At 44.1% G+C, this 144179-nt stretch overlaps 1 protein-coding gene across 1 annotated transcript; it reads left to right on the top strand.

Moving 5' to 3' along the window:
* Nucleotides 1-23130: 23130 nt before the first annotated feature.
* Nucleotides 23131-143312, top strand: RAPGEF1 (Rap guanine nucleotide exchange factor 1). The gene is made up of 24 exons (XM_077835801.1): nucleotides 23131-23249; nucleotides 70001-70140; nucleotides 75663-75841; nucleotides 79428-79584; nucleotides 86392-86480; nucleotides 86884-87036; nucleotides 90219-90342; nucleotides 91764-91947; nucleotides 92583-93089; nucleotides 102388-102590; nucleotides 121257-121349; nucleotides 123292-123380; nucleotides 124723-124831; nucleotides 126941-127016; nucleotides 130577-130661; nucleotides 132505-132597; nucleotides 133606-133791; nucleotides 134947-135031; nucleotides 135249-135343; nucleotides 136181-136259; nucleotides 136406-136507; nucleotides 136648-136745; nucleotides 138321-138449; nucleotides 139052-143312. The coding sequence occupies exons 1-24, from the start codon at nucleotides 23225-23227 to the stop codon at nucleotides 139200-139202; spliced, it is 3231 nt and encodes a 1076-aa protein (XP_077691927.1). The 5' UTR covers nucleotides 23131-23224; the 3' UTR covers nucleotides 139203-143312.
* The last annotated feature ends 867 nt before the right edge of the window (nucleotides 143313-144179 follow it).

Genomic DNA, 144179 nt, shown 5'->3' with positions numbered 1-144179 from the left:
CAAATCAGTATTATATCCATTGATATATGGGAGGCTAAATTACAGAGGCCGTGTCTACACTAGCATTTTCCTCAAATGCTCCCACTAACACCAGTGTTTTCCACCATTGGGAACTCTAGGGTAGACGGGCTTAGGTGTTTTCATCACCAAGTCAGCTATCCCTGTTCGGATCAGGCGACCCAGTGGTTGAAATAGACTCTCTGGTCTTTGCTAGCGCTCCCATTGGTGCAGCTGGACTGGTACTGGTGCAATGGTGCCGAGGTCAGACTGGCTCAGTTAAATGAGGTGCCCTGGAAGTCAGCAGCAGACCCAGGAATCCCTCCTCCCTGGCAGACTGACTCTAAATAGATATTACTGGGTCTTCTTCGAGTGCCGGTTCCTATGTGTATTCCACATGTGGGAGCCCCAGAGACCACTGATTTGTAGCAAGTAGTGTCCATTGGTCCGCGCCTGCACAGTTGCCCTTCGTGTGCTGTGAACTGAGGGAATAAAGGGCAGCACAGATGATGCCTCTCCAGTTCCTTCTTACCGTCACATAGTCTGAGCTGGATTCCTCTGCGTCCATTACAGTCTTCCTCTGCTTTCAGAATCTGGAAATATATATTGTAAATCATTTTAGTGATCTTCGACTTAGTGTTTTTATAGCTAGTAGAGTTTGCTCTAGTTCCTCCCCATCTTGGGGAGCATCTCCCTGCGGAGAAGGACTACTCTGAGAGTTCCAGGGTCTCAGAACTGTATCTCTTGGCCCAGTTCATTCTCAGTTAATGATGAACACCAGCACTGTCTCTGCTGCCCTGGGGAGGCTCACATTACGGCCAAATGTAACATCTGCCACTCCTTCCTTTCCTGAACCTGGTAGGGACAAGAGCTCCTCCATCTGTGAAAACATCTCATGCAAAAGGTCATGAGACCCCAGTTGGATCCAGGTTGGGGAGACCCCTCCCCCCTGTGCAGTGGCCTCAGATTGCAAGCAGTGCCCCTCTGAACAGAGCTCCGGAGTAGAGGAGCAGTAGAGATTGAATTTCTTGTCTCTCTGAGAGGCAAACAGGTCCCACGGTGATGTTCCTCACTGAGTGAAAGTTTTGCTCAAAATGGAATTGTGTTTTGTATTGAGTGGGGAGGCAGGAGGGCCATCTGGAGAGGAGGACAGTGTAGCATGGGGAAGCTGCTTTAATTCAGGATCTCCCTGGACAAATCCACCCTCTCTGTTTTGATGACCATGGTATTAGACAAAGAAAAATACTGTCCACTAGCTACCCATGACTATTATCTCAGCCCCAGTGCTTTGAGCCATTCCATTTCTAGTTCGCAGCCTGCGATTTTTCCCTGCCCCATTAGCAATTTCCCTCATTCCCTCTTAGTTCTTTTTGACAATGTGGCTTATTAGGTAGGTTTCCAGACCAAGGGACCCTTCTTAGGCACCCAGGCAGGGTCTCTGATTCAGTGTTCCTGGGTCTCAGCTGAAGACAAACTCCACACTAGGTTCTAAGATCTCCCACCCCCTCTGAGACCATCTACCTCAGAGGTGGGCAAACTACGGCCCGGGGGCCACATCCGGCCCTCCAGCCTGTTTAATCTGGCTCTCACGCTCCCGCTGGGGAGCGGGGTCTGGGGCTTGCCCTGCTCCTGTGCTCCAGCTGGGAAGCAGGATCGGAGACTGGTCCGCGCACATGTGCCGAGGTTCCCGGAAGCAGCAGCATGTCCCCCCTCCAGCTCCTACATTTAGGGGTAGCCAGGGGGCTCCATGTGCTGTCCCCACCCCAAGTGCCACCCCCGCAGCTCCCATTGGCCGGGAACTGGGGCTAATGGGAACTGCAGGGGCAGTGCCTGCGGATGGATCCTGGAGCGGAGCCGCCTGGCCCCATCTCCACATAGGAGTCGGAGGGGGGACATGCCGCTGCTTCCAAGAGCTGCTTGAGGTAAGCATCTCCCGAAGCCTGCACCCCTCAGCCCTTTCCGTGCCCCAGCCTTCTGCCCCAGCCCGGAGCCCCCTCCCGCACCCTGAACTCCTCATTTCTGGCCCAACCCCAGAGCCTGCACCCCCAGCCACAGCCCTCACCCCTTCCTCAACCCCAATTTTGTGAGCATTCATGGCCCACCATACAATTTCCATACCCTGATGTGGCCCTCGGTCCAAAATGTTTGCCCACACCTGATCTACGTCTTTGAGTCCCCTGAATTCATGCCAGAGTTCAGGGCTGTTATTGCCACACTCGTCCTCTAGGTGGTGCCCTTCCACACCATCACCCAGTGAATCTTGTAGCACAGTGGTTTTCAACCTGTGGTCCGCGGACACCTGGGTATCCACAAACTATGTCTAAGATTTCCAAGGGGGTCCGCAGCTCCCTTCAAAATGTTTATGGGGTCCGCAAATGGGAAAAGGCTGAAAAACTTTGCTGTAGCAGGTGGGAATGCGCGGGAGCTTGCTATTCCCTGCTATCAGAATGCACCTCATCTTCCCTAACATAGAGATCCAGCAGCAGCCTCCCCCTCCCAGTGGGCTGCACTGGTTCCACTGGGCCATCTCTGTCTCCCCTATGGATACGTGTATCAATTTATAAACCCTGCTTTGCAGCATTTGTAGTACTTTTCGGAGGTTTCAGATCTCACTCACTCTGAAACTTAGCTGCTTTTTCTGGTGAATTCCTCAGAACCTCTGAATGATCTGGGACTTCTTCCCTTCTCAGCCCTGCCAGTCTGGCGCCCAGGGACTCCTCACGCCCAGCCTATCCACCTTATCACTGTATAACTTTCATCAGTGGTTCTCTTCCACCCCCAGGCTCCTGTGCGCCTCCTTGCCATATATCTCAGCACCTCATGTATATTCGTCTCCCCTCCACGCTCTACTGGAATCAGCCCCCATTCTTTCAGGCATGTGCCACTATGTGTCCCCAGGCTTCGCACACACCTCATTACCGAGACCAGGGGTTCTCAACTCTGGGTCAGGGCCCCAAAGAGGGTCGACCCCATTTTAATGGGGTCACCAGAGCTGGCTTAAGACTTGCTGGGGCCAAAGCCGAAGCGCGAGTCCCACCGCCCGGGGCTGAAGCCAAAGCCCGAGAGCTTCAGCTCTGAGTGGCAGGGCTCAGGTTATAGGCCCCCTTCCTGGGGCAGAAGCTCTTGGGCTTCAGCTTTGGCCCCCTACCAAAGGTGGTGGGGCTCAGGCTTTGGTCCCGACCTCCCCACCCAGGGTGGCGGGGCTCGGATGGGCTCAGGGTTCAACCCCCCGTTCCTGGGGTCATGTAGTAATTTTTGTTGTTAGAAGGGGGTTGCGGTGCAATAAAGTTTGAGAACCCCTGACCTAGACAAACTGGGTGTGCTAATGGAGAGATTCAGGTTACCAGGGAAAATCAGAGCTCAGTATTCCTCCAGCTAGGGATGCTACTACCTCTTTCAGCAAAGAAAAAGCTCTTGGATAAAGCCACCCCTTTGTACCCAACACTCCCCTCTTCACCACTATCACTGACTTCTCTTATTCTCTCTGCATGCTACATTAGTTCACTTCTCCCGCCTCCCTCCACAGACTCCCTTGCAGCATCTCATTTCACCTTGATCCCACACAGAGGTTGTATATATGCGGTAAAACACTAGAGTGCTAATAACACCCATTATCACCTTTGGTGATGCATGTCACACTCAAAGGCCAGATTCGATTTGGGCTGGAAGCCCTATTGCTAATATTCAGTTGCAAAGATCAGCAAGTAACAACAAGGATTGCAGTGGGGAGAAATGAGAAATATAAAAGGAAGATAAACATAAGTCACACAAAACAAATAACTGGCGGGAACGCCATTAAATCACATTTTAAAGGGAATATTCAAATATTAACGATGTAATTAAGTATTCATTAATTAAAGAGGAAGCCAGCTGCACTACAAGGAGCAAAACCCTAATCTTGTGTGAAGTCTTGTTCAGCTGTTGACTCCGTAGAGCTTGGTTTTGGCTTCATAAGAATTTGGACTGAAATTTTTAAAGCCACCTAGGGGGTTTAATAAATTTGTTAGTTTCTAAGGTGCCACAAGTACTCCTTTTCTTTTTAGGGGGTTTAGAGGCGCAGTTCCCACTGAACTTAATAGGAGCTATGCATCTAAATCCCATCAAATTTAAACCGTGTTGCTCGTTTGATTTTAAGAGATGTGCGCAGTTAGCCATGTGTCATCCTCCAGTTGTCTCCCCACTTCACTGTTGCTTCACTGTTGCTTCATGCTGGCTTTTCAGGGTATGTAAATTTAAATGGGCAGCATGCATGTCTGAGGGGATTCCAGCAGTGAGGGGGTGGGGGGTATCATTGTACTGTAATCACTTGTGGGATTTGCTGTGAAGAACCAAGTCGTGTCATCTTGGTTGTTCCATCTTGTCTGTCTCTTGGTCTGGCTTCACTGCTGCTGATCTTTTCTGGCTTTAATTTATGCCAACACAAGTCAGTTGCACATGGGATGGGTGAGCTGGCCAGCATCATTTGGCTAATGGACAGGGCCAAGTGGCTATTGGGAGCAGCATGATGGCATCTTTTATGGTCTGAAAAACATTTGGAAATCTTTGGCTTGTGGCATCTATTTGGGTATGAAGGAAAATTTCCGCTCCAGTCCTATTCGGAGAATTTCTCACCTAATAACCGAGGGAGAGTTCTGAACAAACAATAACACAGGAAATTTCTCCACCTGCCACTGAAATGCAGCCACTACTGAAGCTGAAGGAGGCAGCTTTTGAACAGTGCATAGACACACTGGGCAAAGGTGGAGGACAGGAAGTGCATGCCATACCCAATAGAAACTATGTGGGGAGTTTATGGAATAGAGTGGAATTTGGCCAGGATACTGGCACTGAGAACTCATAGTCATATGAAAAGTGCTATGGGATTTTTAATGATTACAAGTGGACCTCCGCTTTTAGTCTGATCTGAAAAACTGCATCTCATATGTTCATATGTATGTGCAGGGAGCATACTGGCCTGTGATGGAGGTGAGATCCTGGTGCTAGTTCCACTTCCAAGATCCATCTTTCCAATGATGCCTGAAGAATGGGCTGTCTTCCCTGTGCCATGCTGCTTTGGATCGAACCTGCAGTGAAAAGCTGCTCCAGCATGGTGAGGATGCAGGCCTTAGTTGGCTCAAAACCCAGTTGGATACAGAGTGCCCAGACCAGATGGTCTTAGCCCACTGCAGCCCTCCTAGAGAAGCAATTGTAGAAAGAGCCTGCATAGGCCATGTAACAATCCTGGAGACAGCCATGGGGGTCACATTGAGACATCCCAGCGCATTCAGATCGAGCGGGAGCTGTCTGATGTCTCTGACAAACTCGTCTGTCATGGAGCAAGGACCACTGTACGCGAGATGCAGCAAAAGAGGGGAAATTAAGAGAGAGCGCAAGAGAGCAATCAATACATTATTTAACAGGAGGAATGCAAATGACGAAAAATTAATGAGGCCTCTTCTCCCCACCCCTTCCCCTCCCCTCCTTTGCAGTAAGATTGCTGACAAATTCTCTGGAAAATATCAAAACAGCCTCAGGGTGGAACCTGCCAGAATGATGCACCATTATCTATTATTGATGGAAACCTTGACAAGTTCCCTTTAAAAGGAGAGCACAAGATGGAAATTGCATCTAATCTTTGTTTTAAAGCTGTAGTTGCTCCTTTTCTCTTCCCTGAGGGCAGATTAACTACTGAAGTTTGTGCTTGCTTTTCTTCCACCCACCCCCAGTGTTCTAACATGTGGAACACTTAGACTCAGCCCAAGTGATTGTAAAGGTATTCCGGCTATATTGGTTGGATGCTTTTAAAATTAAAATGTGGGTGTGTCAGGGAAGGGAGGGAACATAAATATGGAGGCAGAATATTTGTTTCTCCCCTTCCCCTCTCCAGTAAAGGCTCTTTCAAGCCTCATTTAAAGATGAAATGGAGCTGAGCTGCAAAGGGTTGGAAGGCGCTTGGGATCGTGTCTGGGGAAAGCAGGAGGAGGGTCTTGGGCGAAAACAGAAGGAAACAGATGATTAAAGCAGCTGAAGCAGTAAACGCTGGAGGAGAGATTGCGGATGGGGCAGAAGAGAACAAATTCCTGTTACAAAAAGGTGACAAGGAAAAAAAAAAAAATCCCACAAGCCCCTGAAGCATCACAAAATTGCTCCTGAACGGCACGGAGGCAAGAGACCATGGGAGCCAGCCCAGAACAACTATCAAACCTGCTGATGAGTGACATGCTGTGAGGATTAATATTTTATAAATGTCATTGGCCTCCTGACAGGCTCCTGTATAATCTCATTCTTTAGTCCCTCACGGCAAACCAGCAAAACCCTCTTAACAAACCTGAAGCAGGTGGAGTGGGTGGTCCCTGCTGTTCCAGTTACTTCTGTCATCTGGAGCCAGAGCTAACTGTTCCCTCCATCTCCTCCCCTACCGTAAAGACTTGGGAGGAGGGAAGAGCAGCTGCCAGCACCCCTACACCACCATCACCACCACTGCCTCACCTGTCAGATACTGTGCAGTTCACAGATCCAGAGCATAATGTGTGTGTGATGGCTGATGTGTTTTGGATGTTGGGACAAAGATACTAGTGGGACAGGCTCTCCAGGCTGGACTATGCATGGAGTGGCTCCCTGTCCTGATTTCAAAGGACTTTTTCCTTTCTCCAGATCTGATACTCATGTACTTCTAATTGGGGAAGATGTGTCCCCTAGGAAGGCAGCTGGGTCCAGTAGATAGGAGACCTGGGATCTCATCTGAGCTCTTCCACTAATGTTTGTGATCTTGGGCAGTCAGTTCATCTCTCTGTCTCAGTTTCCCCAGGTGTAAATCGGAGACAATTATATTTAATCACCTTTGTAAAGAGCTATGAGCTCTGTGGATGAAGGACACCATATAAGTGCTAAGTGTTGTTGTTGAATGAAGCTTTTTATAGGCCCTGAATCATATTCTATGGATGCAGCCCCATTCATCGAGGACACTGACAGAGTTCACTCCAGGCAGACACTGAAATCAAGTTCATGTTTCTCTTATTATTATTCCAGATGAACTTTAATGCAGCCAGCCTTCTCCCTCTTGGACAGTAGGACAGTCTTGGTTAGCTAACATACTCACACAGGAGTTACCGATTGACGTTTGTTCTACCTAGTTCCATGTCATATCTCCAACAGTGACCAGCATTAAAGCCTTCAAAAAAGGTGTAAAATACCCATAATGGACAGCATGGAATAACATGCCAACAGATGAAGTTTCTTCCTAACCCCAAGCAGTTAGTGTTTGGGTTATGCCCTGAAGCAGGAAGGTTTGTATCATGTTTAATGTAGCCACAGAGGATATTTGTATTATTACTGTATAAGTCCATTCCTTTTACAGATCCTACTAAGTTCCTGGCCTCGGTGATATCTTATCCACAGGTTAAATACACATTGTGTAAAAAGAGCATTTCCTGTTACCAGTTTTAAATGTATTGCCTTCTGATTTCATTGAATATCTCTTCTTCTGGTATTATGAAAAAGGGTAAATCAACATGCTAGTTACTCTCTCTACATCACTCGTTATTTTAAATGCCTCTGTCATGTCCTTATTCTTCATCTCTGTCCCATCCCCTTTTAGTCAAACCCTAACTAGTCCTAATATTTTTAATCTATCATCATGGATTATTGATCTTTTTTGTTGCAATTCTGTAGACCTTCTCTATTTCTGCTGTGTCCTTGTGGAGATGTGGTGACCAGAAATGAATCAATTTCTAATGGCTGGGGTGTAGGTGGCTGGGCCAATAGCATCTTCTGGGCCAGGGTTGAAGGCAGAAGTAGAGGCTAGTTACCAAGCTGAGTCAGGAGATGGGTACCAACATCAAGCTCGCCAGGGTTGAAACCCAGAGCCAGGAGCAAGACAGGGTGAAAAACGAGTTCTGTGACAGTAGCAAGCCAAAGTCTGCATTGTTGCTCAGACAGCTCCCTAGGGCAACTTTTTGGATTAGATGGTGTGGACCAATCAGGTGACCGCAGGGTTTTGGGTTCTGTCACTCTGGTCTCTTCGGGTGGCACTTCTTAAGGTGCATAACCCTCCAATAATTGTTGGGTGCTGGTTTGCTTGTCCCTTGAGTGGTGATGTGGAGGTGTCACTCATCCTAGACCCTCAAGTCTTTATACTGATGTTAAAGGTGAAGTATATAATGGCATGAAAATATTTTAAGGATTATTTTCTATGCCTTATTTTATCCACCCTAATATTGTGGGGAATGTTACATTGTGTGTCTACAGTGAATTTTATCTGCCATCATGTTGCCTAGTCTGTTATCTTTGTTAGGTCCCCCAGAATTGCTCTGTCTTCTCTAGTCTTCATTCATTGAAATAATTTTGTGCCATCCACAAATATTGTCACCTTGCAGTTTGCTCATCTTTCCCAGATCTTTGATAAACAGACTAAACAGCATTGGTCCTCAGAACACTTTGCTATGAACTTCCTTCCATGATGAGAACTGAGCATTTATTTGGCCTACTTTGTTCTTCTACCCAGTTTCTAATCCTTGACAGAGATTTTCCTGTCACCCATCACTCTTCAGGTATGTCTACACTGCAATCAGAAATGCACTTGCAGCTTCGGTAGGCATACCTGTGCTAGTTTTAAGCTAAAAATAGCAATGAAAATATGGTGACATATGCGTTAGCGTGGGCTGTACATGACGGCCCGGGACCCTGGGTATATATGCATAGTGCTAACCCATACCAGAGTCTGTGATGCCACAGCTTCACTGGTATTTTTAGTTGCGCTAGCATAGGTGTGTCTATCTGAGCTGTAGTCACACTTCCAGTTCCAGTGTACATACACCCTTACTTTCTTCAGCTGCTTCTCGTTAGGGGCTTTGTCAAAGTTGGGGGAGGGGCTTGAGTGGCGGGGGGTAGGTAATTCCAAATAAACTAAGCCAGATGCTGAGTTGGAGTAAATAAATCTATAATGGCCAATGAATTGATGCCAGTTTACACCAGCTGAGGATCAACTTATCTGATATTACAAAAAGCCTTTTAACAAGTCTCTCGCAAGTCCAAATAAACTGAACCTGATCCTGAGCTGGTATAAATGAGCACCGATCCATTGCCCATCATATTTCCTGGTTTTACTATCATCCACTATTTTGTTGACTCTCAAAGGTTTCCAATAGATTGGAGAGGTAAAGTTTCCTTTACAGAAGCAGAGCTTGTTAGTCCCCATCATATACTCCTCTGGGTGCTTTATTATTCTGCCTTTAGTTATTGTTAGCTAATTTTCCTGACACCAAAGTAAGACTGACTGGTCTGTAATTGCCAGAAACACCCCTGGTGCCTCTTTTCAAACTGTTTGACACTGGCTACCCCCAGCCTTCTGGTAGAGTAGCTGGGTTAATGAGAGATTTCTTTTCATCTGTCACAGTCACAAGGAAACCTGGGACTGGATTCGAAATGGTCATCGGAAACAAACTCTGTATTGCTCCTGCTGTCAGCCAGGCATTGCTGGGATGTTAAAATGGTTAACAGTATGTTTGGAATGAGACACTACTTGGAGTTTAACCCATCCAGGGACTGTGCATGCTGTGTCAAGTTGGAAACCCTTGGTTACAGTACCAGAGTTTAATTCACCTCCAGTGGTGCCGGAGTGGGAGAGCAGGGGATATTTACCCACCCTGTGGGGGAGGGCAGGTGCTGTTTGCATCACTGCCTTCCCACTAGAGGCGAACAGCTGGGGCACCATAGAAACTACACTGGGGTAGGCTGCCCTGTGGCTGCACAGAGTCAGCACATCTGGATACCCTGGCTACACCCTCTCCCTAGACAGTGCTGCCTGACTATGAGGGATGTTGGCCAGCTGTGAATACCTGGGGAATGAGGATTGTGGGGGCTCACTAGTGCTGCTTTGTCTTTGGACTTGCTACTGTTGAGGCCTTGCGCTAGGGTCTGCTCGGGTGGAAGCAGAATGAATGATGGAAAGGAGAATTCAGCCCAATGGGGTTTGTGCTTCCCTCCAACGCCCTGGAGTTTCCTTGTTGGCTCAGGCAAGACGCAAATTTTTGACCTAAATTACAACCCTTCTGCCTGCCCTTTAAATTTCCCCCCGAACCCCTAGCTGCACATTGTGGCCCAGAAACAGACAAGAGCTGTCCAACAGCCTCTGAAGCCGTCCTCAAGTTACAGAGTGATAATAAGCCCCCTGAAAATGGAGCTTGTTTCTGAAAGGAAATGAAACAATGAAGCCAGGGACAGGGCACTCCAGAGACAATTTCTAAGGCAGGGGAGAGCCAAACAATCCCCAGGCTTCCAGCTGGACTCAGTGGGGATTCTTCAAATAGATGGAAATAAATTTGACAAGAAGATTAACTTTTTATGGGGTTGAAGGCCACCCCTAGGGCCTCTTCAGGGCAGAGAGAGTAGCCTCTGCAGTCTCCACGGTGCTGGAATTCCCTTGTCCATCCGGAGCATTGTTTTTGCCTTTCCATTGTCTGTTTGCTAAGGAAGGAAATCTGTGTTGACAAATGGACTTCATTGAGAGTTTATCTCCCTGCTGCTAACTTTGAGTAAAAATCTAACATAAATTCCCAGCCAGAAACAGGAGGTCAGGTTGAAAAAAGGAAAAACCACACAAAACAACCCATTACTGCTGGCTTGAAGACGAGAAGAAGTGCTCTGGGCTGAGAAATAATGGCTTGACGTTTGTATCATTATCAGGGCTACGTGCCCCACATTTACAATGTTGTCTGAAATGTATGCAAGTTGGAACTTGCACAATGGAATCAGAGTAGGAGCTGGCCAGTCCCTTCTTAAGGAACCTGCATGCAATTTGGAAGGCCCCCACCAGGACACATACATTTTAACTGCTCAATGTGCACTTCCTCAAATGATCAGAGTCACTAATTAACCCTCAGCCCCCTGCAAAGTAGGTCACTATTATTACCCCCATTTTACAAAGGGGAAACTGAGGCACCGAGTGGTTCATTTGACCAAGGGTAATTTTTGTTATTGAATGTGATTATCCTTCATGAACAAGCACTGCTCCTCTCTCCCTTCATTGTTCATTCTCTGTGTTGGTGCCACTCACTATTCAGAGAGTGTGCTGCATTTCATAAGCTTCAGACCTTTTCTCTCTTGCTGTCTTCAGGGTTCAGTGCATCTCACTCGTCTCCTGCAATAGCCCCTGTTATTCAGTTCTGGCTTCCCCAAGAAACTCTTCCAGTATAGCTCACTCCTGCCCTGCAACGCCCCGTGCTATTCCAAACCAGAGCACCCCACAGCTCTGCCTGTGTATCTCAGTGCTGTCCCCCTCATTCCAGGTCTGTGTCTCTGCTGTCAGTCATGCCAAACCATGTGGTAGTTCTGTACTGTGGACGGATGACATTTTTGGCTTTGGAACAAGCTCTCCCAGCCTGGGATTGGCAGAGAGAGAGCGAGAAGAAATCAGAGAGCAGTGCTGTCATGTCTGATAACGTTTCTCTCTGGCTGACCTCTCTTTCCATAACACAATTTTTATTATTTGACTTTGGAATATTGATTTTGATTTCCCATTTTGTTTTGGATTCGCTCCTTTCCTTTCTGCAGAGAGAGCCAAGGTCACCTTCATCTCCTGTCTGCCTTGTAGTCTGTGTGGAGGAATCTCTTGACCATGGACAGTGACCTGGGAGAAAAGCTGGGCTCTCTCTGTGCACTTGATTACCAGGGAGACTGGTAATAGAGGTTAGTTTTATGTAGATATCAATAGATATAGCTTTGGTGTCAGAAAGTGCTTTGTAATGATCCAAGAAGTTCCTTCCAACTTCCAGACAGAGGCAGCAAGATGGTTTCTCATGGTCTTGGAGTTTGCATTCAACTCCACTTCTGGAGAGGAGAGAGAAGCCAGTGTGATCCAAAAAGAAGGACAAAAACAAGAACAGAGAATGCAACGTATGCCATTCACTGTTTGTGAGGGCTGGGACCTGCCAGAACCCTCCTGAGGCTTTTGCCTCTCGGTGAGCATATACTTCTCCTGTTGGCTACATCACCTCCATTGGACTCACTACAGCAGCAGAATAGGCTTTCCTCATACAAAAGACATTTGGGGGCCATGCACAGTTTGGGCCCTCTTCAATATAAGGCTCCTGCATTTGAGCTTCTAGCTCCTCTAGATCTGTTAATGGCATGGCTGGGCTGGCAGAGTATCTGCAGAGAAGTGAGGAGGATGAAATGCCTTTTGCAGAAGTGCCACCAAGACATATGGTTTTATACTGGGAAGAGACAAGCCTGAACATTTCTGTTTCCAGTTTAGTCTGAGCAGTCCAAATCTGCTATTTCTGTGCTGACTTGGATTAACAGAGAGCTCTTCATCCAGCCCCAGCTGTAGCTGTGTGTGTGGGGGGGGTGTATACCCAGCCTCTGAGGTGCTGTGCTGTACATGTCACTGTATCAACCTCTCATCCTTGGGAATAACCCAATAATAGACAAAAAAACTACTATAAACCAATTCCTGATCAGAACAAAGGATTTGCCATGCAGGCATTGCTCTATCATCCTTGGTGTCCTGCCTCCAGCAGTGGCCAATGTCCCATGCTTCAGAAGAAGGAAAATTCCCTCCTCTAATGCTCCTGGCCAATTGTGCAGTACTTCATAAAGGGCAAATTCCTTCCTGATCCCCTGCAGAGGTCAACCAGTAACCTCAAGCATGAAATTTGGTGGCTCTTAGATTGTCTATTTGCCTAACTCAGAGGTTATTAGTGATCAATGGAGGCTGGTGATATCTGAAAGTGGGTAGACAAATTCAGTTTATGGTTACTATTTCCTCTTCCATTGCTTCTCTTTCTGTCCCACTGGGAGGTTTGCATCGACCACTGAAAAACAGGACAAGCACTTGCCACTTTGAAGCAGCCACCTTTGTCAATAGTCTTGTAAAATTATCCAGCCTGTTTTAAAAATCCAGCTACAGTGACTGCATTGACGGCCTCCATGATGCAGAACCCCACAGGTTGACCATTCGTCGTGGTGTGTGAGACAATGCTTCCCTTTGTTCTAAATGTACTGCCCTTATGATTTCTTTGAGTGACCTTGAGAAAGAGGTGAGTCCCAGCCTCAAGGGATAGACTCCGCAATCATCTGCATCCCAGGAAAAGCGCACGTAGACTTTACAAGTCAAAAGGAACTGCCAACACTACATATTCCTTGGGATCTGAAAACCAAGATGGGCTCAGTCTTTTCACCTTTTCTAATGTCAGCAGTAGAGATCCCAGAGCCAGAACATAGCTGACAATGCATTAGTCAGAACAGACTCCAGTGAGCTCAGTTGTAGCTGAACTGGCCTTTCAAGGCTAGAGGAATAGACATGTTTTGGTCAGTAAAATCAGCAGATATGACCTGAAGATGCAGTAAGGAGCTTTATTGAACAAACTGCCACTATATCTATAAGCCACAAGAGGGTGAGCTGTTGGCACGCGCCTGGGTTGCATTTTGAGGTATAAAGAACAGAGACTGACTGCTTTTGACCACAAAAGAAGTGCACCAGCAGCTGACTAAAGCGTCTCTGGCATGCTGAATTGCAGTTAGAATATGGCTCTTTCATGTCCTACTTCACGTTTTAAAAACTTGTTTACATAATGTATCCTTCAGCTGTGAAAAATAGTTCTCAATAAAAGGATAAGAATAGCAGGGAACCTTTTATAACACCCCTTTCCTATTTGAACTTAGCTGAGTGCCAAATGTTTCTAATCTTCTCTTGCTCTCTTTTTTCCTGGTACTCTCTTCCCTTCTCCCATCCCCCTGATCACCATCTGCTCTTTCTTCAGCAATTTGCAGCCCAAGAGCTACTTTCTATTAAGTTTTTTACCAAAATTAAGGTAGAATATTGAACAGTTTCACTTTTGCCCTGGGAAATGGGTTAAAAGTGTCTGAAAGCACTACAGATCTCTGTCTTAGGTGTTTATATGGATCCCCTTGCCATAGGATCTGAGGGCCTCTCAATTTTTCATATATTCATCCTCCCAACACCTTTTGGAGGTTGGGAAGTGCCATTATCCCCATTTCACATGTGAGGAACCTCAGGTGCAGAGACTTAGTGACTTTCCCAAGGTCACACAGAAAGTTTGTGGCAGAATAGGGAGTTGGACCCAGTCTCCTGAGACTCAGATGAGTGCCCTGTCACTGGACCCCCCCGCCCCATCCCCTCTTAACCCAAAAACTGCTACTCCTTATTCAGCGCTCTCATGCATACATGCCTGCCTCTTTTCATTCCTCTGTCCCCAGAGGCTGCCTTCATTATCTTTATCTTTCCTTTAGCTTCCCTATGTCCACCCATTTATCAGGTCTTAATTGTTGGGTCCAGCCAAGCTGCATTCAGTGGCGGACCTGAGGAAAAGGGGGAGAGATGATTGTTTGCCATAGGGCCAGTGCACTGTACTGCATAAGTCAGAGCAACCTCAGGGCTACTCTAATTGATTCACATTTGTAAAGGCCCCCAAAAGGGTTGTCGTGCTTCCCATGGGATTGTCAGAGCAGCGTGAGCTTCAGCCATGTCCCCTTCTCTCTATATCCTCCCCGACATACACCATGCACTGCATGCATGTGAGTTAACGGGTAATGCAGGGAATCTCCAGTTGCCCAATTAGGGCAGCCTTCAGGCTGTTTATGCTGCCCGAGTGATGCAGAGCAGCCTTCTCAGAGTCAGGACTGGGCCCTGCATGGCCTCAGCCAGACTCTTTCGCCAGAGGTATTCTTTCGAACATAATCTCCCTTTGAACAAGAAGGGGGTTGCATTCTCTGTGCTAATTGGAATCTTTCCAGTTTAAAGTACAACTCCCCTCTGAAAGGTAACTGTAAAAATGGGATTGGAGGGCTCCATGTTTACTTGGTTTTCTAATTTGTTTAATTTCTTCCAGCTCTCCAGATTCAACCTTGAAGCTGAGAGGCAAGCTGGGTTCTTCCCTGCTCTCACACATCAACACCAGTAATACGGATTAGGCAGAACAATTTTGCCCTCACCCCTGTGTGATTCCATTCTCTAGTACTGTTGTTGCATGGGTGTAACTGACCTATCCTGCATTTGCTGTATGCAGTGTAGTTGTAGCCGTGTTGGTCCCAGGATATTAGAGAGAAAAGGTGCATGAGGTAATATCTTTTATTGGACCATTTTGTATGAGGCTGGGAGTTCCTTTCCCAAACCTGAAGAAGAGCTTTGTGTGGCTCAAAAGATTCTCTCACCAACAGCAGTTGGTCCAATAAAAATTATTACCTCACCCACCTTGTCTCTCTACTGTCCTGCATTTGGAATTTAGTTAATAATTGTGTTGAATGTGCACAGGCTAGAATAGATTCCAGCTTCTGTTCCCAGAGCTCTGTTGGATCTGCAGGGCTTAGAGGGGGAAAACATCATCCAAGCTCATTTGCCCCTCAAAAGTCAGCAAAGATGACTACACACACACACAGAGCAGATCTGCCATTTTTCAGCATAGAAATGTTAAATCAAAGTCAGTCATTAGACTGTGAAATGCAAGTGGATACTTTGCAATTCTTCTGCACACAGCAAAGGGGTTAACTGAATGTGGGCTCAGCTCTACTCGCATGCCCAAACAGCCCCACTGACCTCAATAACTTGGCATGGGTGTACCAGCAGAGTTTGGCCCTCTTTGTTTTTGTTCCAATGTGTCATGCTATGCTGCCCTCTAGAGGCATTAACTATATTGATGTCAAAAAGACCCAATATAAAGTCAGTCCTGTCAATTATTAACCCACATCCTGCTGTGCTTACTCAGGGGAAATTCCCCTTGGCTTCATGATAGATTTGATGGAGTAAGAACTACGGAGCTTGGTCCAGTGTAAGGAAAACAGCACAAAATTCTCCTTTGAGAAGATATATCAGTGTGTTCACTAGAGGCAGTGTGGCTCATAGAAAGGGGGATCAGACTCAGGGTCAAGAGAGCTGGGTTCTTAGCTCGGCTCTGCCACTGATCTGCTTTGTGACCTTCTGTGAATCACTTAATTGCTCTGTGCCTCTGTCTCCCCTCTCACCCTTTGTTTGTATTGTCTATTTAGATTGTCAGCTGTTCAGAGCAGGGACTATTTCTCACTATGTATTCGTACAACACCTAGCTCAGTGGGCCCCAGGTTGCAATTGGGGTCTCTAGGCAAATATCAATAATAATTACATAAAAACTACATTAAAAGAACATTGTTAAGGTTACAAAGTCAAGCCTTTGGAAGTTAGGCCATGCCAGAGTTAAGGCTGCCTGTGCATTCTTAATCCAACCCCCTTGTCCACATGCATTAAGATACGGTCTTTACTTACATGATCACATACTACTTTTTCCACAGGACTAGTGCACCAGTGGCTATAGACTCTTCTGCCCCTTCCCAACTCCACCTTCACTTTTGTCCCCTTCTGCTCCTGCCCATCCCCCCTTCCTGACTTGTCCCTGTTCCACCCTGTGCCTATCCTATACCCTGACTCCTGCATCAGCTGCTGACCCCCCTTGCTTCTATTGGCCCAACCTCCATGGCCCTTGCCCCTCTCCCAACCTTTTTAGACTCCCCTGTCTTTTTCTCCTCTCTGCTCCTGCCTCTGTCCCACCCCCTCTGCCCAGCTCTTGCTCCTAATGCCCCCTCCCCTCACGGCATCTTCCCCCTTTTGCAGACCCCCACACAGTTCCTCACCTCTCTATAATAGAGTCATTTGGCTTCCTCCTTCTACACACTGCCTGGCTGCCAGCATGGGGGACGGGGGAGACAGCAGGATCCTTGGCCCCATTCCTCAAAGATATTTAAGCCCCTAACTCAATTTGATTTCAGGGGCAGTTAGGGGTCTAAACAGAATCTGGACCCTTCTGTCTCAGTTTGCAAAGGGGTTTGAGGCTGGGAGCACAAGATTCCAGTGGATTCCGTCCCTCTGCCCCTGTACCAAGTTCAGCTACTCAGTGTTTTTGGCCCTAAGAAGGAAACTTACTAGGGTCAAAGAGGCAGAGAGGGTTCAGGGCAAAAAGGTGTTTGTGGGGCTTATTCACATGAAAATATATTTTTCTTGTTTTATGCTGTTGCTCATTAAAACTTTGTATTACCAGCTCGGTAAAACACAATACAGATAAACTCACTAAAGTGACATGTATTTCAGGGTGCTGAGACCATCTCAGATCCTCCAGTTGCTCAAGGTAAACTTTTCAGAGGATGCACTTTTGGAATGACATAAACATCTCTGTCTCTAGACAGATGGAGAGATCTTTCTGGGTAACTGATTGTTTCCAACTTTCAACAGAAATATTTGACCACTTTCCATTATCCTCACTCACGATTAGAGAAATGAATTAGTTGTCTGCCTAACAAAGAGCATCTGCAAAAACTGAGCATGTTACTTGTCCTGGGGAACCTCGTATTTTCACATGGAAAATGGGCATTTATACACACACAAACCCATTTCTGTGCCCCTTTGCCATGCTTACTCTGATGTTATCAGAGCCTCCTGATCGGTATGTATGTGTAATAACCTACACACAGAATAATTTAGTTCTAGTGATCATGGCACATAGTGACCATTACAACTCTGGATCCCACATATCTGGTAGAATCCACGCTCTCCTCACAAGGTATAGATTTTGCGTCTCTGGGTGTCTGATTTGGAAGGCAGTTGTATTATGGATCATTCTGATAAAACAATCAAACGGTGGAGGCTGCTCAGATTAATCCTTAACTTATAAAGTATCAAAAAGTAACTGATAAACAGATGAACCCACTATAATTGTCTAACATTTTTAGCCAGATCCATAGCTAGTGTAAATTGGCATACCTTCAAAGAAGTCAAAGGAGCTATGCCAATTAACATTAGATGAGGATTTGGCCTCTTGTCTTAAGTCTTCTTTTCAGCTAATGAAAGTTTTCCATTTCATACTGGTTGGGAAGCTTTGTATCTTGTAAACTGTATTGCTGGGCATGGTACAATGAGATATCATGCCAGCTAGTGGTAATTGGGCTCTTGGGTGCTTATGCCCACCATATAAGGTCTTTGTATGGATCTGTTTGTTTCCTAATCAAGTTGTGATTACAGCTACTGGTAATTTGTTCTTTGCAGATTCTGCCAGTCTCTTGTCTGTGCTGGCCTGCTCCTATAGGCACTCTGGTGAGAGTCCTTGCTTCTGCAGTAATCTTGAAAGGCTGGGAACATTGCAGCTAACTAAGTCCGCCTCGGATTGTATTTGACTGTATAATTCCAGTTACTGTACTCTCTAGTGCTCCTGCTATGACCAGTTTGGGCAGCTGTCTTCAGGGAGTCTTCCTCCCCACATTGTCCTTTCCACATCTGGTTAGCAGGTGTTCTCAATTCTTTTCAGCAGCAGCAGCATTCTAGAATGCAAGACAGAACAGCAGACATGGATGAGTGTATGACAATTGTCAATTAATACTTTAAGCATTAGTACACTGTATGCGCACGAGAGGGCAGCAGTGCTCTTTCTAATTTCTCAGCACTTTCATATTTCTTATGCAATTTCCCGTGCTCAGTGGGTCAGATGTAAAGTTAAATGAATCGTTTCAGGAAATGACCTTGAGGAGGTACAGTTTATTGTCTATTAACTTTCTTTAGTGGTTGTCATTATAGACAGACAAGCATGTAGCAGATTCAATTGGCGCAGCTCTGAAGGCCTATGACAGCTGGCAAAGTGTTCCTGAAGGGTTTGCTTCCTGTGTGCTTCTCCCGATGAAGAAGCGGTCTCCAGAGAGACCAGCCCCAGGTTGTTTTATGAACTGATGCTGTTAGTCTCTTGCAAGTCTCTGCTACATAGATGAATTGAGTCAATAAGCTATTCTGGATAGTAGCACAGCATGACACCAGAGCTAGCTCCATGAGCCCTCTGGGACACGTTCCTTATTCTCCTTCCTCTTCCGGAGGGATCCTCACTGCCTCAAAAGGCAACACATTTAAAACCCTGGATTGACCAAACAGAGGGGGCTCTGGCATTGCCTCAACAAGTGCAAGTCTGAATGGGATCTGTCATCCCCATTTCCTCTTCCCCACCTTTTGCACAGCTTACTCCTGTGAGTCACATACTGTATGCACAACACAGACAGTAGCTTTCATTGAAGGCAGTGGGATCTGCACATGTCTATCCAGGGCAGAACAGGTCCTGTTAAATCAAAGAGAGTTACTGTTACTTAATGAAAAACACCCTATATAGTAACCGCTCTGCTTCTGTGTTACCCATTATCATCACTCTGTCTATCACCTTACCCTACTCTGAAAAGTGACCACATCAGAATAGCCTCTTCTTACTCAATAGGGCTGCTTCCTCTGTGTATTCACAGTCAGATCTGCTTACAGTACTGATTCAATATGTATTCACTACTTCTTATTCCTATTAGCCCTGCAGAGTCAACACAGCTCAGCAGGGCTAATGACAAGGTTCCCGCAGCTTGCAGCTCCCTAGGGATCTTTATGTGGGGGAGAATCTTCACCACAGAGTGGGGGCTATAAAAATATAATACATTACAGGATTTGTTACCTTCCCACCCTGCACTCTGTAGGGCTGGTGGGGAGGACCCAGGACCTGAAAAGCATCCATTGTGATCCAGGGGAAAGCTGCTAAAGACACAGTTCTCCCCCACCCTTGCCAACCTCTGTGCATGGATCTAGGGGTCATGACTGGGCTCTCTGTTTTAGTGACCACCGTAATTGCAGTATAACTTCACTGAAATCAATAGATTTGCTCTCTATTTACACCAATGTAAGCAAGGAGAGAATCTGTCCCAATATAATTTCCGATTTTTAAACAAAGAACAAACAAAAAACCACTCGGGCTGAGTCTTTTCGTGGAGCAGACATAGAAGTCTCATTCTGAGCAGTAATGGGCATGAAACACCTATCATCTCCATTGATGTAGACCTTGTACAAACACAAAGCTCGGGTAGGGGCTGGCTTTGTTTGTGGAACTTACAGCAATTTAAAAAAATTATAATGGTCACATGGTCAATTTTTTAAAAAGCAGCAAAGTCAGGGCATGTGCCTCCTATATACTGTACCAAGGTGCATGAAATATGGAGCCTAAACAACTTGGCAATGTCCCTTTAAAAAGGGACCAAGGCCTAGAAAAATATTTAGGTACTAAATACCTGAGTTGATATGTGAGTAGGAAGTACCATCTTTGGGCTAAAAACACAACAGATTTATTTACTGATAATACCTTCCATCATCATCAAGTTGGAGGTGCTTATGTAATACTTGTCTCTACCCAAGTCTCATAAATGAGTTAATCTTCAAATAGGATCGTATTAATTTCAGTGCAAACTGGTCCCATCCTCTCTTGAACACTGTGACATTATCTATTACTGCCACTAGAGGACACCAGAGTTTCCCTCCTTCCATGTCAAGATTGTGACCTTAGGGCTTATTGATGTCACTGATTTCTGAACAGAAATTAAAATGAGTGCCTGCATGACGATATTTGGTAAAGAAATGTCTAGATGCCTTAACACAGCTGAGTGTTATGGCAAGTTAGTTTTTCTGTTGATATTGCAGATCCAGTTCTAGCAAAGGGGTCTTATTGCTCATGAGAAAAAAGAGGCCGATTCTGATCTAATTTGCATCCATGTAAATTCAAAGAAACTCCATTGACATCCAGGGAAGTTGTTCTGAATTGACACTGGTGTAGCTGAGCGTGCAACATGTGTTAAGGTTTAGGCCTGCGTGACCTGTTATTTGGATGCTCTGTGGTGTTTCCTGGCAGTGCAACTGCCCAATTAAAGCTTAAAATATGCAGGAAGTTGCATAAACTACAGACCTGCTTCCATTGTAGTTAACTGGAATTTTTCCATTGACTTCAATGACAGTAGAATTGAGCCTTAGGAGCCTAAGCCTGGAAGATGCAGTGTATCCTGAACTCTCACTGAATCTCTCAGGAACTCAAGGATTCAGCATTTTGCAGGAGGTCTTCAGTGCTTTGCAGGTTTGGAGCAGCTACACCTGCTTTATAGAACTCCTTATTGTGTCCTTGAGACAATGTGAAGTTTCATTCTGGGGGGAGTAAAAAATCTGGAGTAATTCTATCAAAGCCAGTGGAATTACTCTGCATTTACACTGCTGCTGAAACTGAGCGTGGAATTAGGCCCATAAGCAACAACATTAGACAGAATGAAGAATAAAACATTTAAAATGGAATGTGAAGAGCACCCCATTCCCCCATTTATTATGTATAAGGCACCATGTATGGGGCCATGGCTGTTTCTTTTAAAATAAATTACATCTCACTTCTCAGAATATCCTAGATGTCACTGCCCAGCCCCTTAGTGGGTGTAAATCAATCTAGCCCTCAGGGTTGGAGAGAAAAGCTGGAAAATATGAAGCATGTGCATCCTAAAGGCTCAGAAACCAGGAGGTAAATAAAAAGAACACAACATTTGTTTAAAATCTCATGAATTTTGAATTTTGGCCTCAGGATTTTTGAATAATTGGCAATACTGCATACAGGTCCGTTGGGGGATCTCTACTGGGGGTTAATCCCTCCCTAATCCATTGCCAGGGGATCTCTCCCTGGGGTTAGTGCCTGGCTGTCAAGGGGTCTCTCCCCAGGGTTAATAGCCCCCCTGGCCTGGTTCTCAAGGGGTCTCTCCCTGAGGTTAATGCCTACTGTGCCCAGATTTTGGGGGGGGCCTCTCCCTAGGTTAGTGCCCCCAGATGTCAGGGGGACTCTCCCTGGGTGTTAGGGGCGCTCTCCCTGGTGTCAAGGGCTCTCCTGGGTTAGTGCCCTCTGGGTATCGGAGGTCTCTCACCAGCTGTCAGGGGCTCTCCCCAAGTTAGTGCCCCCGGGTGTCAGGGGTTCCCCCTAGGTTAGTGCCCCACAGGTGTTGGGGGTTCTCCCTGGGTTAGTGTCCGCAGGGTACTGGGGGGCTCTCCCCAGGTGTCAGGGGCTCTCCATCAGTTAGTGCCCCCCCAGGTGTCAGGGGCTCTCCCCGGGATAGTGTCCACAGGGTATTGGGGGGCTCTCCCCAGGTTAGTGGCCCCCAGTGTCAGGGGCTCTCCCCGGGTGTCAGGGGCTCGCCCCAGGTTAGTGACCCCCCGGTGTCAGGGGCTTGCCCCAGGTTAGTGGCCCCCCCCGGTGTCAGGGGCTCTCCCTGGTTGTGAGGGGCTCGCCCCAGGTTAGTGACCGCCCCGGTGTCAGGGGCTCTCCCCGGGTTAGTGGCCCCCGGTGTCAGGGGCTCGGTGCGGGTGTCAGGGGCTCGCTCCAGGTTAGTGCCCCCCCCCCCCGTGTCAGAGGCTCTCCCCGGGTTAGTGGCCCCTGGTGTCAGGGGCTCTCCCCAGGTGTTAGGGGCTCACCCCAGGTTAGTGCCCCCGGTGTCAGGGGCTCTCCCTGGGTTAGTGACCCCCCCTGGTGTCAGGGGCTCGCCCCGGGTGTCAGGGGCTCTCTCCGGGTTAGTCACCCCCCCCCGGTGTCAGAGGATCACCCCAGATTAGTGCTCCCCCCTGGTGTCAGGGGCTTGCCCCGGGTGTCAGGGGCTCTCCCCAGGTTAGTGCCCCCCCCCCGCTGTCAGAGGCTCTCTCCGGGTTAGTCGCCCCCCCCACCCCCGGTGTCAGGGGCTTGCCCCAGATAAGTGCTCCCCCCTGGTGTCAGGGGCTTTCCCCGGGTTAGTCCCGTCCCCCCTCCCCCCGGTGTCAGGGGCTCGCCCCAGGTTAGTGCACCCCCCCGGTGTCAGGGGCTCGCCCCACGTTTGTGACCCCCCCGGTGTCAGAGGCTCTCCCCGGGTTAGTCCCCCCTCCCCGTTGTCAGGGGCTCGGCCCAGGTTCGTGCCCCCCCCCGGTGTCAGGGGCTCTCCCCGCGTTAGTGCCCCCCCCCCGGTGTCAGAGGCTCTCCCCGGGTTAGTCCCGTCCCGTCCCCTCCCCCCCCCCCGGTGTCAGGGGCTCTCCCCGGGTTAGTGCCCCCCCCCCCCGGTGTCAGGGGCTCTCCCCGGGTTAGTGCCCCCCCCCCGGTGTCAGGGGCTCTCCCCGGGTTAGTGGCGCCTGGGTACGGGGGCCTCTCCCCGGCGCTGCCGTGCCCCGGGCGGGCGGCAGGGCGCGCTGTGCGAGCGGGCTGCCTGGCCGTCGCTTCCCTTCCCTTCCCGGCCCGGCGGAGGGCGGGGGGTGGCTGCGCCGCCGCCGCGGAGCCTACAGGCCGCCGCAGTGTCTCTGCCTGATCCAGCCCGGCCGGCAGCAGCAGGCGGCGGCGGCGGGTCGGAGCAGGGCGCCCCGGCCGCTCGCTCCTGCTGGGCTGGGCCTGAGCCCTGGGGTCGGCGCGCGGAGCCCGGCCCCGGCCCCCGGCGCGGCCCCGACATGTCCGGCAAGATCGAGAAAGCAGGTGAGTGAGCGAGCGAGCGGGCGGGCAAGGCCGGGCGCTGCTCCCCCTGCCCCGAGGCCAGCCGGGCTGCTTCCACCGGGCCCGCACGCTGCTGCTCCCCGTCGCCGGCCGGGCTCGGGGGCTCGGAGCCCGCCTGAGGCGGCGCAGGGCCTTACGGGCAGGGATGGAGCCCGGGCCGGGTGTCCCAGTCTGGGGGAATCCCCCCCGCCCCCGCCATGAGGGGAGACGGGCCCTGGGGGGCAGCGGGGCAGGTGGAGCCCGCGGGGGGCAGGAGAGGTGGGGCGGGGGTCGAGCCTTGGGGAGCCGCTGGCCGTGACTGAGGCGAAGGGACAGCGAGCCAGGGAGGGGTGGGGAGGGGCCAGGGCTGGGGACCCCCCATCCGTGGCGCCGGGGGCCGCAGTGCGGTGCGGTCCGCTCGGGTTAGGGCTCGTGTTTCTGCGGGCTGTGTATTTGCCGCGCAGGCCGGCAGGGGGACGAGCTGGCGGTGGGAAGTCTCCTGTCAGGGGTCGGATCTCGGCGTGCTCAGCCCTGCCTGCCCCGCCGCCGAATGAGCTGTTGTCCCAACGCTGCGTCCCTCCCTCGGCGGTCTCCGGGGTTAACGGCCCTGCTCTGCCTCTTGCTTCTGTTACCTTTGTGTTGTGGGTCACTCCCATCGTAGAGTAACCCCGCGTGGCTTGTGCCTTTGAAAGCACCCTCCTGGCAAGATATTTACCTTGGTCTCTAGATCTCTTTTCTGTACTGCTGGTATAGGGCTGTCCCAGAAAAGGTTACTGAACCTGATAAGAACAGATTTAAAAATTGTATTAAGATGATGGTTTTTTTTAAAAAAAGTGAAGGGTACAGAGTTTAAGCATAGGAGTTTTTGGTTATCATGGAATTACTCACTCACTTCCTCTCTGGTGAGAACGTCAGGACTATTTCATAAATATCTTCTAATCTATTTCTCTGTGTCTCTCTGTTGTTTTGCACACCCTGGCACTTTTACAGTCATTTGAATTTAACAGTCTGTAAACCTGTGGCACTGTGAAGTTTGTGGCCTACACACAATTAATTGTAAGTTACTAAACTTTTCTGTTGTTGGTAATCAGATGAGAAAAAATGAGTCTGTAGGCATATTTCAGGGAGAACTCGTTCACTTTTTCCTATCCTCTTTGCAAAGCTCTGGAGTCAGGCTGGGGTGACTGCAGTACAATGAGCAGTTAGGAAGATGCTCTTCCTGTTCTAAACGTGGATACATAAATGAAAAATACTTACACATGAATCATATTGTCTCTGTACTCCTGGAAATCATGTCAGGTTCTCAGTTATCACTTGAGATGGCTGAATGCCCCCTGCTTTTCCATGTAGTGTGGGTGGTATATTTAAAGATTCAATTAGTGAATTGCAAATTAAACAGTGAGTGTATTTAGTTTAATTATGCTGCATTTAATTAGCAAGAAAAATTAGAGTTGTGTTTTTCTTTTTAAGGAATAGCTAGACAGTTTCCTGTAGGGAAGGTACAGTAGGGGAGTGTGTGTGTGAGGAGTATAGTATTCATGTTCAGTAGCCTTTGGCTAGGCAGTATCGTTTTAGCAAAGGAGCTAAAGTTGGTGGCAGTGATTTTGGTTTTTGATCATTCAGATTCATTTTGTTCTGGCTTCTGAGCTGTCTTGCATCAGAATGCATTTTCCTGTGATATGGTTCTGGAGCGGCCCCAAGGAATAAGTGAGTGTAATTGCCTGCTAGCCATCTTTTAAATACAGTACATAGGGTGGGGGACATGTCTCAGCACTAAGTTACTGTCTAACTAGTGTGCATTGCATCATAGGACAAATGTGATTGCAGAAATATCATATATTAATCCATGCAAGATTTCCCTAGGATTTCTCCCATAGCATTACAGCAAAATGCTACACTCTGGAATCCTGCATATACTTTAAAAATGTTTATTAGTATATCATTGTTGTTCATCCCAGATAAACTAGGTAAGATTTGAAAATGTTAGCATGCATAGATATGGGGTCAGCTCCAAAGGAATTGGCACCTGCTTATGCCAGAGGCCAACCATATTGTGTAAAACGCAGATGCCAGGCAAGCTATGAGCCTGACTTTGCAATGTGCTGAGCATCCACTGACGAGCGCAGAGCATCTTTCAGGATCCTGGCCCTGTGCAAGTACTGTAGCTTGTACAATTGTGAGAATGCAGTGGGTGAAGACTTTGTGCAGAAACATTCAGGAGATTGTCTGTATCAGACACGTATTGTTGTGGCAGTTTGCTCGGTAAGGGAAGCCATAACTCTGTGAAATTGTCCTTTAACTGTTTGTAGTTCCATTTCTCAAAGGAAACGCTCTTTGATAGAAACTCCACTTCTAAGTCAAACCAGGAGACTTAGGGGCCAGCCACTTAAGTAATATTTACCTCATGGTACCGAGGGTGGGGAGGGTATGTGTTATAATCAGCATAAGTTTAATCAGTACTGTCACCTAATAAACATAGTCTGTGACATTGGAGAGAAATTTTATCCCTACCCTATTGCAAAGTGTACAATAGCAGATTAAAGATACACTGAAATACAGAACCATATAGCAGGTGCCATGGGGGCTATAGCCTGCACTTTGTATACATCTTTCACTGTAGACATTCTTATGAGAATGCCAATATACGGTGGATCCATTTATGTTGCAAATTAAATATGAAGTTGCCAGGTAAGGAATGATACTGTGTATCTTCAAAGCTGGCTTAGGCTTTGAATGACTTTCTAACTATCCATACTGAGTGGGAGGGAGAGAACATATCTCCAGTCTGGCTGGAAAAAAAAGAGAGCATATCTTACCTTTGGCAGTATGCGGGGGTCCTGCTTCTATCTGATATAAGAGGATGTTATCTATCCCAGAAACCATTAAGCTATAGGATTTAATAAAAATTAGTAAGAAACAATAATAGATAATAGCTGCCATCCAGTTGGCCAAGGAAGGGTGGACAAGGCTCTGTTTGGAGTCTGTCAGTACCACTAGTGAATGAAATAGGATCATGGGGTTCCATGTGGCAATGCGGCGCATGATGATACATTCAATTTACTGGCATTAGATTTCCCACATCCCTTAGGCTCAAATCAGGTAACTCTCCAATACTTAAAGCAATCCTCTATGTTCTCCATTTCAGATTGGAAATACATATTAAATTATCTTCTCTTCCTTTCTCCAGTTGTGTGTTTGCAGCTTTTAACCTTGACTTTCAGTGAATAGTTACAGTAATTCTCAGGGTTGCCTTAGTTTTTATTTGTATGAAGTCTGTTGCAAGTATTCCCGATGTTACACCACCATTCCAGACCCTGTGCCACTTCACCCCATTGATCTAGTCAGTGTTGCAGTCTTGATCTAAAATCCAGAAGGGGTTGCTGTGAAAGAGACGAAAAAGCTGCAGACTGTGCTTCATTTGTTCATTACCAGGGATGAATTCGTGAACTTACTTATCTGGTGGATCACAGACTCCAGGGAGCTGAATTATCCTGCATCCTTCAAATCTATGGGAAAAGAGAAAGCAATAAAACGCAATCAAACCTTGGCCTAGAAATCAAAAATTTCCCTGTGAACAGGGTCCATTTGATGGTCTCTCTATTAGAAAACATGGATTTCAATAGTTTGAATGAAGCTATATGCCAGGTTACTGTTGTCTTCCATGCATTTTTAAATTCTTAACCTTAACATTGTTTAGGAAGCTCTTTAACATCCTCTATACATCTGTCTTTTCAGAAGCGGGTTGTTGGGGTATAGATACAAGTTGCTTTGTGGCCATTGTGTTGTCTGGTGGGCATGAAAACTTTAGCTCAGCTCAGTGGCCGACTGCAGGTATTTTTTTCACAGAAGACCAAGGCATCAAACATCATTGTCTTCAGCTCTTTCTTATATATTTAATTAGTTTAGTAAAGCTGTAAAATCTCCTGCTTTTTAAACTGTCAGCATAAACTTCTACAGGAAATTCCAAGATAACTTTTCTTATGGGAAATAGTTAAATAAAAAGACATAACACAATGCAACTGGCAAGAATTTATACATCCTGATGGGAACTTTATTGTTCAGCCAGAGTCTTTCACATTGACTTATGACGTGTTGAATTGTGCATATTTGAATGGTGGAGTATTATGAAATTTCTCAGTACGTTAGTTTTTTGCCTGTTAGATAATTTGAAAAGTAAAGTCAAAACTATCAAGGACTCTTCTACCTTTAGTCATATCTTCATCATTCAATGAATCTGGAAATTATCCCATGTTGACTCCTTATTTTCATATCAATATAGTCTTCCACAGTCCCTTCCACGTTGTACTGAATTGTATTTAGGTGATTTGTTGGGCAGATGTCTGTCTCTGTTTCCACCACTGTACCAAGTTCTCAGATATGAAGGAAGACTTTCAATTTAATTAGAAGTTCTGCATTTGACCGACATAATGTCCCTTTTCCAGATTAGTGGCTTTTGAACAAAGTAATAATCTTCTGATGAAATGTCTTGACCTGGAAACTGGAGATTAAACGCTCTCCACTGCCTGCATCCTTGTATGGACTCAGTTCATTGTCAGGAAGGCTGATCAGTTGGTATCTTTCAGTACTCACACTTTCAGCATCTCCTGCAATCTTCATTGAATTCCATTCCCATGTTGTCGTCATACAGACATTTTACTGAAAATTAAGTTTCTATTAAAAAGTCTTGCTTAGTTGTGTGTAGAGTCAGGCTGTAGAGATACAAGGCAAAGATTATGACTTGACACTTCCCAGAGAGCTTGGTACAAAGAGTGTTTCACATTTTTTAAAGATGTTGGGTGTAAGCTTGATGGGTGTTGAAAACAGCATGGCTTCAAAACTACACTGTTAAAAAATGTAGCCTGCGGGCTCACTGGAGCATGATTGAGATGCTCATAATGGTTATAAGAAAGGAGTGGGCAGGGGAAAAAGACAGCTGAAGTCCAGTGGAATGCGAGGCAGCTGGATTGTGACTTAATCAACTAAAAAATTGAAACTGGAAACAATTGCTAAATTTATTTTCTGGGTGTGGGCAATCATTTTGTGTTCTCTAACAAAGTGAGACTGAATTTCAGTGAATCCAAAAATATATCTTTTGGTGTAATCCCACAGGTGCCTGCGGTAGGTCTCACTGGCTCTTGTTCTCCTCCTCCTGGCAAGTAGAGAGAATATGGAAAGCTTACTTTTGATCAAGAACACGGCACAAATCTGTCTCATCTAGGCCCACAGCTTCATTTGCAAAAACATTCCCCATGTATAATAGACTTGTCATTTATCAGCACCAGCTTGAGTTTTTACAGTCTGTTGCATGAGTGAAAGAAGACATTTGCTCTGGTGCTAGGGATTCAAGTTGTGGCTATGCTATAGGTTTCCTTGGGGCTTCAGTTTTTCATTTAAAAGCTTTGAGTTGCAGTTGGTACTTCCATCAGTACACTAGTGACTACTATGTCTATTGCATTAGTAGGTGCACCTCATGCTATTTCCAATGGTATAGGATCATCTTTGTATATGGAAGTTAGGAAAGACCCTAAAAACTGAGAGGAAACGATAACTTGCCCTGTGTATTATCTCTTTAATGTGTAACATTTGCTTCTGAGCTGAGAATCTGTATACAGAAGTGGCAAAATGAATTTTTACAGTTGACTTATAACCTGCTAAAAAATGAGGGCTTACAGAGAATCTCACAGCATCTTAACTGCAGCTGTGCTAATGGTGGTATTGTAAAGCAGAGGTGAGTGTAAAACCTGATCCATTTCTGAATTTTGTTTTAAAGAAGTTCTTTATTCACAGCCAGAGAAATGTTTGTATTTTATTATCTGGCAGTAGGAATGGCATCCAGTGGCTAATCAGATTGAATCCAAAGCTCTCATTGCCTATTCATGTTCCAGCGGATTCATTGATGTTCCCCTCTACTGCTATTGAAAGGTGGCAGACGGAACTAATTAAAACATCCTTGTACAGCAATGAAGGTGAAATGATGGAACACATCACTCTTGTTCTGTGCCAGATAAAACACCAGAAACCATGCAGTTTCCATGTACACGAGAAGCTAATAAATTACATGTGATAGCCACAGGCAAGGTGACTTAATAGCCTTCATTTTTCCCCCGTTGACTATCTTACATAGTTAGGATAAATGCAGAGGCCTTAATTTGTTCCATTTTCCCTAGCCAATTACCCATAGGGTTTTTTTCAGAAGCTAATGCTCATGAGTTTCAGCAGTAGTAGAGCCAGTGCCAATTAGCAAAGAAGTTAAATCCCATTGACCTCTTATATGCACTGTTGCCTGGTACTGAAATGAATCTTTTCATTTAAATAGCCAGTGTACTTCCATGATGGCTTTGCATTAGCTACAAAAAACCTTCACAGATATGCAAGCAAAGGGATTTCTCAGCTTCTCAAACATCGGCAGCAAATGGTTTTCCTACTGAAAGTAGTTTCATTCGTAATTCAATGCTTTAATATTATCCTTTACCTTTTGAACATTGGCAGCTTTTGATTGTTTTATACCTGTCCTGTGAAATTCAGTCTCTGTGGACTTGTTTACACACACAAGTTGCAACGCTTTAAGTGTACTGATATAGTTGGACTGGTACAAACCCCCAAGTGTGGATGCAGTTATACCAATGTAAAGGTACTTCTATTGGTATAGCTTATTCCTAGGCAGGAAGGGGAATAAGCTATAGTGGGATAAAGCAGCTTTATACCGGTATAACTGCATCCATCATGATGATGATGTTGTTGTTGTTACTTGTATTACTGTAGCCCCAAGAACCCAAGTCATCGACCAGAACCCCACTGTGCTGGTGCTGTATTGATATAACTCTTTCTGTACAAAATCGCACCCCTGACAGAAATAGTTATCCTGGGAGTAAAAACTGTGCATAGACCAGTCCTAAGCTTTTCAAGACAGGGACTGTTGTCTCCTACCTTGTGTTTGCATGATGGCTAGCACAATAGGCTGCAGTTCTGTTTGGGACCTCTGGGCAGTAATGTAATACCATGAAGGGGGTTCCCAAGTGCTTTAGGACACCCTTCTCCCTTTTGTCTGTGATTAGATTTTTCTGCAGACTCTTTCTTAGCTCCTGGTTTGGTTAAATCAGGCTAGCTGTTCTGGTGTCAGCAGTGAGTTTTCAGGCTCAAATCTGGTTGGTCTGTTCAGCTCAGGTTGCTCTAGTTACATCAGTAAACAATACCATGGTTAAGCCATCGCAACAAAGGCAGTGTGTGAGACATAGTGACAGTATTTGACTGTCATCCAAAAAGGGTGGCACTTGACACTCATCACCAGTCTCTGTGTAGCTGAGACTCTAAGGTGGTAGCCAGCTATGTAGTGTTACAGAGTGTCTGGTCTTCCAGACCAGTTCCAGCAGAGCCTACTTCTAGTAAAAAGTCCTATGCAGGCACAAGACGAATATTATTCATACAGCTTTCCATACTCGATATGATGATCCTTCATTTTCTCTCCATTCTACCTGTAACTATTGATGCTTCACTACTTTTTGAACTTCATTTCAGACAATGAAAATAATAGACTAATCAGCTTCTAGTCACTCTCTGTTTCTAGTTTCTGTATGTTAGCAGGAACCTTTAACATTTGGGTTGGAAATATTGTAGGAGAATGTTATTTCCTTTAAAAAAAAACAAAACAGTTTCAATTGCAGACAAAATAAATGTCAAAAACCCCATGGAAATGTTTCTGTTCATGCTAGTTTGTGTAATCTTGATTTTATAGAACCTAATTTTGGGGCATAAATTGGCCTGACAGTTCCATTAATTTGATTTTTTTTTTTCGGTCTGGTGCTGTGCTAGTGGATTTGGTCAGAACTGCTGGGATGAATCGAGCATACATGAACTCCTGACAGAATGTATCTTTATTTACATCTAAATATAAGTTTTCTGTGTCATCTGTTATAGGTAAAATGGGATTTTCACAGTTGGGAGCATGCTGCCCCAGGAACATTCTCCAGTACTGCCATACAAACTGCCATTTTACTACAGCCTGGCAACTTTACTCCTGAAATACCAGTGCTGCAGTCTGTACTCTTAAAAGATATTTCTGAACACTGTTTATAGTTTTGCCTATAGAAAAATGCGTCTACACAAGATTTCATTTACTTGAGACAGCAGTACTGTCCTCACCCAGCACATGAAGCCTCCCCATAGACGAGATGAATTCCAGTTCCTCTATATTGTATTGTAGTTCACTCATACAGCCCCTCATTGTTAACATTATCCCTTGATGTTAAATCCATTCATGGTTGTTGCCACTGCTACCACTGTTCTTTGCTGGACCTGGGGAGGTAGTGTTTCCAGGTAGAAGTGGATGGGGACAGGGAAGTGTAACAGATGTTCAGGAAAGGGAGCATTAATAGTCTGTATCTGAACATTCATTGACTGTAGTATCATGGGAGCTCTGACATATAATATGTGTGGGAGAATCAGTTTTACATTGTCACTTCATGTTATGTCAAATCTAGCTAAGTGACTTCAAGTATTATGGTATCTGACCTATAAGCAGCTAAACTGTCAGAATTGTCTCTGTCTTGGGCAGCTTCCTACTTGCATATTTCTTTCACCTTTTTATTTCCCCTTAACTACCAAGGAGGATGGTCAGTTCAATGTGGGTGACCTGGGAAAGGGGAGGGCATGGTGCAGGGGCTTAGACTCATGGTATTCTAACAGTCCAACATTTTCCAGCATCTTGCTTCATTTTCCCAGGAATAGGATCTATGCTCATGCATGTTAGGGGTTTCCCAATGCCTTGAAACTGTCATACATTATGTGATCCAGGTCAGGGCTCTGGTAGCGCTGCAGGTGCAACTGATGAAACACTCGTGCATTGTTATGTTAAGGGAGAAATACTAAGGGCCTGTCTTCTCTACAAAGTACTCCCATTGAAGGAGACCATGTTACAATATGATTGTACCCCAACATGGGAAAGCACATTCCATTTTGTATTGTAGACGGGACCTTTTTGAAAGACTGCAGATGAGATACTCCTCATGTCTCCAGATAGAAATGGAACTCAAGTCCTGCAGTGAGTGGATTTAATACTCCTGGGGAAATCTGTGCCTAAAAATTCTGCATATTTTATTTGTCAAAATAACACAATATAATTACTCCTGTTTCAATTATTTTGTAATTTATTTCAAAATACCTTTCAAACAGTATATAAGGGATTCAAATTTCTCCACAGTTGAGACATTAACTTATTTCGTACATGTACAAATCTTAAGTTAAATCTTAAGTTTTTGTCATGTGAATGTGTTTCTGAAACATACATAACACATGTAGATTGTAAAGTTAGTGACTGGATGCTGCAGTCTTGAATGTTTGAGAAAGTAACATGTATCATTATAGAATTTGACCAATGCACCTAATGTGCGGTTTTACGGCTGTTAACCTCTAGTTTGCGGACAATATCATCTTATTTACTCATCAGCCTGATTCTTAATACTGCCTTTAAATTGTGTGGCATATGTGGTTTTATCCTCCAATCTTTTAGGACTTTTTTCTGATGAGTCTTCTAATCTACCAAACCACCCAGTCCCTGCTGTACAAGTGGTGTTAAAATAACCTGAGGAATGTACTCCATATTTAGAAAGTTTCCTGAACATAAGTGTCATGCAATAAAGGGCTTAGGGCAAGATCAATATTTTAGCTCTGGTTTTACAGTGCATTCCTACCAAGTCCAGATGATAGTGTTCTGTGAATCCTTTCAGTGTTCTTAAATGTGGACTTTGGCAAGTAGCACAATACTATTTGAAACACAAAAGTCTGCTGAAGTGATGACTGTGCCTTTTTATTGGCGTTACACCAACATTAGCCAGAGTTTGTCATTTGGGGGACTTTGTGGACTTAACAGAGCTACTGTGAAGATAAATGTAATGGATTATGGAGTATGTGGTGTGGCACGATGCAGGCAGCTTCCTCTACATCTTCATGTAGTTTGCACACTTTGGTTTTGATCCCTGGCAGTGTTGAGTTCTCACAGGTTCTGTTGATTTCATTGTGCCAGACTGTTTACACTGAAATTACATAAAGCTCCCCCTCCTTTTTTTGTGTGTGCATGTTTAATCAATCTTAAGTTTTCATCTTTCTGAAAAAATGCATTAATGATGCCCAGGGAAACGGAAGAACCCTTATAAAGTATTTTAAAGGAATTTAAGAAACATTTCAAGAAGCACGGTTTAAAACAGATGCTCTATCAGAATGGATTTTTTTTTTAATTATTCAATTTCAAAATATTCAAGCTGACAGTGCCCCTTTAAAGAACCACTGACTCCTTGTGGAAAACTTTCATTGTTATGTGTTCAGAGAGAAACCTGCTTATATGTAATATGTTTCAAATATTTTCCTCCTATGTTTTTGTTTGTGAAGGCTTGGACTAAACACAGCTGCACCAGTTTAACTAAAGGTGTGATTTTTATACTTGTTTAGTTAAAGTGGTGCAGCTTTGTGTGGACACTCTTAAATCAGGTTAAACCTGATTTAAATTGGTTTACCTTGCTTTGGTAAATTCACAGGTGTGAAATAAACCCAATCATAACCAGTTTTAAACAAATATGAGAATGTCCACATGGAGTTGCACTGCTTTAATTTAAATTGTTTTTTAAACTGGTGCAATTTCTATATATAGACAAGCCTAGGAAGATTTGGGTGGAAATAGGTTCTTTGTTACTTGGAAGCTCATCAGCTCCTCCTTATTCCCCAGGTAAAGTCATTCCTCTGTGGGTACACTTACATCAGTTTAAAATTGGTTCTGTTGATTTACCTTGTGCCTGTAAATTTACTGATACAAGGTGAACTGATATAAACCAGGTTTAAATTGATTCAACAGCATCCATGGACAAAATTACACCAATTTAACTAAATGGGTGTAAAATCCCACCCTTAGGCTATGGCTACACTACAGAGCTTATAGCAGTTCAACTGTGCCACTGTACCACTGCTAGTGTGGATGTTTTAATCTAATGACAATGGGAGAAGCTCTCTCACTGGCATAGCTGTCCAAATTGGTGCTTAGATCGGTGTAATTTACATTGCTCAGGGAGCATAACTTATATTGACCTAAGCTGTAATGTGTACCTAGCCTAAGTTAGACTGGCACAACTTTGTGTGTAGACCAGGTCTGAAATATCCAGATATATATATGCAGGGTCTTCAGTCTAAAAATTCCCAGAGCCTGTCAGATTCCTAGAATTGTCAGAATTTTTTCCTGGGGGGATGGGTCATCAAATTCTCCTACAGCAGCAAAATTCCACACTTGAGGCTAGCAGCAACCCAACTGTCCAACAGACGGGCCTCTAGCAGAAACATTTTCTGAGTGTTTCACAGAAACACTGAGTGGATCACATTTGAGATTCTTTGGAAACTTTCCAGCAATTTTTGTTCAGAAAAACCATGGAATCCAAAATAAATAAAACAAACTAACAGAAACATAAATTAAGAAACAATAGCTTACTGAGATCATGTGCTTAATAATACTTACAAGGAGTGAGGCGGAAAATGTCAATAACAACAAAGAGCAATTGAGGGCTGATGTATGACAATTATTATGAGACTACCTTTAAGCTATTGGGCCAAATCTTGCTGTTCTTGCTCAGGCAAAACTCCCATCAAGATCAATGGGGACTTTGCCATCTAAGGCTTGTAGGATTTAGCCAATTATGTTTTCTTCTGACTTAAATTGGTTGAATAAGACCTCTGTTTCTCTGGCTATTATTATAGCTATACAGCTACAACACTTTTTTCCTGTGTTGAAACATTTTCAAATAGATTAGCAAGGCAGGTATGTCTGAAATGAGGATTCAGTATTGTTTCAATGAAACTGGCTTAAGTGGGGCTCAGATACCATACTGATTGGCCCGGTCGGTATAAGAACCCGAATAGAGTAAGTGGAGGTGGGAAAGCATTTGAGCTGTAACTTGAGGGTTTAGTCTTTTAGTCACCTATTTCTGTCCTTGGTATCCTGTGGGTTGTAGGTGTAGTTGTAGGTTTTAATGATTCCTTGGGGCTATGATTTCTTACTAACGTAGTAATAATTAGTGTGAACAAGTTAATTTAGCAAACCACTTGTTACACACTTGTCTGGCTAAACTGGAAATGGTCAGGACATTCCTCTATTTCTGCCTCTCACAGTTTGGCTTGCATTATATTTCTTTTGGCACAAAGAAAAACACAGTGCTGCTTGAGTGTGGTGGCCACTGTAAGTGTTGTTACCTGACTTTCTAGGGGAGAAAAAAAAGTGGGGAAGACCAAAAAGAACCCCGAACAAAACTGTGTTGTATGCAAATTGCTACAGAGACAGCTAAAGAAAAACCTATGGGCAGCAAAGCGTTTGCTCAATATCAGTGTGGTTAGTATTTACACAAACTGTCATCTCCCTTGTGCTGTTCAGACTAAGGAGAAACAAAATATCCCCCTCCGTCAGCAAGGGATGACTCAACGCCAGACTGAAAGGTTACTATACCACTGGCAAATAGTGTGTGTGTGTCATCAGTCTCATCCATGTCCTCGAAGACAGTAATTCTCAACCAGAGGTCTGGGGCCCTCTTGAGCAGGTTTCAGAGGAGCCTCCAAGCAGGGCCAGCATTAGACTCTCTGGGGCCCAGGGCAGAAAGCCGAAGCCCCACCACATGGGGCTGAAGCCCAGGTCCCTGAGCCCCGCCACCTGGGGTTGAAGCTGAAGCCTGAGCAATGTAGTTCGTGCCCCAGGCAATTGTCCTGCTTGCTAACCCCTAATGCTGTCCCTGGATTTATATGCAGAAAACCAGTTATTGTGGCACAGGCAAGTATGGAGTTTCATGGTGGTGTCGGGGGAGGCTCAGAAAGGAAAAGAACCTCTGCTCTAAGAGATTGGGTTATGTGCTGCACTTAAAATATAGAGCTGAAGTATCCTGGGAAAAACCTGCCAGGCCAATGTGCTCTTAACAGTTCTTTAAAAAGGGAGTTTGTTTAAAATCTGCAGTGAAAAATACAAGAAAAAAAATCACTTAGGTGAATGTTTTTTCTTCTAATCTTGGACTCAGGTGAAAGCAATTATCCAAATTCTATATGTGTATATTGGTAGCTCTTTCACTTAGATTTTTGTCCTGATTTACATCTTTTTTCACCAGACCTTAACTCTTATGAGAATATTTCACAGTAATACTTAGTACCTCCTTGGAGACAGCAGATGTACAATAAGTGATATGTAGGTACACGTTTCTCTAAGTTTTTTCATTTGGTTGGAAGCTTGGGAAATGCCAGGATGTTAAGGATTAAAATTCATCATTCTGACCAAAGACTGGTCTGGTCTAACTTGCATCCTTGGCATAAGCCATCTAGATCTTAGTGGCTTTTTACTAGATATAGCCACACAGGAAAAATATATTTACCTGACAGTTCTCCAGCATTACCACCTCCTTGCCCATGTTCACAGTAGTGACCTGAATATATATTGTATACTTCCTTCTGTTCTGTTTGAAGGTTCAAGAGAATTGTGTCTGACAGCTGAGCAGATTAACGAATCTATAAACCTTGAGGTTCTCTGGGTACAGAGGTGCATAAGAGTAACAAAAGCTATGTTTGAAAGCTAGGTTGACCACTGGTATGGTTGTTTTAATACTGCTTGAGTTGTCTGTGTATTTATGGCTGTTATAAATGACATGATCCAAGATTACTAATGTTTGGTCACCCAGACAATCAGCGGTTCCACTACTGAGCTTCAAAACATTTCCTGCATCAAATGAAACCGTGTTTTAGGAGAAACTAGTCTCTGTGCCCAAATTTTGTTAAGATTGCTGCTGAAAAACAGTAATTCCTTGTAGAAAATTCTGGTGTATGTTACAGAGTCTGGTGCCCATGGAGAATAACTGCAAAATGAGATTCACGCATGGGCTACCAGCATTCTAGTGTGTCCGGTATGTACAGCTAACAAACTTGACCCTTATTTACTTTTGTTTGCTTTTTTCCTTGAATACTTCTCAAATTAAGTATGTGATGTCTGAAGGCTTTTGACCGCCTAATCTACCAAGTTTCAGCCACCACGATAATCATAGAAAGAAAAGGAGTACTAGTGGCACCTTATAGACAAACCAATTTATTTGAGCATAAGCTTACTAAAGCTTATGCTCAAATAAATGGTCAGTCTCTGAGGTGCCACTAGTACTCCTTTTCTTTCTGTGAATACAGACTAACACGGCTGCTACTCTGAAACCTGTCACTATAATCATGTGACACTGTGATGGGAATGCTAGTGCTCCATGGTATAAATGCCATGGATTTGTTTTCGATGTGAAACTGGAAGAGCTGTTTTGTGTTGGTGTGGCATAGAAAGATCTTTGTTTGTTTGAACAGTCTTAAACTCCTGTTTCACTTCTTTCCCCCCAACCCTCATTAGTTCGTAATGACACCATCTCTTAAATTCCTGGGTATTGATGTAGCTGCGGTTGCAGTTTGTTAGCTGGTGCTGCTGTGAAGAAGAGCCTTTGACTGCAGCAAGGTTTTCATTACTCATTTGTCAATACTGTCAGAGTAAAACAAATTAAACCTGATAGAAAAGTTTCAGCTTTCTTATTAAATGTACACCGTGCAGTTTCTTGTGCTGCCTCCCCCACAGTCTCACCATTTCGTGCCCTCTGGCAGAGTGTTTTTGACTGTGCTGTTGACCGGGACAAGGTGCTAGAGAAGACAAGGTGCCACTTCGCTGGTTAGGGAAAGAGAAGACAGACCTACCTGCCTTGTCTCTCTGTCTGTCAAGACTGTTGTAGGCCATGATGCTTAGACTCTCCTAAAAACCCAGAAGGAACTTAAAAGACCTGTGCTTCCCAAAGATTTTTAACCAGTTAGAGTTGTGAATTTCACTCCGTTTGGATCTTGCCAGCTGAAGAATCTCCGGAAAATCAACCCATGTGATGGGTGAAAAAAGTGGTTTTGGCCAGAGCTTCCAAGATTTTGCTTGGCAGAGGAAATACAGTTGAGGTTTTTAATATTTTTGTCATTTTTACATAGCTCTCCGCACAGAAAATAAGACAGATCAGTTTGGAATCATCACATTGCTGTGTTTACTGAAGCAAGTCACAGGCTTTCAGTAATTGTCTTGGCTCTTGGACCAAACGGGGGAGGCAGTTTGTCTGCCTGGATATTTTTTTAAAGAGATCATTACAAATGGAGTGCCTAAGGTGCCACAAGTACTCCTTTTCTTTTTGCGAATACGTCTCATTGTGAAATCCCTCCAGAGAGGGGTTGTCTACTCGGCAAGATGGGAATGCTAATGATTTACATGTTTGTACACAGCGTGGGTGCGTGAATGAAACTAACACCTTTCATAGGAAATGAGTGGATTACAGACAACAAAATGCTTTCCTAGATGAGGCAGGGTTGTAGTGGAAGAATGAGATGCAGTAGGTAGGAGGGGAAAGACTTGCAATGGTTAGAAATTTGATTCACTTGATCACACATTGCACGCTTGTCTGTGACCGATACATTTGTAGAATTGTAGTCACGATTGTGACCCAGCATTTTCGTTTAAGAGAAATGCCAACCACCTTCTAGATGTGTATTTTGTGGGAAATATTGGCGTCCTAGTCCTTCTTTCTCTCATACTTTCTGGGCTTTATGCATCTTGCTGTGTATAATCATGGTGTGAAAAAGTATCTGCATAGTAGTTTGTGAGGCATCCCACCCGCCCGCTTTTAAATTAACGCCCTGTGGATATTAAGGAAATGCACACTGCACAAATCCTAATGTAGATGCACTGCATTGGCATAAAGCAGGATTTACATGGGTGCTGCTTAATTTGGCAGCATACCAAAGTAAGCGGCACTGGTGTAAACCATGCCTCATGTGAGTGCAGCGTTTCTGTGTTGAGTGTTTGATGTGTTCACTGTGTGGAAAAAGGCAAGGACACGTGGTATGTGTTTTAACCAGGTCACATCTCTTAGTCAAATTATATCCAAGGTTCTCCTCCAGAAAACAGCCAAGTGTAGTCACTCAAGTGGTCCTTTGCAAATTCTTGGGGGCTCCCACCACAGCAGGAGCCAATCATTACACTAGGAAAGTCTCTAGGCGCCGCCACTTGTCCGCTAGCATCCCTCTCCTTTTTGAGGACCTCGACCTCCCCAGCCGGCACCAACATCAAGTTGGAGGGGCAGCCCCCCCGGAGTAGTACCACAGCCCTTGGTTTGCATTTATCCCCGGGGGGTTACAAACGATGCCCCGGTCTTAGGAGGAGATGCCCTTGGGATGCCACTTCGTTACCTTTTTGGATTTGGAGCCTAAATCAGCAAGTTCCTGTACTGGGCACCTGCCACAAGGTGGTGCCAGCATCAGCTTAGGTCAGGGTGGGCAAACTTTTTGGCCCGAGGGCCACATCGGGATTGCAAAACGGTATGGAGGGCCGGGTAGGGAAGGCTGTGCCTCCCCAAATAGCCTGGCCCCGGCCCCCATCCACACCCTGACTGCCACCCTCAGAACCTCCCACGCATCCAACTCCCTGGTCCTTGTCCCCTGACTGCCCCCTCACGGGACCCCTCCCCCTATGTAAGTCCCCCTGCTCCTTGTCCCCTGACCACCCCGACCCCTATCCACACCCCTGCCCCCTGACAGGCCCCCCGGGACCCCTGACCCATCCACCCACCCCGCACACACACTTCTTGTTCTGGGACCCCCCGTCCCTAACTGCCCCCCCCCAGGACCCCACCCCCTATCCAACCCGCCCACTCCCTGTCTCATGACTGCCCCCCTCCCTGAACCTCCAGTCCCCTGACTGCTCCCCGGGACCTCCTGACCCCCCCTTCCCTTACTTCCTTACCAGGCCATTCAGAGCATCAGGACAGGCTTGTTGGAAAGCCTGGGAGGTGGGCGGGCACAAGCCGTGCTGCTCGTGCGGCAGCGTGGCTGCGGGGGAGGGGGGACAACAGGGGAGGGGCCCGGGGTAGCTTCCCCGGCTGGGAGCTCAGGGGACAGGCCAGATGTGGCCTGCGGGCCGTAGTTTGCCCACCTCTGGTTTAGGTGCTTCCACCTTACCCCACATGGGCTACTTAAAAGTTCAGCCAACCCAATACCAAGATCATCCAGGTACAACTCGGCTCCTATATCAGACAGGTGCCTCATGCCAATGCAACTTGTCTACATTAGGTGTTTGTAGGTACACTGATGCCAATTCATTAACATAGCCAGGGCTCTCCTGAAAGAGCTTCAGTCAAATGAACCTTAGGGCCTAATCCTACAAGGTGCTGAGCACCGTCAGCTTTCGCTGGCTTCACTGAAAGTTGGGGGTGCTGAAAGTTTTGCAGGATTGCACTCTTAATTAGCTATAACTTTGGGGCACCTGTTTCGAGATTAAAACTGATTAGCAGATAATCCCACAATGGGTAATTTCATTCTTAAAACATTAATTTTGTGTGGTTTTGAATTAAAGGGATAACAACAATTTAAAAATACGCTTTCCTGAGAAATGTTTACTTGCTGTTCTTACATGTAACACCTGAGATTACTAGAGTTGATGGAGAATAGAGGGAAATACAGTTTTTGCTTAATGTATTTGACAGCACTTTGTGTATAGTCATTCTCATCTTCCCCTTGTTTAGTGAGTCACTTTCCTCTCTTGTTTTGTGTGAGTCGTTCACACAGCACCATGGGAGAACGAACATTCCAAAAATAGGAAATTGTGAGTGTAAAACCACAGCAATTGGCCGAGGAGCACAGGATTAGATGCAGTGCCTGAAACTAACTTACTTTTTTCTTTTTAAATGACTAATATCAAGTTGACTGTGCCCCCTTTATCTAGTCTTCCATCTGTGCACAAATATCAACACACAAGTGTTTGCTTAGATTTGGCTGTGTGGTCAGCAAAGGGCAAGACTGAAATATAGACAGGAATTGTTAAGGAATGCATGAGCAAGCGCATGTCCATGAAGGCCATCATTTTGTGTAACAGAGCAGCTTACAAAATAACCAGTGTGACTGTGTCCTTAGAAATGTTTTTGTATTGTATCTGTTGACTCACCCATCATAACACTTCTAATAATACTTCAATACTGTATTATAATGCTTATTCCTGAAAAGAGTCTTTTGTTGGAATGGGTAAATCAACAGATGAAAGTAAAACAATAATGTTGGTACTGATAGTCTGTCCTACTGTGGCTGCATTGTAAGCTGCACTGCTATACAAGAAGGCCTTTGTGTACAGGGACTTGCTAGGATGCACAAATTGCAAACATTTGTGTTTAGTGTAAAATCAGCATTGAGAGTTTCACAATTGTCCACAGCTGGTAGACCGTCTTTATTGCATGCTACTTGCAGTTGCAACCAAAGCTTTAAAATTGGTCTGCAGCAATTGTATTTTGTATTTTTTTTTATAAAAAATGCCAAAATTTCTTTCTATTTATAAAACATCAGATGGATAGAAGAGGGAGCTTAGAGTGGAGGAATTTTTCTCATGTGAATTTGTTGGGGGCAGGGAAGGAAATTTTCTTTTAGAGTAAAATATTAGTTTTATATTTGGAACAATATCAATCCCAGACCGGCATCTGTAGGATGTTTTTTACCCTGGGAACTTGTATAAAATGTATTCCCTTTCAGCTATTTCTTTTTCAGCTGTATAGCGGGTGTAACCATTGTTTAAGGGAGTGCCGCTGGCATGTGGCCAGTTTATATCTTTAAACCTATCGCAAATTGTTTAAATAGAGTCTGGTTTCCAAATTCTCTTCTGCACTGAAATATGTAGATTATTTTTAAGGCAGGAAGCTACTCACTAATTCCAACAGTTGCCAAGCAGCTAGTTTGTTATGAGTAAACCATATGAAAAATTTCGGGAAAGCCTTAATATCAATAGGAAGTGATACCGCCTTAGCTGATCAGCAACAAAATATGATTAAACGGCTACATCTGTAACTGCTTTCACATTTTTACTTGCTTGGAAGTTTTTATTGAAAGATACAATGTTATACTACTGAAATATAAAATAACAGTTGTAATTCTATACAATGGGTACAGAATTCTGATATGCCTGTCTCTGCCTTTTAACGTAAACTAATGTAGCATTTTAGGTAGAACTTGGAAAAATATACTCAGCTGAGGCAAGTATAAAGACATTGTTTTTTTCCCAAAAATTTAGCTTTCATTTTTAAATAAAAGTTTCTAGTCTTTATGGTTGCAAAGAAAACCTCCTAAGGGATTGTCTACCCTGATGTGTTTTACCTCAAGGTAGTTAACATTTGTAAAGGCTAGTCTGGACACTCCCTGGACTCATTCTAGGGTACAAAACCTGTTTGGTTTACCTTAGGTAGAGCCAATGCAGCACTTTCGTCCTCAGTGTGTAGGCAGAAAGTTCCACTGCTTAGGATGCTGGTCACAGTATTCTTTTGTTCAGTTTCACTTCTGCAATTCACATCTCCTCATGAGAATGGGGTAAATGTCATGCTGATGCTTGGGAAGTTCTGAGCAGCAGTGGGGGTACTTGGGTCTCAGGACCCACTTCCCCATCTAGGTGACACAGTGGTGAAAGTGCTGCCAGTCGGTCTGCACTTTCACTTTGCCTAACAGCAAGAGAACAAGAATGCAAAATTTTCTCCAAAGAAACCAAGAATAGACAGTTTTGCTCCAAAAGATGAATGTGTCAGGAAGCTGGGTATGCAAAAATAGATGGTTACAACAAAAACAGTTTCACTTATACTTGGTGTATTCAGGTGCCCGGTTTAATACTTTCCTAACTGTGCTTTTGAGTTATTTCCACCCTGCAGTTCTCTACAGTTGTGGGTTGTTTTTACCCTTGTATTGCTCCCTATCTTCTTCTGAATCATGGAGTGATTTTCCAGTCTTTGTAAATCACACCTTAGCACTTGCCTTTTCTCTTTTAATTTAAGGCTTTCTCTGATGCTGTGTGTAAAGGATGTTGAATAAGAACTTGTATCATGTGGCTATGAGTGCAGGTATGTTTTGTATATATGTTTTGTAGTCCTAGTGAAATACTTATTTAAAGAAACAGATCCAGTTTCCTTTAATACAGTTCATTTCCCAAAGCAGGATGCAAATAAATAAATAAAACTCTACTGCTTAGCGCTTATATAGAGCATTACATTTTAAGAGCACTGTGTGACGATTTATTCTGCCCTATTCTGCACGGTGGAAAGTGCTAGCTCTTTAAAGTGAGAATTAAAATGGACTGTGGGTTTAAGTTCTGCCCTTGTTTTGTTCACTTTTGTTGTTTTTATGGCATAATTCAGGGGTGGCCAACATGTGGCTACAGAAGTTAATATGCAGCTCCTGGTATAGGCACTGACTCCGGGGCTGGAGCTACAGGAGCCAACTTTCCGATGTACTGGGGGGTGCTCACTGCTCAACCCCTGGCTCTGCCACAGGCCTTGCCCCCACTTGACCCCTTCCCACCCCCTCCCCTGAGCCTGCCTGCCATGCCCTCGCTCCTCTTCCCCCCCCCCCCCCCCCCAGCATCCTGCATCCCACGAAACAGCTGATCAGGAAGTGCAGGGAGGGAGGGGGAGGTGCTGATTGGCGGGGCTGCTGGTGGGTGGGAGGTACTGGGAGAGGGGGGAGCTGATGCGGGGCTGATGATGTATTACTGTGGCTCTTTGGCAATGTACATTGGTAAATTCTCACTCCTTCTCAGGCGCAGGTTGGTAACCCCTGGCATAACTTGTTACTTTGGTAGAATGGTGTCTGCTTCTCACACAAACACTTCCATGCATTTCAGTTCATAAAATGGAGATATGTATCCCACAAGGGAGTTGTGAGGCTCTTAATTCATGTTTGTAAAGCACTTGAGATCAACAGATGGGAACTGCAAAAGTGCCAGTTAGACTAAGTGGTGGTAGTATCTGACTATCCAGTATAAACCTGCCCTTGACATAAGATACTAAGGGTGTTATTCTGGCCTGTCTCTCTTAGGGGCACAGCACTGGGCTTGCAGCTCACAAGGGAGGGGTGGGCTCAAATGGCTTTGACACCTTGGTGCCATTCTGATTCTGGGCTGCTCCATGGGCCCAAAATTTAGACTGATCAGAAGCCTGTCTAAGTTATGGCAGCCTCCCCTAACTACACTATAGGCTGCAGTGCTGCCCAAAATCTCTGCAGAAGTGCATACTGCAGCCCTACTTCTAGTATATCCCCTTGGCCAGAGCTTGGGAGGAGGTCATTGGAAAGTAGTTGTACATCTGTCTTCTGCATTTCCTGCGCCAGGTCATCCTTTTATAGGCACATTGTGGGCTTTCAGAGCCCCTTCACATCACTCTCGCCTTTTTACCTGACATAAAGGGACTGAAACAGTGGTGAGGATGTCAGTGTAAATGTTCACCAAAAATTAGGGTTCTGAGTCCTGTACAAGGCCTCATTTGGTCTGGTGACTTGAAGTGGCAGCAGGCTCCAGCAGGCAACATGCTTTGTTGGGATTTGTGTTTCATTCTTTTGGAGGAGACTCCAGTAAATTTCTCTAAAGGTCTTCCTCATTTCTTAGTCTGTGATTTGCAATTAAATGCTTTCTTTTGACAAGACCATTTGTAAATGAGCTGCCACACTGCCTTCTCCCTGGGGAACAGTTTCCTTCTCCCACCCAGTCCCTACTGTACAGTTTTACATTCACACCCATTGTTACAATGCTGATATATGTATTTTTCAGTCTCCAGACCTTCAGCTTACTGAATAACCATCCATAAGCTCTTTCTAAGTAGATGATAGTTGAGCTTGTGTGGAAGGCTGCCTTGTTTGTAGTAGCTTGGGTTGTTATCTAGTGTAGTGGTTTTCAAACTGCGGTTTGTGACCCAGTACTGGGTCGCGGAATGTCAGGCACTGGCTTGCGGCGGCTCTGGTCAGCACTCCCAACCTGGCCATTAAAAGTCCCATCGGCGGTGCTGCCCGGCTAAGGCGGGCTAGTCCCTACCTGTTCTGACACCGCGCTGTGCCCTGGAAGCAGCCAGCAGCAGGCCTGGCTTCTAGAGGCTCCATGTACTGCCCCTGTCCTGAGCACTGGCTCTGCCCTCCCATTGGCCAGGAACCGGCCAATGGGAGATGCGGGGATGGTGCCTGTGGGCGAGAGCTGCACGGAGCTGCTTGCGTGCCTCCGCCTAGGAGCCAGACCTGCTGCTGGCCACTTCTGGGACACAGCATGGTCCGCGGTGCCAGGACAGGCAGGAAGCCTGCCTCTGGACCCTGGCTGCGCCGCTGACCAGGAGCTGCCCAAGGTAAGCCCAGGCCCCCAACGCTGCACCCCTGCCCCAGCCCTGAGCCCCCCCAAACCCAGAACCCCTTCTTGCACTCCAAACTCCTCATCCCTGGTCCCAGCCCAGAGCCCTGAGCCCCCCCAAACCTGGAGCCCCCTCCTGCACCCCAAACCGCTCATCCCTGGTCCCACCCCAGAGCCTGCACCCCTAGCCCAGAGCCCTGACCCCATCCCGCATCCCAACCCTCTTCCCCACCCCACAGCCCTCACCCCCACACCACAACCCTCTGCCACAGCCCTGAGCACCTCCCAAACCCCTCATCCCTAGCTCCGTTGGGTCGCGGGCATCAACAATTTTCTTCAACTGGGTTGCCAGAAAAAAAGTTTGAAAATGAGATAGTAACCCATCAATTTCTCATTAGTACCAGTGGGCAATGGCCAGTTTTAATAATATATTCCATTGCTTACAATTTGTACTCTGTTTCTGTGTTGCTTCAAATTACAGTAATCAGTATTTCAAGCAGGGAACCTGCTATTTTATGTCTCTTAAATAGTGGAACTGTTTCTCTGTTTGCTTACAAGTTACACAGAAGAGTAATAAACTAAGTCAGAGAAGACTTGCTTCCCGTACTGGCCAGGCTGCAGCTCTGAGAGAGCACAGTGTCTGCTGTTATCAGCAGAGATGTTGTCCTGTCTCGCATTTTCATGGTCTTTCACCTGTTCTTAGCCCTGCTGTGAGGGGCTTTGTATGCAATGGCTTCCATGCCACAGAACTCATGCATTTGGCATATTTGGCATATTGCTCAAGCTGGGAAGTGACACTGGCTCACATTGTTTTTGCAGCCTGAACTGCATAGTTTCAATGGGATAATGAGGGAGGTCAATGAGAGGCAGAAAAGGTCCAACTTAGCTGTGTTTTAAAAGCAGGTCGAGCAAGCACTTCAGCAGAGCAGGGCACCTTCTGAACTGCACTAGTAGACCTTGCTGTGCCTAGATGCTGGAACACGGATGATATGTTATCACTCCCCTCCCTCTGATTGTGAATTTCCTGGTTTTTGTGTGTCAGAGACTTCAAGTTCTTTTAATATTTTTTTTCTTCTTTTAATATTTCTTCTTAGTGTGCTCTTTAGGAAATTAGAGTATTTTCAGGTGTCTGGGAGATGCATCTATATTTTGCTTCAGTCTTTTTCCTTCCGCCTCTCAACAGATCTATACATATGTGCATGTCTAGGCTTCTTCATATTATGACTTTGGTAATTTCTTTCAGTTTCCTATGAACTTGAGAAATGCAGAGCAACAAATCCAGTGTGTTTCAGTTCTAGCTGGTTTCATTTTTGAATGAGCCGTGAAACTCTTAGAAATAATGATCCTTATGGATAATTAAATCATTCTTATGATAGTTTTAAACATGTATGATTCTATATAATATTTGTCCTTGCCTCTAAGATTTATTTGTAAACCAGGTGGTGCATCTGCTTAGAGGCAATCCAGTGGAGACTTAAAAAGACATGTAATATAGAAATGTATTCCTTCTATTACAAAGTTCTGCAGCTCGTCCAGGAGTGGATTTTATTTGCTAGCATTCTTACATTAAATTGTAAGCTCCTTGATGCAAAGACTGTGTCCTTCTATATGTTCAGTGCCTAGCACAATGGAGCATCAGTACTGATTGAGACCTTTGGGTGTTATCACAGTATAAATAACTACAGAGCGGCACATCTCGTTGCTCATGTAGGCCAAGCTCTGTATGTTATCCATGAGCAGAGCTGAGATGGGGATGTTATGCTGGAATGTGTTAATGGTTGCTATCAGTCACAGTCCTGGTTAAAGCTGATGGGTGTGTTCTGTTTCCCCTTCCACACATACTGGGATCTCCTGTTCCACGCTTGCCCAGAGCTCTGTGTTCCCCTTTTCCCCAGGGTTTTGTGGACAGCTCATGGCCCCTCTCCTGTCTCTCCCTTACTATGGAGCAGGCTTTGGGGAGGAAGTGCACTAAGAGGGAGGGAGAGAAGGAATGAAGCCTCCTTCACTCTTCTTTCCCTCCGGGGCCCCTATGGCTGAGCATCTGGCCCACAGCTATTGGGGAGCTCTCAGCAGGGACAGCAAAGAGCAATTTTTTGGTGATCAATTTTTAAATTAATTTTCATACAGAAACAAACAATAAAAATACAAAAAGGCAGGTAACTTACAGCTTGTATATGTCACCAAATATCACCCATTGCACACAACAGCTAATAAAATTATGCAATTAAAAAAAAGATGCACACAGGTAAAAAAGGGGAGTGGGGTGGGAAGCGGTAGGAAAAAAGCAGAAGGGTCAGGTGGAAGGGACATCTGGCATTATTTGGGTTCTCAGTGTTGTTTATCCAAATGTATCAAGAAACAGGGTCTAAATTTCTTAGAATTCGTAATTCTTTGTATGCCGATAAGCTAACCTTTCTTTTGTCACTAACTCAGGCAGATCTGCTCTGCTCTGGGCATAAACCTGTTCCTTCATTTTTGTAAAGTCATGGGCTTAGTAATCATTGCAGCTCTCAAGGACCAAAGTCTTTGTGGTGGAGTTAAACCCTGGGGATATGTAACTTAGGATATAGTTTTCAGCTGAGGTTTGGTTGTTGGAGCCAAGCACCATTTTCACTCTTGTGTCCACCTCTTGCCACAGCTGCTTGACTATTGGGCAGTCCCTTAGCTTATGCATCAGAGTGCCTTTGGGCCTGGGGAGTTTATGGTGTGAGAGGAGAATATATCAGCTGTATCCAGGAACTAAATATGGGTCCAAATCCAAATTTTTGTAGGATATAAAACATTTACCTCCAGCCTTTCTATCAAAAGCCTTTTCTGCATCTAAGGCTAACACAGGTTGTGGGCCAGGGTCATCATATTTCACTGCCTTGATATCAATACGTTTGTCAAAGATTATCAAATCCATGGTGGCCTCTGACAAATCTGACTTGATTTCAGTTTGATAGATCCCCAAACCTTCCCAATCTCATTGCCAGAATTTTTGCCAATGTTTTGCTATCACTGTTAATAGATGAAATTGGCCTATAATTGTAACATAGTGTGACATTTCTTCCTGGTTTAAAAATAACTGACATTAGGGCTTCCCTCAGCCTAGGGGGAAGGGTGCCCTCTAGGAGTGACTCGTTAAACATTTTAAGCATCTTCTCAGACAGGAGGTCAAGGAAGTTGTGACCTAGGAGCCTCTTTGTGCCAAAATTAGTCCAAAACATGTGTGGTGGTGGTTGTGTCTAATTTGTCCATTAAGGAACTCTTTATTAATGTCTTTAGATTATGCATATAATTTATCATGTTAATCATGGCTGCTGGGATTCTACGTGCAAAGGTCTTTTGTCTTAGGTGATATGTGAGTAACTTGCCAGCTTTTTCACCCAGTTCCCAGAAGTCCTGCCTGAGTTGCAATAGGGTGAATTCAGCTGGCACCGAATACAGTTTAAGTTCATATCCATAAATTAACCAGGAATCTGGGGATGGGGCTGTGGCAAAGGACAAATTAAGCTCTTTTACGTTTTTCTTAAGGGGTATTCTATTTTCTCCACATTCCCTCTTCTTTGCAGATGCAAAACTTGTAATTCTGCTCTTCAAATAGGCCTTGAGCGTCTCCCACAATATCCTGCTACAAGGTGCTGAGGGTTCATTTATCTCCAGGAAGAGTCCAATTTCTTTTTCACTAAAAAATTTGAAATGGGGATCTAATAAAAATGAATAATTAAATCTCCATCTACATGGCTGTTTCTCACCCCGATCTGTTGCTATTTGAAGAGTTTATAGGGGCATCATAAGAGACAGCAGTTGTATTAATGGAGAGTCAGTCGCAGAATTAACCAAGTCCCTGGAGATCAAAAAGAAATCTGTACAGGAATAGGACCCATGTACCACAGAAAAGTATGAATTGTGCCTATCTGTTGGATATATAAACACCAGATATCACATAGTCCAGGATCTTTAATGTGCAACTCCAGAGCCTTTCTAAAGTTTTGATTGGCTTTTGGCTCTGAAGCCAGCATTTGTCCACAGAAGGATAAAGCCGCTCATTAAAATCCCCAGCAATCATAGTAAGGATATGGCATTCTTTATATAATTTAGTGAAAGAGCCATGAAAGATTTCAGAATTGTAAAGGTTAGGCCCGTGCATATTAGCAGTGATTAGATCAGATGCATTTATGACAACTTTAAGGATTAAAAATCTGCCCTGATTATCTGAAATTGACTCAGACTGTTACTACCACAGCTTTATGGACAAGATGGCTAACACAAGATGTCATTTGCTCTATTACATCTTATCTTACGCCCCATGCAGAAACCCATGAGATGGGAAGTCTAGAGCTGAAATGTCTCAGACACCTATTCTGCAGAATTTGGACCTTGACAAAAAGTAGTTGACTACCTGTCTTAAAGGCTGCTGCATCAAAAGGTAAAACTGTTTCCAAGCATTTTGTTAAAAGATAAGCTGACTGTTCTGAAAAGGATCCACATTGTTCTGACTAGTACTGTATGCTCTGGGCTGAGATGCTGAAGAACTGATATTCTGTCTACAGTATTAAATCCTCCACTTCTCTGTGCAATTCTGATGCATCAAACGGCAGGCTCACATTTATAGAAGGAAAAAAAAAAGTGCCAGTAACCAGACCTGCATCATCCCCCTCAAGTGGCAGTACAGTCTGAATACCAACGTCCTTAATGACATTCACTTACAAAGGGAAGGCAACAAAGCAAAGTATTGTGGGAGAGTTATGCAAACCACTCTGAAATCTGGCTTTAAGTACTGCTAAACTGCTTGACTACTGGACCAGCTATACATCTCTGTGTACACAGACACCAGCACAAGTGTAAAATGATACCATAATAGAGCAAGTGTGATAAAGACAGTTCCTAGGCTGATTATAACACCATTAATAACGTTTGCCTAAGCAAAGTGAGAAGCTGCAGGCAGTTTCCACAATTCTGTGCCCTCCACCCTCTGATGGTATCTGCAACCAATCCCACCATTTTATTGCCTGCCTATGAGCACTAGGAAATCCTATTCCTGTATCAGCACAATTTGAAGCATCAATACCTCCAGCAATGGGAAGCAGAGATGTTAATAGAACAGAACAGACTAGAGTGGAGAGGAAATACTAGCCTGCATCTTTGTTAGCTGTAGGATTGGCACATGCCTACCCTAGCCCATCATGGCAGGAATCATATATCAACAATATTAACTTTATGGCTAAGTTATATATCTTCATGCCACTGCACAGAGAATTAAGAGTTGAGATTTAACTAGCAGCAGTAAACCATTATTTGTGACAAGTTTCTATTTTATCATTTCTCCTCACCACTGAACTGGAATTGCCATGGGTATCTCTGGCTATGGTTGCGTTACAAGTGTGTGAGTAAATGAAAGAAGCCCCCAGATAATCACGTGCAATTTTCCCCAGTTTCCTGCCCAAATCAAACGTTTGCTCAGAAAAATCTCTAGGAATAAGATATAGAATTATGTCTCCTGGAACTTTGCAGAAACAAAGGAACGTACCCTTATGGGGCCAGACTGATCTCAGCAGAAATATATGGAAATCTGGGTACATAAATGTTGATCATACAAGAGTCAAGAGCCAAACCTGTGAAGACTTCAGGGTGGCTACTAGAGAAGCAGCCACTAGAATTTCAGTTAAAGATTTAATAAATGGTTATGAGAAGCAGCCACTTGCCACCTTTTAAAAATAAGCATTCTTGCTTTCAGATGCTCTATTCAAGAGCCAGCGTTTGGCAGTCTTCAGAGCATGGCAGAAGATGTATTTATTTAGTCAGACATTTGCCGTGAATCGGTGCTGCAGCCTGGGTGTCCTTTTGGTAGTGAGGGTGGCTGCAGAGTATGCCATCTGCCCACTGAGAAAGTGTGTTAAAACACTGTACCCAGACCCTATGGCAAAGGGCCCTTAACGCAGCTATGAATAAATTAAGAAATCCTTCTGTGCTGTACTTTTCTTTAAACTTGATTTTGCTAAAGCAGTAAGAAATATAGTAACTGTCACTGCATTGTCTATGCTATTTGTGCCTAAAAAATGCAAAACACAATTGTGTTGCAGTTCTGTTGTCCAGACCTTGAAGGGTTGATCAATATTAATTTTAGCTAGTGGTACATTGGGTAGTGCTTTCTTTGGGAGCTATGGAGTTCTATTTAGAAAACAACAAATAGAATTTAATAGAGGCCAAGGAGATAAGGTTTCAAGCATGTGGCAAGCAGGATACCACAGCACATGGAGGGTTAAAGTTCAGGGGAGGTCACCTTCTCCTCCATCACATCCAGAGAGCAATTCCATTTATGTCAGATTAAAACTGGTGATTGTTCAAAGCTTAATGTAATTAACTTTTTGCTCTTCCGGGGTACAAATGCTCAAAAACCATGAGTATGGTTGTTTAGAAACATACCCTCAACTTCACTCTTACAAGGGTAAATTCCTACATCTCCCAGTTAAAAAATAGAGAGTGATTTTAATATTCTCTCCATTTGATAATTCAGGTTAACCCCTCACAAGTGGCCATTTCATATTGGTGAATGGTAAATTTCATCCTTGCTTGTGTGTAAGGTGAGAGTCTTCACAGTGACTCTAGTCAGTGAGTCATAAATTTTCCATTTCAATATTAAAGGAGGACTTGTGGCACCTTAGAGACTAACAAATTTATTTGAGCATATTTGAGCCTATCAAATAAATTTGTTAGTCTCTAAGGTTTCAGAGTAGCAGCCGTGTTAGTCTGTATCCACAAAAAGAAAAGGAGTACTTGTGGCACCTTAGAGACTAACAAATTTATTTGAGCATAAGCTTTCGTGAGCTACAGTTCACTTCATCGGCATCTGGGAGCTGTAGCTCAAGAAAGCTTATGCTCACATAAATTGGTTAGTCTCTAAGGTGCCACAAGTCCTCCTTTTCTTTTTGCGGATACAGACTAACACGGCTGCTACTCTGAAACATTTCAATATTGTAACAAAAAATTATCTGTTCAGTGTAAGTATAGTTGAAAGTAATTAACTTCCAGCTGTAATTTTACTACATTCTGGGTAGTAGGGGGTAGAAGTGATTTTTGGAGTATTGTGCAATGGCATAAGTCAAAAAGGTCCTGAAATAAGCTTTGTTAGAAGTGGGTGGTAGCCCAGTGAAGTTTAAAAGCCACAGCTTTAGGGTAACTATCTAATCACATATCAACTGAGAAATACTGTATGTCCAAGACAGTAGACGTGGCAGAATCCCTGCAAGATGGGAGGGGGCAGAGTAGGTGCTTCTCAGAGCTTCGCCTCATCTGTGTTCCTATGTAAAGAGTCATTCACGGTGGAAAAAATGCACTTTTAGCAGAAACAGCAATCTGGTAAAGAGAAGGTTTGACTGGAACTGAACACTTCAGCCATTGACGGTGAAATCTCAGCAAATCAGCTACTCACCACAGGAAAACAGTTCCACTATGCTCAACATCACAAGGAAATTTCACATCTAAGCTCAGATGGTATTTTAAACATTTATTTATTTTGGGGGAACTCCCCCTCCCCTTCCTTTCTGCCTTCTCTACAGATTTATTAAACTAATTTGTTTATTTCACCCTTTTTAACAAAGGGAACTGTGTTTTCCCCTCCTGTTCCACATACAGGCTAACTCCAGTTTAAAGCACAGCAGACACTTTCAGGATACATCCGATGAAGTGAGCTGTAGCTCACAAAAGCTTATGCTCTAATGAATTTGTTAGTCTCTAAGGTGCCACAAGTACTCCTTTTCTTTTTTCAGGATACAGTCTCAGCTGAGTCAAACCATTATCTACATTTCACTCTTTCATATTCTTGGGTTTTGAGAGGGTAGGAAGGTTAGAAGGTGCTGCAGCCAATTTCATTCTTTTCAACTACATTTTTGGCTACCCAGTGGTTAGGAAGACCTCATTCACACTTAATACACATTCACCCCTCACAAGCTTGAGAATTAACCATGTGGTTGTTGCAGAGCCTGCATCTGCCCTAGAAAGGTTTAAAATACCCTACATCCAGTTGCATGAACTGCTTGCTGTGGGAAAACTCTGGTACAATAATAGGGAGCTGGAGCCCTGCAGGAACTGGAGAGAGAAAAGATACCTACAGACTAGATGACTTTTCAAATAAGGACTTGTCTACCCCATGCAGCTTTTAACAACAAGGCTGTGTTGACAAAGCCTTGTTGCTAAAAGTCAGTGTGCGTAAACGCTCTTTGTTGGTACTTTGTCTGCACTTTTGTCGTCAAAATACTTCCAGCCCTGCGAGCAGCGTAAGTACCCGGGAAGGACAAAAGTCTTGTTGACAACTTTGCAGTGTAGACCTAAGAGAGCATTTCCTTAATCGCACAGCAGCCTCACTAGTGCTTGCTTGAAGCATCCACTAATGGTTCATCAGAGAAGATTTTGCATACACAGGACACAGTGTTAAATGATCAAATTGAGCCCACTCAAGTGTGGAGACTTTGGAGGACCCCTTCATGGGAAGCATTTTCATTAAGAACCCAATTACCCATGAAAGGCAATTTAAAAAAAAAAAAAAAAACTTCCCTGGTCCCATGCCTCTTCGGAAGCATCCTTAGACTCACTTACCTCGTGTGACTGGGGCAGGACAAAGTGAGGAGCTGATCTGACTTTTTGGCTATTATAGGCATCTACATTTTTTGCGAGAGATTGCTTGGAGCTATAATAGGCTTTAAGTTTATGACTCAGTCACCACTACCACTTTGAAAAGTCACAGAGCCCCTCACCTGTCAATGTAGGGGTTGTAATCAGAACTCACTTTTTTCTTTTTTTAGTAATGAAAGTAGCTGTAAGATTTAATCATGGAGAAGATTTTCCACAGGTTCCCCTCCCTCTCACCCAGTCATATTCCCTGGAATTTCTTGATTCACAGTTCTTTTCCTCAAGAACATAAAGGGTTTGGTTGTTTAACTTTTCTAAAGGATATACCTGGGTAAAATAATAAAGCACAACACCAAAGATGAACTATACTTGTCTCTCCTACTGGACAGGTGCATCATGTCCCATTAAAAAACATGCTTCTGTTTTGTTCTTACTTGTCCAGAATCCATGGCTGCTGGATCCATGAACCGTGACAACAGCACAAAAGAGGAGTTAATTTTTCTAATATATCTTTGGTCGCTTGTATGTATCAAGTGACAAGGTAATATCATTTGGAGAGTTAGCAGAAGAGCAATGGTCTCACCATTAAATGCTGGTCTAGACAAGGCCTAAATCAGTGGATCTCAACTAGAGGTATGTGTACCCCTGGGGGTACTCAGAGGTCTTCCAGGGGATACATCAGCTCATCTAGATATTTGCCTAGTTTTACAACAGGCTATGTAAAAAGCATGAGCGAAGTCCGTACAAACTAAAATTTCATACAGACAAAATGAGAAAGTAAGCAATTTTTCAGTAACAGTGTGCTGTGACAGTTTTGTATTATTACGTCTGATTTTGTAAGCAAGAAGTTTTTAAGTGAGGTGAAACTTTGGGGGTACGCAAGACAAGTCTGATTCCAGTAGTCTGGAAAGGTTGAGAACCAACCAAAGGCCCAAACCATCACCATTCTGGCTTCAAAATAGACGTTCAATTTGCATATGGGCATTATTAGAATGACTTTTCTTGTGTCCCTTTAATATTAAAAATATCATGTTGGTGCCATATAAATAACTAATATATGCTGTGACTCTCCACGTTCCCATCTCCTAGCGAATGAGACTTGAGGTTACCCACCAGGCTGAGTGGAATTGTATACATTTGATGCTTCAGGGTATCTGTGAGCTGAAGGATTCACCTTTGCCTATCTTGCATCTGAGCTGCTGAACGTCTGGGCAGGTTTTTAGCAATTATGCTATTCCCAAAGCATCTGAAATGATGCAGCTCTGCTTGCTGGTCTAGAGAAACACCAATGACATCATTCCATAACCTTGGAGACAGATAAACAGCTCCAGCAACATCAGGTTATATAATCTTTTGGCTCTGAACTTCCATCCAGACAGCCACCTGACTGAAACCAAAATCTAATAAAGATGTAAAGGCTACAAATACATATGAGAAGAAAGGGGGAAGAGAAATTTTAACTTGAGCTCTGTGGTGTGGCTCTTTCTTTGGTCCCGGCATTAGTCTGAATGAGATGTCTTAGTTGTGGCTCACAACCTTCCCCTTTTGGACAAGTGCGACTCTGATAGTGTACGTGCAAATCGGAACCGGTCCCGCTTCATTTTTAAATGTTTGAATTGTTGTCATGTCATTTTGAAAATATTCTCTTAAAGCTGCAGGAGTGATGGGTCGATTTTAAGCCCTGTTTGCGCACAGCAACGCAATGGGCTCCTCAGCCATTGTAATGTTTGAAACTGCCTTCTCAATACACAGTTTGTCATTATCTCTGCATTAATGCTGGATTTTCTAAATGTAAAATTGCTTAGTAAATAGGCAGCTCTAGAATTTTTTATCTATTGACCAGGGATGGCTTGAACAACAGCAAGGGTGCTGGTATTGTAGGGCACTTGACTCACTTTTGTGTTGTATTTCAGTGTTGCTGGCACAGGGGATGTTATGAACCACATTACCAATGTTGTGATCCTATTTGTTCTCACAGGCTTGTGGGGTTGTGCAGATTCAGTAAGTGTCTGGAAAGTGGCCAGGGAATGATCAGATACTGCAGAAAGGTTTGCTACTGATTCAATAGATGACATCTCTCCTTATAAGTCAGTATCAAACCAATCTGCAGGAGGTGCTGTTTTTCTGATGAAGTGTAAAGCTAATGTCCTAACCACTTATCAATAAAAAGCCCATGTAACTTTTCTGAAAGAGAAGTCGGGGGGGCTAGTCCTGGTGTGCTAGATAAATGCAAACTTGAGTAGTTATGTTCTGCCTATCTGAATTCCCTTTGCATTTTCAGATGGATATAGCTTTGTTCTTCATTTCCTGATTTAACCTGTTGTGTAGTGTTGCTATACGCTGTTACAGCTATTATGTCCCACCCCATGTGTCTGCATTTCAGGGGTGGGTAAAGTGGTCTCTGTTGAGATCCTTCAGGCTAAAAGATGACTTTTCCGTAAACATGAGACAGTCAATCTGACTCCTAACCTGCTACTTGTTTTGGATCATCTCCTTCTCCCAACCTGCTGAGTTGCTACTGAGTGAGGGAAATGGAAACCTGAATGGAAGAAGGGTTGTGCTGTAAAATTAATGTTGTTGATTATGTTGCAGTTTCTTTCACCGCAGTCAAGAGATGTGGCTGAGCTGATGGGTTGCTCTGTCTGCCTCTCCAGTCCCCTTGCATGTGCTGTGAGCTCTTTCCCCAAGAGGTGCATGCAGCTGGAGATGTCTCATTCATGGTTGCTTAGAAAAAAAAAAATCAAAATCAAAATGTGTTCCCTGACCAATAAAAATGTTTCACTTCCTCTGGAGGCCCTAGAGGGCGGCATAAAAAATAACGAAGCCTGTGAGTCACTGAACACTGCCTTGCCAGCTGAGGAACGGAGCCTCCCTTTTCCATAGAAGTTTGTGTGCTGTCACTGCACATCATTAATGCTCACTGGTTTATGGCCACTCACTGTAACGTTGCCAAGAAAGAAAAAGGGCAATTGGTCCTTCTGCTTCAAAATGCTGGCTGCTTAGAAGGTGACGTGATGTTCAAGGGAAAGTTCCTTTAACACTCCATCAGTGTTGTTTGAATTCTAAAGCAGCTTCTCCTCCACCTTTTCCTCTGAGCCTTGGCAGCTCTCCTAACACCGAAGTTCCCTGGAGAGAGACTTATGGCAGCTTACAAACAGCTCCACCTAAGTTACAAAGGTTAGGGTGGGCAAACTTCCTGCTTTATGTAGGACCCTCCCTGCTTTTTTCAGATCTGCTGGGACCCCCTTTTCATTTAAGTGTATTCTTTGCCTCAGTCCTTCTGCGTGGCGGCAAACACCAGGGGAAGAAGGGACTAGCTTATAACTGCTACGAGACCAGGCTGCTGTGATGAGTCAATGAGAGAGTGGTGAAATGTTTTCAGGTTAAAAATGTACGTTGACACCCTGTCTGATGGTCTTTGAAAATGTAAGGCACCATACAAGCATTATGTGGTAATAATTATTACATTCCTGAACATCCCTGGGAGACTGAAAGGGATGGGGGACATGAACCATAACTGTAAAAAGCAGTCTCCCCCACAATATCAGAATGAAGTGATGAATGGCCCTATTGAAAGAATGGAGAACAGATGTTAGTCCAGTCCATGTTTATGTGCATCATCTTCAGCTGGTTTTTTTCCCCCCCTTCCTTGTAAGTCGTGCGCATCCTGCAGATCTTCAGTTCTTCCTCTCTATCATCAGGGCCGTGAAAATATATAGTCTTTTGGTCAAGGACCAAAGGGGCCTTGTTTCAGAGCCCATCCCATTACGCTATGTACTTTACAAATATATATGGGCACAATTCCCTCTGGCAAAGAGTTTATAATCTAAAAAGATAAGTGACCCATTAAGGGTTGTGGGCAATGATAATCAAATATAGATAATGTTGATACACCCATAAATTTGCAATTTTTTCCTTCTTATAGATGGGTAAAGTTCCAAATCTCTTTACCTGCCCCTGAGTCTAGCCATCCTAAATTGGCTGATTTCTTGTAGTGGTGACAGCAGAGGTGGATCTAGAGAAGAGAGGGTCAAGTGGCTTTACCCTTCTAGGAAAGGGTAATCCAGAGAGGGCTCCCAACCACCATTGTCTCTTATATGACAGTGCATTACAGTGCCAACTGGACAGGCATTTTAAACTGTGTGCCTAATTATTTTTTTGCTTCAGAACTCTTAGGGTATGTCTACTGCAAAAACAAATAAACAAACAAAAAAAATCTCCATGGAAGTGAGTCTCAGAGCCTGGTGAGTCTCAGAGGGTGGGTTTCAGAGCAGTGAGTCTCAGAGGTGGGTTTCAGAGCCTGGGCTCCAGACCAACTGGGAACATCTACATGGCTATTTTAGCCCCTCACTGCAAGCCCCATGAGCCCAAGTCAGTTGACCTAGGCTCTGAGACTCCGTGTGGGGTGCTTTGCAGGATAAACATACGCATGAAGTTCCTATGAGTCAGCGTTTACTTGAAACCATGCTACTTGCCTTTGCCTTTTGCAAATGGTTGAGCTGTGCCCAGGGAGAAAAATGCCATTTTAATGGGCATCATTGCATAATTCATGACATAAGTCACCTCTGTGTGTGAAGGACCCCTGGCATAAATGGCAGAAACAGTTAGAAATGTGTGCAACAGCTTCGTTACGACATGGGGAGAGAGGCCCTCTGGTTTTATCTGGTGGCTTTTAAGTATGTCCTTCCAGAAAAGACCTGAGTGGAATAAGATTATAAGGACATCTTCATTCTTTATAAAATTCTGAGTTTTAAGGACTGCTTTGAATCTGAAATTGAAGGCTGAACTTTAACCGTTTTTAATGGCTCTGTCTATTCTAAAACTCAGGTGGGTTTTTTTTCTTTTTTTTAAACAAACTATATTATCTGTTTGCATGATATGATTCAGATGCTAAATAAGCTGAACATTTTAATTACAAGTCCCTGCTAGTCTTAGTTGTCTTGATGATTGATCTATTCCACAGTAACCAGCGCCTTAAAAAAAAAAAAAACAAAAAACAAAAAACCCACACCTGTTTTTGAAATATCTGTAATCTGTTCTCTGAAATGCTCTCAGAAATCAGACTCCTAACAGTGCCATACTCATACTGTGTGAGAGTGAAGGATAGAAGGGAGGCTGGAAGGTCTGTAGTGACTGATCTGTAGCGTGGTAGAACTTTCACTTTGACTTTAGGGTAAGTCTCACGCAGTTGTGTTAAGTTGGTGGAATTCACCAGTGCCTTAAATGTTTGACTCTATTTCTATTAGGGCTGTCGATTAATCGCAGTTAACTCATGTGATTAATTCAAAAAAATTAATCTCAATTACTTGCACTGTTAAACAATAGAATACCAACTGAAATTTACTAAATATTTTGGATGTACTTCTACATTTTCAAATCTATCTATTTCAGTTACAACACAGAATACAAAGTGTATAGTGCTCACTTTATATTATTTTTTATTACAAATATTTGCACTGTAAAAATGATAAACAAAAGAAATAGTATTTTCCAATTCGCCTATTACAAGTACTATAGTGCAGTCTCTTTATTGTGAAAGTTGAACTTACAAATATAGAATTATGTACAAAAAAAAACTGCATTCAAAAACAAAACAATGTAAAACGTTAGAGCCTACAAGTCCACTCAGAGTCCTACTTATTGTTCAGCCAATCGCTAAGAGAAATAAGTTTGTTTACATTTACGGGAGGTAATGCTGCCCACTTCTTAATTACAATGTCACCTGAAAGTGAGAACAGACATTTGCAGGGCACCGTTGCAGCTGGCATCGCAGCATAGTTATGTGCCAAATGCGCTAAAGATTCATATGCCTCTTCATGCTTGGCCATCGTTCCAGAGGACATGCTTCCATGCTGATGACACTTGTTAAAAAAAATAATGCTTTCATTAAGTTTGTGACTGAACTCCTTGGGGGAGAATTGTATGTCTCGTACTGTTTTACCTGCATACTGCCATATATTTCATGTTATAGCAGTCTTGTATGATACCCAGCACATGTTGTTCGTTTTAAGAACACTTTCCAAGCAAATTTGACAAAATGTAAAGAAGATACCAATGTGAAAATTCTAAAGATAGCTACAGCACTCGACCCAAGATTTAAGAATCTGAAGTGCCTTCCAAAATCTGAGAGGGACGAGGTGTGGAGCATGCTTTCAGAAGTCTTAAAAGAGCAACACTCTGATGCGGAAACTACAGAACCCAAACCACCAAAAAAGAAAATCAACCTTCTGCTGGTGGCATCTGACTCATGATGATGAAAATGAACAGTTTCAGAGTAACAGCCGTGTTAGTCTGTATTCACAAAAAGAAAAGGAGTACTTGTGGCACCTTAGAGACTAACCAATTTATTTGAGCATAAGCTTTCGTGAGCTACAGCTCACTTCAGCATCCGATGAAGTGAGCTGTAGCTCCCGAAAGCTTATGCTCAAATAAATTGGTTAGTCTCTAAGATGCCACAAGTACTCCTTTTCTTTTAGCTACAACAGTGCCATGCAAACACCTGTTCTCACTTTCAGGTGACATTGTAAACAAGAAGCGGGCAGCATTATCTTCTGCAAATGTAAAAAAACTTGTTTGTCTGAGTGATTTGCTGAACAAGAAGTAGGACTGATTGAACTTGTAGGCTCTAAAGTTTTACATTGTTTTTTTTAAATGCAGGTTTTTTTGTACATACTGTAATTCTACATTTGTAAGTTCAACTTTCATGATAAAGAGATTGCACTACAGTACTTGTATGAGGTGAATTGAAAAAATGTGTTTTTTACCGTGCAAGTATTCGTAATCAAAAATAAATTGAGCACTGTACATGTTGTATTCTGTGTTTTAATTAAAATCAATATATTTGAAAATGTCCGAAAATATTTAAATAAATGGTATTCTATTCTTGTTTAACAATGCAATTAATTTTTTTAATCACTTGACAGTCCTAATTTCTACCATTCATTTGAGCCCAACTGGAATGCCATCATCTTTCCATTCTAGTGATGTTACAGAACTAGGGCTTTGACTAGTAATCTCCCCTTAAGCAGAGTCTAGTTTTGACACAGCTACATTCAGCACATAGACTGATTTATCTCTGTCTTTCCCTGCACCTCTTAATCCTCTGTAGTTTAAAATCAGCAGTTCTTTCCTCATCAGATGTAACATTCTGTCAGCAGACTGGCAAGCATCGCAAGTTTGTTCAAGCTGACGGTGCTGCCTTTATTCCGCCCACACAACAAGAGCGTCACCTAGGCAGACCAGCCTTCCTACCTAGGGACCCTGTGTTAAGGTATCAGATGAAAATTGAAAGGGTGGGGATTTGCACGATGTTCCATTTGCACGATGTTCCATTTGCACCTGGTTCCAAAGACACTTAGAGCACTCTCATATCACATGAGCTTTCTAAGATTTTGTGTGTGGTCAGAACCCAGACACGTGCCACCGTGGGGGAGACGGGCTTTAAAGCTGCGGCAAGTCCATGACTCAACAGCTGGAGCACGTTCAAACACAACAGAGCAAGTTTTCTCTTTAATAGGGAGATGGAATTAGCAATGAAAGGATTGACGTTTTGAAACTGTCAATCAGAAGTCGAGACACATGAATCCACAGCAAAATAATTTTGAGGGTTTATTTTTTCTTTGGTTTAAGACCTGAGCAGCAGTGGACTATCCAGGGAGAGGATGGAAAGCCAGCAGTTCCTCTGATTTGATTGTATTTTTTCCCTTCCAGTTGTAATAGTTCCATCAAGCTTTCTTACCCTGACTTTTTCCCATTAGCTTTGAAGCCATTTGAACGTGCCATGTCAAGAAGTACAGAATACCCACTCCTATGCACCAAAAGGGGAAGAGAGGTTCAAAAGTTCAGTGCTGATATTCTCATTAAGTGCTGCCTGCAGGTGCTTAATAGGGGTGAGTGTAATATCCTAGAGTCATTTTAAATGGATGAAGCATCGAGCAAATCCTGCGGCACTTCAGTAAAATAGTTCAAAGAAGTGGCCTCAGAGCTCATGTACTTATCTATTAAGTAGTTTAATGTTGTAGCTAGGCGAACAAAGTGCAGGAGGACAGTGTTTCATCCGCTCACTGCCATGATCATTTCCTGTTCTCCCATGTATGTTATCAAACCACGGAATAGCTGCTCTTCTCTTTCAGCTATTTGCTGGAGAGCCATAGGACATGTTAGACATTTTAGTACTGAAGTGAGTAAAAGCCAAAGGATTTTTTCAAAGCAGATCAGTTCCACGATAGCAGATCTAGTAAGTCGCACACAGCTGTGCTTCTTTTCTTTGACGTTTTTGCCTGCATTTGTAAAAGCCTTGTTAACTTGCATCCCTCTGAGCCAGTGCATTCCTACTTGTTGCTACTTACGCATAATTTCTCTTTTGACACTCCATACATATGCAACTCACTGAGAAAATGTAGATTGTACAAATAATACTTGACTGATATGTCTGTTTGGAAAGTGACCACACCTGAGACAGAAAACATTTATCGCCATTCAGTATGATTAACCTCAGTTGGATTTACGAGAGTTTGGCGAGAGGTATAATCAAAGTGTTTTAGCATAGAATTGGAAATCAAGAAGTTCTGCATTCTAATTGCAGCTCCAACACTGACTCCCCTCTGTGATTTGATTGGGCAAGTCACTTCACCATCTCATGCCCAAGTTTCCCATCTATGAAATGGGGATAAAATAGGTATTTGAAGATAAATTAGATATGTTTGTAAAGTGCTTTGAATGTAAAAAGTGATATTGTAAGTGGTAAGTAAAATTTGTTGAATGTAAAAGAGTATTGGGGGTTGTTGTGTGAGCCATTCACTTAAACATAAATGTAGCAAAATCTTGTGACCAGGTGAGTTAGGAAAAATGCTCATTGTGGACAAAAAGACCAGGTAGGAAATAAAAGTTGCATTATTTACGATCTTCAAAGTAGGACATTTTAAGGGCCTGTAGATACTGAATATCGTCTGACTTAAGCTAACAAAACTGCTGATTTACCTCATTTAAATAAAAAGAACAGGAGTACTTGTGGCACCTTCGAGACTAACAAATTTATTAGAGCATAAGCTTTCGTGGGCTACAGCCCACTTCATTGGATGCATAGAATGGAACATATAGTAAGATAGATAGATAGATAGATACACACACACAGATAAGTTGGAAGTTACCATACAAACTGTGAGAGGCTAATTAGTTAAGATGAGCTGTTATCAGCAGGAAAAGAAAAACTTTTGTAGTGATAATCAAGATGGCCCATTTAGACAGTTGACAAGAAGGTGTGAGGATACTTAACTTAAGGAAATAGATTCAATATGTATAATGACCCAGCCACTCCCAGTCTCTATTCTTGCTTTGTTGCAAGGATAGGTTCCTGGGTTAGTGTTTTTGTTGTGTGGTGTGTGGTTGCTGGAGAGTATTTGCTTCAGGTTGGGGGGCTGTCTGTAAGCAAGGACTGTTCTGTCTCCCAAGATCTGTGAGAGTGAGGGATCATTTTTCAGGATAGGTTGTAGATCTTTGATGATGCGCTGGAGAGGTTTTAGTTGGGGGCTGAAGGTGACAGCTAATGGCGTTCTGTTATTTTCTTTGTTGGGCCTGTCCTGTAGTAGGTGACTTCTGGGTACTCTTCTGGCTCTGTCAATCTGTTTTTTCACTTCAGCAAGTGGGTATTGTAGTTTTAAGAATGCTTGATAGAGATCTTGTAGGTGTTTGTCTCTGTCTGAGGGACTGGAGCAAATGCGGTTGTATCTTAGAGCTTGGCTGTAGACAATGGATCGTGTGGTATGTCCTGGATGGAAGCTGGAGGCATGTAGGTAAGTATAGCGCTCAGTAGGTTTCCGGTATAGGGTGGTGTTTATGTGACCATCGCTTATTAGCACAGTAGTGTCCAGAATATGGACCGCTTGTGTGGATTGGTCTAGGCTGAGGTTGATGGTGGGATGGAAATTGTTGAAATCATGGTGGAATTCCTCAAGGGCTTCTTTTCCATGGGTCCAGATGATGAAGATGTCATCAGAGTAGCGCAAGTAGGCGTGTTAGGGGACGAGAGCTAAGGAAGCGTTGTTCTAAGTCAGCCATAAAAATGTTGGCATACTGTGGGCCCATGCGGGTACCCATAGCAGTGCCGCTAACTTGAAGTTATATATTGTCCCCAAATGTGAAATAGTTGTGGGTGAGGACTAAGTCACAAAGGTCAGCCACCAGGTTTGTCGTGACATTATCGGAGATACTGATCCTGGTAACTTGTAGTCCATCTTTGTGTGGAATGTTGGTGTAGAGGGCTTCTACATCCATAGTGGCCAGGAGGGTGTTTTCTGGAAGATCACCCTCTGGATTGTCGTTTCCTCAGGAAGTCAGTGGTGTCTTGAAGATAGCTGGGAGTGCTGGTAGCATAGGGCCTGGGGAGAGAGGAGAGAGTCCACATAAATAGGATCCTTGCCTCTCAATGGTGGATGAGCCAGAGATGCATTCTATTGCCACTACCATTTTTTTCATGAAACCTTATGCTCAAATAAATTGGTTAGTCTCTAAGGTGCCACAAGTACTCCTTTTCTTTTTGCGAATACAGACTAACACGGCTGCTACTCTGAAACCGCTAGATTAAGTATTCTAATTGCAGTGTTTGCCTGGCTATTTAAAGGACTTTGATCCATGCCTTCTCCTGTCACATGTGAATGTGTGTGTAAAACCCTGACATGCTGTGCAAATTAGATACCATTAGTGTCTTTGCGAAAGTAGAGAACAAAAGCATTCTTGACATTGCTGGGAATTGCTGCCTACAGCGACTTTGAGCACTCTGTGGGGCCTGGGAGTGTTTGAGTCGGGAGACCCCCGTGGATGTAAAACAATGACGTAAATTGTTGCTAAGTCAGGATGCCAGCTGCTCTGAGCGATATTTCAGGTCGATTGATGTATGTCTGGGTTTGCCTGCAACAGCCAGGGATCATTATGTATTCCTCAGTGGATTTAAAAAAACAGAAATTAAACAGCAGCTGGTGGCACAGGATAAGCTTTGAAAAACACCTAATTGGAGAACAGTTTTGCCAATCAATCGTACACTTAAGAATTTTTCCTTCTTTTCAGAATATTCCCCTCTCCCCACATAGGACCACATCCAGTTGTCATGTGTCTTTATTTTAAAGAGGAGTTCCTCTTATTCCAGTGCCAACTTCTAGTCTGAAGTTCTGACCTGTTGGTAACATCCTAATTGTTTCCATAGCAACCAGTTGTGGTACCATAAAATACTGCAGCAAAAGCAAATGGATTATTTTAAAAAATATGCAGTTTTTATGCAACTAACTGTATTAATAAAATATTTTCCCACAGGCACCAAGTCTTAAATGTTTATAGGTGTCTTTAAGATACCATGAGCCTTAACTTAGAAGGAATAACACGAAAACATTCAGCCCATTCTGTTAATGACACATATGGAACCCAGCCACATCTAGCCTGTTAGACATAACTAGGCTGAGTAATGAATAGATTGTTCTATGCCCTGTCTCATGTGTAGAAATGTACTGGTGAATGGAACCACCAGAAACACTGAACACCTGATTTCCAACTTTTCTGGCCTCTATAAAATCCTTAAAGGGCATAATTTTATGTTACATTGACCTTTGTCTACATTCAACCAGACTGATCTCTGACTTCATTGGTGTCACTCCCGGGGTAGACTTGCTTATTGCATTGAACCAGTCTTGGGTTATGAGGTTCTCATATGGTGTCTTTTATTGGTTGAGGGCTGGAGAAGTTGGGTTTTCCTTTTCATTTGCTGTTTTACTTGAGTGCTTGGTATGGATGAAGGAATAAAACAGGTGGTGCCTCCCATGTTATGAATATAAATAGCTGAATATTCTGCCTGTATTGTAAAGCTGTATATTATAGTTATAGCTTGAGTGGTCTTACTCCCCCACAAAAAGTTCCTGTGTTACTAGAAGGGAGAGAGATGTAATTTGACCTGTCAAATTCAGCTTCTCAAAGTTTACATTTAGTTTAAACACCCCTCTCCTATGGGAACAACGGATAGTTATTTTTAGTTTCTAAAAGATCTTAACTCTGTTTTCTGAAGTTATGAGTGACTGACTGTAAACCTTTCTTGGAAAGTTGAATCTGCTATCTAATCGATTGACTGGATTTCTTTTGCTCACACCACTTTATCTAGTAGGTTTTTTTCTTTCATTCCTTCCTTCCTTCCACTGGTGCATAAGAACGACCATACTTGGTCAGACCAAAGGTCCATCTAGCCCAGTATCCTGTCTTCCGACAGTGGCCAATGCCAGGTGCCCCAGAAGGAATGAACAGAACAGGTAATCATTAAGTGACCCATTCCCTGTCTCTCATTCCCAGCTTCTGGCCAACAGAGGCTAGGGATACCATCCCTACCCATCCTGGCTAATAGCTATGTATGGACTTATCCTCCATGAATTTATCTAGTCCTTTTTTTGAACTCTGTTATAGTCTTGGCCTTCACAACATCCTCTGGCAAAGAGTTCCACAAGTTGACTGTGCGTTGTGTGAAGAAATGCTTCCTTTTGTTTGTTTTAAACCTGCTGCCTGTTAATTTAATTTGGTGACCCATAGTTCTTGTGTTACAAGGAGGAGTAAATAACACTTCCTTATTTACTTTCTCCACACCAGTCATGACTTTATAGACCTCAATCATATTCTCCCTTAGTCATCTCTTTTCCAAGCTAAAGAATTCAAATTTTATTAATCTCTCCTCATCCTGAAGCCATTCCATACCCCTAATCGTTTTTCTTGCCCTTTTCTGAACCTTTTCCAATTCTCATATATCTTTTTTGAGATGAGGCGACCACATCTGAATGCAGTATTCAAGATGTGGGCATACCATGGATTTATATAGAGGCAATATGATATTTTCTGTCTTATTATCTATCCCTTTCTTAATGATGCCCAACATTCTGTTCACTTTTTTGACTGCCGCTGCACATTGAGTGGATGTTTTTAGAGAACTATCCACAACGACTCCAAGATCTTTCTTTAGTAAGAACTAATTTAGACCCCATCATTTTATATGTATAGTTGGGATTACGTTTTCCAACATGCATTACCTTGCATTTATTGATTGAGTTAATTGGTATATGAAAATGAGGATGGAAAGTTGAAAGATGTTTTTATGGACCATTCAAAGGCACACTGGACACTTTAAAATCCTAAAAACTTAGGCCCAAATTTTCAAATTTAATTAGTTAAGACTAGGCACCTAAATAAGTGAGTTGATTGTCAGAGGTGCTGATCACCCACTGAAATTAATGGGAGCTGAGTGGACTCAGCAACTTTGATAATTAGTCCATTTTTATTTAAACTGCTTGATCTGGTTTTGGATGCCTGTAATAAGTACCTACATTTGAAAAATCAGAAGAGCCTTACGTTTTAAAAAATTCCTGCAGTGTTCTGATGCTAAATTTTACTTTTCACCAAATATGCTGCTTCATATTTTGCAACTTTATGAACTTGGACAAGGAGCATAGACTGGTCAGTTTCTCACTTTTCTCCCCTACTTTGTTGAGTCAGTTTCATTTTCTCCTGCACTAGCAAGCAGGCTGTAATGTTTAGGTTGCACACACTATAGAGTGTGTGTCTGTATGTTGTGGGGGGACCCAATTTCTACTGAGGTGTTTAAGATACATTTGATTGAAATATTTCTCTTGGTCTCAGGTTTTGTAAAAGCTTATTTCTACAAAGAGTGTATTTTTGGCCTGATAGTGACCCTAGAATGTTTTGTGGCGTGGCACATTTGTGTTCAGACTTAAGTACTGACAGGAGACAGCTACTAAAGATCCAGTTACTCTACTAGAATAGATGGTAACCAGTGACCACTGAGCATCAGCTAACAGGGTGCCTGTAAAATTGTGACACATTACTTCATTAGCTGGAGTTTTTGCTCTGGTGAAGGTGGGAACAGAAGAAACTAAAATCTGCTTTCCTGGTGGTAATTAGTAATGCTTAATTCTCTTTAAAGGGAGGCGGTAAACCCAGGTGCTTTCCCCGGAGTTGCGGTTAGTGCTTTCTGAATGTAGAAGCAGTGCTAATGCAGCTATGTGGTATTTAGCTGCTGAATGCTAGATTTGACTCAGCAGGCTACTCTGTTTGTAGTCTCCATGCTCATGAGAAGGTGCAGCACTACGCACATGGGAGATGTCGCTGTTATTCATTACGACCAATGCAGTCAATTCCCAGATAAGCCAAAAGGGCAAGGGAAGGTTCAAGGGAAAGTGTTTACTTGTGCAGATAATGTACTTGAAGGCAAGTTCACTGTTTGCTGTCAGAGTTGTCTGGCTCACTGAAAGAGCAATTCATATCTTTCCTATTAAAATCTGTTTGCTCAAAATACAATCCAAGTTGCTCAGTGCCAGGAAGACAGCTTACAAATTCTGTTCTATTTAGCAGCACAGCTAAACCAGAGGTGGGCAAACTATGGCCCGTGGGCCGAATCCGGCCCCTCAGGGCTTTGGATCTGGTCCGTAGGATTGCCCCCCGTGATGCTGCAGGCCCCTCGCCGCTCTCAGAAGCGGCAGCACCACGTCCTTGGGGGTGGGGGAGGGAGGGGCAGAGGGCTCCGTTTGTTGTCCTTGCCTCCAGGCACTGCCCCCCACAGCTCCCATTTGCCGGGAACAGGGAACTGCAGCCAATGAGAACTTCGGGGGAGGTACCTGAAGGTGTGACAAGGGCAGCACACGGAGCCCTGTGGCCCCCGCCCATCCCCCAGGGACGTGGTGCCAGCCGCTTCCCAGAGCAGCGCGGCATGGGGCCAGAGCAGGCAGGCAGGGAGCCTGCCCTGGCCCCGGTGCACGCTGCTGCCACCCCAGAGCAGGTTTAGGTAAGTGGCGCCAGGCCGGAGCCCAAACCCCTCCAGCACCCCAACTCCTTGCCCTGAGCCCCCTACTGCACCCAATGCACCCCAACCCCCTTCCCTGAGCCACCTGCCGCAGCCCGCACCCGTCCTGCACCCCAACCCCCTGCCCTGAGTCCCCTCCTGCACCTGTGCCCTGAGTCCCCTCCTGCACCCCAACCCCTTTCCCTGAGCCCCCTCATACACCCCGCACCCCTCTTCTGCCCAAATCCCTTGCTCTGAGCCCGTTCCTGCACACTGCACCCCCTCCCACACCCCGCACTCCCTTCTGCATCCCAACCCCCTGCCCCGGCCCTAGATACAATTTGCCCACCCCTGAGCTAAACAGTTAAAAAAACTCATCAGAAAATCTCTGTGACCGCATCATAGATCTTTGAGCCTTCCATTTTTCAGACACTCACAAACCTGAAAAAAAGTTGATTTCCACAATGAAGAATGTGTCCTCCCATGAGGAAACTACTTTACTCAGTCCTCTAATTAAACTGCTTTAGGGTGCACTTGTCTGGAAGCAATCTATCCTTTGTGTTCTAATGGTCCACCCTGACATGTAGGCCGCTGTTTGAACTGAAACCCTTTGGAGATATGAAGATCCAGGTTTTTGGGCAAACTAGTCATACAAAACCATTCAAAGGCCATGTGTCCTAGGGGATAGACAAATGGACTGAACTCAAGAGACCTTGGTTCTGTTCCCAGCATTGCCATGGGTCTGCTGGGTGACCTTGGGCAAGTCACTTCCCGTGCCTCAGTTTTCCCATCTGTAAAATGCGGGGTAATGATATTGCCATTCTTTGTAAAGCACTTTAAGATCTATTGATAAAAAAGCGCTGTATAAGAAGAAGGCATCATTATTACTCTGTTTCTGATGTAGTAGAGTAAAAGCAACCCCATTGTCTTTTCCGCTGCATTTTAGAATAGCTGTGTCTGGGGCGAAACAGAGAATGGTGGTGGTGATTACACTTGGAAATGTAGTTAGAATTCACATCACTCTATAAATTTATCTGTGCTACTTTGTATTTCACAGTCTGTTCTTCTAGAGAATTTTGTAGCACAACCTGCCTGTTCCCAAAAAATCTACTCCAGCCTAATAATGCATCTGCGTGTGCTTCTTTCCAGATTCTCAGCGCTCCCATCTCTCCTCTTTCACCATGAAGTTGATGGACAAGTTTCATTCACCAAAAATAAAGCGAACGCCATCAAAGAAAGGAAAACAGGCTGACCTGACAGTGAAAACGCCAGAGAAGCCAGTGAACAAAGTAAGCAGCTGAATGGTACTGTCTTGGTAACAGTCATGCCAGTTCCCTGCCTGTTGAATAGTCTGTACTGTAACTATACTGAAATCTGCTGCTCTGGCATTGTTGCTCTTAGTGCATGGGGCTGTGTTTCCTTCAAAGAATTTTACAGTTTCCTGAGGTACTCTTCAGAGTTCCTTTCCAGAGGAACCATATAGATGGTCCTTTGTATGTAGTGTAGTTGACTAAAGACACACGTAACTTTCCTTTTGAGATCTTGATGAATGTTTCTTCCATGAGCATTGAAATGACTTGTTGTGGAATGCAGCTTATGGCCTGACATTCCCTCCCCACACATGCACACCCTATAGTTACACTTACAACTCCCAAATCACTGCCTGACTTCAGGGTGTGTTCCATTAAAATGCAAGCAGATCCTTGAAGCCTGTCCAAAGATGTCCTCAATCTCTGGTGACCTCAACAGAGTGAGTCAAACAGATGTATTCAAACAGCTGCTGACTTTCAGCCCACCCTTCCTCAAACCTAAGCTAGCTATTTCAAGCCTTTTAAGAACCGAGGCTGCCTTTCTTTCAGGAGGTAATAGCCAGCTGGCTACCAAAGTATTGCCTCCACTTCCATTCTGACCTGGTTGAGCAGAAGAAGAATTTAGCTCTAGTATTGCTGAGATTTCCAGGTTTCAGGTGTAGAATTCAGTCCCAGGTTATTAAGAAAAACTAGGATTACTTGTGGTAACTTCCAAGCCCCACAGTTGCTGTTGAGAGACCAATTCAGTGTAGCATACCACCTTTACAAACTTGGTTGGTTTATTCCTAGTGAGGCACAGCAGGATTTATACAATGGGGTTGAGTGGTGTCTAAAAATGAGATAAGGTAATTGTATCCTAGTACTCTTCATCACCATGTAGAAGACTTGGGTTTTCATTCTCTGGGCTGGATTTTGCAGTGGAGGCAGGGTGTCTGCATCTTGGGAAGATGTGCTAGAGCATTCACACCAGATTGCTCAGGAGAGAGGGTGACTGTCTTAAAAGGGAGTTACGTCCACTATTGAGGGGAGGAGTTGTAAAGCAGGGGAAATTATGAGGGTCTTCAGGGTTCTAACTCATCCTCAGAGTGAGAGAAGGAAAGAATGGGCCTGTAACAGCCCTCTTGTTGAGAAAAGGGTACAACCTCTTACTTGAGAGAGAGAGAGATGGAGGCAACTTGTTTACAATCCTCCTCGAGAGCTGCCTTGCTAAGATGAAAAATTATTAGTACTTATGTGGTGCCCTGCAGCCCAGAAAGTGCAAATTTTCACGCAGATCCCAGATTGTATAGATACCAAAGAAATCTTTGTGACACCACAGAAATATCCAAACCAGTCCTAATAGTTTTCTTTAAAAAAGCAACCATCTGCCAAGTTTCAGCTTTGAATGAATGTAATGGCCATGGCAAAATGAAGGTTTCTTATGGAGACTCATCTGGGCCCCTCACTGTGGTGATGCTACCAGGTTCTACTCATATTGGAGCTCTGACATTGAATTCTATTACTTTAGGTGTCCATTAGAGCAGAAACCATTTTATAAATGGGGGGAATTTTTTTTTCCAAAAATCTGTCATTTTTTTCTCAGCTGAGCCTTTCCATTGGTGGACAGGACAGAGGGGGAATAGGAGATAAGACAGAACACTGATGAGCAGAATAAGTTGTACTGAAAGTAAATCTGATATCTAGAGAGCAGAATATGACTAATAAGAGAATATGGTCTATTCCACAATGTTTTTGTTTTTTTAATGGTCGAGGAATCCTCCTTAGAGATTATATTATTTATTCCAAAGAGATATTAGGAAAGTTAATGTATAGTGACTAGTTCAAAGGGTTATTATGTAGAGCATTTTTGAGCTCTGTGTACAATCCAATGGGTTATTTACTGGGGAGAATTTGCGCTATTTTATTTGTATTGATTGATTCATTGACATGCATGGTAAAACAGTGTCATAGCCTTTCCTTTTAATTGATATCTGACCACAAACAGATTAAAATATATTGGAAATAGAAAAAAATATATATTTGCATATGAATGAAAGGCAAATTTCTTCTGCATTATTTCCACCAAAGAGCTTAGAGAACAATATTGGGGAATGACTGACCAGGAATCTGCTGAACATCTAAAAATATTTGTTACAAATCTAGGTGCTGGAATTATGGGGAAAATAAAACTCACTTGCAGTAATTGCTCAATAGGAAAGACAGCTGAGTTGCTGTTCATGCTGGGTAAATTGGCTATTGTTGGTCTGCATTTAAACTGTAAAACTTGTGAAATGTTGATCTCAGGCTCAGTCCTAATCCATTTTAATGACTGTCTCCAGCTAATTGATTAGTTTGATGGTAGCCAACTGATTAGCTTTGTGGGGGGAGGAAAGGGTGCCACTGGGTCATTATTACAGAGTCTAGATAGAATATAAGGAGAAGCTGACAAGACACATGATGTCAAAAGACAGACTGAGTAGATTTCATATCTATTCGTGGGCATATACTGTCTCTTTAAATCCTGGGGCTAAGTCTCCTACACACAGTAGGTAATCTAGCTAGAGTAGAAGCAACAGTACCAAAGGATTAAGTGTAAATTAAAGAATATAGCAAAAACCTATCCAAGTATTAAAAGGATGGTTTATTCCAGATCTAAGAGTCAAATGTATGCTGTCACTTTAGCCTATTCAGCTCTATATAGGTTCTTACACTGCGCTCATCACCAAAGTATCTGAGTGCCTAACCCTTTCTAGGGCAGCTGTATCTCATACATAATGCATTTGTAATGATTATTTAAGGGAAACCTTCCAAAATCATGCAGAGATATATCTGCATGTGTCAGTCAAGTGCGGGGGTGAAGGGACTTATTGGTTTGGCTGAGTAGTAAATCCATCCAATTTAATGCCCCAAATGGAAATTGCTGGAGCAAGTGGAACTGCTGTTTTAGTAACTCCAGCCGTAGTAGATCTGTTCTCTTGCCAGTATAAATTCATTTATGGGGCAGGTCCACCACAAGTGGAATTTGAAATAAGAGCTTAGTTCAAGTCCCCTGCAGCAATAAGGATGGGGCTTATCCACCAAATATCCCTACAGCCAAGATGAGTGAAGCCTAAGTTATAGCTCATAATGCCTTAGAGCATTTAGACATTTTAGGAGCATTAATCAATATCCATCCCACCAGCTCTCCCTTTACACATCATTGCCCATTATTCCTTGTCTCTAGATTTATAATTAACCCCAGGGGAGACAGAGTTTCCACCATTTGTTTTGGGCTTATGCTGGTCTGTTCAGCCTTCTGAGTGTCATGTTGATGGATTTGGCTTCATATTCTTCACATGAAGTTGATCTCTTGTTCGAGCCTGCTGCATACCAATATGACACCTGGTGTTTGTTTCTGTAGTAAGTTTGTTTTACATGATGGGTTTATCAGCCCCATGCACAACCGTCGGTCCACGGTTCCTTATTCATTATTCCGCGCTGCCCAAATGTGGACACTTCCCCATCTGCCAACTGGGAGGGATGTGCTTGGTAGCTCTGGAAACTGGTGGACACCCTATGCAACTGGCGGTGCAAGAGGATGAAGAAGGAGGCAGAGTGGCTAAAGAGAGAGAGGACTGGACTGGGCTTAAGAGTACATAAATTCTATTCCAAGTTTTGCCATTGGCCTGCTGGCAGACATTGGGCAAGTCATTTTACCTCTGTGCCTCAGGTTCCCCATCTGTAAAATGGGGATAATGGTACTGACCTCCTTTGCAAAGCCCTTTAAGATCAACTGATTAAAAGTGCTATATAAGAGGTATTAAATAATAATAAACTTGCCTAGTGATGCTAATACATACGTGGAAATTTAAGCTTGCCTTCTGCAAGGTCAGGTCAGTTGGAACAGCAGCTGAAATAAAGCTAAGGGACCAAGTTCATGTTACTAGCCAGTGCTGCTTACGAATGTCTCATCAGAAGAAGTTTGGTCTGCTGGCCCCGTTTTTCAGGAAAGCTGCAGTTTAACAGCTGAAGGGACATGGGGAGGACACAATACCCATAGGTCATTAATTCTTGAAGCTGAATTTGCTGAAGGGATAATGGATGAAACCTGACGCTGTTAAGCTCTCTGCTCCTTTACTAGCAATGTTCAGTAGTTAATTTAGATCTCCCCCTCAGGAATTTACTGCCAGCATTAATAGACCCTTAGGCATGCTCTAGCAAACTTTAAAAAATATCCTTTACCAGAACTCCATTAAACTGGCATATGCCACTTCTGAATTTCCTTTTCCAAAATTGCTGAGTGCCAGAATGTTGGAGGCATTCTGTAAGCTTTTTCCAGTTGACCCCTTCATTCCTGCCCAATTCATTCACTGATGCCAAAATCTCACATTTGTGGTGTGACAGTTCATCCCCATGGGAAAATGAATGATTTCCTTCATTCCAGCAGCTTTGCTGAGTGAATAGGGCTTTTTATTTATGAATGGAAGGGTTGAGACTAGAGCCCTTACTCACATGAGTAGCCCTATTAAAGTTAGTAGGATTACTTGGGATAGGACTGGACACACATTTATCATTGTAAATATCCATGATGGAAGTGAAAATATAGGAGTTTGGTTTTTATCATATTTGTTTTGGGGGTTTGCCTAATTGTGGCGTTAATTTTCTCGCTTTTTTCGTTGGATGACCACTTGCACTAAAATGACTCAAAGTAACATTTTTCAAAAGCACCTAAGCCCCATTTTCAAAAGCAACTGAATCATTCTGGCCCCCAACTTCCAATGAAACCGAATGGGTTGTAGGCTCCTAAATCACTTAGGTTTGAAAAATTTATCCTGAATGTGTTTACAGCTCTGTTTCATTTTCATGTCACTGCATTGCATCTTTTTCTATTATTAAACCCCCACAAAAGGGAAGATCAGCAGTGTTCAAAGTGCAGAGTTGTTACCTAACCATTGGCCACTTGAAAATAATTTTTGATTTATGATTTAAAAATAGAGCACACACTGTGTTTCCGTTCCCTTACTTAATTAAGTAGATAGAGTTGTGATCAGATTGGAAAAATTCCTACTGTACTGAAACCAGCTGTTGCCATCCCCTTTCTTGAATCATTCTTCCCATCTGCTCTTAGCACGTGTGCATGTCTCACCTGGAAAGTACAGGCTCTCTTTGTCGCTGCTGACTCCAAAGCAGTGTGATAATTCATCAATAAGGTGGGAGTTGTGCTTAAAAATGACTGAGCTAAATTTCAGTTTGTACCCAAAATCTTTCTCAGAACTTGCCCATTAAAATAAAAAGTCAAAGTCTTTGCTACGAATAAATGAGATACTGATTATTTTCCTAGGAGAGTTGGGATTAAACTTGGAAAAGTTTGTGGAGAAGGAAAGCCCATGTGTGCCTCTAACACAGAAGGTACATCTTGTGCATTGTTAGTTTTACTGTATACCAGGTGAATTAAAATAACTTTCTTTAAAAGAACGCGCGCACACACAAAAAGACATTCTGTAATCTCTTCTTCCCTTCTGTCCCCAACCTTTTTCCTTTAGAATTTAACTTGGCTTGAGGAGAAGGAAAAGGAGGTTGTAAGTGCATTGCGCTATTTTAAAACCATTGTGGACAAAATGGCAATTGACAAGAAAGTACTGGAGATGCTGCCAGGTTCAGCAAGTAAAGTGCTGGAGGCTGTCTTACCCCTGGTCCAAATAGACCCACGGATTCAGCAAAGGTGAGTTTCCCTTGGGGGGATTGTGATGGGGGAACTCCAGGCAATTTGTATCGTTTTGAAAAATCATGACGCACAAGTGGTATGAAATGCTGCTCTTGCTAATTATTAGTAAAAAATAGTGGCTGATTTACAAGGCACTTTTCAAACATAAGTCTAAAGGCAAGTTCCCTGCTGCAAAGAGACTACAACATACAGTAGGTAAGACAAACCAGATATTGGACGGCAGATTAGGAAAGAGAGAGCAAAAAGAGTTGGTTTGTGAGAAGAAGGAATAATTGATTCCTAGAAGTGAGTTTGAAATGGGAGAGGACAGGGATGTGGGGCATGGTTTCAAACATTAGAGACTTTTAGTGGAAGAAAGTTCATTGCTTGGTAGCAGGCAGCTGACATTCACAGAGATTCTGCATCGGATGCTGTGTTCTCACTGCGGCTAGTGTCATTAGCAAGCCAAAAGCAATGAGGGCAGGCAGCATTTGGCTGCAAGTGAGCACATCCACAGGGTATTTCCTTTATGCGTGAAATTCTTCCACCTCTGCATTAGAGCAGCCTTTGACAAGTATTGTAAATTGCCCGTTTGGACTTTGCTGAGTCAAAATTCAGAGCTGGTGTAAGCAGATGCAACTCCATTGACTTCAGAAGAATACGTGGTCTGAATTCATTCCAGGGTGTGCACTCCTCTTTAGTAGATTATCTCTGACTCAGTTCGGCATTAAGTCTTACACAGTTGTACAGTGAGTTTGAGGCCAGAAGAAACCTAGTGACTTGCCAAGGCCACCAGCTCAGCTTGGATTATAAGAACTGTGGACTCTTCAAGCCACAGGCCAGAGCTATATCTGATAGATTACATAATTTTCCAGACTTCTGGAGCAGCTGCTTAAAAAACAAACTGCAACAAAACCCACCATTAAATAATGTTGTATAAACAAAACAGCACAAAAATATATTGGAAAGTGCAGATGTGTGAGTCCTGAAATCCTGAGAGATTTCATGCTGTTCTTGTGTATTTGCCCACTGAATATCTCCAGATGCCGCTACGTTTTTCATATAGAATGCCTCTTTGGTTTTATTTTCAAGAGCATTTTTGAACTATTGCTGGTACCACTTGTGAAGCCTCAGTTACAGATGAGTCTCAGAGGCTGGCAGGAAAAAGAGGTGATGTGATCTTCAGAGATGAAGAAGTAACAGTATCCCGTACAGCGCTACACTCTAAAGCCAGCCATAGTAAGGGTGTTACTACCTACTCTGCTGAGAGCCTTCAGAGTCTAGGGTTTAACTGGGTTTAGCGAGGGAACATCTTGGGAAGAATTAACTTAATTGGAGTTATAGCAAAACTGAATTTGGCACTTGGTTATTAACTTCCGCTAGTTTAGGGGAGGTATCACTCCTGGATGAGAGAACATGGGCTAAACCTGTCCTTATTTGTATAAATCAGGCACAGTAAGGCCTTGTGAAAGGAAAAGGACAGCTGGTAGGAGTGGAGCCAGCCTGTTGACAAACTGTATGTTCCATTCTATGCAGCCGATGAAGTGAGCTGTAGCCCACAAAAGCTTATGCTCAAATAAATGTGTTAGTCTCTAAGGTGCCACAAGTACTCCTTTTCTTTTTGCGGATAACAGACTAACACGGCTGCTACTCTGAAACCTGTAGACAAAGGTGTTCCTACTGTACCTGGCCATTACGACGGGTCGGGAGAAAATGGTAAAGATCAGAGTGGCAGCTGAGGTAAAGGAATACCATTTTAGGTTTAGTTGGTAGAGCTACAGAGAGCAGTAGCTGTTGAAATTAGAATATTGGTCAGGTTTTTTGGGACCCAGAGTTCCTTTGGCTGCTATCAAGTTTCCCACAGCCATTAAATTCCTGACAAGCACCTGCTTTCACTTAATCAAATAAAAAGTCCCCTAACTTGTGTCAAGAGATCATGTAAAATGTCAGTGAGTATCTTTAGGATAGAAAATGTCATCTTTATGTAGTCAATCACTTTCTGATTCATGTCTCCATAGGGCATGTGTTGAATCAGTTTACCTTACTGGGGAGATTGAAATGCAGAATATGTCTTGGAACACAAATATCCTCTGAGCTGCCCTCTCAACCCCAGGCAGTTAGATGAGGAGATCTGGGAGCCGGATGTCAGAATCTAGCCTTTCAGCAGGGAGCTTCTATGATCAGTATGGGCTATCATCATGTGGTCTTTTTCACTGAGTAATGACCTCCTCCTGTAGACAGTGTGTTAGGGCAGGAATCCTTTATGCATGTTCTAGCGAGTTTAGCCCCATTCAGTATGTGAAGATTTGGCAGTCTCATTAAGCCGCGTCCTTTCATGCTGTACCTACGTATCTTACTCCTTTCAAGTAGTGGCAGGGCACAAAGGGAGATTTTGATGTTCAATCCCCCTCAAGAAAAATGCGCGAGGATGGGTTGTTGAGCAAGAAAGCCATCCAATTGTTGAATTCCTTTTTGGCTTACAGGAAAGTATTTGCATCAAGGAAAAAAAAAATTCTATCTAGTACAAAGTGGGCTTTTCAATTACTGCCTTCTTAGAAGGAAGTGGATTGAAGATTAATGGTAAAGAAATCAAAGCCTTGGAAAGAGTCCGGGGAGGGTAGGTCTACTTCTACTTCCCAGCTAACTTCTCTTGAAACGAGACAGAATACTGACAAGCACCATAGTTCTGAAAAATGTACTCTCCATTCTTTGCAGTCCTCCCTTTGAAGTTTTAGAATAGTTCATTACCCACCTAGGGCTTGATTCTACAAACCTCATTCACCCAAGGAATTTCATTGAAGTTTATGGGCTTGAGTCTCCTCTCAGTAACACCAATCATTACAACACTGGAGATACACCAGCAGAATCAGGCAATTGGGAATACTTATGTGAGTCAGGATTGCAGGATCACATCCCTCTGTTGTCCTGATGTATCTTGAAAACATCTTTCCTGTTTGTGATGAAGCTTCAAATTAACATGTTTGTTAAAAATGAATATTAGGTCTTTATTGGAACATCATCAAGTGTCCGCACACCTTGTTTATTAGCGAAATGGACATTTTCAGAGATGGTAGAGCAAAGCCTTATAAGTAGTTCTGTTACAATTTTATTTAGTTCTTCCTTTTCCCAATAATCTTTTTTTTCTTCACAAAAATGTCTTTAGTGCTATTCTACCTTTAAAAAAGCCAAAACTGAAATTCATTCACTCAGAGCATTTCAGAGTTGGACACAGCGTTGGAAGAAAACTTTTCATAAGGATGGCAAGTTTAGTTCAACACTTCCAAGGATTAAGAACAATGAGAAACTTATTCTCAAAACTATGAAAACATGCTTTAATACCATTGTTTCAATACCTACTTGAGAACTAGTAGTGTGACTGCAAAAGACGTGAAATCCATGCGTCATCTTGGTCCTAGGTAAACACAAATTCCAGAAGAGGGAGTTAACAGAAGAAAAATTCAAATAGGGCACAGTGGAATTTTTACCTTTTGCTAACGCACATTTGTTTAAAAATAAATTCTGGGATTGGCAGTAATTTTTCTATTAAGATAATTGTGCCATATTTTCATTTTATTATCTCTTGAACTCATTTTTTTCCCTCCAGTTCTGCCATCTCTTCCTGCTATAGCCGGGTGTACCAGAGTCTGGGAAATCTGATTCGTTGGTCTGATCAGGTGATGCTGGAGGGGGTGAACTCAGAAGACAAGGAGATGGTGACCACAGTGAAGGGTGTCATAAAAGCTGTTCTGGATGGAGTCAAGGTATGATATGCTAGATACTGCATGCTATAGAGAGTATAAGGTATTCATCTTTTCTAAAAGATTTATTTGGAGGATAAAGACAACAGTTTTTAGGAACATGTAAAACATAAAAATCCTGTTCTTGACATGAATAAATTCTTATTTCTGAAATCTACTACGGCGTAAATGAGATTGCCTTATCTGATGTATTCCTTAAGGATCAGCACAAATGGTTAGCGCAACAATGCGTGCTGATGGACTGCCAGAAGCAATGAACCTTTATTGTATTAAATTTTTAGTGAGCCTTCCCCATTCTGAATGCAGCTTACAGGTTGGATTTCACATATTTTCTGTCTAGACAAAGGGTAATGGAAATGTTTCCCATTAATGCTCAGAGAGAATCAAAGATGCCAACCTCCACCTTTAACATTAATGGCAAGGTATGAATCAGTAGTATGATGCTGCAATTCCTTGTCGTTGGGGGCTGGTGATGGGAGCTAGGCTACAGTCAATTGTTTTGGAGGTTTGGTTTGCATAAGCAGTGGAAAGTTCTGTATCCTATGTATGGCCTTCTTGGGACACCCCTTCTCTCATTTCTGCCTGGAAAAGTGACTAGCATGCCTCCCAATAGACTTTTGTCATTCATGTTTCTCCTTACTGTGTCCCAGGCCTTTCACCAGCTTGCTGATGTTGTGCAACCCAATCACTCTAGCAGTCTCTCTGCTGGGTCCTACCACCCTTGAATTAGCCGTTTGAACACCCTGGAGCTTTTCTTAATTGAATACTTTATGTTCAAGGTCTCTTGTCAAAGGCCCCTGGGCACTAGCAAAGAGGTTGTCATATGTGTTGGAACTTTATTTTGAAAGACAGGGACGTCTTAAGTGTAGAAAGAGGGAATTAAGCCTCTTATGCCAAACTGAATCAGACCGCTAAAGGTCTGTTTAAAGGATCAAGGACTGAGGTACAGTTGGGGTAGGTTCTTATTCCAGCTGATCCATTTAACTCATTCTTATTTCCTTAGAAAATCATATAGTAATAATTAATTCATATCTAGCTCTTATATAGCACTTTTCATCAGTAGATCTCATAGCACTTTACAAAAGAGATCAGTATCATCATCTCCATTTTACAGATGGAGAAACTGAGGCACAGAGTGGCAGTAACATGCCCATGTCACCCAGCAGGCCAGTGGTAGAGCCAGGAATAGAACACTGGTCTCCTGAGTCCCCATCTGATGCTCTGTCTATTGGGTCACGCTGCCATCTTTTTATTGTACTCAAACTTGACTTAGTTTCTGTTGCTTGGAACTTTGTGTGAAAGTGAATCGCATCTCTTGGGCTTTGGTCATCGCCAGAAGTGTTGGTATGCTGCTCTGAGTATCCATCTTTCGTGTCATGCACTTTAGTTAGTAAAAGTAATCCTATTAGTTCTGAAGGCTTTTAAAGTTATTTATTTGAAACAAAATGTTCCCATCATCCAGAGAAGTCACATTTACAGCATTGTTCTGTATGGTATGCCCCTTAAACTTAGGCACCAAATATCACCTAAAATGGGTGTTTAATTCTCAGAGTGGGATGGGAGGGGAAAAGGTTGGGTGTAGAACTGTAGGGACAGAGTCTCAGCTGGTGTAAATTGTCAGAGCTCCCTGGACTTCAATGGCACTGTGGCCATTTTCACCTCCCGAGGATCTGCCCCATAGCATCCAAACAGCCCAACAAATAGGGGAGGCAGCGGAACACTGCTGTGACCTTGTTCAGCTCTATATAGTCCTGTGCAGACTTTTATGTACACGTGTGTGTGTGTGTTTGTGTGTGGCGAGACTCATCCTGTGCAGACCTGTGTCACTGCATAGGTATAGATAAGAGTTGCATGTGCAGACTCACCGCATTGAAATACCAATTCGGTTTTAATTTAAACCATTACCTTAAATATCTGGTGTCTGTACTCTTGGCTAGAAAGAAGACAGAATTTCAGTGTAAGTGCGTGTAAGAGACATGAAAGCATCTATTACTGTGTGGGAAGTGGGGAGTTATTTTAGAAGAGCCAAGCTGACCATGGTATCTGGAAGCAGGAAGTGAGAAATTGGACACTTCTCTACTGCATGGAGCAATTTCTGTAACATTAGTAAAATCTCCATTGAATCCCAGTTCTCCATTTTAGTGCTTACTTCCCTCTTCATTCTCAGTGTTGTGCTTGGGGCTGCCTGCCTCTTTGTATTGTTATTTGCTGTGTTCATCTCAGATTTGGTTATTTATAGCAAGCAAAATTCCCTTTTATGATTACACTGTTTAAAAAAAAAAAATCCATCTCATTTTGGAATTTCCAGTTAGCTGAAGTAGCAGGAAGTGCAGAGATAGCAGTACTTACACATGATTAAAACTGACAGGAGCCTTTTTACAGTTCTGATAAGGAGTAGCTTGTTGCACATCTGACCCAGTTGCTTAACCCTCTGTGTGATGGACTAAAGACCTGTGAGTGACTCTCAGGCCTCTCACTCCTGGGTTAAGGGATGCAGATGCAGGGGAGGGAGAAAGTAAGGGTATGGAAAACCTGGTGGTGTTTGGTAATGTTTTCAAAATTTGAAGCACCATTGACTGGTTTCAAAGGGACGGCTTTTAGTGCATGGCTGGAGTTTTGTGGTAAGGATGTGGGAGCTGGTGGGATCCTCAGGCTTAGAGCTGGGTGAATAACTGATTTTTCACTTTGGTCACAATTCAAAAAAATTGAGGAAACATTTCAGTTTGGGTTGAACTGAATCTGAAATTTTTCAGAATTTTTGGTGACTTGAAAAAGTTTGTCCAAAGTGGGGATTTGATCACAGGTCTCCTACATCTCAGGTGGGTGCCCTTATCGCTTGGCTAAAGGTTATGAGGCATAACAGTAGCAGCAGTGCCATCAGCATGTCATTGTCCTCCTTCTCTTCTGGCCATTTTGTGAAGGTCTGAAAGTATTTGTGTCAAATTTGTGACTAGTTTTGGGTCAACGAAAAGTGCGTTTTTCTTTGAATAATCCATCTGGAAAATTTCCCTCAGCGCTATTCAGGTATGCATTCCTTTGGGACTTGGAGGGACTGGGAAATAACAGAGCAAGGGAATTATGGGCTACTCCAAAGTGTTGTCACTCTTATGCCATGCCAGTGCGTGTGATGAGATGTATTTAATTTCCGCAGTAATGGTCTGAAATATTCTTAGCAGTTCTTTAAAGCCTCAATTTAGATTGTTTTCCCCTGATACGATCTCTAAATTCCCATATGCAAAAGAGGCTTGTCTCTTGTTATAAAGCAGTGAAAGGGGAAAATTGGCTAAGCACGTTAACTTTCAGCCTCCAGAGATTGTCAGCATTATGGCAACGATTGCAGTGACACAAACCTCATCATCATTCAGCTCGAGTTGGTTACGTTTATTAAACACAGTGGAGGACGAGGAAAGAGGAAATTCACCAGCAGACTTACCTTTGCTGTTCCAAGAGCCTCTCAGGCACATTTCAGCTTTTGGTTTAACTGCCATTTATTTCATTTAGTTTTCTTTTATGCATTATGTGGTCATTGATCTTGCTCATGAATGCCTGATAAAGGGCCTGATCCAAAGCACTTTGAAGTCTCTTGGAGTCTTTCCAGTGACTTCGTCAGCCATTGGATCTAGTCCAGAATGCACAAAGGCAGCAATCCAGTGAGTCACCGCTCAGTCTTGATTGTAACTTGGTACGTGAAATACCAGCTGCAACACAACCCCTTTGCAGCTCTATGCTAGTAGGGGTAATGGATGTGATGATGTCACTGCATGGATCCCAAAAATCCTAGAACTTCAGAACTGAAAATCCTTTTGGGATCCCAGTTTCCAAAATCCCATTGATGCTTTTCCTTGTGCTTCTGTACAAATGGTAAAGGGAACTGCAAACCTAAAATTAAAATGGAGTTCATTCTGTATTTCTCTAATAATCCCCAGTACCCTGGTTGTAGGCAGGCACTCAGCACAGAAATAAGTTTTAACTAATATGTTTTTAATTCTTTTCCTCCTTTGTAAGATTCCCTCTTGTACTTTAGATTTGTAGTACTTGTCTGGGATGTCCCAGAATGACACTTTCTTAAGAGAATTGCTAGCAGGATTTCAGAGCCTGAGGGGAATTAGATTTTTAGAAGGTTAGTTAAAACTTATGCTGTGTGCCTCTTTAGCAGAGGAGACATTCATCAGAGAAATCTGAGATTAACTCAGTGTTCACAACTTCGCAGTTCCACTTTAACTGAGGATGTTTGGGTATTACAGTTTTCATGCAGTGTTTCCAGTGTACATCAGCGCAGTGTAATTTATAGATACAGTCATAAGCCCTGAAGCTCTGTTGCTACCCAGTTCAAATTAACACTTAGACAGACATAGCCAGCCCTGGGTGAGGGCAGGGGCCTGTTAGAGAAGGGGTTAATAACTATGGCCAGAGTTAACTTAATCCTGGACTTCCTTTCCTCCTTGTCAGACATGAGCCTTGCACTTTCCACTGAACTCTACTCACTGCAGGGGTTCTTATTCCATCTGTCCTAGATAGGAGCAGCTTTGTAGCGCCAGCCATGTCAGACACGCATGCTCTATCTGCTCCTGCATCCTGTTTTGTTCAGCATATGTGGTCTCTCCAGGGCTGACATCTCTAAAGCTGGGTGTTTTGCTCTGCTCTTGATAGGTGTCCAGCCTTACACAAAGTATATTGATTTTGAGCACAAACCAGTTGTGTAAACATAACTCCCAGTACCAAAACAGTCTGCAATGGGCGCATCGTCTTGTTGACGCATGTTCATTGCATGTATAGTGCATTGCTCTTTATTCCTCTCGTTGAGCTCGTGTTATCCCTTGGAAATCTAGGTTTTGTAGAGTCACTTGAATTGACTCTTTTCCTCAGTAGGAGGATGGTGATGACATTGTAATCATGTTTATGAAGCACTGACAGTTGTTTGCTAACTCATCAGACTGGGATGTGCAGATGTTAGCTGAATTTCAGGTTGCTTTAAAAAAGTTAGTCCTTTGCAACTTCCTTTGAATAACGAACGTGCAGGGGAGCCACTGTGATCTGACAGCACTGGTAGTTATCCAGTCTGATTGGACCAAGGCGCATGTTTATAGCTTTGAGCAACAGATCTGTTTGTCTGCCTCTAACCGCCATAAAATGGGCTCTCCACGATAATGGCATTGTTGGAGCATGAGTTATTGTTCTGATTGCTAGCAGTCTTGTAGTTCAGGATTATCATGCCCTTATCTCTTTATCCACAGTCTTATCTGTTATAGCCAGATAGACAGTACAGAAGTTCTCTATATGATCATGAAACTTTCATAACTACAGTATGAAGGGAGGCAGGGCTTTTAACAAATTTAACTGTAAATTTAACTCGGAAAACTGAAGGGAATCTTATGGAAAACTAAATCATACTTTTTGATATTTACATTACATTTGATATCTATACATTATTTATAAAACTTAAAACAACTTAATTCTTTTATTGGCTGACCAAAGTGAGCTCCTACACTCAACTTTATTCATATTATGTTATTTGACAGCTTATTTGCATTTCAGGTAAAATTGATAATGTGGCTTAGTGAACACCTGTATTTGGAGGCTGGATTAGTCACTAGTGTAAGCGAGGTTGCCTTAGCGTCTTATCTCAACAGAGTTATTGGCTCATCTCCTTTGAGGTGCTATTAGTCAGTCTCCGAAGTATGATTCAGAGAGCTTAGCTTATTTCTCACTAAATGGAGTTCTTTGAAGTTTCCTTCACTATATGTGAACAGACTGCTCCTTCTGGGGTTAAGCTTTTTTTTTAGTAGATTCATAGATCCCAAGGCCAGAAGGAACCATTATGATCATCTAGTCTGAACTTCTGTATAACACAGGCCAGAGAACTTCCCCAAAATAATTGCTAGCACATGTTGTTTAGAAAAACATCCAATCTTGATTTTAAAATGCTCTATGATGGAGGATCGAGGGGATTGGCATAGTGCATGGCTGCTGGCTTCTTCAATGCCTCAGTGCCACTTGAGCTTCACTGTTCTAAAGGCTCTGACGCCCGTACACAGGTGGGCACAGGAAGGCCCAATTCGAGTGTGTCTACAGGAAATGTTGTCTGCAACCTCCAGTTACTAGTGAACCCGTTTAACATGTCTGTGTTTTTGGAGACAGTAGAGTGGCTCATTTTCCTCTGGCATGGGACAAAATGGGCATCTGGTCTTTTTGGCTCAACTTTCTTATTTTGCATGTGTTTTCATTTGCAACTGGAAATTTAAATCCATGCAGAAATCCATGGTAAGAAGATGTGTGCCACTGTCTTGCTCCTGCATGTCTTTGTCTCCAGTGTTGATGTGGTGAATGATGTTGCTAGTAAAGCCCATTTCAAGTGAAAAGATGAGACATAGTAAAAGTTGTAAGCAGGGAAGATGGCACATCCAAGCCAGGAATCCCACTAGCAACTCTGGTTGTGAAAGGTCGCAGTGATTAGGAGAAAGCTGTCTGTTTAGAAACTAGGTCCTAAGGGTCCTCGCTGGGTACTGTTGCTGACTGGTGAGATCCATCATGAATTCCTACATTTTGCAAATTAACAAGGTAAGTAAACACAAAAACAGGTTTATGCATTACCGAATGTATTCTTTTCTTTGGAGCACTGCCATTTCTTTTAGCTAGTTATAATGTTTCATAGTATGCTAGCATTGGAATATGGAAAAGATTTGGTGCTACAAAACCTGACACCTTGCTACAGGTTGCTTCCCAAGAGGAGCAGAAAGATTACTATTACCGTGCTACATTTTAGCAAAGGTCCATGGTAGTTATCTTTTGCTGTTTTTTGCCTTTATATAGGAGCTGGTCAGACTCACAGTAGAGAAGCAGGAACATCCATCTCCCACAAGCCCAGTTAAACCCAGTTTACCAACATGTAAATCTGACAGGTGGGTCACCAACAAATGTTTGATTGGGGTGTTTATATATAAACAGACACGCACGTATCTTGATGTCTGCGTGTGGGTTTATTTCTTGCCCCTGGTAGCGAAATACTTTAGGGCCAGGATCTGGCACACTTCCTTACTTAGGGAAGCACCATACTCCTCAGGGAGTCCTACTGATTACTTGAGGAGTAAGGTGCTACTCAATGTGAGGAAGGATGCTGAAATCTGGCAACAAGAAATCACTTAACTTCTGCAGTTGCATTTTACTTTGTGGATACATATGGGGTTTTGCTTGGAGATAGTATTTTTTCTATTTCACTGTTATACTTTAAAGTACATATTTGAAAGAAATATGTATAAATCACATGCAGATAGCATTCTACAAATTGTGCTTTATGCTTTGCAGCCCCTCAGAGCTTCCCCTGACAGACAGAGAGATGGAGATTCTCAACAAGACAACTAGTATGACTCAGTCTGCTGAGATACTGACTGACTCCATGGATGAAGAGGTTGCCCCTCCCAAACCCCCTCTACCTTGCATTCGCGTGGCAGAAAACAGGTAACCCCAACATGCAGTCTGCCTCTCTTGTATACTGGTCACCCCCGTCACTGGTAACTCTAGTATACAATCTTATTACATTACTCCCTCCCAATGTAACTTATACATGAGAGAAATCCTTCTGTTGGTTATAGATGTCCCCTTGTTGTAAATACAACCCTCGCCATTGTAAACCCTTTCTCTGCTATGTTGCATTTCCTGCCCTCCAGGGTGAATTCTCTGAATAACACTGAGTCCCTGGAAAAATGTGTCTCCTTGCAGGACAGGAAGAATTTTAAAAATCCAGAACTGTAGCAGTCCTTACTCAGCACAGGAAGTGAATAGTGACTCTGCTTCATTTCTTTGGGCTTGGGTTTTTTAAAGGTTTGTTTGGGTATAAATTGACATTTAAAGAAACTTTGCAAGACCAATGCTGTATTGTGTTTGAGACAGGCCTTACTGCCCCTCTAGGCTGGCTTTAGCAGGCTCCTGTGGAAGATTGGACTTCTCCAGCACAGTGCATGATGGGGCAAGATTTGGATCTAGGGAAGGACTAGATGTCAGGAGTCCTATCACAGGAAGCAAACCATAAATGAAGTAATTTATGTCCCTCTTTGCTTGTTTGTCTGGGCCATTCAACACATTTTTAAAGTTAATGGAGTTTTAAAATCCACATGCAAATCACCTTTAGGTCTGAAGGGTGTGTTTGTTGACAGGTCCTTGTGCTGGGAAGCCATAGTTCTATCTTTATTATCATTATTAGTATTTATAGTGCCCCCATCTCCATGGTATCTCGGTGTCCTTCATATGGCTTACATTTTCCAAATGGAAATCTGGCGGCTGCTGTGGATAAAGAAAGCTTAATAGGTCTTCATCTAAGAAGCTGTCAAGGTTCCTTCCCCACTCTGAACTCTAGAGTACAGATGTGGGGACCTGCATGAAAGACCCCCTAAGCTTATTCTTACTAGCTTAGGTTAAAAGATTCCCCAGGGTACAAACTTTGCCTTGTCCGTGAACAGTATGCCGCCACCACCAAGCATTTTAAACAAAGAACAGGGAAAGAGACTACTTGGAGACGTCTTCCCCAAAATATCCCCCCAAGCCATACACCCCCTTTCCTGGGTAATGCTTGATAATAATCCTCACCAATTGGTACAGGTGAACACAGACCCAAACCCTTGGATCTTAAGAACAATGAAAAATCAATCAGGTTCTTAAAAGAAGAATTTTAGTTAAAGAAAAGGTAAAAGAATCACCTCTGTAAAATCAGGTTCTTAGAAGAAGAATTTTAGTTAAAGAAAAGGTAAAAGAATCACCTCTGTAAAATCAGGTTGGTAAATACCTTACAGGGTAATCAGATTCAAAGCATAGAGAATCCCTCTAGGCAAAACCTTAAGTTACAAAAAGACACAAAAACAGGAATATGCATTCCCTCCAGCACATCTTATTTTACCAGCCATTAAACAAAAGAAAATCTAATGCATTTTCTAGCTAGATTACTTACTAACTTAACAGGAGTTGGAAGGGTTGCATTTCTGATCTGTTCCCGGCAAAAGCATCACACAGACAGACAGAACCCTTTGTGTCCATCCCCCTCCCTCCAGCTTTGAAAGTATCTTGTCCCCTCATTGGTCATTTTGGGTCAGGTGCCAGCGAGGTTATCTTAGGTTCTTAACCTTTTCAGGTGAAAGAGTTTTGCCTCTGGCCAGGATGGATTTTATAGCACTGTATACAGAAAGGTGGTTACCCTTCCCTTTATATTTATGACAGAAGTGAATCCAGAATTGCCTATTGGAAGAACAGGAGTCTGAGAATCAGGATTCCTGGGATCTATTTCCATCTCTGCCACTGGCTTGTTTCCTGTTTTGAGCAAGTCCCTTTGCTTGTCTGTGCCTTTCTTTCCCCATGTGTAATTTTAGGCTAACACTTCCTTTTGAAAGCACTTTGAGATCCTTCGATGAAAGTGTGCGCTATGTAAGTGCAAAGCATTCTTATTTAAAAGTACATGAATGCCTTGGAGGATGACTTTTTCCTGTGCTGTTTTAGTTATATCCGTAAGGGGCTTGATCAATTCCCATTGAAACCAAAGGGAGTCTTGCTGTTCATTTCAGTGGACATTTTAGCAGCCCATAACCTGCATGAAGGTGTTATAGAAGTATTCTGAAAATATCATGGGTGTGACCATTACAGAAGTATTGGAGATGATTGGAACTCAGCACACGCTAGTCCGAGTGCTAATGAAAAGAAAGATGTGATTTGCAGATGTGTTTTAGGGGGTTCAGTAGGCAATGCATGTTTATGGGCACTGGAAGGGAACGCAGATGGCAGGAGATCACGAGGCAGAAAGAGAAGATCTTGGGGAAAGATGTGTAATCCTGGTTGGACCAAAAGGACTGGGGGGACTATTCATCCACAGAGATTAGCAGAGGATCATACAGTATGGGCTACCTTGGTTGCAAACTTCCAGTAATGGAGACACCACATAAGAAGAATCTGCATGCAGTTAGTTGTGCATTGTTCAGAAACTGGTGAAAGGGATTCAAACTGTGTGGAAAAAATCATGTTTAACTGTGGTGTTCTTACTCTTTCTAAAAAGTAACCACAAGAAAGTTTCTGCGTTCTATTCTGAGAAGCAGGAAAAACTGCTAGGCTTCAACATGAGCATATGGTATGTGCATGTTACAGGCTTTACTCCTATAGCACCGATGCTAGTTGGTAGTATGAAAATGTATCTCATGTGGTTATTTAGAAACATGCAGGGTCTTTTGCTGTTGAGATCTGTGGTTGGCAGTGACCATCACATTTCTGTGTAGTTTCTGAATTTGAATGTTCTGTATGAAAGGTCCTGGCATATTCCAGGAAGAGAATGAGTGCGTGCTCATTGGCACCAGAGAGCTTGAGCTCATCTGTGGTATTAGAAGCAACATGTGACCGTACAGAGAGATCTGTCCCATGTATTGTGATGAAACCACCTTAGTGTAATAAGAGGTAGGCATTTCCCAGCTATATCCTGCCAAAATATAGACCCTTCCAGTACAGACCATGAAAGAGTGTGAATGACCATCTCCTCTATTGAGAGATGGTGCATAAATTGGTCAAGAATCCCTAACGTGGTGAGGCAGATAGAATCCTGGCTCCTGGAGCCTCAAAGCAATGTTTTGATAATCAAGTATTTGAAGTAGCTGAATCTTTTTGTCTTGCAGCCCTCCTCCAGCATTGCCCCCTAAAAAACGGCAGTCGGCGCCTTCTCCTACCAGAGTGGCAGTAGTGGCACCTATGAGTCGAGCCACCAGTGGATCTAGTTTACCTATTGGAATCAACAGACAGGTAATGGCATAACCCTTTAAAAACATTGGAATCATGTTCTGCAATGAAATAAGCTGAAAGAAGCACTGCTGTCTTCATTCCTGCAGCACCCAGCCCATCTCCTCTCTTGCCAAATAACCCTTGTTTTAAAGAACTGTACTGGAATGGACACATTTTCCTTTGAGAGGAGATTCAGCTACCTAAAACTTCATCCAATAATGTGCATAGGTTTACTTTTTTTAAGGCTTCTGTTTCATTTAAACAATAAATTGCTACAAACTCTGTTGCTCTGAGTGTGATGGACTTCAGTGATCCGAAAGAACAAGCGTGCTTATCTATAACAGAACATAGTATACAGCATGATTGGCTGAATTTACCAAGACCCAAGTTTCTGTGTGTGGCATGATTCATATAGTACATGGGGGAGCTCAAAATTTCATATGCAGGCACTTGTGTCTTAAAATAGCTGTTAACTTAAAGAGACTGGCTTGAGCAGCTGTTTTTCTGTCCACTAATGGGCTTGTAATGGGTAACGAAGCTGAGTAGTAAAGGCATTAAGGAAATTATGGCATTACGGGGGTTGTTTGCCTTCCCTCAACCATTATTTGTCATTGGTACAGTGCTATAAATATACGTGCTGATTTATAGAACTAAGGACTTGTCCTCATTGCAGAGTTAACTTGATTTATAACTCGAGTCCTATCCACGCATCAGAACACTTAACTCAAGTGTGATGGTGCTTTTAAGTCAAGTTGGCTGGTATATTGGGGGTACAGGCTGCAGCTCAGGTTAGCTCAACTTGTCAACCGCCAGCACAAACGCTCTGTGCTGCTAATCCAATCAGGCTGTGCCGCTCGAGTGTTATTTCTCAGTGGGGCTGCTCTCACTTGAGCTAGACTAGCTCAAGAGGGCTAACTTGAGTTAACTGTGGTGAAGATATAACCATAGAGACACACAGCTGACAGTGTAAAAAAAGCTATAATTTAACACTAGCTCTACCCCCTCTCCACTCCTCCCCCGCCCAATACACACACGTACATGCCTTAGCTAACCAGGTACTCAGCAACCCACACCTGTTTAATGGGGACTTTCCCAGTCCGGTTGCCATCAAAATGCTCCAGTACCAAGTAGTCAACAGGTTTGTGTTTTAGTGAAGAGCTCAGCCTTCTCTTTGACAGCATGTGACAGGCGTTCCTGTATCTCAGTACGTGCTGTCTGAAACACCAGCTGGACGTTTGAGTCAGTTGCTTCCTTTCTTTTCCACCTTTCCACAAATAAGTATAGCTTGGGAGCCTGGGCAGGCCCATTCTTAGTGGGGTGTACTGTGTAACATGGGCAATCCCCACTCCCCTTTCTGTACACCGCCAGTGGGTGCCTTTTCTCTTAGAATTTCTCCTGTTCACAGGCAAGCTAATGAGAATTTTTCTTTGTTTCTGCCTCAGGATTTTGATGCTGACTGTTACGCACAGAGGAGGCTGTCAGGTGGCAGCCACTCCTATGGAGGGGAGTCCCCTCGCCTCTCGCCATGCAGTAGCATGGGCAAGCTTAGCAAGTCTGATGAGCAGCTCTCCTCGCTGGACCGGGACAGTGGGCAGTGCTCCCGCAATACAAGCTGTGAAACATTAGGTAAGGAGAAGATATCTTTAGAGCCATTGGGGAGTTCCAAGTCACTCTAGTGTTGTATCTTTTCCGAGCCATGATGCAGAATTATAATGGGGCCCTGCCAGTATAATTGCTGCTGGTGGATCTGTGGTAAATTATATTCTGTTGAGGTGAGGAAAGACATGAAGTGGGTTAGTTCAGAAATCTTTCAGCTATAGAAGTCTGAATTCAGACTCAACTTGTGTCACAAGCTAAAATGCTTGTTGGTTTCAACCCCTTTTCTGCCCATCAGTCGAAAAGGGAAGCTCCTCTAGGTTAAAGCTATTTTATTTTCAAACTTCGAAGGAGATGTAACAATAAAGAGGAACAAATAAAATGCACTCACTAGAGAAACAATAGTTCTCTAATGATTCACGAGTTGAACTATTGTTACTAATCACTTATTACTAAACGTATGTTGGGCACTTTCCAGAAGATGTAGAAGAACAGTCTCTGGGGCAAAGAGCTCGCGCTCTAAGTTGAAGAGATGTTATCACAAAGGTGACTGACAGTTGGGCTGGGTGGGATACAGAAGAACAAGGATCACATAGACAGTAATGCAGTAATTCAGTTTAGGCATGAATAACGCATGGTGTTCTTATCCTCCTTGTTATACACAGATCACTATGATCCGGACTATGAATTCCTGCAGCAGGACCTCTCTAATGCTGACCAGATACCTCAGCAGGTGCCAAGTATCCTCAGCCCATTGCCAGAGTCCTTGGGCGAGTGTGGCTCCCCATTTCATGGACATGTTTTCCAGCTCCCCCCGGGCAGCTCCCCCCAGCCACAATACTGCAGCCCGTTGACAGCAACACAGTCTACAGAGACTCCTCCAGCTTTGCCAGAGAAGAAGAGGAGGAGTGCAGCCTCTCAGACTTCGGATAACGCAGGCTGCAGGTTCTCCTATGAGAGGCATCCCTCACAATATGATAATATCTCGGAGGATGATCTGCAGAACCCAGGAGCTCTCTCGTCAGTACCCTTCACGTCATTTGCTGCTGTCTTGCCCTTCCAGCAGGGCAATTCTTCAGTGCCGGTTGAATTCATTACTGAGTTTGCTGCTCCTGACTCTACGGGTGACCCAGAGAACCCCCCGCCTCTGCCAGAGAAGAAAAACAAACACAGTAAGCAAGTGCCTGCATTGGTATTTCTCTTTCCTTCCCATCCTCAAATTCTTCACCTCCCCACTGTCCTACAGATGATAATGTCCCTATTCCCTTAGTGCCAAGTGTCACAGTGGTCAGCCTAAAACGTATGTGTGGCTAGCATCAATCCTTTGCCAGTAAGAGCCAGATTTTTAAAGGTACTTCAGAAGCCCATTTGCATCTTTAAGCACGTGTGGGATTTTGAAAAGTGCCTATGCACCGAACTCCCATTGAAATCTAGAACTATGGCTGTCTGCCCTTAAAATACGACGGCGGCACACTTGTGCCACTGCAGTGTTTTAAGTGTGACACTCGCTTCAATGACGGGAGGGGTTCTTTCATCGCTGTAGTTAATCCACCTCCCCAGAAGATCAACAGATGAATTCCCCTGTCAGTCGACCACTGTCCACACCAGGGTTTAGGTCGGCTTAACGACATCTCTTAGGGATGTGGATTTTTCACCCTGCTGAGAGAGACAGCTGTGCTGATGTAACTTTTCAGTGTAGACTAGCCCTAGGAGTGAAAGGCTCTAACTCTGTCCTAGGCTATGTCTACACTACAGCGCCTAGTCTGGCGTAGCCCCCGAGTGTAGACCTTGCCTATACCAACAGAAGGAGTTGTTCTGCCACGGTGGGAACACCGCCTCCCGAACAACGTTAGCTGTGTCGACAGCAGTGCTCTTCTGTCAGCTTAGGTGTGTCGCTGCTCAGGGTTTTGTTGGGAGGTGGGTTTTTCACACCCCTGACCGCAGAGCTATACCAGTGTAAGTTTTAGTTGTAGACTCACCACAAAGGAGCCAGAGAGCAGCAGTTAAGATTGACAGCTTAGAGCATTGTCACTGCCTTTAAGGGTGGTTTCCTTCTCTCTCCATACCAGTCTCAAGCCAGAGTGGCCCTGTCCTTTGGATCATCCTATTTTATTCCCACCGGATCACCTCAAAGTTGTTATGGCTGCTTTCTCACCACAGAGGAGGGCTGGACTGTCTCCAAGAGCCCAGAGAGAGGGTTCTTTCCTGGTCCTTCTCCCCTCTTAAGGCTAAGTGCTGTCAGCCCAGCATCCAGATGGAGATCACTGGCATGGCAGCACAGGACTAGCCTGTCATGATGGTGTCCAGTGCTGCCATTTTGCCTGGGCTACCGTCTTCATTTTAAGCATAAGAAGATGGATTATTAAAATGAGCACTGTCTGAACGCCAGGTCTTCCCATCATAAACCAAACTCCCAGCTCCTCAAGCAGTGGCTCTGAGGACTGGAGGTCATGACCTTACTCTCATTACCTTAATTTTCACTCAACAGTGGATCCCTTGCTTAAAACATGGGGGTCCCATTGAAAGGGAGCAGCTATACTGATTCATCAGGGAATGAACTGAGCACTGGAATGTGTGATAAGATCCAGCGAGCGATCAGCCAGTGGCTAGCTTTACAGTTCTTCATTAAATAGATTGTGTGCACTGTCTCACCATTCAGCATTTGGATCAACTGTATTTTATAATGTGACTCACAGCCCAGCCCAAGAGGAGATTTGAAAAATGCCAAGGTGGCCTTCTGACCTGGGTTTGTCGTTTGCAGTCTTCTCATGGGAAGAGGCTGGGTTTGAAACTTGCCTGGCTTGCTTAGCTGGTCACTGTTATATCAGACCTCAGCTAATTCCTTTCTTATATGACCATGTTAAAAACGCAAAAGTTCATCATCAAAAAGCAGCATCTCCATTGGTAAGGACAGTGCCCAAGTTGTCCAGGCCACGCTTGCAACCCGTACTGTTTGCACTCTGAGAGCAGAGCTTGACCTGGGCTCAGTCCTGAGAGGCCAGTCTATTGCAGTAGTTTGGTACACTATCCACACATGTAATATGTGGTATAGACAATAACATATATCTGTCTCTTATGAGCAAGGTAAGGCAAAATGTTTAAAGGTACCTAGAGTGACTAGCAGGGAGCTACAGTGCTACTTGTAGACATCACAAAGGAAGTACAGGCTAGTGACTCAGAGTCAGAGTCAATAATTGAAGCTATCCCAAACGATTTAGTAGTAACAGCCATATGGCTTGTGTGCCGTACTAACTGAATTGGTGCAAACCCTCATTGCTGGTCACAGGATCAGGCACACAGTTCATCTCCACATATTGACTCTTCTTTTTAGTAAGGGCTTCAGCCAAGCCCAGATTCATTCCCTGCAATCTGGTGCATGGGGGTGAAGACTCAGCTCTCTGTGGGAACCTGCGTGCCTTTACTTGGGAGGTCTGTGCCTTTACTTGGGAGGTGTGTGACTGGAGATGTTTGGGCTAAAGGCAATTTGGTGACCCCATTCATAGAGAAAAGAGTGGGTTGGGCTATTTGCCTGTCTCTCTAAGCCCCTCTTCATTCTTTTCTGTTATCCTATGAGGCTCTTTGAGAAGTCAAGGAGAGTTACTTAAAAACAATTTAAACAGTTATCTTTTCTTTACTGCCTGTGTGCACTGTTAACCCCAGTAACAAGGCCTGCAAGTATGTCATCTTTGATGTTTAGCTGGGCTTTTAGAATTAGCTGCCTTCTGTAATCTGAAGATATCAGAAGGCTCTGGAGCATTGATTAGATTGTATTGTTAAGGAGGGAGATCTTGTTATCCAGCATGTAGTCTGTCCCCTTGGTTTGTTAAAACATCCTTGGTGCAAAGCTGGCTGAAGTATTGGGGTGTAACCTGACTTCAGCATTGCAACAGACACCTTTATTGCATTCATATGACACTGAGAGATTGCTATATATAGTCCATACCTTGCATGTAAGCATGCTGCAGTTCTGCGGTTGTTAGTTTTACCTTATTGTTCATAAAAAATTTCTGTAAAAAGTTACTAGAAATAAGATTTATGGTAGCACCACCACTCCCTTCTTGGCCTACATATGCTGTATCTTACAATGAACTGATGCAGGCAGATATCCTGGTATAATTACATACACTGAGAGGCATTGCTCACATATCTACACAATATGTGCATGACACACTCCTGGGGTACTGACATGCATGCATTCGTTAAAAAGATCTAGAGCTGTCACAGCTGCGATTTCATTGTGGTCTCACTGTTCTGGGTCATCTTCTGGCAATTGATTTATTGGCAGGAAAGCTTACAGTAAAGACAAAGGTGGACTTTTAATTAATATTGTACAGCAAGTCCTGTCTAAATTAACCATACCTATTACTGTGAGCTGTGCCCAGAGAGACTTCAGACAGCAGCCTTCTGACAAACACCGACAGGGTAAGAGATCTGCCTTTCAGTCTGGCCTGAATTATTATTTATTTAGTGCTGTAAGAGTACATGTTACTGTGCTAGTGGTGAACTGTTCTAGACTATTATTAAGAGCTAGCAATGTTCTCATGCTGTACAAGGCACAAATATAGAACAGCTTCAGTCACAAAGAGCTCCTGGTCTAAAACACAGGATCCTGCCCCCAAACAGCTTAGAATCTGGAGTTGTCATTTGTTCATTTTTCTCTCTATCTTCACCCCTTTTTCTCCCCCCGTCAGTGAGAAGTAAGTGTAGAATGGTGCCATCTGAGCAGATGGTTTCTAACTGCTGTAGCTATGCTGAGGACAGTTGCTGGTCTTATCCAGGATGATATAAACTATTTGAAAAGCAGATGTCATCCCCAGAGGTAGAGGCAAAGCTTCTTTGAGCTTGTCTTCACTAGTGGGTCAGTATGAGGTGTAGCTTGAGTGTTCCCATTAACTCAACCCCTGTCCACACACACAAACTATCACTCGTGCCCAGTAGTGGCGGTAACCTGAGTTGGCTGACATGACTGCAAATACAGGGCAGAGCCTTGAGCAAATTTATCTCATTAGCTGCCCACAGTGTTAGGTGAAGGTCAGTGCCATGACACAACATCGGGCTGCTAGTCCTCCAGTGCCTTCACACAATCCATCAGGCACGTGCATCCTGGCTTTTTCTTGCCTTTTCCTGTTCCTTGATTAGAAGTCAACTGCCACTGCGTATAGGCCAGGTCAGCTTTCTGTCCCCCCAGCCTGATGCTGCTTCCAGTACCAGCAACTGCAGTCCTCCATCTCCAGTACACAGCTCTGTGTTTTTGAGAATGGAGCCCAAGAAGAGATCATGTCAGCCTGCTGGCAGCAGGCCAGAGGCCAACACTGAAGTACTGATGGCTCTCTGGTGCGAAGCTGGCAGGGTCTGTGAATTTGTCTCGGAGGCAATTGCTGTGTGGAGTGCAACAACCTACTAGGTTGCCCAAAGAGATTTCATTCCTTTGACAGTGAGTGCATTCTACATTGTGTAGATGGGGGATTTGTACTCGGAGCGGAAAGTAAGAGGACCACTGCACAATCTCGGACCCAGTAAGGTGATACCAGCCACAGCCTGGCTTTTCACGTGTTTTCTCTCTAGATTTTGAGTTAACATAAGCTGGGCATTTTGGAACATTCTGGAGGGAGATGCTTCAAATTATGTGTCTCACTCCTGCCTCTTCTCCAGGTGTGCTCCCTCAGACTTTGTCTTTACATCTCCGCTGTTCATCGAGGAGGCTGCAGCCCCCGTTCCACCCTTCGGTATACGGAATAAACTGCAGGATGTGCTGCCTGCTCTGAGCCAGTGATGTAATTTCCCCATCTGCTTTTTGAATGTCTGCCTCATTAAAAACTGCAGCACAGAGGGGAGGGCAGGGGATGGGTGGGATCCTATGCAAAGAGCAATCACAGGAATGTTTCCATTTTCTCAACCTTCTGCTACAGATCAGAGGCCTTGAAAGAGCCAGTGTGCCCCTTTCATTTGTGTTCTGTCGTCCTGCCCCTCCTAGCAACATTGAATTCAGGGATTGTATTTCACTATTTCATATGGTTTTTCCTTAACCTAAAATTGTAGATGAAGTCAGAATAGAAGCAGAGATGCTTTTACCTTCCCTGCACTGGTTCGAACAAGGGGGGGGGGCAGTAGCTTTCATGGCAATGGGAAGCATTAGTGCCATAAACAGCTGAGATAATAGAGCTCTTCATTATTCCCTTACAGATTAAGTTAAGGCTGCCAACTCCATTCAGAGGCTCTGTCTTGAGTTAAGGCATGGACTGTAATTTAATTTTTCACAAGAAGCTAATGTGTCACCTTTTTCACGGACACTTCTCATTACTGCTGTAATGCAGCCTTTAAACCCAGTAGAGCCTTTGGTATTGGCTGGTGCTTCAGCTCTGTATGCTAAATGTAGCACGTTAAATGGTTTTGTAGCTGAATCCTCATTAAGGCTTAGTGTGAACATGCCAATGTTGGCTATGTAACGTTGATATCACCAAGTCCGGGCTCTGACTCTTTGGCTTCTCTCCCATCCCAGAATATGCCCTTCTGTCTCAGCCTCTTGGCCTCCGTTCCTCCACCCAGGAGAGGCACAGTGTGGGATAGGTGTTCTATAGAGATGCATCATAAACTGGAATTTTTGTATGTCCTATGGCTTTATGGTGTACTTAATGTACGTTTTGCTGCACGTACACATTGAAGGGAATAGCTGGGTCTTCTGAGACTTTCTGGTGTTTGGAAACATTTGTTCTTGTACCAGTGTTGTGTGAACATTGTACCTTAAGTCGCCTTTACATGGCAGTGATGTAAAATAAGAGGACCTTGGTGGATCAGTGCCTTAATCCCTGCACTTTTCACCTTTAGAGAGTTATGTTCCGATACAAATGACATCGCCAGTGGAATAAATTTTGTGGTCTCAGCCCTAACCCTAATGGTCATTTGTCCACACCAGTAAATATACAAACACATTCACACAGAGACACACACAGTTCGGTACACTGATCGCTCCTGGCTTTGGGAAGGACAAAGTCTGAAACAGCAGAGGGTTGTGAGGCGCTTTGGTAGAGCTGTGTTAGGAGCCCAGGAAAAGTACTGAAGATAGAGATTGAGGAGCACAGGCAGAGCTGTGTGGGATCTGAAGGGGTGCTGCAGGACAGCAGTGTAATGAACATTGACAGAACTGTGTGAGGTCCTAAGACTGGAATAGTATCAGGTGTTACTGCTCCAGATTGAGGTGCATCAAGAGAGTTGTGCGACACAGCGTTTTTCTGCACTTTAGTTGCCAGAACTCCTTTTTATATAGTTAGAGATGTACTTTTTGGACAGCTTTTAGTCTCCTCTTCTAGATAAAGTTTAAAAATATCAGAGGAAGTCTCAAAAAAGGTGTAGGCGACAAGTGCTGAGCGGTCCTTCCTGCTGACACTTGTATGAGGCTGCATCCTCTTTGAAATTGGACTGCCTGTAGACTGCTGTTGGGTGGAGCAGCACAGAGTGCTGCACTTTGGGGTTGCAGACCTCAAGTGGTGGGATCTGGCCTCCGCGTTTTGCATGATGGGTTCATGTTGCATTCTGATGACTGCATGTCAAGCTTTTATTGTTGACATTGGTTTGTTGCAGCTGGTAGACTGAAACACCAGCAAAGGCTGAATGACTGGCACTTAATGACCAGACTTAAAAACTTACATGAGGGAAAAATAGTATGTCACTAATAAGAAGTAGAACGCTTTGTGAATGACAAATGGTTCTGAAAAAGATGCTGATCAACCTCTTTAAAGTGCTTGAATGGTAGTGTGCTCTCTGCTCTGCCCTCCGCATCTCTTCTCAGATTTTGCAAAGTTATTTTCCATCCTTAATCACCCTTGTTTTTTGTAGCAGTTGGAAAAGTACCAAAGTGGGTGTCTTGCCTGTATAGTAAAATACAACTAAGGCCCTAGTTCTGCCATCAGAACTGCACAGATAGACCTTGTGCCTGTACTGAGTCCCACTGACTTCAGTGGGGGCACTACGCAGGTTCGAAGGTCTACTCATGAGGATCCTGTTGAGGGATTGGGGCCTTATTGTTTCTAGCATCTTCCATACAAGCTGCAATCCAAAAATGCTTTACAGCGTTTGGATTCTGTTGCAGAATTAGAGACACATTAAGATGTGTAGGAAAGCCCGGGGGGGGGGGGGGGGGGGGTGTTTACAGCAGAAATTTGAGATGACTCAGTGAAGTGGAAAGACCCTGTGTCAGGTTTCAGAGTAACAGCCGTGTTAGTCTGTATTCTCAAAAAGAAAAGGAGGACTTGTGGCACCTTAGAAACTAACCAATTTATTTGAGCATAAGCTTTCGTGAGCTACAGCTCACTTCATCGGATGCATACTGCGGAAAGTATAGAAGATCTTTTATACACACAAAGCATGAAAAAATGGGTGTTTACCACTACAAAAGGTTTTCTCTCCCCCCACTCCACTCTCCTGCTGGTAATAGCTTATCTAAAGTGATCACTCTCCTTACAATGTGTATGATAATCAAGTTGGGCCATATCCAGCACAAATCCAGGTCGTGTTCCCCCCCCCACACACACACAAACCCACTCTCCTGTTGGTAATAGCTTATCTAAAGTGATCACTCTCCTTACAATGTGTATGATAATCAAGGTGGGCCATTTCCAGCACAAATCCCGGGTTTAACAAGAACGGGGGGGGGCGGTGGGTCTAGGAAAAAACAAGGGGAAATAGGTTACCTTGCATAATGACTTAGCCACTCCCAGTCTCTATTCAAGCCTAAATTTCAGATGGCTGGAGTTCTAAATGAAAAGGCTTTCCCGCTAGTGCTGGCAGTAGCCTGGGAGAAGACATGCTGGATGAGTTTGAAGAGACAAGTCCATGAGGAAGGCCATCATGTCTATTCAAAAAGAAGCAATTTTGAATTTCATCCGGCAAAGCGAGGAGAGTCAGTTGGGAGGTTTGAGGATGGGTGCTGTGGACATCCTGCTTTGTGTGGTGGAAAGCAAGGGAGCCACGTGCTGTGTGTGAGTGACTGTGGACAGCTATGATTTGTAGAGGCAATGGCACTATCGAAGGTGGCAGGATGAAAGGGACAGTGATCAGGGACGCTGAAAGATTAAGAAGATTTGTTTTAAACAAAATGTCACCCCTGCTTCTAAAAGTACCTCAGATTATTCAACCTGAAGGAGTTTTTTAAAATCCAATTTACTTTTTACTGTTTACGCAGGGTTTTTTTGTTTGTTTGTTTGTTTTTTGCTATCTGCACTTCGTTCAGCTGGGAAGGCAAAAACTGCCTTGTTGGCTGGTTTGATTTCTACTCTGTTTCACTGTCTGTTTGTTTCTCATTCAGCAGCAGAGTGCTGCAATGTTGGAATTGTTTAAGCCCGAATAAAATATTTTTACTGAATTTAAAAAACAATTCATGAAAATATTTCTTCTTCGATGCTGCAAGTGGACGTTGTCCTTTGAAGACATACTTCACTTCGAAGACAATTCCAGGGAAGAAAGTGATAGTGGATAATCATCTCACTTGAAATCATGCCTCATAATAAATATCCAAAATACTTTCCTTGGTATCTGACAGTGCCATTGAAAAGGCCCAAAATAAAAAATGAATGTGAGTAAAACACCAGTCTCACACCAGCCAGCTTTGCTTGGCAAGTTCATGTAGTAGTCCGGACCCTGTTATCTAAATCCTCTTTTCCAGTTGTCAGGCTGTCTGGTTCCCCTTTCCTCTGTATAATTCTGGATATCAAGGTAGTTTGTTTTGTGGTGATAGCACCTGATAACAGTATAGACAAAGACCTAAGCCTCCGTATTCTAGAAATATTTATAGCCATTGGCCCGAGATTTGGAGCAAGTTGGCACAGTTTAGTGTTAGACTAGTGCAACTCTTTGGAGCATGGTTGCTTAGAAGCAAACTCAAAACTGGGCCTTGTCCAGCTTTACGGGAGACTGCTGATCAGACAATTGGAGTGCTAATCCTAATGAAGTGTGAACTGATGCCCCCCCCTTGAGGGATGATGATGTTTACAGCTGCTTTCAGACAATGGGAACAGATCACTGTATCAGGCCTGGTTTGTGCTTAAAAATCCACATTCCTGAGCGCCATAGCTATACTGACATAACTCCTGGTGTAGATGCAGCTAGGTCGACAGAAGAATGCTTCTGTCAACCTACCCATGGTTGCTTGAGGAGGTGAAGTTACTGCAGTGATGGAAAAACCCCTTCCATTGCTGTAATCTGCATCTACATTACAGGCTTACAGCCTCCGAGCTAAGGCACTGTAGGGGTGTTGCTGTAGACCCCATAGTGTGGATGTGGCCTAGTATGGGGAAACCTGACAAACTGGCTCTGTTCACCCTCCTGAAGCAAAGTGCAATAACAGGTGCAGTCTGTCCATTTGTACTTTGGTTTTGCTTTTTAATGGGGGAGGATCCTGCCCACTTGTTCACTCTGGTACTGTAAAGGCTGTGGACTGGTCAACAGCAATGAGTGTGGTCCTGATTTGTATTACAGTGCTGGCATATTTGCAGTTTATGGAAGACTACTCAGAGCCGCAGCCATCCATGTTCTACCAGACACCTCAGAACGAACACATCTACCAGCAGAAAAATAAGCACCTCATGGAAGTCTATGGGTTCAATGACTCGTTCAGCAGCACCGACTCGTCGCAAGAGCTGGCACCACCCCCTGCCCTTCCGCCAAAACAGCGACAGCTGGTGAGTGACACCCTCCATATTCTGCCGAACAAAGACGTGTTTGACTTCTAGGAACAGCTTTGGGGAAGTGACCTCCTTTTCACTCTCTGCAGCTTGTGTCCTGGAAGACTGCGGGTCTAGATTGATGTCTTTATGTTTACATTACCCGGGTTACACGCCCTGAAACCTAAAGTTAATGTGTTTCTCAGACATCTTGCATGACCTAGTTTAACCACCATTCTCCATTCCAACCCTCAAATTCAGAGCACTCCTCATGAGCTTTGAAAAACCAAAATTGAGAATCAAAGGCCTTGCCTACGCTGTGGTTGAAACTGTGTTGGCTACTCTCCTCTTTAATCACATTTGCTACTAACACAGTGGCCAGTCCAGACAATAACTTTTCCTGACATCTGTGATAGCTAAACCGTGCTACAGACCACACATTCTTAGATAAAACTTCTCAGCCAGTGGTCAGAAAACTGGTTAGGAGCAACCATTTACACTTAGTTGCTCCTTGTATACTTTGTTATAACAAAGACTGTGCCAAAGAGCCCTAATGTGGCCGATACCTCTAACAAATGTGTGTACTCCCCATAGTCTCCTGCTGTCCCATATTCACGAGGAGCTGGGGAGCCATTCCAGTGCCAGCTCTGCCATTTTGGCTTACTTTAAAACAGGACTTGTCCTTTTTCTGATCAAATCTGACTTGAGGTTTTTGCTGCTTCAGAACAGGAATGCCACTTACCCATCTAGAAAGAAAAACCCACCACATTCATCTTGCCCTTTCAGTCCTCAGCACACAGCCAGTGCACTTTGAGCATGTTTGTGTGGGTGCCATGGGGGCTTGAATGCCAGTTTTGAACACTGTGGATGAAATCCTGGCCTCATTTAAGTCACTGGGACTTTTGCCATTGACCTCAGTGGAGCCAGGATTTTACCCTGGGTTTTTTGGGGTGGGTTTCTCAAAATGTTTTTCATAGTGCCCTCTTTTTACTTCAGCCTCCTCACTTCAGGAATTTTTTTTTTTAAATAAAACGAACAAACTAGTATGGGGGAAAAAACAGCTCCTGAGTCCTAGTAGCTAATTCCTGTTGCTGCAGCTTTAGTAGCAGACCTGGAGGAATTGTAAAGAATGGGCCTCAGTGCTATTGCTTAACTGGACAAGTTTACTTCAGGCCTTCAGGAGGTGATGCTTGCCTCCCATGTTGCGTGAAAGAATCATTCATGTTGGTCCCTATTGGCGTATTTCCTCACCTCTTATCTGTGCTGACTTTTGACTATCCCAGTGCATTTTTCTCCGTCAAAGGGAAGGCTGAGAGTTCCACTCTCCAGGTTCGAAGCATCTAGATTCCCTGGAACCATAAGCTTAAAACCTAGCAGGGTGAATTTGTCCTTCCAAGGAGACAAAATGAGTGCAATACAGTTTTACTGTGTTTGGGGCTCCTTCACTGAGACCTTAAAACCCAAAGTCCTGTCTGTTTTGCGAGGACACTAAGTTGAGGGATGCCCCTTTATATGTGGTCAGAATTTCTCCTCGGTTGTCATGTCCCATTTACTCATCATCCCACCAGCTCCCTATTTCAGTGATGGATTATAAAGGTACACTGCGATTCTTTGGTATGAGAGGTGCTATGCAAAATATGGATCTCTAGCCAGGGCATATGAGCTATTTAACATTCTAGTAGTTAGAGTAGGGGAATTCTGCCCCCTTTTCCTAATTTAATTCAGTAGAAACAAAGCTTTTCCTTTAGGTTCTACCACATCTGTACTGCCCTTTAATAATAATCTGGCTGGCCAAGAGATCATGGTTCTGCCTTCTGGGCATCTTTTTACTCCTTGCAAGGTGATACTATCAAGGTGTTGCTTGAGGTTTGCCTGAAGCAGAGATTTCCTTAAGCACAGCCTCACATATATTCATTTGGGAAGTGATAATGCTGAACTCTCCAAGCAGATGATGGCTCATTCAACAAGGACTGTAAAACCCATCGCAGTGGATGTGCTCTGGCTGCCCAGAGAGATTCAGCCAAAGCGAATTGTGTGGATGCAGGGTATTTCCTAGCCACAGGCAAGTTTTGCTGGATGAACTCCTCTGTATAAAATTGAAAAAAATCCTTTCTTTGTGAGCTTCAAATCTGATCACTGAAGCATTTGTACTTAAAATCAGAGAGTCTGAACTGGGGAATGCAGAAGGGCCAGAAATAGCCATCGTGCTTAGCGTCCTCCAGACACGTCAAACGTACAGGAGATTCGGAAATCTTTAATGACTGACTCTCCCCTATACAAGTACACTAGAATAGTCAGCGTGGTATGTTTTGATACTTCAAGTTACAGTATTTCCCTCTTGTGAAACTGGGATATAATTTTGTTTTTGAATGAAAATCTTAAAACACTGAAAGTTATGCCTGACCCAGGATCCCCCACAGTGCCCGAGAAGACTCATCTCTCAGGCTGGAGAGACCCAAGTTTCCAGGCTGCTGGCTGACAAAGTAAACAATCCACAGAAACAGCCTGCCTAACATCTGGAAGCAAAGGCCAGTTCCACTGCTTGGCAGTGGCTGCTAGTGAGTGCCCACTTCTTTGAGCTCCTCTGGCCTGTGCTGTGCAGGGAAAGGCAGTAGAGAAGAGCTCACCTGTGCACCTAAGCAGCAGCCAAGCATGAGTGAGCTGGGAGAGGGAATTGTTTTTAAGGAACGTGTTAAATGAGAGGATTTGAATTGTTTTTGCAGTGTCTCTTGGAGCTCAGAAGCATGTATCAGTGTGACTGGCTCAAAATGAGGGTTTGGTCCTATGAACTGCCCAAGTAGCTATTTGTGTAGTAAGCAACTTTAAATGCATTGTTTTAAAAACAGCATTTCTCACCCTTTATTCATAGCTTGTTCTGTGCTTGCTTTCTTTGTTTCCTCTCTTGCTTTCTCTCTCCTGTTCAGCAGGCCTCCTATGCTGCCTCTTCCTTCTCTTCTGTCTCCTACTGTGTCCAGCAAACTAAAGTGCCCTTCACCCCCGAGGACACCAGTGCCACTCAGGGCCTCAGTATGTCCGTCTCTAACTCCTTTCTCAACCGGCACAGCTCCTTTCCTGTGCATTCGGTGAGTCACTAACTGCACTTCTTTACCATGTGTGTGTTTGTGCTGGTAAAATGCTCCTGCACACATTCTGTGCTTACTGACCCAGGGCCAGGTAAATTGGGAGACTCTCATTTGGGCTTTTGAATGCATTCGGTAATAGTCAGAAAAATCCCAGTTGAATCTAATTAAATGGCCTTGGGAGGAGGTTGGCCTTTGAGTGTCTTGTGTGTATTTATGGCTAGGGTGGGGGAAGAGGGAAGAAGACCAGGCTTCTGTAATAATGGCACACTCCTTCAGCTGTGAATCCCCCATAGCAATGCACTGTGGCACTGGGAAGTACTCTGACCTCTCCAGATAAATGTAGTGATGATGACTAGTTAATTTAAATACTGCTTCATGCATCTGGCCTTTGGAGAGATAATGAGAGGCTGTCTCTTTCTTGAGTTTGATCCATTCAAGTGCATGGAACAGCATCTGCAGCTCCTGGCTCCTTGCTCTTTTCCAGGATGTGGCCTCTAGCCAGTCTCCCTTCCCATTTCTCCTTGTCTAATTCCCATCAAATATCTGTACTCACGGACGGGATCGATATTTGTTTGCTTCAGTAAATATACCCGGTGCCCTGAAGAGTGAAGGGGGTGTGACTATACTTCACAGCACCTCATAAGCAATTTGGGTGGAGGACCTCGAAGCAAGCAGGGAATGATTTAAATCAAAGTAAGGACCATCTGTAGAGCACTGTTTAAACTTGTGATAAAGTGCTTAAATTAGATAGCAGCAATAATAAAGAAACATTCATTTTCATGAAGTTAATGTTTCCCCTCAGTCTGACTGTGAGATTCCAGCAAATGGTTCATCAGTATGAGGTTCCATGTATGCAAAATTATGTGGTCGTGATCTATTGTCTGCACAACTATGAGAATAACTAACACCTGAAAATAGGCTATTCTTAAAGGTGATCTAGCTGTTTTATAAGTTACAGACTACTCTTGGAGGTTCAAAATGCTTAGACAATATGTGGGCTAACTTAAAATTGTTAAAACAATTATTTTACAACAAAATATTTGAAAACTATATTTCTTACCTACTAGGACCTGACTTTAGTGTTCTGCACTTCTGCGAAAGTTGTTGATGACACTATGCCCTATGCTTATGGCTGTCAAAACACTTCACAAACAGTGTATTAAAACTCCCAATATCTACACTCGTGAGATAGGGAAGTATCAGAATCTTCTAATAATAGAGGAAGAAACTTAGTGAAAGTGTGGTGAAGTAACTTGCCTCTATATAAATCCATGGTACCCCCACATCTTGAATACTGTGTGCAAATGTGATCACCCCATCTGAAAAAAGATATATTGGAATTGGAAACGGTTTAGAAAAGGGCAACAAAAATTATTAGGGATATGGAACGGCTTCCATATGAGGAGAGATTAATAGGACTGGGATTTTCAGCTTGGAAAAGAGACGGCTAAGGGGAGATATGATTGAGATCTGTAAAATCATGACTGGTGTAGAGAAAGTAGATAAGGAAGTGTTTACTACTTCTCATAACACAAGAACTAGGGGTCACCAAATGAAATTATTAGGCAGCAGTTTTAGGTTTAAAACAAATAAAAGGAAGTATTTCTTCACACAACGTACCATCAAACTGTGGAACTCCTTGCCGGGGATGTTGTGAAGGTCAAGACCATAACAGGGTTCAAAAAAGAACTAGATAAATTCATGGAGGATAGGTCCATCAATGGCTATTAGCCAGGATGGGCAGGGATGGTGTCCCTAACCTCTGTTTGCCAGAAGCTGGGAATGAGTGACATGGGATGGATCACTCAGTGATTACCTGTCCTGTTCATTCCCTCTGGGGCACCTGGCACTGGCCACTGTCAGAAGACAAGATACTGGGCTAGATGGACCTTTGGTCTGAACTAGTAGGGCCATTCTTGTGTTCTTAAGTCACACAGTGAGCAAGTGGCAGAGCCAGGAACAGAACCTACAAGTTCTGACTTGTAGTCCTGTGTTTTAACCCTGCACTGCTTTCTGTTTGAATTGACTCTTGTAGGCAAAACACAGCACTGTAAGACCTGATCTTGACAGGTAAAAATCCTTACAGTTTACTTTTAAAATGGACTTCTTTTTAGCAATTTTAAGTCTATACATACGATTGGTTAACGATTTTAAAATATAAACAGTTTGTTTTATTTTTAAAACCATCTTAGTTGACCTTAAATGGACACTGTTAACTTGATGTTAATTTTAAGGGTTTTTCTGCTCCCCTGTTGGTGATTTTAAGGGTTTTTTCAGTAAGGAAGAAACTAACTAGCTAGAGCAGGGGAAACAGTGAAACTGACTATACACAAAGTGCTGTCAAAGGCAGAATATCACCTTTTTTTCTCACTAGTGCTTGTGAATTGTAGTAATCTTAGCTGTTGCTCGTGGCTGTAGAATTTACAAAGTTTTCAGGGAGAAATGAGCTCTTAATTTTGAGTGCCCCTTTGTCTCTGAGCTACAAAATCAATGTCTTTACGTACTTCACAGTAGTCCCGCGTGAATATCGCAAGGGTGGTTTACACCAATGCACAGATTTTCACATTCATGGTTTTTCATGCCCCTAATAAGAGAAGACGTGAAACAGTTGTAGAGAATTGGATCATTACCAGGATAACACCCTTTGTTGGGGACACAGAAGTGCTAGAAACCTTCTGTTAATCTGTTTATGGACATTGACTAAGGGGACTTCTACAGTCCTTCCTTTCCATGGATTTTCCTGTGAGGAATGTGAACTGTGGTAGTAATATTTTCAAGTGAATTGCCCTGTTCTGCTCACTCTGCCATCCTGTTGCCCTCCTTCTTCCTCTGTTTAGCCACAGCAAGTCCACTTAAAAGAACACTTGGAAGAACAATAAACCTGTTAAAGAATTAAGCCTTGGCTACCCACCAGTCTCAGCAGGGATTTAATGCTTGGGACAGCAAACCTTTCACACACAGGACAACTAAAGAATCAGCTTCCTATGTACCAAATAGTCAATGCTGATTATCAAGTCCTTTAAAATGATCCATCCCCTACATTAATCTTTATCTGTTCTATACATGAAGCAAAGCCTTCTTAAATCAATACCAGGATGTCAAACCTAATAAAGAAATTAAACGGCTGCCCGTTAGCAGTATGTGAGCAATTAATCACAATCTCCCTGCCCAAGCCATCCTTGAAGAGTTGCCTTGGTTAGCAGTTTTTCTCTTCATGTGTCTGTGCCTGGGAAAGGAAGGGAGGATGCAAATCCAAAGGGAATACACATCCCTGTACAAATCTGTAAGGTTTAGCTGCAAGGCCGCATGAAAGCTGCAGATCTCATCATCCGCTATCCTGGGAGTCAGCTACACCTTGAGTTCATGGGCCTTGGAGCTCCACATGAAGGAATTGCTTTTCTGTGCTGCCTAACTGGTTTTGAATAGCTTGGTCTCTTGCTAAATAAAGGCTTGGCATCACTGTACCAACTCCTCTAAGCATAGCAATCCTGTCCATTAGTCCTTTTCCCAGTCTAAAAATACCTCTTTCAGCCATTTTCTTTATGAAAATCCCCTTTTTTTAGTTAATAGCGGACTTTTCCCCTTAACGCAGGTTCCCGGTTTGAAATCCTCATTGTCTCCTCTGTAACCAGTCACATGTGCACTCACCACTTCTCTTCCACGAGCCATTCTTCATTCTGACCCTGTTACCCTGCTGTAACAACACCTCGAGTGGTTCCTCTTTTCCATTCTGGATGGCTGAATTTCTTGCTATGCTTCTGTCTGGGCCTAATCCTCCCCACTTAATCTCATAAGGGGAGCATTTTTTACTGAGAGCTTTTCTGCGAGTGTGCTTTTCAGAGAGTTTGGATAATAGGTTTGGGGCTTTTTATTCTGTCTTGGAGAGACAAACCAATGCCCATCTGTGCAAGTGGAAGCCTGCTCTTATGACTTGCAGCCCTGGTAGCATTATGCGGATGTGGGTTCTGTTTGTATCGTCCTTATGAACGATGTGGCATAAAAGGCTGTTTGCCTTCAACATGATTGTGCAAATGCACTGAAGGAGACTGGACATTGTACGGTGAAAATGACATTCCAGAATGGGAGGCTAGACAAGAACCGTAAGAGCCCAAGAACTGACCTAACACCCAGATTGAATCTTTGCTTTAGGAAAGTAAGGGCAGTGGTAGTGTAAGCCTAGAGATAGGGTATGCCTGAGGGCCATTGCTGCCCCTGTCTCTCTTTCACTCGGTTCCTTTGGGTGAGCAGCCTGATTCACCATGAGTTCAGCAGAACAAATGTCAGACTTTTCAAGCCTTCAGGCATGTGAAGGTTTGACTTCACTCAGTGTTCCTGTGTGGTGCTTCCATCTCTTCACCGACGGTGCTGTCTCACTGCTAACCCTGTCTAAATTCATTCTCTGTTACTAAAGAAAAGTGGATCCTGTAGAGTCTCTTTCAGGGATGGGACCTCGCTTCATCCTGAAACCTACAGAGACAATGTCTTGACAGAGCAGAATCCTTATTCATGGCCATTATAAAGGCATCAGCACCTATCCACTTCCTCCTGTGACTGAGGCGCCTTAACCTGGAAGCAAGAAGTGCACTTGGACTCCCTAGCTCTAATCACCCTCCTCTTTGTTCATGGCTATTTCTCATCTGATAAACAGAAAAGGAGGAGAAAGCAATGGACACCCAAACAGGTGTCTGAGCCACACCATCTAGCCAGCTGTCTTCCCTGCTCCTGGACCTGGTTCCACGTCAGCATTTGATTGCAGATGGAGCAGATGTTGAAATGCATTAGGGGAAAATGGACAAAGCTTCTGAAACCTTTTCTCAGCTGTACAGGGAGGGGTCACGTCTGAGCCACAGGCTTCCACTGATGTCTGTGTCTGAGCTTCTATTCTGACCCTAGTCAGGATCAGCCCTAGCTGCTGATGGAGAGAGTGGTACTCTACCTGTCAGGCAGACCATGGAACCTTTTTCTTCTTTCCTCTGTGACAGCTGTCTTTCCCCCCTGCCCTCCTTTTCCTGTTCTCCTCCCACTTTCACCAGGGCTGCATGATTTGGGGTCCCACCATGGTAAGGGAAGTTGGCTTGCAAACACAGACCCTTCAGGTAAGCACTTTAGGCAGGGTCGGGATGCCCTGCTGTTTCAGGGTCAGGCTGGTTGGTTGTGATTGTGAGGAATGCTATGCTGTAGTCTCCCTTTTCCCTTCCTCCATAAAAGCCTTTGGGGTTTCATTAGCCCTTCCCCTTTGTAAGTTTCACAGCAGCTTGCTTTCTGGATCTCTTCTCCTGCTTCACCTCAGCTACATGATATGCCTGTTCATTGTACCAATGCTCGCTTGCCTGCAGCCTCCCAAAACAGTACCATTTAGCAGGGCAGATGTCTCCCTGAGCTGGGGCTTTGTTCACAAGAAAGGGAAGCCACCTCTTCTGTGTCTGGGGATTTTTTTCTGTCCCAACACCTTTGTGCCTGCCCCCAACACTTTTGCAGGGGGCATCCTAGACCTCTGACAAGTACCTCTCCAGTAGACCCCTGGGTGTTTGGTGGAGAGGGATAACTTCCTTGAGGAGCATGCTGTGACTGACTGACTGATGGTGTCATTTTTTGCGTTGCTTTTTCACCAGAGGCTAAGGCCCAGCCTTTACTCTGGTCTATTTGACAGTCCCCAGAGCAGGGCCAAGACCATAAGTCAGTGAGAATGCTGACCTTTCTCTTGCAGGAAGTGGTGGTCCGCGTATTTGTAGGAAGGGCTGCTTTTTCTTTGGTGGTTTTATAGTGTTTGAAGGAACCCGCTGGACCTCTCCTAGTTTCTATTAGAGTTTGGATTTTGGTTTTCTTTGGAGGCGTGCAGATCAGCCTGTGAGCCCTTTGGTAACCAGTATTCTGGCTGTCTGGGAACGATGGGGAGGCTACAGCTTGAAGGGGCTTTTTCTTTTACAGCCAGACTAATGAAGGTTTTGTGGTGACTGGGGTGAGAGTTAGTTCCCTTTTACCTGAGCAGCACCAAAGCTGTATGTTTGAACTGGCCAGGGGTTCCCCATTTTGAAGCATTGCTAGGGGAGGGAAGAATTCCCTTCAGTTCCAGCTCTCACGTTAGTTGGGGCCTCAGAGAATTTGAGGGTTTTTCTCCCTTTCTGTTATACTTTTTAATGTGTTCCATAGGGAAACAGTTTTCCAGAGGCCTGATTTTTTCCATTGTTGGGTTAAAATCTGCCTTTGTCGACCACTATCATTGTTTTTGCCCCTCTTTGCAGGAATTTGTGGCAGGGGTAATGGCTCTTATTGGATAGAGGCAGATCCAGAGTGGATCAAGTCTTTTTTCCACCAATTCTGGTTCAGGTCTGACCTTCCACCCACAGAGGTGCTGTTTGTAATATGGGTTGATATCGTAAGGATCTGCTGCACAGTCTTACCCACACTTTGGAGAGTCACGGTCACAAGTCGCATTGGTGGGACTAGTCTCAACTGGATTGTTTGGTTAATGTCTTGTTAAGGAATCCCATCTCTTGTTTTTGGGCTGCTTTCTGTTGCGAGATGGTAGAAAAGGAGGTGTACAATAGGAAATTGGTAATTGCTGTAGTTTTCCTTCCTCCTGCAGTTCACCCTCCTTCACTCTTGTAGAGGTGGGTATTGTCCTTTGTTTCAGCATCTCTTTGGTTGATTCTGGAAGTGGGTGGGCTGGTGTCTTGAATGGCAGACTTCAAGCCTCATTGCTTCCTGGCCGCTGGAGAATGATGCATAGGAGCACTAATGGTGAGCATATCAGAAATCAACGGAGACACAAGGTACACCACTGTGTGTCAGCGTGTTTTCCATTGAACAGTGCAGGAAGGCTTCAAACAAATCCAATTACCACTGGGTAGTTTTTCCTTACTCAAGTGTCTGTTTGCAATTGCAGCAGGTTCAGCAGACTTGTACTTGTATGTACATCTAATGGAAAACTGTCTTCATCCTTGACTATGGAGAAATTACATGTCTCTCTCAAATTGTTTTTAAAAGTGAGAAAAGTTCAAATACCTTTCTAGAAACTGAACTGGCTTCTCAACTCTTGCAGACAGTGCAAATAGTTTCCCTATGGAAACGCTGCAGTTCAGTACTCAGCTGTCACTACTTCTAGAAGTTCTTTGGTGAATTGAGCAAGATCACAGAAAATTCTCAACAGCTGATGTTCTTTTTTTTTTCTTTAGTATTCTTGTATGCTCAGCTATGAGTGTTTAGAGTCAGGTGTATCCAGTGTACATTTCTCCCCTGCTCCTCCCATTGCTTCTGCTCATAGTGCTCAGTTCTGATCTACAACACTCCCCGCTACTCGAGTCCTGAGCGGAGACTGCCAGTTGTGCAGAGTGATATGGTGATTCAGTGATGCAAAAAATTATCTGTTGGGGACTAGAATTAGATCATGTTCAATTCACTTGTGACTTAAATGGGATTTGACTCATTACTTTGAAAAAAGATCTGCATGCATGCAATCACCTGTCAATCTCTCAGCATTGTTTTGCTTTTCCTGTTTTGTTTCCCTTCTGCTTTTATATGTATTTCCACAGCAGGATTGCATGATGGTATTAATAGTGCTGTGACATACTGGCATCACTGAGTCTTGCCTGTGAAAACCACGTCCGCCAGTGGCTTAGTTTTGTGCATAAAATTGGAATCATACCTCTTGCTCAGCAGATATAGTTAAGTGCAGCCCTCTTTTGCTATATAAACTCCATTCCACTCTAGAAGTCGTATTTCTGCCTCTCCTGTGCAGAGGCCTCAAGCTCTGCCTTGTATAAAGCTATGTGCTGTGTCTGGTGGTGGTATTTACATTGCAACCATTAATGCTGTGTCTGTGCATCAGATTGTGTTCTCATAGCTTCAGAAGAAAGTGAAATTAGCGCTGCTGATGGCTTTTGCAAAGAGAAACCAGCACCATAGCACTGCTGATGAGGTTTACAAAGAGAAGCCAGGATTGTAGCTCTGTCAGTGGGGCCTATAAATGTTTTTATTTATCCCATATTTTCCTTGTGGAGATATTAGAAACCCAGCTCTAGATAAGCAGAGCTTTGCTTTTGTGTGTTCTCTCTCAATTTAGCATGGAGGCCACCCACACAGGGGAATAAAAAACTTGGGCCATTCATCTGCTACACTACTCAGCGTTTAAAAAGAGTGAGGTGAGTTGTGTGGCCAGGGCAGAGGCTGTGCGGAGACAAGTTCAAGCAGAAGGGGCCACTGCCTTGCTCGTGGCAGAGTTTGGAGCCATTCACTGTTGGAGCATTTCCGTCCTCATTACCAAGAGTAACTGGAGCTCTGGTATTGCCGTGGGAGATAAGAAGTTCTTTCCAGTATTTCGCTGTGCGTTTGCAATCTAGGGCACAGCAGCCTTGTATAAGGCCCATTGCTCTTTAAACATGGGGGGCTGCCGTGGAAGCTGGGTGTCCAGTTCTAGCTAATAGTCGGTGCAGTCTGGAACTAGCCGTAGCAGAGAGGATCAGAAGATCTGTAACAGCTTCATATTTTAAAAATACCGGGCTCTGGCGGACCTGGTGGGTGTAGAGTGGAGTCGGGATAAACTTGCAAGGGAACTCAGCTGGGTTGCTAACAAGGCTGTTGCTGGGAAGGCGAACAGTGTGTGTGACTACTGATGCTGTAAATGCTCCGTCAGCCGATTAATTGAGTCCAGCTCTGGATTTATGATGTAGATGACTACATCTCAGCGTCAATTAACAGGGACCTGTAAACACCCTGTCCTGGCTGCTGTGTGTAGTCACACCTCCCCAGTAGGAGTAGAGCAACATCACACCTGCAATACATGCATAGTGGGTTCATCTGCTGCCAGCTAATCCAAGGTAATGTTTATAGCCGCCCTGTCCATTGGGACACCCTGAGACTCTGAGGAGATTAATGGTGTAAAGATGTAGTTTTAACAGTGGTGTCCCCCAGTCCCTTCTGCAGCCCTGACAAAAATCGACACAAACAGTTGGAAATATTCAGTGATGCAATTCCTGAAGTCCTGCCACAAAAAACAAGACACTGAGTCGAAATGATTTTAGTGTCAGGTAAGCTTTCAGGTGTGGGCAAGCTTGCTCCTTATTGTCCTTGTGAGATAAGACCACTCCTGTCTCAAACCCAGTGCTCATTGTAGTGCTTCCAGAATGGCAGATGATACATGAATGCACTGACAGGTGGGGGAGAAGGGATTCCTTATACCTGTGTTATGCACAGCACGTCATAGTCTTCTCTGGCCTAATTTAATTGAGGACCACAGAAATATTAAACTGCCTCCCCAAAATTTCTGAATATACATGTGAAGGTATGTAGGACTTCACTTGTGTTGGCTTTCTATAGCAACCCATCCATGCCTAGTGAGGAGAGAGACGCAAATAAACCTGGGCCGGAACTTCATTTTAGGGAATAACGGTAGAGTTGCACATTGGTGCTAACTCTTCTAGTGCTGGTAGTTGGCAGCATCTCTTGGGAGGCTGTGCTGGAGCAGTACTAGTCTCAGGCAGCCTGGCATTAGCATGGTATGAGTTTGGGGAGAGTTAAATGCTCTTCCCAAAGGCTCAGGGTGCACACTGCATGCTTTCTGGCTTCCCTGAAGATTATTTGGAAGTATTCAGCTTAAAAGCAAGCAAAGCTGTGGAGTTTGAGTCTGTCTCAATGCAGCCAGAGCCAAAGTATTTCTGACCCTGCAGAAGCCTCTCAGAAATGGGAAGAACAACCAGCCCTAACCAGTTTCCAAGATGAACTCTCAGCTGTGATTTTTGTTGTTGTTGTTGCAATTCTGTTGAGTGAACGGACTCTCCTCTCCCCCCACTCCCAGTCAGTATGGTTTTAAAAGAGCAGCCGTGTTTCTAGGAGAAATCTCTAGTGCTCAGACCCTGTTGAAGTGATTGTAGCAGCCCATGCTGCAGCTGTGTGCTAGGCTGGAGATTAGCAGAAATGGGAACCATATGGAACAGTAATTCAAACACTGGGTGTTTTCCCCCTTTAAAAGTACGCTTCATGCTTGGCTCTTGTCCCAGCATGACTGCATAGTTTGAATTCCAGAGCTGCTCACAGGCAGGCTGAAATGTAGCAAAAAGGAGGGGCCTTGCTGGATTGTTTTGTAAAAGACCCAGTATCCCAAAATTGTTAGGCAGGGTTAATTAATGGCAGCCTACAGAGGGTCCCCTGCACTGCTTCCTTCATAGCAACAAGCTGAGTTCTTGTTTGTATCCTGTAAAGATCATGTAATAATAGATTTTGTGTGTTTCTTGGATACCATGTTTTACAGTAACATCTACAAACCCCATTTTGAGATTATGTTTTACGGGGCTATGGAGGACAGAGAAGAGAGACCTATTAAGTACAGAACTTTGTCTGTATTAATTAACCCATATCCATCCCAATTTTTGAATCTAATGTATATTTGGGCACTAAAGTGCTTTTGAATTGAAACTAATATCTGTCTTAAACCAGTTGAGACAGACACTGTGCAAGCTTCCTTCACAAGCCCTCGTAGTATGCCTCATTCTCAACCCTCGACATCTACCAGTTCCGCCTGCCTCGGTGCAGCACACTGATCCCTCTAGAGCAGTGGTTCTCTACGACCAGTCTGTGGGCCAGCCCTGGTCCCTGAGCGCTCCCTGACACTGTTTAGGAAGGCAGCAAGCCGATCCCTCATATCAAAAAGGTTGAGAAACACTGTGGTAGACTTAGCCCAGGCCTAAGGGAAACCTGCCAGTTTTGTCAAGTACAGTAAAAGCTGTTTTATCCGACACTTCACCAACCAGAAAGCTCTATAAACTGGCATTTCTGATCTTCATTGAAATTCCGGTTTATAATCCGGTTGGCGCGGGGCTGGTACTGTACTATGAATGTTTTGCTCTGTCCAAAATGGATTAGATTTATGCTACCAATTTCCTTACACGTACGACCTAAATCAACTCTGAAGCTCATCTCCAAAGATGAAATGATAGTTCATAAACCCCCTCTGCTATAGAAATAAATGAGTCTGATTTTGAGTTCAGCATTGTCTAGTAATTAGAGCAGGGCAATTGAAGGTCAGGAGGCCTGGCTTCTACTCCCAACCCTACTGCTAACTTTCTCTGTGGGCTTGGTCAAGCCATTTAGGTCCTCTTTGTGCTCAGTTTCCCAGTCTGTTTAATGAGAGATAATAACTGCCTTTTGCAAAGCACTTTGAGATCCTCAGATGAAATGTACTATGTAAGTGCAAAGTTATATATATTGTATTGTGTATAAGTCTCCTGTCCCCTGCAGCAGCAGGAAGTCCATCCTGAGGAAGGCTCCCTAGGAGGATAAAGATGGGTTAGTTGGGACACAGGTCATGGTTGGGATGAAGATTTGCTTTAATTGGAGCAGAGAAATTCCATTGTTATGACCACAGTGTTAAAAGTGCAGCTGAGCTGCCTTTCATTGTGGGTATTTGGTAGCTAGTCCACGTTCCCCATTCACATTGCTCCCCTTCCTAATTGAAAACTAGCCTGGAGCATGTGGCATTATCAGAATGCTAACACCAGTGAGATCATGAAATATCAGGAGGACAGGGCAGGCAGAATCAATCTGCTGAGCCAGAATGATGTCATGAGCCTGGAGGCTTCCTAGGGATTTAGCGTTTTGTGCCAAGCAAGTGAAAATGAATAAAAGTGGAGCCTTTATGCAGACAGATGAAAGTAAATATGGAGATTAGACCTGTCAGCGTTGCTAAGGACACACCAAAAGTTGACATCTGTAAAGAAATGGGTAGGAAGGGAGAAGAGCAGGCCCTGGAGCTGGACTCCTCTTAGCTACATGCATGTGGGAAGGATTTGCTTTTGTATTTTTTTTTTTTTTTTGGTCTAGTCTTTTTAACTCTGTTTCCAAAGCACTCCCCCTCTATTCCTGTCTGTGGTGTCTTGCGATTCAGTCTAGGCTCTGGAAACACAGAGACTAGCTCAGGCTCCACACACAACACAAGAAGGAGAAACTACTCAAGGAGTAAGGTAAAATCTAGCTACTGACCTTTTCATTTTGTTTCATTATCACTTTGTAGTGGTAAAGCTTTAATACTCAGGCCCTGGTCTGAGGCATGTCTTGATTTCTCCTTGGTTTAGAATTTACTGCCATTGTACATTTAAATGTTTCCAAGATGAAAAATAAAGCTAAGGACTGAAACATACACATCCAAATGCTATCACCCTGCTTCAGGTGATGGACTTTGTTTTTATGATCTGTTCACGCATCATCTATTAAGCACTGAGGTGGGCTGTTGAAATTCTGATCGAGAAAAAAGCTTGGTTTAAATTTTTGAGAGATCGCTCCCCCTGGCCCCTTTCTCGTAGTGTAGCAGCATTTCTGTCCAGCCTGGTTTCAGGAACCAGTATTTGCACTTCTAGAAAATCGTAGCAAAGCACTCTGCTTATGCAAAAAGAAAAGGAGTACTTGTGGCACCTTAGAGACTAACCAATTCATTTGAGCATAAGCTTTCGTGAGCTACAGCTCACTTCATCGGAGTGAGCTGTAGCTCACGAAAGGTTATGCTCAAATAAATTGGTTAGTCTCTAAGGTGCCACAAGTACTCCTTTTCTTTTTGCGAATGCAGACTAACACGGCTGCTACTCTGAAATCTGCTTATGCAGTGCATTCAAGTCCATTGTCAGCAACATGTACAACAGCTTCCCCCAAGCTTTTTGGATGACTTGATTCTTCCTTCAGGCTTCCTGGCTACATTCCTGTGCATATTTTAAAATACACCCGTAACCATCAGATTTAGCCTCATTTGCCTCATTATTTAAATTCCTGCTTTTGAGTCATCCTGACTGCACTCCTCACCAGTAACAAAGGTAGTGATATGTGAGGGTTTTCTTGTAACTCTCTTGGCATGGTGTACTCCCTGCACCTTACTCCCATTCAGTACTGTCTGGGTAAGAGTCTGAAAGCAAGGACGTGTGGCACAATAGAGTTTCATGTAGACTGTGTATTTCCTTTCATCTCGTCCCCAGTAGACTCTCTGAGAGCCACTGAATGAGAGGTTGGTTTTAATGTAGAGTTCATTGCTCCTCAGGGCAATTAGTACTTCTCAAGTGGAAAGGAATAATGGCATCTGTGATGGTAACTTAACCTATCTTTCAGCATAACTTTGAAGACAATATTTAGACATTCTCCTCTGTGTTCTGCATGGTTCTAGATCTACGGAGCAGAATTTTCACAATAGCTGTTAAATTATATGGTTGCAGCAAACAGCCTCTTAAGTATATGTCCCATGTAAACCCATTGGAAAAGTAATATATACACAGAATACTTCTCTCTGTCTAGGTATTTATACCTCTCTCCTCATCATGGTATCTGTATGCCTGTGTCTCTCTTCACCAGCTCACATGATTGGCAGGGTGCAGCTTTTGTCATTATTTGCACAAAAATAGCCAGAATCTCCCTTCCACCAATGACCGAAGACCTCCATTTGTCCCCTTTCCCTGCCTTCAGTAAGATGAGCAGCCTGCTAATCTAAAAGGAACATGCCTCACCTAGAGAAAACCTGGCAGATGTCCCAGTTAGTGATTCCAGCTCTCATATGTGGATGATAAAATAATGCTGTCTCCGTTTAGTTTTGCCTCTCAACAAAGAGATGCCTTTGTTAGAAATACCTTGTGCTGTCACTGCTAAACTACTATTAATCTAATTACTTTTTCTTTTGTCTGTCTCTTTTTCCCATCCTCCTTGTTTTTATGTTGTTCATTTCGCATCCTGTAGTACAAATCTGTGTTTAGGTCCTACTCACAGGATTTTGTGCCTCACAACCAAGCTTCCATTCCTCCTTTTCTTTCTTCTACCTCCTCTTCTTCTTCCACCCCGCCTTTTCCACCTGTCCATCAATCTCAGAGCTCTGACCTAGCCGTGCCAACCACAGCAAGCCAGTCACCAAGCACTGTGGATGTGCCAAACTCCTCTTCTCAGGAGAGCAGCTTTAACGGGAATGCTCCTGTCTGCCTTCCTTCTGAAACCTCTTTCACTGATTCTCTCCAGACATCTTCGGTGAGAATATCCAAAGAGATAATGCACCTTAACACAAGGATGTGTTTTTAAAGAACTGTCACTTGTTTTAATACACATTTTACCTTAACCCAGGTGTGAGCTAAAGTTATTTCTTTGTGTGTGGGCAGAGAGATCGTTTGATATAAAAGTGAAGGTCACAAGTAATGAGAGAAACAGGCAGGTTGGAAACTCTCCCTAAATGTTAAACTGGTGGTGAAAGAGAGAGGTAAAGAAATAGCTCTAGCTGCCTCGGAGCATCGTGGTGTGAGTTTGAAGAAAGGAGAGGCAGAGCTTTTTAACATAAATCTGTTTAACACAGTAGTTCTTGACCCCTGGTTCATACGCACTCTGGTTGTGAGAACTTCAGGCTTTTGTGACTGCTACTCTAGGCTCCCCACCCCTGCCTTAATGATGAGCCTCTGGACTGGGCCTCAGTGCGTTATAACTGCTTACTGTCCTCTCTAATCTGCAACAGATTTGGGGGCTTCTCCAAACCCCCTTCTGACTGCAAGCAGCTTGAGCTTCATAGCTGGTTAGAGTGCACACAGTTGAATGGGCAGCATCAGGCACTGGTTGGCTCAGCCAGAGGTGTTAGCCTGATGATCTGTTTGGAGAACGGTATCTGTTTTGGCAACGCTAGTTTAAGGTTCCAGATCTGTTAATAAAACAGATGTGGAGGCTTGTGCGTGGCAGCTACATTTTTAAACTAAGCAGTTCCTCTTTCACTTGCCTGTAAAGACTAGAATTCAAGAGTCTCTGTTTCCCACAGAAAAGCTGAGATCAGGCACTTTACTGCTTTGCTTATGCTCAAATAAATTTGTTAGTCTCTAAGGTGCCACAAGTCCTCCTGTTCTTTTTACTGGTTTTGTGGTTCTGACTGTAGGGGGAGAACCTTCCTAAATTCAGGGCTTGTCAAGTAAGCAAAGGAGAAACTGATTTTTGGATTCTTCACTCCTAACTAACTACACTGTTGCATCTTCCTTGTTGTGGGACCTTCCTACAACACTGTCCCCACCCGACCTCCCAGTGTGGTTTTTGTCTTGCATTCATAGGTATGGTCTGAGCTGTGTTTTCAATGACATTTCCAAGCTATGCTAAAATCCTGTGCTATATAGCATGCTTTGGGAATGCAGTCTGGTCTTATCTACACTGCAAGATCAAGCCATGATTACTGTGGCAGGCCATAGAGTGTGTACGAGGTCCCATTGTGGTGTTTTTGTTTTAAACTATAAATGTTCAGCATCTGTAATTTTTTGAAGTCTACATTTGCATTTGGCTACACTGTGATCTCCAACAGTTGGCTTCCATGGTAGCTTTCTCAAACCAATCTGCACTGCTCTCCTGCTGCTGATTGCCATACCTCTTGGCCTTCTGGATAGACCTTGTGAATTGGGAAATAGCGATTATCTCAGTGAAAGTACAGAGCCAGAAGAAAGTGGTGGCAGCCTTCCATCGGCGCCAGAGGAAAGGTTCCCAGCCTTAGTGCCAGTGGGTGGGGAGAAAGAGATCCTTTCTTGCCAGGGCCTGGGCCAGGCACGTTCACTTGCACACATTGTTAGGGTTAAGTGCTGGGCGCGGGGGCACCGTGACACATTTCCTTTCATCCTGTCTCCCATAGAGTGAAAACGCCAGCGAGGAGGCTGGTGAGGGTGAATACGTCAATCTGTATTCCTCTGGCCAAAGCAACGGGGAACTCCCTCACTCTGAAGGAGTAAGTAAACGGGAAGGGGCTGCTTGGTGCATGCTGAGTTCATGCAAAGCATAACATGCTTTTTATAAGTCTCTCCTGCATATTGTGGTGCTTCTGTGTTTTGCTGAATGTAATGCTTTAATGGTGGGCCATTCTGCTTGTCTGTTTTGGTTTCCTCTCTAGAGGGGAATCTCAATGTGGATGGAGAGCAGATGGTGCTTGCTTGGCTTCAGAGATTTTGGGTGAATGTTTTTAAGAACACAGTGGTTGCTTTTCCTTTAATGCTGCTTCAGCGTGCTCTGCCGTTTGTTTAGGGCTGTGTGCACGAGGGTTGGGTTTTCTGGTGGTTTTTTTTCTGGAAAGGTACAAGCCTTGACTTGTGCTGCATCTTTGGCAGTGCCAGTTCTTTACTAATATTCTTAACTGCTTTGGCTTTTTTAAAATCAAGTCTTGTGTTTATAAAATGCCATCTTTTTTCATCACCCATGGGACATAAAGTAAGTGATTGATATAGTCTATTCACCCTTTCCTCCTCCTCTGCACAGGGCTCATCTTAGCTGTTTCCTACAAGAGAGAGGGTAAATCACATCACGGGGGTATCATCTTTATAGGCGTGGGAGCTACAGGTGTGGGGGGTGCTGCAGAACCCTCGGGTTTTGCATGGGGCTCCGCTCGTGGCCCTGTGCCCGGGGTCTCGGCTGCCAGCCCCAGGCCTGGGGTCCCAGCTGCCAGCCTCAGCCCCCTTACCCTTGTCCAGGTCCCCCCATTGCCAGAGTCAGCTCTGGGGGGCATGGACAGGGGGAAGGGGGGACGCAGCACCCCCACGATAAAAAGTGTCTAGTGCCACTGATCGTCTTCCTGTGATATTGTAGAAAATAGCGAAGGCAAAGTCTGCGAAGTTCTGTCTTGTCCACTCCTCTGCTTGGGTGGGATTGTTCCCTGGAGCACACGCTCTAGCGCTTATTCCTGTCTAGTTTTAAATATCTCAAGTAATGAGGCTCCTACCATTTCCCTTCTGTCTACACCTCTGACAATCAGGCAATTCCCGCTCCTCGTTCATATCATCCAGCTAGTTCTTAACAGTGAAATAAGACTTTATAACATTTCTCGCTATATGTAACTAAGCACAACTTTGCAGATACATAAAAATCCCAGGCTTGACAGTAAAATTTCTAGGGTGATTCTGATAGAAAGGTGTTTTGAATCCTCTCAGGTTGATATGTTGAACCTCCAAGGATCGCTCAGCATAGTGCTAAATAGCTCTCAACTACAGCACTGTAAAGTTAATAATCCCATTTACCTTTCATAGCTATTGTCCTCCTTAATAAATGGCTAATTTAAGGTGTATCTTTATTTGCTTTGAACTGTATACCTGCTATTATATGCCTTATGTTCAGATTGCTCTTTTTTTTTTTTTTTTAACATTAGCATCATTTCCACAGCAGTTGAGCATCATTGCATAACCTCCTCTGATGGGAGAGATGAGGGAGGGAAGGTAGTTTACATCCACACATTATGACAAGTGGGACTTTTGGGGGCTATAACTAGGAAGGAATTAGAAGAGGAAGAGGAGTTGCAGTGAAAAGTTTAGAGCTGTCTTGCAGAGTGCATTTAATTCAGTAGAAGGGAAGTACATTTCAAATGCAAGGTCTTTTGAAAAAGTGTGGGGGGAAGTTCAAGATCCAGGTCAACAGCTGACTTGTGATTTGTAACTATCAGCATAATTTCACAACCTTAAAAGTAAACCAAAATAATTACATTAAAGTCTCCAGAGATGCTCCCAAATTTTCTGTCTAATTAACGTCTGTTTTTTCCTGGCATTTGGCATTAACTTGCATCAATCTTTAATCCCTCCATAGGAATTTACAGTAAAGGGCCATTTAGAGGCAGCCAGGTTGTGAGTGTGGGATGACCAGTGGTTGCAGGATCCCATGTAATGATCAAAAGCTTCTTTCTTTTATAGGAATCTCCCGCCATCAAAGACGGCCACCCCAAAGACTCCAGTTCGCATAGCAGCACCACTGGGAAAGAAAGCAGAGATGGTGGTGAGAGGTGGGCCTGACCTGAACTTGCAGTTCCCCCTGCCTCACAAAACAGCAATGCCTGAGCAGGGCTATTTTAGTCCTACCCACTGCCAAACAAGCCACGTGTGTCATGTTCTGCCTTCAGAAAACTTTATATTGTCAAGATTTTTAGCCCATTAAATTAGACAGTCTCATGAGAAACAGATCCCACCTAACAAGGAAAATCCAGGCTGCGCAGGGTGATTTAACAAACCCACAGTGCTTGATGCAGCCACTACGTAGGAGCAGCTGTGCTGGATCAGACACTCAGCCCAATCCTGTATCCTGTCTCTGACAGTGCCCAGTCCCAGCTACTTCTGAGAAAAGGTGCAAGAAACCCTGTATTAGGCAGTTACAGAATTACCTACCCAAAGGAAGTTTCTTCCTGACCTTGTTAGTTAGAGATTAGCTCATACCTGAAAGCAAGAGGGTTTATATCCCTTCCAGGCTCTGCGTTATTTTGAAATCCTCGTTCTGAATAAACAAAGAGGCAATGCATGTTGGTACAACACACACACAGTAATTTTTGTCTCTGTCCCAATGAAGTTGACAGTTGCTTTAAGGGTTTTAATCATTGCAATGAAGGAACCGACACAACAATTCTCATACTAAGCTTAGTGTCTGATGAAAATATAGACTGCTCCATGGTGGTCAGACACTGGGGTAGGGGTGGCTTTGGAGGATTTTCACATAGCATTATAGGAAGCCAGGCAGGGGGAATCTGTACAAGATACAACAAGAGCACCTCCCCTTGGAGCTAGGGAGTGCTAGGGAGGCAGCTGTATAACACAGGAAGAGAAACCGTTAGAACCTCTGTCATGTCTTCCAACTGAGAGAGAGCTTGTTGTCTCAGCCCTCTGCCAGCAAAACAGATTATGAACTAATTTAAAGAGATACTCCAGCCATGACCGTCTATTTTCCCACATCCATAAGTTTGCAGAATCACTTGGCTTCCTGGTTCTCGTGCTGTAATAACATGAAGGATGATGTGGCAGACAGTGCATGGAGACGCTGAAGTGTGCAGTCATGCATGCTGTAGTTTAATTCTATTTAATAGCCAGAAATCCGGCTGGACAAGTGCTCTGTTCCTGAAAGTTTCATTTATCAGCCCCGGTCTTTCTCCTTTCCCAGGGATGCAAAAAGCCATAGTATTAGTATCCGACACTCAGATTTGTTTGCAGGGGGTTTCCCTGACTTTGGGAGTATCGGACTTCCTGTATTCTCTGGGCCATTTAATGAAGGCCTAGACACTGTGCTCTCAATGTGGCCTGGCTCTCTGCCTCGCCATCTATATGATTAATGATCCTGATGGTCTTTTGCTTCTCTTCCAGGCGGCAGAAGTCACCGGATGCTTTGGAATCATCGCTAGAGGAGGAGGTAGATGAGCTGACCCTGATTGACCACAATGAAATTATGGCTCGGCTGACATTGAAGCAGGAGGTAGGTGCCTGTAAGAGTCACTTTCATGCTCCTTGGTTTGTGCTTTAATGAAATCTGGTTGACCATGAGTGCAGAGAAAGAGAATCAAACAGTCAGCCTCTGTGCAAGCTAATAGGAAAAACTGGTTTGCAGAAGCAACGAGTTGCAGCTTTTTGTGTGTAAACTGTGCTGAAAGCAGATGAGACACCAGCATGGAAAGGAAGCATCGGCATCAGACCATGAGTTCATTAACAAAGCACAGGCCGTCTCATTGAACACCAGCACATTCTTGTGTCTTCCACCTCTTCAGCCTGTACCGGCATCCGAAATGCAACAGCTGAGATTCCAAGGGCTTGTCTATGCTGGGCCCCAGTGCATGCTATGGAGTTATGAATTGCAGAGAGCACCAAAATGTTGCATTCAAACTGCCCCATGTGGATGCTGCTGGCATGAATGAAAAGGTACCTAGTTCGCATTAGCATAGTCCTGTTTGAAAGAGGACTAATTTTACATGAACTAGGTACCATGTTAATGTGAACTAGGTACCTTTTCATCCACGCCAGCAGCATCCACCTGGGGCAGTTCGAGTGCAACATTTTGGTGCGCTCTACGTTTCATAACTCGATAACCTGCACTGCAGCTCAGTGTACACATAGCCTGTGATAAATACAGTAATTAAACATGGGTGTGTAGTCAGGGTGATTAGTTGCTGTATTTGTAAGTGTGAATGAAGGTTTAGCATATGGATTAGTCTCCAGCAGGAAGTTGCACTAAGTGCATTTAGTTTCCAAATTGTTAAATGGCTTCAGAGATGCAAACTACTCAGCAAAATAGCTGTTCCTGCACTTGAGAAACAACTTGGTTTCTGGCCTGAGTGCATTGACAGACATCTACACTTGCTTGCTGATATTCCAAACTAAGCTATTTCTGATGCAGGGCTCAAGGGAATATACAAGGCCTTTGAAGCTTTCAGACTGTCAGGGGGCCGTTCTGGAAAACAGAAACAATATATCATTTACTGGCACTTACGGGGAGTGTTGTTTGGACAGCCAAGATCTGCAGGAGAGCTGGAAGCTATTATTCATTCTTTAAGTGGTATTTCATAAGCCTTGCCAGAAGTTTACCTGAAAAATCACATCTTAGGCACAGTTGCTCCATGTCTGTAAATCAGGAGTATTTCCAGTGCTGTGTATACTGGAGTGGCAAAGAAATAGTCCAAGGGAGCCAGGTAGTATTCCAGTCTCTTCCCTGCAGGAATATTCCATGTAAAGCCCTTAAGAATTATGTAGTTTTATATAAGTTTAGTGTGCTACTTCTACACGTACAACAGGGGGAGAGGATGTTTGGTATGGTGGTGAGGCAGGGGACTGGAAGCTAGGACACCTGAGTTCTATTCCCAGCACATGGACTTGGTTAAAGATAGCAGCAGACAGGTGACATCTAGCCAAATAGTTCCAGATTATAGAATTTGCATGCTCTATTTGAAGTTTTTTCAAACTAAACGAGCTTTGACGTTCTAGAGACTGAAGCACCTTCTTTAAAGTTCGGAGATGTGTTTTTCCCCTCTTTTTCTCTTTCCTTTATAATCCCATTCCCCACCACGCACACCTGGAAAATTAAACACACCAGATTATTAATACAGCATCTGTTTGCACAGTTAAATATTCAAAAGTGAGGAAATGCCCAAGTTAAGGTTGAATGTGGAGCTTTCACTCTACGCCCTTTGCATCATAATGTATACAGACTGCCTCTGATGTATGATCACGAGCTATTGCTGCTCCTTAATAGCCATTGGAGTGATCACCGGTGAGCAGCACAAAATATTTCTCTTCTGTCTGCTCACAGGCAAAGCATTTAGTTTTGCTGCACTTCCCAGCCTGGCCCAAGGAGTGAGTAACCCAGACTGCAGGTCAAAACTGAGTCCCCCTGTATGGCAGGCAGAACGCTCCCACTAGATCACAGGATTGGCCTGGTACTCGACACCTTGTCCCAGCTCACGCTTTGCTGTGGGAGTTGCAAGGAATGTGACGGGCTGTACAGGTTAGCGCTGCATTTTAGGCACTAAGGAATTAGGCCATGCTGAAGGGGGCTCAGTCTCCTGTGTGTAACATGTTTCTCTTCTCATTGCAGGGCGATGATGGGCCAGATGTTCGTGGTGGATCCGGGGATATCTTGCTAGTCCATGCGACTGAGACTGACAGGAAAGGTACAGTGAATGAAAGGGAGCAAGCTGGCAGTCTGTAGCTTGGTGTGGCTTTTTTCTGGTTGTGCTCTGAACCTCTGTAGTGTTACCTGTCAATTGTATTACCATATGCAGACGTGGACAAAGGGGACGACTGCATTAATGTTGCAGAGGGGATTGTGTTTATCTCTGGTGAAACAGAGCAAAGCTGGATAAACTCTTGTACCATTCAATTCAACAGCAATGTTTTTTTTAACTCTTCCGTGTCCAGAGTCTAGCTCTGCAGAGCGAGGCATCCCAGTGCAAGCTAGTGCCACCATTGCCATGGTATCACTCTACTTGCAAATGAAAGTCGTTGAGTTAGGGAAGAATAATTGTGAATGGCACATTGTGCCATTGATTCAATTTTCATAGTGACGCTTGTACTCTGTAACCTATTGACTTCAGTTTAATGTTGGGGTGGGGATGACTTGAGTGAACTTAGCATTGAAGTGTGAGTAATATCACGGGATTGAGCCAAACGCACTGGGTGAGCTGTCCCAGCACTGTTCTACCACTGCAATTCAAATTCAGCTGGAGCATCCTTCCTGGTCCAGCCCTGATCCTCTTACACATGGGCAACCAATCATGCCAACTTGAGTGGTGGTTTGTCATCATGTATAAAAGTGGGACGTGGGTGGAGAGATTCTTTCATTTATTTGGATTTTACAGCACAGAATCTCATAATGTTAAACACTTTGCTTATTTTTAAGCACCGAACGCTCAAATTTTAACCATTCTATTCGCTACACTAATTCTAACGATATATTTAATTGAACTATCCAGTTAACCCCCCTAATCCAGCTCCCCCAAACATCAACCGTCCCTCCCCAAGCCCTGTGAATAAAGATGGGCTTTGCAGCATTTCCAAAGAGTGAAAGTGAGACATTTGCACTGACCTAAACTGAGGAAGTTCTCCTGGATTGCCAGCCAGATACGCTCACCCACTGAGCCACTCAGCCCTCATATTTGATCATTTTAAAGAGGAATATCTTTCATTTTTAGATTTCAGAGTAGCAGCCGTGTTAGTCAGTATTCGCAAAAAGAAAAGGAGTACTTGTGGCACCTTAGAGACTAACCAATTTATTTGAGCATAAGCTTTTGTGATGCATCCGATGAAGTGAGCTGTAGCTCATGAAAGCTTATGCTCAAATAAATTGGTTAGTCTCTAAGGTGCCACAAGTACTCCTTTTCTTTTTTCATTTTTAAATGAACCCTATTTGTTCTGTAGCATTAGGCATTTGAGACTGGTAGCCAGCACCCTGCAGCCAGCCAGGACATGCTTTCCCCTACAGAAATATTCCTGACCTTTCCTGAAGCGTAGGAGAAAATGGTGAAAGTAGAATGGATTGTTTATCAGCTCTAATTTAGCACTGCTCTTCCTTGGTGCAGCAGACTCTTCCACCGTGTTTCTGTTTTTGGAGAGCTAATTGCTAGAGGGATACATGTTGGACAACTTGTGTGGAAATGATGAAATCTGAAGAGGCTGTGAGGAGTCTGGTACACTTCTCATGAATGCAGATCACTGTGTGTTTTAGATATGCAGTAGCCTCTCCTGTTAGCAGTTATCCGTGTATCGATATGGAGAAGTGGGAGGGGGAGAGAGGTGTGTAGTGTATTTCTTATAATAGTTGGCAAACTCACCCTTGCATGCTGTGCCAAATTGTTGGTGCAAGTTAAAACAGAAGAACTTATGCTATACTAACCCAGTGTTTAGGAGACTGAGAGGGTTAATGAATTAAGTTTAGGATAAGAAGAATTCAGGGCTTGTAAATCTATCAGCTGAACTGCAGAGAGAGGTATGGTTAAGAGGCTTTCCTTTAAAGATGAATTTCCTGGGTGCCAGAGCACACCAGCTGTATTACCTCACAATGCCTTTTGGATGGGTGGGAACCCAGAATAAATATAACTCCACTCCCTATTGCTGCTGCTTGTCCGTTTAGGTTTGAGTAGCAGAGTTAAGTGGAATAAGGGATAAAAGAAGACTTGTGGTCTTTAGGAATAAAACCTGGGGCCAGCTAAGTGCCTATGGCTGTGCATGCCTGCTGCAGATGCAGGATTACAGCTGAACAAGGCACAGAGCTCACCTCTGACATGACCACCCATCCGCCCTGCTTTAGAGATTATATCTGATCATCTTTAACTGAAAGACAGCAGCTCTCCACTGATTTAGGAGCAGCAGTAAGGAGCTTTCTGTGTCAGGTTACTGCCAAGTGAAACACTGCAGACAGATAGGAGTGATTGTCATGCGTCCATTCCCCCCAACCGTTGTAACAAAGCAATGAATTGACATTACTGCTCAGGAACTCTGGGGGTGACATGCCTGGCTGGAGGGAAACTTGGCATGTGCAGGTGCTGTGGAAGTTTTCCCATGCATCTCTGCTGATACACCTCGACCCTGGCCTAAAACCCCTAGTGAACCTTCACCAGTAATTACCAGTCCTTCTCCCCCAGATCTGCCAATGTATTTCAGTCCTAACATGCAACCTCCTTTTCCTGTCACAGCTTCTCTGGAACAGAAATGATCAGTCAGGCCAGAATGCGATGGTTTGGGCTGAGACTGCCAAACTCATTTCGCCTGTTCATAGAAGGACTAGCCTCCACTGTTACCACTTTCTCCCCGATGAAGTGACGCCATCATTCCACACTTAACTTTATAGATGCACCTTTCACTCTCATGTTCAAATTCCATTTCCTGCTCCCATGGCTGTAGACAAAGCCATTGGCATCCTGTTGTGAAGATGCCTTGCCATAGCAGCATACTATATGCTCTCTAGCACCCGTTACTGGCCAATATTTGCAGTGGTATTAACTCTTCCCCTTGTTGGAAATAGTCTTAGGGCTTGTCTACACTAACCGCCAGATCGACGGGCAGCGATCAATCCAGCAGGGGTCAATTTATCGTGTCTCTAGTATAGACACGATAAATCGACCGCTGAGCGCTCTCCCCTCGATTCCTGTACTCCACCAGAACGAGGAGCACAAGCAGAGTCGACGGGAGAGCGTCAGCTGTCGACTTACCGCAGTGAAGACACGGTAAGTAGATCTAAGTATGTCAACTTCAGCTACGCTATTCACGTAGCTGAAGTTGCGTATCTTAGATTGACCACGTGCGGTAGTGTAGACAAGCCCTTACTTTTTGCAGTCTCTGCAAAATCAGCAGTAATGCTGTGAAAGTGGTCCTAAGGACCCATCACAAGGAGCTTTATTGTACTTTTGCTTGACCTACTATTAAAGACCCTCTTCTCTGAGAGAGATGATTTTTTCTGATCCTCTAGGTGGTTGCTCCGAGCAAATCTCTGTATGTTACAGCCATGGGATAGAGAACTTTGCAATTGCTCTTGTGCATAAGGTCCACCTGCTGGCAAAAAATAATACTGTGGTGTTTCTGCAAAGCTGGATATTAATTTGTTCTTTTAGAAGTTTGCCTTCCCTATTATCTATTTTTTTCCTTTTGTAAAGACACAGTAAAGGTTGGATTCAGTATAGAGCATGCTTCCTTCTGAAGACACAGTTGACTGAGGTTTTATTGCCTTCCTCTTTAGATCTGGTGCTGTATTGTGAAGCCTTTTTGACGACGTACAGAACATTCATTACCCCTGAAGAGCTCATCAAGAAGCTGCAGTACAGATATCCTTCCAAAAGTATGACACGCTTGGCCCCCGCTAAGGCTCGGAGCACTGGGCAGGATGGGGAATGGCCTAATCCAAAGCATGTTGGCAAAGCAGTCCGCAATATATTCAAGCACACGTGGGTGGCACACGCCCTATTAGCTCCTGAGCAGGAATTTATAGTTGACAGCACAGTCTCTTCACTTCAGTGCAAATCAAATAGCAAACTCCATGGGACAAATCAAGGCAAACGTGGTTTATTGGTCTTGAGCACAAGACTGAGAGCAGGAATGCCAGGGTTCTAATCCCAGCTCTGAATCACTGCTTGGCTTTGAGCAAGTTCATCACTGATCTGTGCCACAGCTTCCCCGTCTGTACAATGGGGATACATTTACCTACCTCTTAGGGTATGTCTGGACAGTGGTGGGAGATGCGATTCCCAGCATGGGTAAACATACACAAGCTAGTGTGCTAAATGTAGCAGTGTGGCTGCAGTCACATAGGCAGGGGCTTGGGCTAGCCACCTGAGTGCAATCCCGCCTGACCCCCTGGGTATTTACTCGGAGGGCTATCCCAAGTCAGTGCCGAGTCACTTCTGCAGCCATACTGCTGTATTTAGCATGCTAGCTTGAGCAGAGCTAGCATGTTTATGTTGACCTGAGCTGGGAATCACCCCTCGCAGCTGCTGCTCAGCTGTACCCAGAGAAGTGGTGTGCAGATTGATGATTGTGCAGTTACTGGTGAGAGTTAAACTCTGTCAATATTTAGACCTCCTTTCTGCCACCAAGAATGCAGCACATCAGAGAATGTCTTCTTCACACTATGATTCTGAGCTGTGCTGTTGGTACCAGTATCGTGGCTATGGTCCTTTACCTGCTGACAGAAGCATCTGTAATGAGGTTGTTCCTTGAATATTACATCTAGAATTCCCTTCCCTTGGTTCCTGTCCCATAACTCCCTTTGTTGCTACTGGCACTGAGGTGCTGCACTTTAAAGACGCACAATGTAAATGCCTCATGGGTTTTAATCCTGCGGCTGCATGTCAGGCAGGGCCTGGTGTCATGCTGTCCAGAGTCGCAGCTCTTCATTGCCATCTTCAGCAGAGATGATGGTCCCGCTGTTCCTGCTGTGGCTAATGGACACTGGACACAGAACCTCTTGTGTTGAGGTCAGCAGTGAAATACTCACTTTTAGGAGGTGCTGGAAATTCAGAGCCACAATCTGGAGTTCTACCCTCCAGACTTTTTTTTTTGCTCTTGTTTAAATTCATTTTAATTGGTTATTGTCTGCTCCTCTCACCTCTCCCTTCCCATCCCAATTGTCTGGTTGAAGAAGTCTTCTCAATCCATGTTGTCCCTCCGGACATTCCCCCCCAGTAACCACTGCAGCCATCATCCTGCCGGCTTTGAACTGGGCAGGACTCTTTAGGTCAATCAACTCTCCTCAACAACCAGTGTTGTCTGCAAGTAACCGGAAGCACCCTGACATCTGCCTGCTGACAGAATGAGAGACTGCGTGGGGCCTTGAGCTCTGTACTGTTACAAGAGAGACCAAATACCAGAGTGAGACCTAGGGGGGTGACAGTAACTTGTTGGACTGGCAGTTGACTCAGTTGTCACCTTAGAGATCATGGTTTCAGGGTACAACACCTCCGCCCTCTGTTAAAGCACCCACTGAGTGGTGAGAAGCCCTTCCTGCTACGTGCAGCCTACACTGCTCGGTATTTCATGTCCCTCCTAGAAATTGAGTGCTGGTCTCAGGTATGGCAAAAAGCAGTGGTGCTGTTGGAAACCCTGTTGGGGCACTCCTCAGACAAGCTAACATCTGTCTGGATTGAGTTCGTTCTTTAACTTGAGGCCAACGTATGAGAAGTTCTGTCACTTCCCGGACACATTTAAGAAGCGAGTCAGCAAGAACACATTCTTCGTGTTGGTGAGAGTGGTGGATGAGCTGTGGTGAGCTTCCCTCCTGCTTTGTCTGGGGGCCTGGGCGGGAGGTCATAAAAATGGAGCCGTACCACTGTGTAAACCACATCTGTGGGGGGACTTGAAACTTCCTTCCCCAGATCAGTGAGACTGCTGCAGGGCTGGGCACTTGGGGTCTTGGCTGGGAAATGCACGTTTTCAGGGTGCCTTCTCTGGGTCTTCCTTATGACTTCAAAAATAAACAATCAGAAGGGGAATCTTTGAAAGAAAGGGAAAGTTGGCCAGAGGGTGAACTGGAATGGCCTGGATTCAGATATGCTTGTGGGAAAAGTAATTGGATTGTGTGCTGAGCTAACTCTCCTAGATCCGAGTCTGAGGCAGAACACTAAATACATTGATTTCTAGGGACATCCCTAATGACAAGTCACTGCAGTTATCTCGGCTGCCTTGTGCTTCCATGCAAGAGTCCCTGGTTTGAGTGTGACTCAGGACTTTGGTCCCTTAGGGAGATGGGGGAGGTGGGAAAGATTACTGAGGTGACCCGCAGTGTATACTCAAGGGAGGAGTGCAGCATAAGATGCTGTTGAGCAGTCCCCAGTAGCCAGCTGTAAGTGCTTCAGTCTCCATAGAGAGGCTGGTTGTCATAGCAGCAGCTGCGACAGAGTGAGTGTGTAGATGAGAAGGCTAGCCCACTGTGCCAAGAGCTGCTGAGATAGCTGCCCAGAACTGCCGGATTGGGGAATCTGATGGTGCTGTGTTGAGAGGCTAGGCCATTCTAATTGAGGGTTCATGTCGTTTTCTGGACATGGGGGTGACGATAACCTTATTCAGGTGCCTGGAAGTCAGAGCAGCAAAATACATTTTTTCACTGCTCAGTTCCATGGGGGAAGCTCACCCTAATTTTGATTTCTGATTTTTGTCCTAATCTCTAGTGATAAAAGAGGGGAAGTCATTAATACAGGTGCTAGGTAAATGGGGAATGTCATCTTTAATGTCTCGTCTCTGACATGTGCTCTGAGTTTTCCATCCATGTCTCAGCTTAGTGGAGTTGACGGAAGAGATTCTAAAGCTGTTGATGGACCTGGTGTTCCGGCTAGTCTGCAATGGAGAGCTCAGCCTCGCTAGAGTGCTACGCAAAAATATTCTGGACAAAGTGGATCAGAAAAAAATGCTGCGATACGCCAACTCAATCAAACCTCTAGCGGCCCGGGGGGTGGCAGCCAGGTGAGGCAGCCTGCACCTAATCAAACTTTGGTCCTGTTTGTGGGACGTGCATCTGCCTGTTACTGCAAGCTGAGCAGGGCAGTGTCAGAGAGTTTGCTTTGTCCTCTGGTTTTGCAGGGGAATGCTTTTCCTGACCCTTCTTTGTTTATCTGTCCCTACCCAACACACGTGGGCTCTTCTCTGTCCAGTCTTGCTTTCTAAGGCACATGTTTCATACAGCTCCATGAGTTACCCCTGTATGCACGTGAGGCATATACGCAGTGGCTGTGTCCCATGGGCAAAGCAGTTACCCCTGCAGAGTTTGTCATCTCCCGGAGCCCTGTGAACGTTTCTGCATAGTGCTGACATACACTGAGACTTCAGCTAATGACATCCATCCCTTTGTTCTGCAAGGAAAGAGACAAGGGGAAGTCACTGGCAAATTCGTGGAATGAAGCGTGAGAAACAGATTTTAAAAAGCCTTGTAGCAAAGGCTATGAGGCAGAACATAAAATTTGGCTGTCTCAGGCATAGGACACTCCAAGCCCCATCCTGAGCCTGAACGACACTCTGGTAAGCTTCTCAGGGCAGGGATCTGTCATTTTGACTTTGATCCGCTATCGTCTTGTATAAATGATCTCCCAGCACAAAAAGCTGGAAAGCAGCGCTCGTCACTTCTAGATCAGGAGAGGAGAAAATGGCATGTTGTTTAGACTTCACTATAGAATTAGAGAGTCGGTGTACAGAGCTCCCCCAATTGATATTTTTATCAAGATCATCACATACACAAGATAAAGAAAAATCAAAAGGAAAAAGGTCAAGCGGTTGACATGGGAGCCTGCTGTCGAAATGGTGCTAATGCCACAAGTGATTTGGGTGTAGAGTGTTTTCTTTTCCTCTGCTGGCAAAGTTTTATTTTAAAAAATTCTGGTGCTGATTCTCCTCTCTGTTACACCCGTTTGATGGTGACTCCAGGGGCCTCAGTGGAGTTATGGTGCAGCACAGCTGATGTAAAGAGGTGAAGAATTGGACCTCTGGCCCTCTCTTCCATTGACTTTCACGAGATAAAATGAGATCATCACTCGTTCCTCTTCCCAGAGTCTGTTATAAAGGAAGGAAAGCCAGTCATGGTTTCATTATCCTTTTCCTTTCCCTTTCTCTCCTTGTCTCTCACAGGCCAGGGACCTTGCATGATTTCCATAGTCATGAAATAGCTGAGCAGCTGACTCTCTTAGATGCCGAGCTCTTCTACCAGATAGAGGTACAGACACAAGATCAGGGGCTTGGGCGGCGGGGGGGAGAGGTTTTAACAAATGCTCTGATGCTGTTCTCTAACAGCTCTTAGGCATACACCTGTTGTCGCTGTAGAAGAAAGCCAGGTTTGTGTCAGGGGAGGGCTGTAAATCATGGGGAGGATGGGGAGTCCAAAGACAGATGTTTTATTTTAACTGATGATATGTTCTTCTCTTTCCTGCCAGATCCCAGAAGTTTTGCTTTGGGCAAAAGAGCAAAATGAAGAGAAGAGTCCCAACCTGACACAGTTCACTGAGCACTTTAATAACATGTCCTACTGGTAAGGAGATGAGAGCAACAACCACTGTACAGAACTTAACCTCTAATGTCCCTAGAGCCAAGGAAAACTCTCCTTGAGCTGTGCTACCAGGCTGGGGCTGCTTGTTTTGATGGTTTTGTCCTGTGGGCTATTACTGGGCAGTTTCACTTCCTCCTGGGACTAGACCCCTGACCTTCTGCAAAGAATCCTGAGTGACAGAAAAATGAAACCTTGCTGACTTCTGGAGATAGCTGCATCTCCAGACTTTATCGCAAATAACACCAAGACCCTTCAGACAAACACCTTGATACATCTGTGCACATGTGCATCTTCCCTGCCTCAAACCAAAGTCAGTGCAGAAATGAGGGGGCCATTTCAAATAAACAATCTGATAAAGGGTGAAAACTGCAGCTGAAAACCAGCCTCTTGAGTAAATTGATTCCTTAGCTGTTCACATGTCCTGTGTAACAAACCAAAAGAGAATGGTGCCCCCTTTAAGTGCAATTAAATCCATTAGGATGTTAAGTAGATCCACTTTGCATCCAGGAATGATGGAATTCTTCCACACCTGTCCATTTCAACAGCAACAGGAGAGATGCCAGTCCAATAACATTCACTATGGGAAATAACCTCTCTCTCTGCATGAGAGCTTCCTTCTAGTTTGGCGTTTTTGTGAATTAAAGTATTTGCTTATGCTCTATAGAGAAGAAACGGGACAGGAACGTGTGGAACTTTTCAGCCTCATTGATCAGTCCCTGATAGATAGTAACCACTCAAGTGAAGCGATAGATATTGCCAGATCAGAATCCAGCTCAAGGGTTAAGTCGCTCTTCCTGGTTTTTTTGTCCATCCTCACAGGGTCCGTTCGATAATTATGCTACAAGAGAAACCGCAAGACAGAGAGAGGCTGCTCCTTAAATTTATAAAGATTATGAAGGTAATAGCTCATTGCTTATGATTCTCACGCACGCTGTTCAGTGAGCTTTTGTGTTGGAATGTGGGATGTTTCACTAGGGGCAGCACTGTTGGTTTCCAGAGTGTCTTCAACATCTCTGGAGTCACTGGTCTTCTCCCTCTTTACAGCACTTACGAAAGCTGAATAATTTTAACTCCTATCTGGCCATTCTTTCTGCACTGGATTCAGCACCCATCCGAAGGCTGGAGTGGCAGAAACAGACATCGGAGGTGAGGAAAGCAGCAGATTGAGCCCTAGCTCTGGTCTGTTATGGTCTTTGGGGATGTGATTTCTTTAAGTCCATGCACCCTATTACAGAGATGGCTTGTTTGCACCATGAATTCCATGTGTGTGTGTTATGTCCCACTAGGGCCTGGCAGAGTACTGCACACTCATCGACAGCTCCTCGTCCTTCCGGGCCTACCGAGCGGCTCTGGCAGAAGTGGAGCCTCCCTGCATACCTTACCTGTGAGTAGCTGTCCTCTTGGGGGTCACTGGTTTGTCACCTCTCGCTTGGGGTGTCTCTTCACGCAGATCCCTGGCAGCCTACGCTCAGCTATGAGTGTGGGACAACCCAACATGAAGAGTGCAGGATACAACTCTTATTGCAAGCCTTCCATGCTCTAAAACTTGAGGAGGAAAATGCTTCCCATTCCTGGGTATCCAATAACTGCTTTCAAGCCGCACTGCTGGGAGCCGGAGTGATTATGTACCAGTTCCCTGTGGTGATTCCTGCTTTGCAGCCCCACAGCTTTCTCAAACATGCGTGACTGTGTACCTGGGCCCTTCAGGCTCTGGATTTCTGCTGGGACTGAGAGGCTGCAGTGCCGGGACTGGAGCAGGTCATCACTTGGTTGGAAACGGCAAGGATGCCTGGTCTGAGGACTGGTTTCCCGCTGGCCCTGTGGCTGCGCACTCCCAGTGTCACGTGGCTTTGGGTTTCCTTAGCCACTGTTATCTGAAGATCCCAAAGTACTTTACAAACATTAATTAACAAAATCTCTCAACTCCCTGTGCTTTCAGCAAATGGGGAAAGTGAGGCGTGAAGGCAAATCAGTGAAGGCAAATGGAAATCAAGGAGTTGGAACTCTCAGAACAGACCACTAGACTAGACTTCCCTTCAAGGTTGTGTGCAGAAAAAGAGGAGTTTCTCCATGAGATGTTAGAAGTTAGTGCATTTCCCATCTCATGAGACTGAGCTGATTCAGAGCTGCCCATGTGCCAGACCTGTCACTGCACACTGGAAGTGTTGGTAAATTAGAAATCCTCTTTGCAAACATGCATCCCCTTTGTCTTTTTTCAAAGGCAGGATTAAAGTTCTCACCTTTCACTGCAGGGATCCTGTAGTCTGGATGCCAGATTCCTCATGGGTTTACATAGGCTTTACCAGCATAAGCCCAGCCTGCCGTAGGTCCCCAGTGGTGGAAAGCTTGTTGGAGAAGAGAGTGCAGTGGCACAAAGTAGCGGATCTGTTCAGGACCATTGGAGAATGAGACAGCCCCAAAAGGAACAGAGCACAGGAAGGGAGGCGCGGCCAGGGTGGATGGAAAACGTGATTCAGTGCCTTCCCCTGGGTGGCTCTAGCCCGCAGGGCACCCAGTGAACTGGAAAGCTCTCATCCTTTGCAGAAAACCTGAGGGAGTCTCAAACCGCTACTCTCTGTCCCCTCTTCCAGGGGTGATGCCAGCCCACACTTCTTGTGCCAACTTCATATAGTCTTCTCCCAGTTTTCAGATGCATTCAAGTAAATAATTTTTCTCTGGTGCAGAAACTGGTTCCCAGTATCACTGGTTTAAGCATTAATGCTTCATCTGTAGGATCCTACCTCTGCACCCATGATGCCAGGAGCTTTGAGCCCATGCACTTTTGAAAGGACTGACTTCCTCTGATTTCAAAGGCAGGAGCTAACCATGGCAGCAGCACTGAGCAGCTGGGTTGATTTTTTTACTTGCCTTTCAGCTGGCTCTGAAGTGCTTGTGACTAACCTGGAGCTCTGTGCTTGTCTTCCCTCCTCCCTGCATGCTCCACCCTTCTCTCTTCCAGAGGCCTGATTCTGCAGGACTTGACCTTTGTTCACCTGGGAAACCCAGATTACATTGATGGCAAAGTGAACTTTTCCAAACGCTGGCAACAGTTTAACATCCTGGACAGCATGAGGTGCTTCCAACAAATGTAAGTACAGCCGTCTGCCTGGCCTACAGTGATGAGCAGGGACTCAGAGCTGCCTTTGAGGTGTTGTTCTAAACCACTTTGGAACGAGGCATGAAGGATGCAAAGGATGCAGTGCTGCTGCAGCAAAGAGGAAACCTGGCTAGGAGAATGTAGGCGTTATAGTCAGGGGTTTATAGGACAGACTTTGAGAATCTTCAAGATGACAGAAAAACTGTTAGGTTGCTTTTAGTCTCTCATTCTTTTGAATTCACTTATGATCCCTACAGTGTGTTTGCCTAGTACATTATCCAGCCTTTGTTTTAAACGTCCCATGCAGAGAACCTTCCATCTCTTCTCTTGTCTGCTGTGATTTATTCTTCATTGGGTGGATGGTAATTGCCAGGATTATTGTTCTTTCCCTTTGTAAAAGATCAGTACCACATTTGCCTCTCCTCCACCAATATCCTGGTATCTTCAAGCAGATGGTCCTGTTGTATAAATTTCGAGAATTGGAACGTAGAATGTATTTCAGACCAGATAGTTTGGGATTGCCCTAATTAAGGGGTGGTTCTCGGGGTAAACTAGCTGCAATGTTAATTGTAGTGTTCTCTCTGGTTTTATAGACATTACGACGTCAAGAGAAATGACGATATAGTCACATTCTTCAATGACTTCAGCGACCATTTGGCTGAGGAGGCCTTGTGGGAACTGTCTCTCAAAATCAAACCTCGAAACATAACGAGGCGAAAAACAGACAGGGAAGAGAAAACCTAGGAGGAGGAGGGTGTGAGCGAGGAGAATCGCTCTGCAGATGCACCGAGGGCAGCTATGAGACTGGAGTAAATATTTGTACCTGTTACTGGATGACGCACTCTTCCTGTCCAGTTGGTAGCAGTTGCTTGCTTCCTGGGTCTGTGAATATTGGATTCTCTCAGCAGAAGAACTGTGAATGCGTGTGTGTCATAAGACAGCAACAGCCAAGGAAAGAGATCAGCAAATGCTCATTCCACTCTCCTTCCTCCACCTCCTGTGTCTTCATGCCATGAACCAGCTTTACACTTAGGAAGAGAGTGCAGTGGAAGGAAGATCCCTGTAGGCGCGTTACTGGTTTGCCAATTGATGTTTTACATGTGTTCCGAAATACTCTTGCTTTTGTCTTCAAGCCCCAGGGGGCAGCAGCAATAGCTTAGCATCCATGAGCTGCATGTCTGTGGCTCTCAGGGCGCCAATGCAGCAGACACGAATCGTGGAAGCCTCTGTTACCTTCTTGCCTCCCATTCACTGTGGTCATGAATCGCTTTTTCCCCAAGGAAGACGGGGTTGCAGGCGCTCTCTCTGCCAGAGAAGCTCTATTTTGGAAGCGTTTGTGTGTGTTTACAGGGTTATTAAATCTAATTGTCCCAGATCTCTCTGACCTTAATGGGAGGAAGGCAACCACCACAGATATGGAAGAGGCACTGAAAACATGGGCAGGGAATGCTGTATCCAGTCATTATCATGTCCCCCATCACCTCCAAATCTCATTATTTAAAAAGATGGTCACTCTCCCAACTCTGGGAAGGACTAGCCAAGGTACTGTGGCTCAAGTGTCGTGTGAGCCTGTATCTCTTAGTGATGGTACTAGCTACTGCACAGGAAATACTGTAGTATGTAAGACTGTCCATTTGTAAATACTAGTATTTAGATTCCACGGAGGGCGGGGACTGATGCATGTCAAAATGCCAATGGCTTTAAAGGAAAACAAGTGCAAAACGATGTGTATAAATCCACAACTAGTGAAAATGTCTTTCCGAGTGCTGGAATAAAGGAGGCTTGGGGCAGCTGTGTCTGGAGCAGAGTACAGAGGTGACATCTGGAGCCAGGAGGAATATTTCCAGAATTTTAAATGCTAAGGTGCAAAGGAAAGGGCATGTGTTCAGTGCTAAGACTGGTCATCCTCTCTCCCTCACCCACCTCACTTGGGGTTGTTGCCAGAACTGTTTATTGAACTCCCTCTGCATAACCTTTGGTGCTGCATTTTGTGATCTTAGCATTGGAAAAGACAGAAGGCAGCTTTGGAGCTGGCAAAGCTCTGTCCCCAGTATAGTCAAGTCAAGATTCAGTGGGACACAGGCAGCCCTGCACGTCACGGGGAGTTAGCACGTCATGTACCTTGTTAACCCTGATCTGGTCCGTGTGCCTTATTCAGTTTCTCTACCCCTTCCCCCCATGGTTGTGCCCTCAGATGAGCAGTCCTTTCCACCAGCGCAGCTAGGACTGGCCAATTCACACAAAACCTTTCTGTCCTTCATCAACTGTTTACAGTGCTGGTCATGTTTTCAGGAATATGTTGTAGATTTTAATCAGCCTTGCAAGGCCTATTTTGGAACTACTTTGCGTAGTTTGCCTGACAGTGAATCACTGTGTTTTATAGCGAACTCTAGCAAAACCCTTGCAGCTTCTCGGGATGTAAGTCTTAGGGAGTGTATATAGGAGCTTCTCCCAGCAGCATCCTTAACTTCCTTATCAAGAGCCATTCAGTGTTTGCTAAGCGTACCTTGTTCTGAGTGAATCAGAGTTACAAAACCCTTCCTTCTTCACACTTATTGCAGAGTCTTTCCTTGTCCCTTTTGTTAAATGGCAGCTTTGACTGACAATCTGTGTGACACCAGCTGGAGTCACAACCCATATTGTTTGGTTTATAGTATTATTTAAAGCTATACATCTTTTTTAAAGAACACTCTAAGCAGAAGATAATGGGCTTGTCTCCACACAAACCTGCATCTGTTTAACTGAAGGTATGTTTTTAAACCAGTTTGGGTAGACACTTCTATTTCAGTTTGAGTGGCTCATGTCAATTTAGCTTAAGTAAATTCTTTCCTGGCGTAAGCTAACCTGAAATAAGAGTCTCTACGCAGACTATTGCTCCAGTTTAACTAAATCCATTTTTAAAGTGGTGTGACTTTCTCGGGTAGACAAGCCCATAGTCTCCTAGGCGCAGGATTAATTTTCTGTGCATATGCAGCATTCTTGCTTGCTCCTGACATACCTCTACTTGTCTTTGCCATGTTACAGGCCGAACCATTCCGAACACGAATGGCTAGCTAGGGAGAATGCATGAAACGATTATTCCGTCAATGCAGCTGTATTTCATATAAAGGGAATATAGGGGGGACCCAGACGCCAACAGACTGTTCCTGGCTGGATCCATGCAGCCGCTAGAAAGGGTAGTCTGAACAATCCGAGAGGAGAAGCCTCTCAACACTGAAGACCCTGAATCTGAAAAAGAGAGAAATTTAACAAGTTTATAAAGCTAGATTTGTTGTTTATGTAGCTAATCTGTGTGTGTTATCGAGCTGGCTACTTTGCATGGTAAAGTCTTTGCGATCTGTGAAACAGCAAATACAATCCACCTCTTGTGCAAGATCCTCTGCTGTTTGGTTCTGAACATGTCACTTTATTATTTAAGGTGTGTGTTGTAGCATAGGTGATTTATAGCAGTATTTTGTGTGGTTGTGTTGCTAAAATTGTCCTTTCATTTCAGCGTGTTCCAGCGTGGTTGTGTGTGTGTATGTGTGTGTGTTGTGCCCCTTGTGGGTTAAAGTCTGAGACTGGCACTGTCCACCTGTTGGGGGGGCGGGGGAGAGACCTCAGCAGGCAGACGCACCTCAGTGGAAATGCACCTTGTCCTAAAAGCTGCCCCACAGATGCTCACGTCTTTTCTGGCCTTTCCGTGTAACTGTTTCAAGTCCCTGCCTTGCAACTAAACTGCAGACAAGACCCCTCTGAAAGGAGCACAGACGGAGATAAGACTGCCCATCCACACACAGCCAGCTCCTAGTGAAAAGCAAGCCACTGGTGTGTTTGCTGCTTGCTACATGGCTGCTGTGAGATCATTGCTTGACTGCTGGCTGTGCAAATAACCACCTGGGAGAGGGCAGTTGATTGACAGCTGCTGCTGTGACCCGAATCCCATCAACACAGTACCTCCGGCAAAGACAACTCTGGAGAAGAAAAACCTGGGACTTGATAATCGCCCTGTTCTGTTGGTTCCCTCTGAAGCATCTGGCACTGGCCACTGTCGGAAAACAGGATACTGAGCTAGATGGGCCGTTGGTCTGACCCAGTAGGGCCATTCTTATGGTTCTTTGAGGACATCCCTGTGTGATACTCAGAGTGCTGGCTTTCCTGTCAATTTTAGGTTTGTGCGTGTTGTTTTGATGAGTAGTGGGGCTGCCTTGGCAGAACTGGGGTGACTCACTTTATGGACAGGCAGTGGAGCAGCAGAATGAGCAGTGCTTTTGGGGAGGGGCACCAGAACGTTCTCATCACATGTACAAACGAGCTTCAGTATCGTCTTGGTTCCCTGTCAGTGTCAGGCCTAGCAGTTCTGTGGGTGTGAAGAGTTCACTCCTCTACTCTAATACTTCCCTGTGATCAGAAGCTGGGTGCTTCAGCTGTCTGCAGAACTGCAAATGTAATGGTCAGTCACGCCTCTTGCAGGTAGAGTCCTTAGACCATTTCCCCTCTGGGAGGAGTGGGGGATGTTAAAGCATTGACTGAATAGTCAGACAGAGGCCAAATAAGAGATGACGCCAGTTTGTACATTACCACTGTGATGACAGCAGATCTATCTGGAGTTGTGGAAGGGAGCCCTGTGTTACCTGAACTCTGCCAAGCCACCTGCCAGCCATGCTGACCCCAAGTCTCTCCTGCCATCCCAGAATGTTACATTGTATTATCTATTTACCACTAAGCCAATCCTGATAGTGACAACTTCCTGCAAACATTTCAAACCTGTAACTTTTATAATAAAGCAAAATAAATACCGATAAAGAATCCAGCCTAACGATCATGTTTACAGTGCATGCAGCAGTCTGCGGATTAAAGTGACAATCGAATCCACTTCTCCTGCTGGTGTGGCCTCGTATTTTCTGTGTTTTTCCTCTGTCTGGGTCTCATTCTTCAGTTGGCCTTCCGTTTTCTCCTGGTAAAACACACACACATCTCAGAGCCAGAACATTTTTCTTCCCCCTCCCTCCCCAGCTCAAGCTCATTCATTGGCACAGAATTAGGGGTGCTTTCCAAGGAGCCCTCCATGAGGTGCCACTTACCCCCTGAACATCCATATTCACATAGCCAATAGGAGGAGAGGATCCACAAGAGAACACATGTGAAGAAGGATGTGTGTATGTTGCAGCGTATCTATGAAAGTGGCGCTGTGACACTCCGCACAAGCCTATAAATAATTGCTCCTAAGGCATGGATTGCTGATAATGTGGTGCTCCTGGTCTATTTCAGTCCTGGATAAATTTCAAAATTCCACTGGAAATAATCTGCATCTGCCAGATTGGAGTGTAGGATGCTCAGACACTGACCGAGTCGCATACCAAAAGCAACGCTAAAGACAGATGGTCTTACAGGGCGTGACACATGGTATGCCACATCAGAGCTGGCTGGAAAAAAACACTCCCTCTGGCAGTCAAGAGTTGCTGCTTTGGGAGAGGAGAGAGAGAGAGACCCTGCACACACAAACTGTGTCTCTGTCTGCACCATAGTCAGTATAGTGTGTGTGTTCATTTTACCCTTACTATAAGGCAAAGAAAGGATGGCCTAATGTTTTGAAGTACAGGCCTGTGAGTCAGCTCTCCTGGGTTCTATTTCCAGTTGTGTCGCTATTTCATTCTGTCCTTCTGCAAGTCATTTCACCTGGCTGTGTCTCACTGCCCACAACTAAAATGACTACTCTAGAGGGAGGGTGTTAGGCTTGCT

The sequence above is a fragment of the Eretmochelys imbricata genome, chromosome 16, assembly GCF_965152235.1.
Source record: "Eretmochelys imbricata isolate rEreImb1 chromosome 16, rEreImb1.hap1, whole genome shotgun sequence".
NCBI lineage: Eukaryota > Metazoa > Chordata > Testudines > Cheloniidae > Eretmochelys > Eretmochelys imbricata.
The sequence above is the reverse complement of the archived record's forward strand: the minus strand, read 5'-3'. Positions and strand labels throughout refer to the sequence as shown.

What these genes read in the sequence shown, in the direction of transcription:
- RAPGEF1 (XM_077835801.1), top strand. Translation starts at nt 23,225, where the DNA reads ATGTCCGGCAAGATCGAGAAAGCAG. An exon ending in GACCCACGGATTCAGCAAAG is followed by an intron (nt 75,842 to 79,427) that starts GTGAGTTTCCCT and finishes TTTTCCCTCCAG; the next exon opens with TTCTGCCATCTCTTCCTGCT. An exon ending in ATGAGGTGCTTCCAACAAAT is followed by an intron (nt 138,450 to 139,051) that starts GTAAGTACAGCC and finishes CTGGTTTTATAG; the next exon opens with ACATTACGACGTCAAGAGAA.